Source organism: Protomyctophum parallelum (assembly GCF_964188405.1).
Source record: "Protomyctophum parallelum genome assembly, chromosome: 17".
Lineage (NCBI taxonomy): Eukaryota > Metazoa > Chordata > Actinopteri > Myctophiformes > Myctophidae > Protomyctophum > Protomyctophum parallelum.
Genome location: NC_139719.1, coordinates 36,412,896 through 36,557,074, shown reverse-complemented (window position 1 = coordinate 36,557,074; position 144,179 = coordinate 36,412,896). Strand labels below are relative to the sequence as shown.

Here is a 144,179-nt window from a genome sequence, read left to right as displayed (position 1 = left end):
ATGTAATAATCCAAAATCCGCCCTTTGTGTCCAGGTGGTAATCCAATGGGAGTGAATGGAGGTGTTGGAGTCTCTGCTCAGAGTCAACAAGCCAGCCTGCTACAGGACACCATGATGCATCTCAACGTCAACAGCCAGGGGTGAGAGCATGGACACATCACAACAAAATGCAACATGACACTAGGGATGTGTAAAAGTGTCCAAAATGAAAATCCATTACTATAATTCAATATTAACGATTTATCGATAGTCAATCGGGGGGGTTCTTTATTATTTTATTGTTAATAAACCATAAAACAGCATCACTACATGACACACTGTGAGACCTGTGTAGCCAACAGCATCCCTCTCTGCAAAAATCAGTCAGCCGAAAGAAAAAGTGTCAGTGCCATGCTGTGCCCACTTAGCAACTCCAAATTAACACATGCACACATGTCAGATAGAGAATATCACATGCATACTCATACTAGTGCTACAAGGTATGTGTTTATTTTTGTTTTATGTTTCATTTCAGACTGATGAACGATGGTGTGGGTTCAATGCCGACGGCCAACCCTCCCTCCGCCCCGGGCATGAGGAAGAGCTGGCATGAGGACATCACACAGGACCTGAGAAACCACCTGGTGGACAAACTGTAAGGGACTGGGAAAACCATCACTATATAGCCCCAGTGGTATACTTGGTTGTCCTCTAACACCAGACCTCTCTCTCTTCTCACCCACAGTGTCCAGGCCATCTTTCCTACCCCAGATCCCGCCGCCCTTAAAGACAGACGGATGGAGAACTTGGTGGCCTATGCCAGGAAGGTGGAGGGAGACATGTACGAGTCGGCCAACAGCAGAGTAAGCAACATTATTACTCTTCTAATAAATACTACCGTGACAAATTATTTTTGAGTGGTGCAACCACTCTGGACGGCTTTGTGTGTCCCTGGGTCCCTGGCTGGCTGTGTCCGTCTATCTGTCCGAGCACGAATATAGCGTTTGGTTGGTTTTCACAACCAAGTGTCACTGTTGTGCAGCCTAACACACACACACACACACACACACACATTAACTCTGTATATGATGATTTTGGGTGTGACAGTACAGTACAGTGACCGTACAGTACAATAGAGGGACCCCTGGGGACCCCCACACGGTAACGGTCATTTCTCAACCATTTCGAACGTGGGCTGGCTCGCCGGAACCTGGCCGGCACCCTGGGCCGTACAGTACAGTACAGTACAGTACAGTACAGTACGGCCCAGGGTCTGGTTTAAAGTCATGCTTATTTATTACTTAACCATACCTTTCAACTAAACAAGTCATTTTTGATATAAGCTTTCTGTGGTATTCACAATAACCATTCCACATAAATGCGCTTTTTGACAACTTGACAAACAACGTAGGAAACAGAAATTAATACCCTATATTTATGTGTTTTACAGTTAATAAATATTGTTTCTGATTACGTGTATAAAATATCCTACAGCAGTATGACTTTAACTTCGATCTTTTTTTAGTTTTAGACCTGCTGTACTCCACTCTCTAATTGTCTTCACCCTTCTCTCCTAGGCGGAGTACTACCACCTGCTAGCGGAGAAGATCTATAAGATCCAGAAAGAGTTGGAGGAGAAGAGGAGGACCAGGCTACAAAAGCAGGGCCTGGGGCTGGGGCCTCCCGGAATGGGTCAACCTCCCACGGGACTACCTCCAAGTAAGTGAGACATGCTGCACGTTGTCCCAGTGGCATGTCAATATTTAATACAGGGTTTATCCAGCACCTGTATGTACCGAGGTTTTTTGGAAACCAGCAGTGCCACGAGGCGCTGCACGTTTATTTTGTGCTCCACTTGCACTTTCACCTGTGGCGTTTACTATTTATAAAAGGTTGACCTTTTATGAGAGCGTCTTGGCGTTTTCATCCAGGAAAAACGTCTTGGTGGCAACGCTCCTTCCTACCTCAAGAAATTGGTCTTCCAACAACCCCTGATTTGCAACCTAAGCTCTTCAAACACTAACCTCCTCAAAACCCCCAGGACCAACCTATGTACCATGGGCGACCAGGCCATCTCCTCGGCCGTCCCCGAACGGTGGAATGCTCTCCCTGCCCACCTGAGAGCACCACAGTCGTTTGACTCTTTTTAGAGAGGACTAAAGCATTATCTTTTAGCTACACTAGTTTTACCTGTAGGCTTAATTTCTTAGATCTTGTATAGTGGTGTGGTTTTTGTATTTTTATTATGCAAATGATTTTCACATTACAAGTGCATTACAATAAAATCAATTATTATTTGATGGTCCCTAAAGATACTGAAGAGGATGTCTGCTCTGCTTTAAGTCAAACAGTCATAAAACCTTCCTGTCTGCTTGTTTACAGATGGTCCCCTCCCTGAGCCACCAATGGTGAGACCCCCAGGACCCAATCAGATGGTCAACAGGATGCAGGGTCCAGGTAAGAGACACATTTTACGTCACGTTTTACTCATTGTGACTGTGATTTGTAGCCAAGATGCATTTGATGCTCTGTGACCGTTTGGATTCAGGACAGCATCTCTAGCCGCCACCATGCCTTTTGGTCAGGCTCCAAAATTTGTTATTTTTATTTGCGTTCAAAGTTTTTTTTGCTTATTACTATATTTAAATACGGGGCGGGAACTCCTTTTGGTGTTAGCATTATGTTATGCTTTAGCTATAATAGCAGATCTACAAGCTCATAGCGCGCCACCGAGTGGCGCGCTACGAGCGATACGATACGAAAAATCGAAGCACGACTGACATAGAAACATAGCTTTTTCAGTAAACTGTCAGGATGTAGAAGACATTTTTAGAATCTGATCTCAGGTCAAAATGGGTAAAGATATTACTTTTATTTTTTTATGTGGTTAGAGGATAACCAAGGTTATTTCCAACCTATACCAGCGGTGCTCCTGAACATTTGAATCCGTTTTGCTGTGTGGTTCAGTCTGCTTTAGTACATTGGGTCTTATTTGTTACTATAACCTATGTCATTGTTGTCTGTTACTGCAGGTATGAACCAGTTCAATCAGATGGGAATGTCACCCATGGGCCAACGGTCTACACCTCCTCTTCCTATGGGAGCAACTGGCAACCAGGTCAGCACTCACTCACAGATCCATCCATACACATATTGCTTTGTGCTATCTCAATAGCTAATTGTTGCACTGTGTTTTAAGACACCGGAACTTTAACTCTTACTCCGCTAGCATTTATTGAAAAAATTATAATTGGGATCTAATTCATGCCAGCATTTTTTTAATGAGCTCTTATTTTGAAAAGCCACAGTTCAAGTCTACCGGAAGTAGCTTATCCTAGGACGCTCGACGGAGCCGAGACAGGCCTTGTTTACATGATCGATCTATGCCGGTGCACTGGAGAGCTCCACATCGCCGGCTCTGTGCCGTCAAAGAAACGCTGTTTTGACCAAAATGCCATCTGGGACAAGGAATAGGAGATACAGGAGATTGAAAGAAACGGATAGAATGGATTATTATGGCGACGACGATCTAAAATGGACGATCCAGTGCTGCGCTAACAGAGCTAGCTAACCGGCTAACGTAAGTAGCATTATGGCTCGATCGATCGAATGCACTATAAAAGCGCAATTGCCATTAATCTTCGGCAATGGCGTTAAGCGTCAGTATCAAAATGAGGCTTCAATTGACAATAATCTTCGGCAATGGCGCTATAGTATAGGAGTTAATAACCGGGACACCCTCTTATTTGTTTTTTTCTTTCCGTTTGCTTTGTTGTATTATTTCACCTATGAAAGCCATTTATATGTTAGAAGGGTAGGCACAATAAGCTTAAGCCCAACACACACCGTCTGTGAAGCGGAGCTATTACAGACCTGCCAGCCACGGATAGCCGGATGGAGGCCGTGCGGCAACGCCTGGAAAATAGAACAGCGGCGCATCGGAGCGCCGGTGTGGGATAGGTTAATTGAAAATAACGAAGGCGGCTATTTTGACGCGCGGCGTTCACAGACGGTGTGTGTTGAGCTTTAGGCTTCAGCCTACACCTTTTTGGTCATTGTTTCTTTTGCAAAAAAACAAAGCAGGCACTGTATTAATCTGTTTTAATGACCAAAATAAACTGAACTGAATGCCCATGTGGGCATTGTTATTAACCTGACTCTGCCAGATGGGGGCGGTATTGAGTAACCATGTTCCCCAAGACAGCATCCATCTGAGATTGCTCAGGGGGTTGAGCTAAGACTGAACCGCTCCCGGTTCGAACCAATCAGCGTGAGCTAAGGGCGGGACTTGTTTACTTCCTGCTGTCGCACCTACCATACGTCACGTAGACACGTCAATATGATTGGTTGTGTTTGCACTGTTCCATCTACAGATGGGTATGGTGGGAGCCAGGATGGGCCAGCCCAATGTCAACCAGCTCCAGAACCAGTACATGTCCCAAGGACAGTTCCCTGGGTCAGGCCCAGGGCTCGGCACTGCTCAGCCTGGCATGGCCCAGCATGGACCGCAGGGAGGAATGTCACAGGTAAGACAGAGCAGGCTACCTGGACTTTAGGACTGCACAATTGATCTGGTGTAACCTTCTGGCTAATTGAATCACGTGCCTGCTGTAGTTGAAAATGGTCAAGATCTTAATAGTGGATGATAAAAGTCAAATGATTTTATTCTATAAAACTCCAACTTCAAGATTAATATTAACTCACTATATTTGTTACAATATGTAATTTTAGCCTGGTCATACAACCCTACTATAAACACTTAATATCATAGCAAACTAAGAGTGTGACAGGTGCCTCTGTTGTCTTTTTCCTGTTATTAACTTATAGATATAATGTATAGATAGATGCATATTAATTCATATCAAATGATAAAATCTGAATGTGTGCCTTTTGTTTACCTTTTGATAACGCAGGTTCTCTACCTAGTACAGTGTTGGTTTCAGTGGAACCTCATATAGTGATTGTGCCATCCTCCTGTTTTCAACCCTCCCCCCGCCCCCAACTCTGCTCCCTCTCTTCTTCCTCTACTTGTCCTTGTCCTCCCTCTTCTCCTCTTCCTCTCACTGTGCTTCTTTCTTCAGACACAGATGGGCACTCCTCCCTCTCTGCCAGTAGCTAGTCCTCTGGCCCAGCCCGGGTCAGCCGGTGGTCCAGTGGGACCCATGGGTCCCCAGAGCGTCGGTGGTGGAGGTGGTCCCAGCTCCAATATGGGCGGCCCTGCGTCCAACATGACCCCGCCCAACGCCAACCAGCAGCCCAACTCCATCCCCCACCTAGCGGCCATGCGCAGCTGCTCGCCCTCTCCTGCCCGCAGTCGGACCCCCACCCCTCACCAAACGCCCCCAAGGCTAGCTGGGTCCCAGACCCCACAGCCACACACCCCCAACCCGCCCCAGTTGGCTCCACCTCCCCCTGCCCCACAGCAGAACCAGATGAGTCAGGGGCCGGGCTCCAACAAGTCCATGCAGCAGCACATGCCAAGTGGATCCACCACTCCCTCTCACCCTGGACTGACCTCCAGCTCCACGCCGCACAGCGCTCAGCTGCCACGCACTCCGGTCAGTAAAAAACCTCAGTGTTGATGTAATTCGGAGACTGTACGTGTCCATTTTACTCTTACATGAACAGTCCCTCATGTCTGTCTAACCCACCCCTCTCCTTCTGTACTTCCTTCCTTCTATCTCTCCCTCCAGCTTTCCCAGAAAGGTTCTTTCACGGGCGACGGCCAGGCCCTGACACCGGCGTCCGTAGGTAGCATGGATACCTCCTCCTCCCAGCCCGCCCAGTCAGATGCTTCCTCCTCGGCCGCCCACCTCGACCCAAAGACGGAGGTCAAGAAGCAAGAGGATGAGGATGAGGAGGAGGACGATGACGAGCGAGAGGCATCTGGCAGAGGAGGAGGGAAACTCAACCTCAAGACGGAGGACAAGCCGGTGAAGTTGGAGCTGAAGAGAGAGGAGTGCTCGCCGAAGAGAGAGGGCGGCAAAGGCAATGCTATGGACACCTCCTCATCCACAATGATGACATCAAGTGTAAAGACGGAGGACAGGAAGCCGGAGGTGAAAAAGGAGGTGAAGAAGGAGGAAGAGGAGACACCAACGACGGATGCTGCCGGACAGCAGGCTCCGGTTAAAAGAAAGAGTAAGGGATTTATTTTATTTGTATTTTTATTGTTTTAACGTCTTCTGCCTTAACACAATGAGCGCCAGGATTTCTTTCAAAATGGGAGCTCGGCTTGCCGGACAGATATGGCAGCTTTTACTCTGAAAGACCCTTCCGTTCCGTACAAAAACCGGGATGCATAATGTTGCTTGCTTACCTCGCGATGATTATGATAAAGTCTCTCTAGAAGCATTAATATTCTAAACGAGAGGCATGTTGAAGTCGGAAAATGAAGACGGAAGTATGCCCATCTGATCAAAACCATGGATTTAATCTCCTAGATTAGGAGAGACGAGCCTTTCTTTCTGAGCCGTAAACAAGGAAGGGAACGGCAGCGTGCATGCGCAAGTATAATGCAGAAGGAGAGGCCATCCCAAAAAAAAAATCATGATTTTTTTGTTTATCAATGAAAAATCACACACGTGTGAACTGAGTCGTGCAATTCCCCCCCCCCCCCCCCCCCCCCTCTCTCTCTCTCTCTCTCTCTCTCTCTCTCTCTCTCTCACTCTCTCTCATTAGAGACACAGCACTACCCCTCTCACTGTTTCTGGCGCCCCCTACTGCTATTCTTAAGTCACATACTGGTGCTCACTTATACATACATGTATACAAACAGGTACACACACAGGTACATACACACACAGGTACACGGACATTGCTGCTTGTAGGAGTCGTTGCACCACTCAAAAAGCGCTAGGACGTGTGTACACGTCCTCTGGATCCATCGGTTGTATTTCACATGACGTTTCCACATTCCTACGTTTCCACATTCCTACGGTCTGAATGTGTTTAAGTTTCTGTTAATTGGTCCATTTTCAGAAGTATTCACTTTTTTTGTGTGGTATATTCTTCTTCTCAGTCTTCAAACCAGAGGAGCTTCGGCAGGCGTTGATGCCCACCCTGGAGTCTTTGTACAGACAGGACCCAGAGTCTTTACCCTTCAGAATGCCTGTAGACCCACAGTTGCTCTGCATACCTGTATGTATTACTATTGTTAATGTCAGCGTTTGGAATTTAACTGTCTTATTGATCCATCTAGCGATATGTTATTACACTATGTGTTTATTGCTTGTCCTTCCTGACTGGAGGACAAGTTGAACTGGGACGGTTCTTCTAGCAATAGTCTGTGTCCTGGAAGTAATGTCTCTGATCCTAGTACTCTCCATACTGTTGGTTGCTTACAATGTTAATTATTTGAGAATTGAAGCTTAGTCTTTAGATTGCACTCTTTGGTAAATTGTTCTCCATAGTAGCATCAGCATAATACAGGAACTGTAAATGTAAACATCTTTGTTGTGATCCTGCAGGACTACTTTGACATAGTAAAGACTCCCATGGACCTGTCGACCATTAAACGAAAGCTGGATACAGGTCAGTACTGGACATCTGATAAGGAGTATGGACTACCTTACCCTTTGCTCATACAAAGTTTAGCATGATTTTAAATGTAATCAGAAATATGTTGTGTACCAGTATGATCGCAGTGTTGATTTTGACTGCAAATTTAGTTTTAGTCATAGTCCTTTGAATAGTTTTCATTTAGTTTCAGTCACATTTTACTCACCTGGGATGTTTTAGTGTTTAGTCGACTAAATATCATATCGTCGACTAAATCTACAGTTGATTTAGTCGACTAAAATGTATTTTGTCGGGCCTTGATGCCGTTGTAATGGCTGATTCTATCAACACTTCGGCACTGAAAATAGCCGATGTACAAGATCACAACGCATCGCGTAGATCGGCTATTTTCAGCATGCAACCAAGTGTAAAATGACGTGTCTTTTACTTCTACTGGATTTCTTGTCCACTAGTACCTTCCTAACATTTTAGTCTAGTTTTTATTTGTTGACGAAATTGTCAATATATTTAGTCTTGGTTTTAGTCATCATAGCTTACTTAGTTTTCATTTAGTTTCCATTTAGTTTTTGTCAGTGAAAAAAGGTAGTGAATGAATGTTTTTTGTCAAAGTATTAGTCAACGAAATCAACACTGCTATCCATTTGCTCATACAAAGTTTAGCATGATTTAAATGTAATCGGAAATACGTTGTTGTAGGGTTACAAAATGGCAGATTGTGCACCGTTGTTTCATCTTTGTATGTCCACTGTCCCAGGCCAGTACCAGGAGCCCTGGCAGTACGTAGACGACATATGGCTGATGTTCAACAACGCCTGGCTGTACAACCGCAAGACGTCCCGCGTCTACAAGTACTGCTCCAAGCTGGCTGAGGTGTTTGAGCAGGAGATCGACCCTGTCATGCAGGGCCTAGGCTACTGCTGTGGGAGAAAGGTGAGGCATGGATGGATGCCATGGGGATGGGGTGGGGCAGGAGTGAGGTGTGGCACTGGAAATGGATAGATCTCTAAAACCACTCTTATGCATCAGAGGTGTCATTTTGGCTCACAGGGGGTGTGTGAGGCCACTGATATGATTGGAGAGGTAACTTTTCTCATTGGCGTCCCATATTTTCTTGGCCGACACGGGCTGAGGCCTCTTAAACCGAGGGGGTGTTATTTAAATGACAATCGGTTCATCAGTGACAACACCATCCATTCTTATGCTGTGATTGATAGGATATGGCTGATGGATAAATCACACGTGAGCCTCGTCGTGAGATGATTCCTGGGCTCTGATCTACGCTCCCTTGATAAATGAGGGCCATTATGTGTGAGTGGAGAGCTCCTTCTGCTCCCTCCGTGAATGTCTGGTTTAGTCAGCTTGGCCGGTTAGCGGCTCTCGAAAAGCTCTCTTTCAGACTAATCGAAAAAGTAGACAGCTGAGGCATACATTGACTCTTGTCTGAACTGAACAATACAAATTTCCCCTTTTTACCATTGTGCTATTATTTCTGGCCTACACTCAAAAGAGTGTTTCACCCAAGCCCCCAGAATGGCTGGCCAACGTTGAAGCTGCCACTACCTACTGGCCAAAAGTGGAACTGCAGCATGTAACGTGCGTCAACACGGACCTCAAAATTGAGTTCCGCTCGAGCCATTGAGTTATACTTACAGTATAATGGTACTTCCGGCAGTCTTCCCGGTCAAAACGCTACTGAGCAACTTCTATTAAAATGAATAGCAGGGGGCGGGGCTGTCGCTCCCGGTCCTCACTCTATCCTTTATAACTCTATGGTTTCACCTGTACCTCCTATATGCTGTCTCTCTCTCAGCGGTCTGTCTCACTCCTCTGTTACGTTCTCTATGCTGTCCTCTCTCTCAGCGGTCTGTCTCACTCCTCTGTTACGTTCTCTATGCTGTCCTCTCTCTCAGCGGTCTGTCTCACTCCTCTGTTACGTTCTCTATGCTGTCCTCTCTCTCAGCGGTCTGTCTCACTCCTCTGTTACGTTCTCTATGCTGTCCTCTCTCTCAGCGGTCTGTCTCACTCCTCTGTTACGTTCTCTATGCTGTCCTCTCTCTCAGCGGTCTGTCTCACTCCTCTGTTACGTTCTCTATGCTGTCCTCTCTCTCAGCGGTCTGTCTCACTCCTCTGTTACGTTCTCTATGCTGTCCTCTCTCTCAGCGGTCTGTCTCACTCCTCTGTTACGTTCTCTATGCTGTCCTCTCTCTCAGCGGTCTGTCTCACTCCTCTGTTACGTTCTCTATGCTGTCTCTCTCTCAGCGGTCTGTCTCACTCCTCTGTTACGTTCTCTATGCTGTCCTCTCTCTCAGCGGTCTGTCTCACTCCTCTGTTACGTTCTCTATGCTGTCCTCTCTCTCAGCGGTCTGTCTCACTCCTCTGTTACGTTCTCTATGCTGTCCTCTCTCTCAGCGGTCTGTCTCACTCCTCTGTTACGTTCTCTATGCTGTCCTCTCTCTCAGCGGTCTGTCTCACTCCTCTGTTACGTTCTCTATGCTGTCCTCTCTCTCAGCGGTCTGTCTCACTCCTCTGTTACGTTCTCTATGCTGTCCTCTCTCTCAGCGTTCTGTCTCACTCCTCTGTTACGTTCTCTATGCTGTCCTCTCTCTCAGCGGTCTGTCTCACTCCTCTGTTACGTTCTCTATGTTGTCTCTCTCTCAGCGGTCTGTCTCACTCCTCTGTTACGTTCTCTATGCTGTCCTCTCTCTCAGCGGTCTGTCTCACTCCTCTGTTACGTTCTCTATGTTGTCTCTCTCTCAGCGGTCTGTCTCACTCCTCTGTTACGTTCTCTATGTTGTCTCTCTCTCAGCGGTCTGTCTCACTCCTCTGTTACGTTCTCTATGCTGTCCTCTCTCTCAGCGGTCTGTCTCACTCCTCTGTTACGTTCTCTATGCTGTCTCTCTCTCAGCGGTCTGTCTCACTCCTCTGTTACGTTCTCTATGTTGTCTCTCTCTCAGAAGTGTCTCACTCTGTTACGTTCTCTATGTTGTCTCTCTCTCAGCGGTCTGTCTCACTCCTCTGTTACGTTCTCTATGTTGTCTCTCTCTCCGAAGTCTGTCTCACTTTGTGTGTACATCTATGTTCTCTCTTTCAGCAGTCTGTCTCACTCTGCATGTGCAATTGTGCATCCTTTATGTTGTGTCCCTCTCAGCAGTCTCGTTCAATGAAAAATATAAAGGGTAGTGGGACTTGTCCATTCAATAGTCATTAAAAACAAACTCAAAATGGTGAAGAAGGTGGAATGCTGTATGAGTGAGTGAGACCCTCTTGTGAATGTGCGTGAGTGTCTCAGATGAACGCATGTCTCCTCCGTCATACAGTCTGAATATGGAAGCGTTGATGCCGAGTCCATGGCTAAATTTGGCCCCGGTCATACCGATGCTGTATCATGTTTCTCCTCTCTAGACTCTGCTATTTTGGGGGGGTTTGCACACAAATGTCCTGTTGACTTTTGACAACGGGACAAAGTAGTTTGGACTTTTTGGGTTTGATCTCAGCAGGACGCTCCAAAGCTTCATTTGAGAAAAACAGTACATGTGCTTTTCTTGTTATTGTTTTCCATTTCTTGTGCATAGTGAGCCAGCACTTTTGTGTTGCAAATCGTCCAGTATTGTCTGGCTGCAGACAAGCGTCTTGTGCAGTTCTCAGTGTACATGTCTAGGTAGATGGACACAAAGGTTCTACATCTGAAGTGTGCATTATTCCGCACCAAACAACTTTTATTCCTTCAGAATAGGAATGTTTATGGCCATTTGCAGTGTAGTTCCAGTCTCTATGGGAAATTACCATGACTCCAGGGCCTGCTCTTCTGGTCACCTGGTCAAAGAGTTCAAAACTTTGAATCCTAAGCCGATCAGATTTTCATTGATATCTGATCAGATGAGGAAATCAAATCCAAGCTTTATCCAACTAGAGAGGTGGATTTATAGTTCATCAATCTGGGAACCCGTCGGCAAAAATAAGGAAAAGACAGCGCCCTCTGCTGTTTGTTTCCATAACACTTCTTTTGCTGGGGAATTCTTCATAATAAAGGTGCTAGAGTGCCACGTAAATGAGGCAGAAAATTAAGCCGGGAGGCTTAATTATCCGTTAGTACCTCACGCTACCTTGTCTTATGTCTCTCTAGAAGCGTTAATATTCCAAACGAGGTGCTTGCTGAAGTCATAAATTACCACAGAACATCAGCGTTACGATCAAAACCATGGAGAGCGCCGTAGATTTGGAGTTATGAGCAACTTTTGTCGGCCCGTAAACAAGAAAGTGAACGGCAGTGCGCATGCGCGAAAACAGTCTAGGATTGCTGAAGAAAGAAAGGCCAAAAAGCTTTTTATATTATAAATAATATAATAAAAAGGACCTAAAGACGCCTATACACGTCCAAGACACCCCATGCTTTGGATTCTAAAGACCTCACTAGCATAATTAGTGTTACATTCGTCTCTGGGGGCACTGCCCAATAGAATGTGGATAACAGGATGTTAGGCCTGTTTGGTCGGCCCTCAGCCCTTCTCTTCTGGTGGGGTACTTATGTTTTCATTCTACTAATCCCCAGAATACACACGTTCTGAGTTCCCCTGCCGACAAATATAAAATAAATAAGATGGTAAAGTTTGTAATCTGAAGACTATCGACTGATCTAGCTTCAATATTAATTGTAGACAATAGTATATTGATTTGACCGCCACTCAAATGGTATGAAAATAAAACTGAGCCTCAATATTATCTGATTGCGGCCCAGGCCGTGCCGTAACGGTCTGGGCACCTGACTGGTAATCCAGTCGCAGTGTGCCGCGGGTTCGACTCCCGAGCCCGACACGGCCTTTACTGCATGTCATCCCCCCATCTCTCTCCCGTTTCCTGTCAGCCTACTGTCTGTCCCTTCAAAAAAACCAATAAAAGGCGTAAGCCGCAAAAAATATCTTAAAAAAAAAAAAAAAAAAAAAATATTATCTGATTGCCCAGGCGGTGGCGTAACCTTCTGGGCACCCGACTGGTAATCCAGTCGCAGTGTGCCGCGGGTTCGACTCCCGAGCCCGACACGGCCTTTACTGCATGTCTTCCCCCATCTCTCTCCCGTTTCCTGTCAGCCTACTGTCTGTCCCTTCAAAAACTAATTAAAAGGCGTAAGCCGCAAAAGAAATATCTTAAAAATAATATATATCTGATTAAAGTTGTTGTTTAGCTCGCTGATCAGAAGTTTGTATTAACGTGAACTTTGTCCCTTCTCTCTTTTTTCTGTCCTTCCCTCCCATCAGCTGGAGTTTTCTCCCCAGACACTGTGCTGCTATGGGAAGCAGCTGTGCACTATACCCCGAGATGCTGCTTACTTCAGCTACCAAAACAGGTATGGAGAGAGGTGGAGATGGTAGTACTACTAGTGGCCGTTATAAAAGTCACTACTAGAGAGGATGGAGGCTAGAAAGTTTCAACAGAAACTCTGCTAGACTGCTACAGGGGACTGGGTATCAATAACCTCTGTACCCATACCGATTTGTAGTGTCAGTCAATTTTCAGCCATCAGAGCGAAGTCCGTTGATGTACTGTAGCTTAATTATTACAACTTGACAGTTGATGGCTTATTTATAAATCTAGAAAACTAGCAAAGAAGTGTTTTATGCGAGTGATTTTCCTCTTGGAACAAATGCCTTGGGAATATATGGTCCCCTTCAATTTATGTTTGCCATTGTTTCCATACCTTCACGCTCTATCTAACACGCTGGCATTTTAAAAGTCGGTCCTTTCCATCAGATTTCTCATCAGTTGCTTAACCCATTCTGACCGGGCACCCATTTTGGTGTCAGCATCATGTTATGCTTTAGCTATTTAAAAATAGCAGATCTACAAGCTCGTATACGAGCTTGTAGGTCTGCTATTTTTGAAAAATCGAAGAGCGACTGACATTTTTAGAATCTGATCTCAGGTCAGAATGGGTTCATCAGACCAGTGTGTGTCCAGTGGAAACCTCGTATGAATCTGATCTCAGGTCAGAATGGGTTAAACAGCTTAGATAAGTAATAAGGCGACAGCATGCCTCAGTTACAGTATATTGCACTGTGATTTCAGTATTAAAATCCATGCTAATATGATTGAGCCTTTTCACTCTAGATTGCATTTAGCACCGCTAAAGGCAAATGTACAAGGAAAGGCAATATTTTAATAAAATGCGAACCTCCACCAACTCTCATATTCAGACTACATACATGCTTCAAACACACAATACAACTGCTCCGGTACGGTTCAGTACACAGAAGACCCACACATTCATTGTTGAATACCCCAGCAACTTCCTGACACACACGCACTCAAACATGCATACATAACCCACACAAAACATTGCTTTAAATAGGAATCTGACGGTGATTACACAGCCTACACCGTGTCTGATCACCTGACTACCTACACCGTGTCTGATCACCTGACTACCTACATCATCTGATGATCACCTGACTAGAATGTTGAAAGGACCCACTTTAAAATGGACTTAAATGTGCACATTTAAATTGCCTTGTGAGTTTTGTTTCAAAACTACCACCTGACCATTACCTGTGACGCCTATATCCTCTGCTCCCTCCTTCCCTCCCCCCAGTTGATTGTGCTCCTGCTGTGTCGGTTGTGATGGTGATTGTTGTACTCATCCTTGTGTCCAAATGTCTAATCTGTGCTTTGCCTTGGCCTTTCTACTATGTGTTGTCCTGAATGTTCCGTCCCGTCTTCTCCTCCCGGTCTGTCCCTCCATTTCAATGCCCGCTGCTTGCTTTCCACCCCGACCAACCATGTACCTCCATACCTGCACCCCCCCCCCCCCCCCCTAAATCCTGGTTCATGATTGGCTGTTTTGACGACGACTCCCTGCTGTCCTGCGCTCCTACTTCCTGCCTGCCCCGCTTGTCCTGTCCTGCCTTGCCCATGCCCTGTCCTGATTGGTGGCTGCCCTCCCCGTGCGCTCTGTGATTGGCTGTGCGGAAAACTGGTGTAGTTCACCAAAATTTGGGCTTATTGCTCTCAGGTACCACTTCTGTGAGAAGTGTTTCAACGAGATCCAAGGAGATACTGTTTCCCTGGGTGATGACCCTAGCCAGCCGCAGGCGTAAGTATTGATTCATCTTCATCTCACAGGAGTGTCGCACAAAAGTAGTGAAAATAGCAGATCTACAAGCACACATGAGCGTGTAGATTGGCTATTGTCACTATTTTAAAATGTTTTAATATTAAAAAATGTTTTTATCATTTATATATAATTATATATATTATATATTAAAATTATTTTATAATTACTTTATCCTAGTCAAGTGTATAGGTGATGAAGTCGACATGCAATGACGGATGATATTAAAAAAGAAAATTATGTGCATCATGCTTATAATAGCAACCTCCATTTATCTGTTTAACTCATCATCACTTAAGTCTTTTTAGCCTACGGTATACAACTGTAAAGTCATTTGAAAGTGTCTTGCTTATTTTTGTGATACATTTGGTAAGGCCAGCTTGCCTGAGCCAGCAAGTGCTCGGCTCACGGAACGCCTCAGGCATTGGACATGATGCTGTCCAAGTAGGCAAACCATGATGGATGGAATAGGTTATATTATATCGTTAACCAAAGCTAGTGCTCACTGTCTCAGCGTATCTCAGTCTACCATCCCAGGAAAATACGTGAAACATTTTACTCAAATTATAGGCATATTGACTATTTTCCGTCATGATGATGTACGATAAGAGCGCCCCTCACTTCACACGCGTTTGATTCTTTTACTTTCTATTTGCATGCTTGAAACGTTGTAGCGGTTTCCCAAAGGGTTGGACACAGGAGAAACCCTACAAAGGTCACTGTTGGAAAACACAGCAACCTACCTGGAATCACTCAGGGTATATATCTATAATAATAAATCTAATAAATCTGTACATACTTCATAAACACAGGAAATGATTTCAACCAGTTGTAAACTATGTTTTTGTTTAAGTTGCAAGTCATATAAATACTAGCATTTTATTTTAACAATAAGAACATTAGTGGTAGTTGTTCTTCCATTCGGATGACCCTGGAGGCATCTCACGCTGATAGTAAGCGTGAGATGAGTGTTGAGTCACAACCATTAATCAACAACACAATAATATGCCAACCAGTGATGGTATTGTTTAGACTTGGGCAGCCTGGCAGGCAATGTGTGTTGATGACGTGTGCACATTCTGCCAGATTTACTTACTATTTACTGGTACAACGGTGTCGTGTGCCGAAAACGGACGATCCACAAGCTCACGGCGCATCGCCCAAGCGTTCTGAACTTCTGAAACATTCCACATTATTTGGGGCGCAACACTCACTGCCATTACGCCATATGAGACAAAATCTTAAGACATCTCAACTTTATTGTCGAGGCGGGTTGTTGCGGGTTAATGGAATTTAACTTGTCCTCCTGCGAGGAAGTTTAGTAATCAAATTAAGTGCCTACTGTGTTGTGGTCAGCTGGGCTTCATGGCTATTTGCATTCACCGACATTGTCCTCCTTTCAGAATTAAATCCAAAAAGCAGACATTTTCGCATTGGAGGGGGGTGAAGGAAGGAAGACAGGTTCTCAATGTGTGAGTGAGAATAAATGGGCTTAAAAATAAAAGCAATGCGGTTTTAGTCCACCCATAAGGTAATTAGAAAGTTTGTTTTCTTTTCTAATTATCAAGTAATCTTTCGCGGGCCGGTCAGAGTCAGCTGGCTGTACAATGCCCAGGTCTGCTCTAAAGGGTCCCAGAAACATAGTAGAATACCCCCACCTTGTGGTCACATGAGGTTTATGATACTTTGGGTAGTATTATAATAGCTTTTCTATGACACCACATTTTAGATCGGAGGTAAACTACACGCGTTGCTTAACCCACTCAGGGCGGGAACCCCTTTTGGTGTTTTAAGCATTATGTTATAATACTTTAGCTATTGAAAAATAGTAGATCTACAAGCTCATACGAGCTTGTAGGTCTGCTATGTTTGAAAAAAATTGAAAATGTGGTGAAAATCTTTGAATATATTCTTTCAGAGCATTTTTAACTCCAATCGTTGCTTCCGGGGGGTCCCTGGAACGACATATTTTCAGATGGGGGGGGGGGGGTGGCGGTCAATTACAGTGAAATATTGAGCGCGACTGATATAGAAACATAAGGTATTTCAGAAACCTGTCAGGATTTAGAAGACTTTTGATGTCAGGCCTAAATGGGTTAAATTCATATTTTGGAAAGAAGAACAACAATTATGTAGTGCCCCATCATCAACATTTGAAATGCTCTGTATATACATCTTTAATATTCATTTTAGTATAAAATGCCTTCATCATAATATATTATTTGAATGTATTTTTATATATTCTTATAATCTTACAATATGCTTGATTTCTTTTCAGCTCTATAAACAAAGACCAGTTTGAGAAGAAGAAGAATGACACACTGGACCCTGAACTGTGAGTCCTCATACATGACATCCTGTCAGATCATGTCCTGCCAACCGAGGCTATGCAAGCAAACTCTTGTGTACTACACTTTAGTATAGTGTGTACCCAGGGCTTAAAGTTCTCCATCCTGGGGACGGATTTCCGTCTTGAGGACTTCATATGGGCCATTTATGAGATCAATGCAATCTGCAAAAAACAATTATAAGGGGGGTGGGGGGTGTATGTAGCCATGGGTCACGGTGTGAATGTCATTAAGTAATCAAAACGCAGCATATCCTTCATTCAACTAGTCAAGAGATCTCTCCAAAGTCCAAAATACCAAGCTTCTATCGATCAGCTGCTCAGATTTGAGAGGATTTATTTGTCTCTCACAAAAGTTACCCATACAGGCGTGCCAAAGCAAACACTTCGGGGCAGTGTTTCTGTTTCATCTAATCTTTTCTGGACTGTGCTGTCAAAGGCAGTCGCGTCCGAGCCACCATATGATTATCGCTCGATTGGACCGGCTACTACCACACGGGAGTTAAACAATGCAATTCACCACACGGTGGAAAACCTCCCCTGTTATCAAGGCAGTCGCTCGATAATCATGGAGGTGTTGGTAGTGAAAGTACAGGCTTGGACGTCAGGTGCTCTGCAACACACTACAGTGCTACCGGGTGTTTCAATAACAAGCGAGGATGCTCGCAAATTAATGACCCATCGTGTGTGCAAACTGCAATCATAAGGTGGTTAGAACTTAAGGGAAACGTGATTTTACCAATACCACTCCCAAAACATTGCACGCTATGCGCGCCTGGATATTAGTGTCATTAATGTATGGAAAAACCGACGTTGGAAAAACATGCCATGTTGATTGGGGGGGAATCATTTTCCGTCTTGTTTTTATTTATTTTTTTGCTTTAGCCCCAGCCCCTGTGTAACGTGTACCCTCTTTGGCATTGTGCTACTGAATTGTTGTCGTGTTTCAATCTGACATAAATCGATGTGTTAAAGGTGTGTCTGTTCTCCTCAGGCTTGTGGAATGTATGGACTGTGGACGTAGAATGCACCAGATCTGTGTGTTGCACCATGACACTATCTGGCCAGCAGGGTAAGTGACATCAACATTACATGGATGGAGCATGTTTCTCTGTCTACCATTCAAGGTAGACAGTGTCTTATCAGCTCTTCAGGAGATCCATATCTTTGAGTGGTTTTCAACGTGTTTTTGCTGTGGGATCCTGATCATGAAAGTGTGAGTCAAGTATATGAGATAATAACTGTGTGTGTGTGTGTGTGTGTGTGTTCTGCAGTTTTGTATGTGACGGCTGCTTAAAGAAAACTAACAAGACTCGAAAAGAAAACAAGTATGCGGGTAGAAGTAAGTAACTATGTTTCTTCTGTTGCTGTGCATGATTGAAAGTACAATTACCAATAGTGTTGTTTATTGCTTACTATGATGTTGTACAAGTTTTGGTTGAGAGTAATTGTTGTGGCCAGATACAAATTTGATCTAGTATTTCACCATGTTAACTGCATTGCTCTGTCCCTTCCTCTCTGCCTTCCTGTCTTTACCATACAGGGTTGCCACAGACGAAGCTGGGCTGCTTCCTGGAGGGAAGGGTGAACGACTACCTGAGGCGGCAGAACCACCCTGAGTCGGGGGAGGTGTCCATTCGTGTGGTGCACGTCTCGGACAAGGTGGTAGAGGTCAAACCCGGCATGAAGTCCAGGTACACAAAGCAAGCCAAATCAATAGAAATTGTCGTTTTTCATTTTCGAAATTTTCAGTCAATAAACAAATGTTTTTTCTTGAACGGTAGTAACACTTAAAATTACACAGTTTACACCCCGAACGCCCGGGGGTATTTAGGACCATTAAATCAGAGCGCCCAGCGATTTGCAGCAACGGAGCACATTTCAAGGTGCACCAGGCGCCATCTTGGATGTAGCTGAAGTAGCTAGATGTAGTCAAAACACCCCTGAGGCGATCGACAACAACGGGAGGTATGATCAATTCTAACACGACTAGCGACGGGACCGCGATGAGCCGTCAAAAACATAATCTTTGGTTAGAATTGGACGGATTGATTTAGATCAAGAATTATTCACGTTTTAAGATTTTCGGTGTCATCCAGTAAAAAATGGGGGGGGGGGGACATTTTGGATGACGTCCCAACCGGAAATGACATGGAATGTTGCCCAACAGGTGCTCCCAGCCTGTGGAGCGATGCGCTCGCTTATGATATCAATAAAGTTCCGTCCTGAGTGTCGAGCATTACTATTTGATAGGAAGGAGACCTCCGTTTATGCCACTCAGGGTGTTAACCAGTTAAAAGATATTTCATAATTAGTTATAATGAATCCCAATGAACTAACATGCTCTTGTTTGCTCGTGTCCAGGTTTGTGGACAGTGGCGAGATGTGTGAATCCTTCCCATACAGGACGAAAGCCCTATTTGCGTTTGAGGACATCGACGGGTCGGACGTCTGTTTTTTTGGCATGCATGTTCAGGAGTACGGCTCTGACTGCCCTCCGCCCAACCAGAGGTGAGTCAACGTGTTTTCCATTTTCTTGACATAGAGACCAAAGAGATTGTATCTAAGATGTGTGTAATGCACTTTTATTTCATTTAATTATTTAGCGTTTTTGCTGGTAGAAGTGGTAGAAGCAAAGTTGAAGAGAAAACCTTGTTGAGATTTGATCCTAGGCCAGCAGGGATACAATTTTCTCTCGGAAACAATTGGTCACTTGGTCTTTTTCTGTCCCAGCTGGACTATGGTCATGCCATTTATAGGTTTGCCTGTTCTTCTACCGTGGCCAAACTTGACCCCCCGTACCATGCTGCACTGAGATTCATAACAAACTCACCTTTCAGAACTCATCACTGTACGCTGTATGCTACAGTTGGTCGGTCCTCATTGACATCTTGCAGGCTGCATCATTGGTATATTTTTATTTACAAAGCAATTATCAGTGATTCCTACATTTCTTCCTAATTCAATTTGGTCAAAAAGGGTCTAAACCTCAGCTCAAATGGGTGGGTAAAAGATGTCTTGCTTTCTTTGGTCCCTGGTCGTGGAACGAACTGCAGACTAGACAAAAATTTGCCTTGAAAGTTGCCTTGAGGCGTTTCAAAAGGATCACCTCTTAGATACACTCCAACATTTGCACATGTTCGGACAGGTATCACTATCCTCTCTAAAATAATGTAGCACTTTGCCTTATTTGCGTCTCTTAGGGTTGTACGTCTTTGTAGATTATTTTGTATTTTGAGGTATTCTAGAGGATAAACATGGATGTATTACTCTGTATGTCATGTATTGTGGTAGCACTGATTTGTCATTTTATTTCGGCCTCTTGGCCAGTTCCCACTCGTTACTGGTTAAATGAAAAATAGAAAATGTCATTCATTGTCATCAATGGGTACAGTTCCAATTTAAAAGATTAAATGTTTGATTTCCCTTTCTCCTTTTTGAGGGCCACTAGCCCCTCCTATGCCCAGCTTTGTGTGTCTGTGTGTACCCCATAGTGTTGATTTGATTGGCTGAGCAATGTGTGTATCCCATAGCGATGATTTGATTGGCTGAGCAATGATTAATGGTTGTACCCCATAACGATGATTTGATTGGCTGAGCACGGAATGTGATGTATGATAATGTATGAGGATAATAACGCCCCACACTTCACATAAGTGACATTCTTCCCCCTTTATCTCCTAGACGAGTATACATCTCCTATCTGGACAGTGTGCATTTCTTCCAGCCTCGCCATTTGAGGACAGGAGTGTACCATGAGATCCTCATTGGTTACCTGGAGTATGTCAAGAAGTTAGGGTGAGTATTGGAGGTGTTTATCACCTACTCTTTATTCAGATCCCCATTAGCTTCCACAAAGTGGTCGCTAGTCTTCCTGGGGTCCACAGGACCTGTTTAATATCCTTTAATATTGCAGAATTCTCTAACCAGGGACTACTTTAGACCTGGGAGTGACTAAATATTTGTGGTAGAATAGAGAACACCTGTCCTATGACATCATTTGTTTTTTATGGTCTACAAAAAGGTGTGTGTGTGTGTGTGTGTGTGTGTGTGTGACACTGTGTTTGTCTCTCTTCTCTCCTTCAGCTACACGACGGGTCACATCTGGGCCTGTCCTCCCAGTGAGGGGGATGACTACATCTTCCACTGTCATCCTATGGACCAGAAAATCCCCAAGCCCAAACGACTGCAGGAGTGGTACAAGAAGATGCTGGACAAGGCTGTGGCAGAGAGGATAGTACACGACTACAAGGTATAGAAGCTGAAGGTGTTGTTGCGGCTGCTTGGAGGGGAGAAATGTAACAATTAAAATGGGCATGCTGGTTCTGCTCAGTTTCCTGTCTCTCCACTATCATCTAAAATAAAGCACAAACCTCCGCAAACTATATACATATATTATTATATGTCAATGAGTCGGTTGGTGCTAGCTTGCCACCATTGGTGTGTGAATGTGGGAACTGATGACACTGGTGTTTACTGTTCGCCGCTTCACCTCCCTTTGATTACCGGTACTTGGCGCTATAAAAATGTAATTCATTATAAAAATGCAATTCATTATGTACATAAAGTATTATATGACCATCTCCCATTCTCCCCATCAGGATATCTTCAAGCAGGCCACGGAGGACCGTCTAACAAGTGCCAAGGAACTGCCGTACTTCGAAGGAGACTTCTGGCCCAACGTGTTGGAGGAGAGCATCAAGGAGTTGGAGCAGGAGGAGGAGGAGAGGAAAAGAGAGGAGAACAGTACTTCGAATGAGAGTATTGATGTAAGGCCAGATGAAACTCCATGTAGTGCACTACATACTTAATATTTATATGTATATACTTAATTATGTATTTTATAGCAATTTGTATAAAATCTCCACTTGCAAAGTTTACAAAGTTGGACATAAGATCAGAGTAAATAATTGCCTAACTTAATTGGCGTGCAGATTGCTGAAATTGTACCTACCGGTAAGTCTACAATCCGTATTTCACTCACTCGCATCTCATTTCACTGTATTTGTCTGTAATTCCTCCTTCCTTCTGCAGGCCACAAAAGGTGACAGTAAAAATGCAAAGAAGAAGAACAACAAGAAGACGAGTAAAAACAAGAGCAGCCTCAGTCGGGCCAACAAGAAGAAGCCGGGGATGCCTAACGTCTCAAATGACCTCTCCCAGAAACTCTATGCCACCATGGAGAAACACAAGGAGGTACGATGACGGGGAGGTTCTAGGTCACACTGTTGAAATGTGACTGGATTACTATTGGAACACCTTGAAAGTGGGTCCACACTATCAAATTAACTTCGAGTCCACTGTGGTGCATTACGCTTTGTCGAGCGTCTATACAAACAATTCATTGGCCCGTGTTCGGGGGAGGGAAGCCGGGCGGGGAGCACATACTCCTACGGCTGTAGTGCTGCCTGGGGAGGAGTGGACGACAAATGTGTGTGGGGAGGAATTTGTATTATTGGCATAACAACTACATTTCGAGGAAAGGGGGGGGGGGGACTGTATTTTTAAATATGTATGTTTAAAACACATTGACTGCTGCTGACTTATATATACGTTTTTGAATAGCCATCTATTGTCTGCTGCTGACACATATATATATATATATATATATACACATATGTTTTATATCGCTTTATATGGATAGGCAACGCCTTGCTCATCTCCGCCCGCACAAAACATCCATCCATAGAGTCCTGTTTTAAATTACGATCTTCTTGCTGTTTTCTCTGAAACTACGGTGCTGATCATTCATCCGAGGTTCGGATCTGATTTGTGGTTATTTTTTGTCACGACATCGCGTTTAAAATATTAATGTTTCTGGTGAAAGATAGACATTGTGTGTTAATGCTAACATTAGCCGTTTCTTCTCTCAGTTTGCGAGATGGGAAAGTGATTGAGTAGTAATCTGCCCAAATTCGGCTGGTTTCTTTTTACTAATTCATTTTTCAGTACATCTAAAATAAATTATAAGCTACATTTGGTAGAGACTTTTATCCAAAGTGCCTTACAAATGCATGCGTTTACCAGCGGGATGCAAACCCTTAACCGAGTGTCAGAGTAATCTACTGCCCAGTAAATGGGGAACGAATACCCTGACTTTCTCTTAATCTGTCCTCTGCCCCATGCGTTTCTTGTCTGTGTCGTTCTGCAGGTGTTCTTTGTGATCCGTCTGATCGCAGCCCCCATGGCCAACGCCCTGCCCCCTATCACGGACCCTGACCCGCTGATGGCCTGCGACCTGATGGATGGGCGAGACGCCTTCCTGACGCTAGCCCGAGACAAGCACCTGGAGTTCAGCTCCCTGAGGAGGTCCATGTGGAGCTCCATGTGTATGCTGGTGGAGCTGCACAACCAGAGCCAGGACCGCTTCGTCTACACCTGCAATGAGTGCAAGCACCACGTGGAGACCCGCTTCCACTGCACCGTCTGTGAGGTGAGCACAAAAGAATTCACACACAAGTTTGTCTTGTGTCAAAACGTGTGATAAATAAACTGCAGTTGATAACGACGTGGTAGGTGTACGGGCTGAATGGACTGACTGTGTGAAATACAATGGGAATGAATTTGTTTCCACACTTGTTGAAATGAAGAGGAAGTGATTCTCCTAATGTTGGTGTGATGCTGATGTTCCACCCTTTGATATGCACAGGGAAGGAAAGCCCTTGCTCTGCTAACTCTCTCTCTCTTGCTCCCTCAGGACTATGACCTGTGTATTACCTGCTACAACACTAAGGGCCACGAGCACAAGATGGAGAAGTTGGGCCTTGGTTTAGACGACGAGAGTGGCAACCAGGCAGCCGCTGCCACCCAGAGTCCTGGAGACTCTCGCCGCCTCAGCATCCAGCGATGCATCCAGTCGCTGGTGCACGCCTGCCAGTGCCGCAACGCCAACTGCTCCCTGCCATCCTGCCAGAAGATGAAGCGTGTGGTGCAGCACACCAAAGGCTGCAAGCGGAAAACCAACGGCGGCTGCCCCATCTGCAAGCAGCTCATTGCTCTGTGCTGCTACCATGCCAAGCACTGTCAGGAGAACAAGTGTCCCGTCCCGTTCTGCCTGAACATCAAGCACAAGCTACGCCAGCAGCAGCTGCAGCATCGCCTCCAGCAGGCGCAAATGTTACGGAGGAGGATGGCCAGCATGCAGAGAGTTGGCCAGCCTCCCCCTCCTGGAGGGACTCCGGGAGGGCTACCATCCCCAGGAGGCAGCAACAATGGAGCCACAGGTCCCAGTACGCCCACGTCGGTTGGGACGCAGCCTCCCACCCCTCAGACCCCCACCCAGGGGAGTATGCCTGCCCTGCCCCAGTCACAAGGGGTTGGGATGGGAGGGATGGGAGGGATGGGGACGCCAGGACAACAGCAGCTCCAGCAGCAAGGAGGCAGCATGCCTCCTCAGCACCACCTCCATCAATTTCAGCAGATGGGTGGAGGAGCGGGAGGCGGAGGGGGCATGATGACCTCTCCGCAGCAGCAGATGGTACCCCATCTCCAGCAGCAACAGCATTCTCCAAATGTCCAGCAGATCCAGCAACAGCAGCATCCTGGCAGTTTGCCTCCCTATACCCCAAGACCTCCAGGAGCCTCCCAGTCCCTGGGGAAACCAGGGATGGGGCCGGCCACTCCACCCCAGCAGCATCCACAACCCAACCCAGGACAGGGGGGCATGCCTGGGCAGGGTCAGCAGCAAGGTCCCCCTCTGGCCGCAGTGGAGACGGCCCTAAAGATCCAGCGCCTGGCAGAGACCCAGAGGCAAATGGCCCAGGCTCAGGCCCAAGCCCAAATCCTCCAGCGGCAGGGGTCAGCGGGCATGATGCCCTCTCACCCTCACCACCAGGCCCAGATGGGCATGCCCCACCCTGGAACAGGAATGGTTGGAGGCCAGGGCATGCCACCCCAGGCACAGGGAGGAGGCAGGACTATGTTAGATCAGCAACAGGGAATGCTGGCAGGGATGCAGCAAGGTGGTCCTCAGTCTCAATTACCACCTCAAGTTCAGCAGCAGCTCCAGCAGGTCCAGCAGGGAGGTGGTGGTCAGCTACAGCCCTCAAACCAGCAGTGGGGTCCTAGCGGGCCTGGTATGAACCCACAACAGAGACCAATGATGGCCCATATGACCCCGCAGCAGCAGCAAGCAGTCGCTCAGCAACAACAGCAGCAGCAGTTGTCCCAACAACAGAACCCACAAGCAGGCCGCCTTGTGCAGCTGATGGGAGGCCCAGGTGGGGTGGCAGGAGCAGCTGCTGCGATGGCAGGAGCAGCCGGGTCAGGAAACCTCCCCCAAGCGGCACTACAAGAGCTCCTGCGAACCCTGCGCTCCCCAAGTTCTCCCCTCCAGCAGCAGCAGGTGCTTAACATCCTTCGTTCAAACCCCCTCCTCATGGCTACTTTCATTAAGCAGAGAGCAGCAAGGTACCAGGGGTCTCAGGGAGGTGGTCCTGGAGGTCCTGGAGGACCCGGGGGACCTCCACAAGGTGGGCCTGTAGGTATCCGGTTCCAGGGAGCCACGCCGGGTGGAATGCCTGGTCCGGGTGGGGTTGGAGGGCCTGGACCTAACCAGCTGGCCAACATGGATGGACAACAGCAGGTTAATCAAAGTGGACAGCCAGCGATGAACATGGCCCAAGGAGGAGCAGGGGGAGGAAACATGCCTACAATGGCTCAGCTTCAGCAGTTACAACAGCAGCAGCAACAACAACAACAGCAGCAACAACAGCAACAACAACAGCGGCCAATGTTCCATGGCAATTTACAGCAGCAACAGCAGATGGCTCTTTTACAGCAGCAGCAGCAACAACAACAACAACAACAACAGCAGCAACAACAGGGAGCCATGCAGCCAGGACAACAAGGAAACATGGTCAGTATGAATCCACAGTTAAGAGAGCTGTTTATGAGAAGACATCTACAACAACAGCAGCAGCAGCAACAACAACAACAGCAACAGCAGCAGCAGCAACAGATAGGCAACCATGGGCAGTTCCAGTCGTCACAGGGGCTTCAGCAGCAGCAAGCCCAGCAAGGCTTCATGCAGGGTGGGCAGGGGCAACCAGGTATTCCCCCATCATCTCAGCCCCAGCCTGGTGGTGGAGGTGTGGGTGTAGGCGGTCCCCAGCAGCAGCCAGGAGGGCCCCAAGGTGGGCCAGGGCAGGCAGGCCAGCAGCAAGGCTACCCGGGCACTATGCAGCAACAGGTGCATGCGGCCCTACAGCAAAGGATACAGCATCAGATGCAAATGCAGCAGCAGCAGCAGCAACAACAACAACAACAACAACAACAGCAACAACAGCAGCAGCAACAGCAGCAACAACAGCAGCAAAATTCAATGGCTGGGCTTCCAGGGCAGGAAGGAGGGCCTGGAGGTGGGGCTGGCGGACCTGGTGGCCCACTGCAGCCTGGACAAGGAGGGCCAGGGCAGGGCCAGGTCCCGCAAGGTGGTGGTGGGGGGGGTGGTGTTGGTGGTGGCGGTGGGGTTGGTGGTGGTGGTGGTGGTGGTGGCGGCGGGCCCACGCAACAACAGACCTATCACCAGGCCATGCAACAGAGGCTGCTCCAGCAGCAGCATCTAGGAGGGGGTTCTCCAGCTCATCACAGCAGCCCTATGAGCCCACAGCAACCACAGATGTCCCCTCACCCGCATCTCCAAGGAGGACAAGGGGCACATGGCCCCACAGGGTCACTGAGCAACCAGGTCAGATCCCCGCAGCCATCACCAAGGCCCCAGTCCCAACCACCCCACTCCAGCCCGTCCCCTCGCATGCAGCCCTCGTCCCAACCCCAGCCCTCCCCCCATCGCATATCCCCACAGACCCAAACGGGCTCGCCCCATCCAGGCCACTTAGGCCAGCATCACGCCGGTATGGCTCCACCCCAGGCCCCGCAAGGCCCACAGCAGCAACATTTATCGCAACAGCAGCCACAGGGCAACTCTGCTGGGGCGGACTCGGGTCAGTATGGCACATCGGAGCAGAACTCTATCATGTCCCAGCTTAGTGGTATGGCGGGGATGCATGCTGGCCAGGCGGCTCAGACAGACATGTTGGGAGGGAATAACGGAAACAACAATAACCCGGATATGGGATCGAACATTAACCATAATAGTTTAGACCTTATGTAGCCCAAACTTCTTACCATGTCTTTCTCTCTCTCTGTCTCAATGCTCTGACTCACATTGATGATAAACAGTACGTGAAATGAGAGGAGGTGGAGCAGAGATGGGGCAGCAACTAGCTTTGTTTTGTTTTGTTTTTTAGAAGTTTTTATTTTTTAATTTAAATATTTTTCTGATGTACAAATGAAAAGAACTGTGTAAAACTTCCTTCCTATGGGAGATGCAACATTTAAATCTTAGAAGTCAATAAATGAATAAATTAAAACAATGGTAAGTTATTGCTGTTAATATATATATATATATCTATATATTTTTTGCCAATTGTGTACAAAATGGTGGAGGAGTTTTGGTGGGGTGGGGCGGGTGTTTTCAGGTTGAAGGTGTTTCTTCCTTGCTCTATGACACAACGCGTGATATTTTTGGGGACTGAGAACTTTGCCTTTTTTATGAATATTTTTAAGATTTTAAACGTGGCAAAATTAAAGTGAGTTAATACAATGTACCTTTTTTATTATTGTTTACGTTGTTTTGTTTTGTTGGGGGATTTCCCCCCAGTCTTCACATGCCCAGTCATGATTGTATCGATTTTGCAGAGAAGTGTATTTTTAATTTCTATTATCCTTTATGATCATCATGGGTTATACGTTGCTTTTTCTCTTCCGTTCCCTTTGGATCTAAACAAAAACAAATATCAAACATATCTTCCGTTAAAAGCCGCTTGTTTTGCGTTTGGGTGTATTATTTGTACTTTGCCCGGTTTGCGTGCAGCAAAGCAGACCCCTTAATCAATTCACATCCACAGCATCTATTTTTGTCATGAGAGGGAAACTTAAAACAGTATTGTTGGGGAGAGGGAAGGGCTAAATGCGGTCCACTTATTCTCCTTTCTCTGCCCACCCTTGGGTTTTCTCCCCATGAATATGCACTCCCTCTTTATCCCTGTTAGGTCTGAGCCTCTGTGACGCAACGATCGACGAATTGGTGTCAGGATGACTGGCAGACTTGTTCCACGCCGCTTTGTTTTCAAAAAGTTTTCTGTATAGCTTGCCTCTTTGTAATGAACTGTGGAAGCGACAGATGAAAAGGACATAAAGTTAATCATTTTTGCTGAGGGGACATGGAGAGGGGGGTTGCCTGGCTGCGGGCCTCTTTTTTTTTCTCTCTTTCGGTTATAGTAGTGTCCCCTCTTCCATTTTCTTCTACCAACCAACTGTCAGCCTCTGAACCATAATGTTTAATTTAATACTATTACTGTACAAAGTAAAGAAAATGGTGGAATTCAATACTGTTTTTCTTTTTGTAATAAAAATGAAAATATTAAAAATAAATATATATATATAAATAAATAAATATATATATAAGATGTACATACTTTGAGACCTTATAAGTGGAGAAAAGTTATCTTTTTTTTCCATGCTTGTTTTTCTCCCATTTGATTGGCTGTCCCTGTATCTATAGTAAGAGAGCCTACACCCCAGCTATTGTACAGTATTGAAATGTTTTCTTTTTGTCAAGGTACAGTATATGGTGTAGTAGGTCATGAGCACCAATGCGCCTTTTATGTGTATTTTTGAGAAACTTTTCTTAGTCGGGGGTTGTTATTGTAACAAGATCTCACAAGCAACACACACACACCTAAAGATCTATGTGAACTGAACTCCCAGCACTTATAAGACATGAGACACATGCACAAAACTGTGTGCAAGTGCTGGGGGTGAAAAGAATCTTGTGAAAAAAACAATCTGGTCGTTTAGCTTTTTACCAAGAGGATTGAAGACACAATTTTCACACGCAAGGCTCACTATTTTTCTCAAAAGTTCGGGGTTTTGGGGAAGGGATTGGGTGAAACGGAACCAGGTGGCAATATATCTTGAGACTTATTTTATAAAGAACAAGGAATAAACTCTTTGTCTTTTATATATAGATATATTATTTAATTTTATTTTTTTGGAAATAAAACTTGAAGCCTACAGGAATATTAGATACGACATTCATTTTTGTTTTTCCATTTTGTATTGAAGATGTACTAGTGATGCAAAAAGACACTGCAGACAGTCATTCAGTTTGCCTGTGGTGGAGGCTGTGGAGTATATCATGCCATTTTTTTCCTCTGTTTTTCTCTTTTGAAGAAATGTCTAATGTACAATGAATATAGATGTACACATACTGAATCAATGTACAAAAACTGATGGCAACTGAACAAATCTTTTCTTTTTTTATTGTTTCGCCTCTACAAGAGACTGGAAATAAGACTATTTAAATATTTGTTTAGTATTCAAATGGAATCTTTGACCACTCTTTCGCTCTTTCTCTTGTTAACAATTTTGGTGCTTGCTAAAAGGAAGCAAAAATGAAATAACTGTTGCTCCATTTTCATTAGTTTTCTTTTTTCTTTTTTTTAAGTTATTTTGGTGGTCTGATTTTTTTTTGCCAATAAATTAATTGTACAATAAAGTATGTTTGTACCATTGGAAAAATATATACATGTGTCGCATCACAATTTCACCACTACAGGAAGCTGTACAAACGGCATTTGATTCAGACTGCTTCATGTGTAACAATATCTAAAGTTATTTGCAACACCTGAGTACTTTTGATGCTGGTGGTTAGTTACACTAACAGCCAAGGTTATATGTGCAAATGTCATTCGGTACAATGAATGCCCTTACTGTTCTGCGCTCCTATTTGCAACTGTCTTGTGGCTGGCTGCCTGCAGAGTTTTAGAGAAAATGTTTTTTATTGTCAGTCAACGTGTAGTAGGATTGTAGTGGATTGACGGGCAACAATGATGATGGTGAGGAGTCATTTGAACACTTTCTCAATGTGAGCAATATTGATTTAAATATCTCAAGAATTGTGCTATACACTGATTATGAGCAGATAATATGCCGTTTCACTAAAGTGCAAAATACAGGCGGCACACAAGCATCCACATTAGTCATAGCTCATGACCAAATTATATGTGCTTGTTTTGTCATTGTTGCTGGTTAGCTAATAGCACCAGCATGGCAGTTATCAAACCATGTAAAAAGAAAATTCATGACAGATACACAAGTCTTTCCTTTAATAAAGAATAAATAGTTTACATTCAAGTCATAATAGAAAAAAATATTACTAAAAATACATGTACATCTCCCTCCAGTTTCCCACCCCCCACCCACCTCTTAAAGTGTCTCTTTCAAGAATGAATAACAACAGACCAGAACCGTGCATTTAGTAATACAATAATTAACCAGGTTGGGACAGTCACCATTGTGTATCTAATTGTCTTGGAGTGAGAAAAAGAGAGACAGAGTGAGGGGTGGAATGCTAGCCTTGAAAAGCTCCTGAAACAAGAACTGCAAGGTCAGGCACTTCCTTTCCCTGCAGCTTCAGTCTCACTCCCTCTCTCTCTCACACACACACACACACACACACACACACACACACAGTCACACACAGACACACACGGCTCACAAGACGCTGATCCATCAACCCCAGAGTGGAACAAACTTCCATCTCTGACCAATGAGAGACAGAGTGACGGATTCCACAGACATGAGTCACATGACACATCAATTTAATGATGCACATGCAAACGTAGTGCAATTCGGTACAATCCGTTCTCAAAGTCTCAGCTGGTTTAGCTAACTGTTGCTGTTGTTTTTTGCTACGGGTTCTGCCAGTTTGGTCCTAGCTCGCCTCAATGATATGGTCAGACGGTCAGACATACTGTTTCATGTTGCAGGGCTAGGCCTTATAATAGGTCAGAGAGAACGCAGAAAGCTGCTTATAGACTACAGTAGGATAACGTTGATACAGTCTTTGTTCCGAGGTTTTTTGAAACCCACGAACAAGTCTAATAAGCCATGTTGTACGATGCTGTGTACAGTTACGGTACTAGTTACTAGTATGTATGTACTATGGGGACTGACATCTACGGCTGCCTCACTGTGAGTCACTGTTAAGTTAAGTCTGTACAATACACTTCAGTCTAGTTGTTCAAGGGGTAAAGAACTGTGTGGAAGAATGGAGGATGATAAGGCTGTCGCCTGCTGTTAAAACGTACTGTCAGGGATAAGGCTTTAAAGAGTGCAAAAGGAAGTGTCAAAGGGCGGTCCACAAGTCCTACCCTATGACTCAGGCCTCCAGTGGTGAAAGGGGTTCATTAAAACCAGCTCCCTCAAAATGAACACATTTGTGCTCTTTGCTTCATGCCCACCCTCCTTCCTACCAATTAGCTCACCTCCTCTATCCTCATGTCTCAGGCTACCACAATGGCAAGCTCTTGGTTTTCCTTCCAAGCTCTTGGCTTTGCCAATGGCAGGCACGCACACGCGCACACACACACACACGCACACGCACACGCACACGCACACACACACACACACACACACACACATACACACACACACACACACACACACCTCAACACACCCTGACTGAATTTATGTGTCACAGAGATGTCACACCCAAAAATATGAAGAAGGAGAGGGGTCGAATCAGCACATTGAGCTGTCTCCTCTCACACCTCCAGGCCCCACTCTCTGAGTCTGAAGAAGCCCCTGGCCGCCATCGCCTCGCGGAACGTCACCGTGAGCGAGTTGAGGGTAACGTCGGTCACGGTCACCTCGCCAGGACCCGCCGCCGGGCACCACACGCTTGACTCTGTCTCCGCTACGGCAATCAACGTGTCCTCCACCTCATTGACCCTCTGGCCAATGGTAGAGCTCCACCCCTCCTCCAGAGCCCTCTTCTTTAGCTCTCCTGGAGGAGAAGAGGGGGCGGAATGAGTGTGGTGGGGGGTGGAAGCCAAAGAGAGAAAGAGGACCGGACCATCTAAAGCAGCCAACAAACACATCAATAGAACCGTTTTAGAGTAGACATTGTGATGGGTAAACCTAGCTGAAAGTAATAAAATTCACTCACTATGAGGTTGTATCATTTAGGTGTTAGTGTACCAGCTTTGACAGCTCCTGAGCGGTCAACGTTATGCTGGCACACAGAAACACCATCGCCATCGTGAGTGTGAAAAAAGGAAAAAGACCAGGTGAGAGAAAAGGGGATTGACACAGAGGGAGAGAGGAACACGACAGGTAAGGACAGGCAAAGAGAGGGTACAAGTTGTCACGAACTGTGTACTTTTATTGTGGTGTAGTTCCTAGTGTTTCCTGTCTGCTCTAATGTTTGCTACCTGCCTTGTCTAACCTTGTGATTAGTCTTTGTATTTCACCTGTGTCCTGTTTAGTGTCAGCCTATCGTGTGTTGATTGTAGTTATGTTGCACCTGTGTCTTGTCTATTTAGTGTTCACTTGCCAGTTTATAGTTTGTTGTCACAGTGTCCTGCCCTTGTATGTCCTGCCTTGTTGTGAGTAAATCATCATTCAACTTTATTTATCTGCCTGCCTGCTTTTGGTTCTGCACTTGGTCCATCACATGTCTCACCGTGACACAAGTGACAGCTGAACCGTGTCAGTCCTGAATAAAATGGGCAGACAGAGGATTTAATTGAGGGAGGGCAGTGACAGACAGAGGGGATTGGGTGTGCACTGTGCAGTCTGAAAGTGATCAAAGGCCATCATGTGTTTGCTGTTATTAACCCTTGGCCTACAATTCAAAAAATTTACATTTTTTTCGCTAATATCACTAATGTTGGATGTAATTTACCAAAAAACGGCCGAAATCCGCGTGATCGTGCGCTATCGTGCACGCGCGCCGTCTCTATGTGCGTCGCTGTAAAGAATGTGATATTTTGCGATCTTTTGGGGTTGATTTGAGGTTAATTTGACTTAGTTATGAAAAATATAGCATTAGCTTAGCAATCCGGACCAGCCAAGCTATTGACTAGGGTCAAAATACTACAGGATGTTGTTGATCGTTGAACCGGAAGTGACTTAGGAAGATCCGTCTATTTTAGCCAAAATCAGCATAATGATGCTTTCCCGCCATCTGGTGGCGAATCGAGAGAATACATTTGCAATGAATGAAAAAAAAAAAACATCTCTTCAATCCACCAGATCTTTCTTGTATGTTAAAACGATGAATTAAAAATATGCCAATTTGTTACCCAAACAAAAAAATTGGGACTGGTAGTCCAAGGGTTAACCTCTCTGGGAATGACCTGGATAGCCTTGAAAGAAAACTGACAGAGACGGATAAGATGCATTTGGCATTAGCACACATAGACATCTACTGTAAATGCTACTGGGGAGGTGGGTGTACATTAGGTAGGATTAAATCTACTTCAGAATCATCGATAGGGCAGGATGTGTCATTTCAGTTTGAAATGTCCCCTTGTTCTGAATGAGTGAGAAGGCTAGTTTTTCCTAATACAGTGAGACAGAGAGCAGGTACATTTTGGAAAAAGAAAAGGAAGGATGATGATGATTATGATGAGGTCTGTCACTGTGTGAATTTGGCCACCAGAGGGTTCTGGAAACGCTAAAACAAACTTGAAACAAAACACAGTCATGCTGTTCATCTACGTACAATGAGTTCACATTGAATTTAATCTTTGAAAGTAATCCGATGCCACCTCAACCGGACCATCTCGCGCCTTACAGTACATCAAGACAGCAAGTTAGAAAAAATGTATTATAGCGTTTTGGCATCAAGCCAAGGACTTCAGCTGCTGTTGGTAAAAACAAATAACATGTTATTTACGGTATTAGATGGGACAAAGCAGAGAGACAGGAAACCATGGGCAGAGGAGATCTAAGATACAAGAACATGATTGGATATGAATGCAGGCGCTCATGATCCAAGCAACTGAAGCAGTGGCGGTCCATGGGCCCCGAGGCGAGATTGACAGCCCGAATCATATCCCCATACTAAACTGGGTCACCTCAGTGATTAGTACTCCAATGGTTGACCGACTGACACACTTACCACTCAGAGCATCTCCTTTCCTCTCTGTCAACGTCTCCAAGACTCTCTGGGCCTCATCTTCCTCGTACCTCCCCGCTTCCACCACCTCCTCCATCATCATCTCCTCTTCATTTCCCCTGTCATCCGACCCCTGATCCTTCCAGACCTTTCGTGTGGGACTGGGAGGATTGGAGAGGAGACAGGTAAACCGTGCCCTCCTGCGTCGGCAGGCCCCGTACGGAGGTTCCTCAGCCCTGGGGCCCAATGAGCGAGTTAAGGAAAGACGCAAGCGACGCGGAGGAGTCTCTGAGGACTTGTGGGCACTCCGGAGGTCCATGGTATAGATGGTGTTCTAAAGAAAGAAAATACGATGAGCGTTCTGGGAGGGGGAAGTGACACTAGAAGACTGTATGTTCCTGTTACCCGACCAAAGTGTTGATTATGCTATAATGCTATGACAATTGTTTTTTATCAACTACCTTTTTTCACTGATGAAAGCTAAATGGAAACTAAAATAAAACTAAGCTATGATAAGACTAAATATATTAACAATTTCGTCAACAAATAAAAACTAGACTGTTAGGAAGGGACTAGTGCACAAGAGATCCAGTATAAGTCATTTTACACATGGTTGCATGCTGAAAATAGCAGATATACAAGTTCAGGCCCTGTAGGTTCCTCAGCCCTGGGGGTGTGTGTGTGTGTGTGTGTGTGTGTGTGTGTGTGTGTGTGTGTGTGTGTGTGTGTGTGTGTGTGTGTGTGTGTGTGTGTGTGTGTGTGTGTGTGTGTGTGTGTGTGTGTGTGTGTGTGTGTGTGTGTGTGTGTGTGTGTGTGTGTGTGTGTGTGTGTATGCGATAATCAAACCTATTAATTAATTGTCTGGTTTTGGTCTTACTTTGTTTATAAATCCAGACTCAAATTGGAGCAGTGGAGCATGTTGTGTTGTTTGTAGCCTACTTGTGTTGTTGTTTGCTTTAACAATTTGTGATAATGTGATATTGATACTAAAACGTTACTTTTCACAGTAACGCATTACTATCTGGTGTATGTAATCAGTAAAATAACTACAGTAAGTTACTTTTGAAATTAAGTAACTATAGTAAACAGATTTGTTTTTCTTCACCCCGGAAACTCGTGTCTTTGTTTATGATTACATACAAATGAGAAGCCTCTCTGAGAGTTGCAGAGTAGCCTAAATGTTAGCCTCACAATGCCAAACGTCTATTGTCTTTGTTTATGATTACATAGAAATGAGAAGCCTCTCTGAGAGTTACAGAGTAGCCTAAATGTTAGCCTCACAATGCCAAACGTCTATTGCAAAGTTTTTGGAAGGAAGTCAGCAGTCCCTGGAGGAGCTACAACAGTTGTATCCTGAGGAGTTCACCTTTACTGGGCCGGCAAACTCCACAACAGCGTCCGCCCTTGGTTATGGATTACTACGTGACTGAAGACAAGACTCGGGACCCCCGTGACATTCCGACACCTGTCAATCTCAAAGACACCTGACCTGACTTCATAAATTTGAGGGGAAAAATAAGTATTAATGAATTAATAATTTGCACGTGCGCATGTGTGCCCACCCATTTGGTGCCTAGCCAGTATTCATTCCTGTATACGCCACTGCTGTATAGGCTGTCCCTCTCCCATGATTATAGTAATGAATGATTGACATAACTGTTCCAACACACATAACACCACATGCTGGACATAATGTTACCTGCAGAAAGAGCCCTTTGGGCTTGATTCCTCTCCTCCTGTGTCCCACAGCTCTGTCTCTCACCTCTCTACAAAGTCAACAAGACTAGATCAAATTCCATTCAATTTCAGTTTACAACATTCCATTCAATTTAATTTGATTTCAGTTTAATTTAATTAATTACATTTTCTCTTTCCTTCAGTTCACAACAATAAAAACGTTTGGTACACATCAGGATTTGAATACAGGTGCTCATGGTCATGGCTCAAGCAACACATATATTCTGGGCACTAACAGCCTGAACCACAAAGGACCCCAGGCTCCCCAGCACATGAATACATATTTATTTAGTTTTGCTTCGTTAATATATTAAAACTATCTTTAGTTTGTTTTTATTATTTTGTATATTCACTGCCTACTTAAACAACATGCTAACGCAACACTTGATTGTCTTAGAGTTTCACCTGGCTGTGTCTAGTTAGTTCCCTGTGTGTATATTTGTTTGTAGACTGTTGGATTCTCTATACCACACTGTGTTGTGCAGAATAGAGAGAGACTTTGTTTGCACACTTTGAGCTGGACTCAGATTGAGTCGTCATGCATTTTTGGACCAGCTTAGAAAAACCTTGAAAACATGTGCACCTGTGTCCCATATTACACCCCCTGAGTCAAAGTAATGTTGATGATTGTGTGGTTAATTGTGAATATAATGTGTAAGTCAGTTTGGGTCTTACTTGTCTTCATAGCTTTGGACCAAGCGTTGGTCTAGTATGTGTTCCTCTGGTTCCCATGTGCTATACCTGTGAGGTAAATGTAAAGATTGCACAGTACAACTAATGAAGCACCTCTTCATTAGTTTGATAATGCATTAATTAATAATCAATCTGTTTTTGTATCCATCTATCAATCCTTCCATCTCCTGTCTGTATATTCCTACATTATATGCATACATAGAAATGTAATGTATACATACTTTGGCGGCCATCCTTGCCATTTTAGCAGATACTCCACATGTCCCTGTTGAAAATAAGGTGATGTTAGTGAAGTAGGGTATAGCTACATATATGATCCAGGACCATCCAAATGTCATGTCATTGTGTTGTGTGCCCTTCTTCTACACAATACAAAATAAAGATCTTGGAATCTGTTTTCTATACAGGCTTGCTGTCAGACTCAGTCATTGTAGTCAGAGTATTACCATGTTGTAGCCTACTCATTGGCTTTGTTTTGAGTTGTTCATCTCACATGCAGTAGCATAGCATATAGCTAATGTTTACTACAATGCCAACTAACAATCCTGGATTCTGCATGAGTCTCCTTTGATTCAAACAAATCTACTTGATGACTTCTTATAATAATAATTTCTCCTTTCTCCTTGATTTGGTATCAAATTCACCAGAACACTGAAAATGACATCTTGGCTCTATGCTAGTAACAGTACAGCCATAAACCTTGCTGAATTTATTTTGAGTTGAGAGGGTACGAGATTGTCTGTTTGTGTAGAATGATCTAGGATCTAAAATGAATCATATATGCGTCATCCATACCCGGTGCAATAAACGGTTATTAGTTCTGAGTGACGTCATCATCCCACTTCCTCCCAGATCAATTTAACGGCGTCACTATTTTTCTGACTTTTTGCTGGACCGAGTGATGGAGAGGAAAGCCAAGCCAATGCCATATCCTGCCTTTACCATAAAGAAAGCAGTGGCCTATAATTTAACGTTATGTAAACATCACATTATCAAGCACCCACGGCAGTCGTGGCTGGTCCAGTGTGCACTATTTTGCTTTTATTTGATTGCGTCAAAAACCAGAATCTGCCAAAGGGCACGGCAGATATCTGTAGTATACTGTATACAACTTCAGTAATACACTGGCTAGCATATTTAACAAACACTTCTGCCTACACTGATCTGGGTAAGCTCATTCTCTGTTAATAATGTCGTCCTGTAGTAGGCTATCGTCCTCCGTGCTATCTTTCCCCAGTGCCTGACATGCAATGCTGTAATGCGATGGCAACACACACCCACACCTCATCACTGACCCGCCCCCTTTAGAATAATTCGCAAGATTGGGTAACCGTTATAGTACGTTTAGGCTTCATTGCTTCAATACACCAACAAAACAGCCCCGTTTGCCGTTTTCAATAACCTTTTTGTCGTCACATCTCAATATGCTAGCCAATCATCGTATTCGTAATCGTAATACACTCACAACGGCACCCACCACGACCATTACCTTTCTCAATCTTTTCTTGGTGATTGATTCCACAGCGAACACTTGTTCGCCGATTGCGGATAGTTCCATCTCTCTCTGCACGCCAAGAGGATCTATGTGAGAAATGGTTAAGTAGGCCTAGCGTCTTCTCCACAAAGTAAGTCAACTGTTATATAGCGGGCCTATGTTTCTGTCCCCGTTCAGGCTGGTTCTCGTGACAGTTGAGTTCGTTCTACTTCCCTCTACTGGATTTTTCCGCACGTCCCAGTGACTTTACAAAATCTGCGACACATCTGCAGTGCACAACGATTGGCGCGGCCCCGTGCCACCAGACGCGCTCTTCTGTCAGAAGCGCGCTCCCCCCACCCATTATGCCAATGCAACGCAGATGAAGTCTTGGGTCCGCGCACGAACGGTGAGATGACTGCACCATCAGTTTGTTATTTTGTTACCCCCCCCCCCCCCCCCCCCAGAGCAAGAACAAGGTTACATTGTTACATTTACGATATTCATCAACTATCATTTCACTTTTCTCATAATGAAATAAACTCACACACATCATGTGTGTATACATGAAGTCAAAGTGCCATTATAGCATTTTTTTTTATTTCTGTGAAAATAGGAAGGGTCAAGAGAAAATACAGTACATGTACAGTACAGGACATACCAGAACTCTTTTGATTGGGAGATGAATGTTTGGGATTGTCATGGCAGAAAATAAATGACGAAACAATGCTAAAATAATTATAGAACACATTTGGTCAATGTGAGTGGTCCGATCAGCCTCAGCCTTTGCCCATCATTGACTACCAAATCAAGTGAATCACAACGACTTTGATGTAGGTCACTTATCCAATGAATGACTGAGAAACCAACCAAAATTACACAGCCCCTTCTTTCCTAAAAGAGCAATATTGTGTTCCATTTGTAAACAATTTAAGGCCAATATAGTTGTCAAAAAAACAAAACAATGATACGAAGAGTTTTCCTTCCAAAATTAGATATCTGCAATATGAAAAACTCTTAAAAATAAATGTTGGCATCAAAAAGCATGTCATGAATCTGATATACCATTAAAAGGTGTTCATCTAATGACATTTGCTTAGAAAATTGTAATAAATTATCAGAGTACTGAAATGTAGCATCATGAAATTTCAGGTTGAAGAAAGAAATATCCAATGGATACATCACATTTTGGAATATACAAAACCCTTCATAACCCATATAATAAAAAGTTTTTCTTAACAGCACACATACATAGCCACACAATCTCTCTAATAATGCTCATTTTCACATTACTCAATGATGACACGTCTGTCTGGGAATGTGCTTCTCACCAGCTGACAATTTTAACTTACATACTTTCCTTTTCTTCATCAGCAAAAGACACGTTTTGTTTCATTTCATGGCTTGCTCATCTAGAGACACACTGTCCAGTTCTTCTGTCCCTCTGTGCCGAGCTTTCTCGAAACTTACAACTCAATTTCAAAGCATCATCAATGGGACAAAACATACGGTACCCAGAGTTAAACTGTAACTGAAAAATGTGCAAAGACAACTCCCTCAGGGGGCACGCTGGTGGCTCAACCAGTTAGTGTTTCAAACCTGGCCATGAGACCCATGTCACCACAAACCCCCATTCTCCTAACTTACTCTCTATTTTACTGTCATGTAATGCAGAAAAACCCTCCCTGAAAACAACCTCAAAACAAAACCCCACTGTGTTTGGTAGGTTTCACTACAGAGGTCTCGATCTAGGAGGTGATCATTTAGTCATATCGATACCTTTGCTACAGAAGGCTGTTGTTCAGCCTGATGTATGCTTCAGTGACATGGTGCACAACACTTTGTAACCAAAGCGCAAATCAGCCTGTTTCTATAGACCAATATTACAGCATGTCAAGTACAGTCAAACATCCACTGGGAGGCGTGCCTGGGCTGGGTATTGCATTGCTTTGTTGCTCTACAAAACACTTTGTGTCTCTGTTAACAGACTCAGTGTGTGTGTGTGTGTGTGTGTGTGTGTGTGTTTGTGTGTGTTCTTGTCCATTGACAGCTATGTCACGTTGTGAGATATACAAAGTTGGCAATGTGATAATCACAGATTGTGAAGTGAGATATCAAAAGAGGGTGGGTGCTGGGTGGGATGGTACAGTCACAGTGAAGCAAGGAAGGACACATTTAGTGAAGGACAGACGTTTAGACACATCAGTGATCATGGCAGACGTCCAACATGTAAGACCGCTGGAGGAGACAGGCAGAAGAAACTCGTCATTTTACAGCCTGAACTTCCATCACTTTGGACATTTGGAAAACTAAAAACTGTCAAATGTAAAAAAAAAAAAAGAAAAAAACTAAACTAAACTAAAGAAACGCAAAAATAAAATAATAAAATAAAAAGTAACACGTGAAAAATAGTCAATATATATAAAAACACATAAGAATACAAGATAGTGAAATAACACGTTTTTCCATAAATCTGACTGGTGTTGTGATTCTTTTCGTTCTCCCTGTAGGTGTGTTTGCTTCCTGCATCACCTCGGCTGTCATCTGATAACAGTCCCAGCGATGGCCGTGTAAACAAAACCAAAAGAAAAGGAGGAGGGGAGGAAAAAGAACGTCTGGCCAGCGTCGATTGGCCCACAGTTGCTTCCGCGTGATTGGCTGTGCACAACTGTTCTATTCCTCTTCCCGTTATTCCGTGTTTCTGTTGTTTTCGCCCATGCCGCTTTGTCCCGACCTGAGTGCTGAATGTAACCGTGATTGGTCGCTTCGCTCTCCACCTAGCCATCAGACCTCCACGCCTGGTGCGCCTCCACTTCCTCAGAGACGACCAGTAGCAGCTCACAGTTCTTCCCTCTCAGCTGGTGACGCAGGAACTTCCTGTGATGTCATAAAAAGTGGACAATGAGAAAGGAGTAGCCAACGAGCTGGCAAAATGTTGCGACATTATTCTGTAGTGATGTTTGATCGTGAGCCGTGTAAGGGCATGTAATAGACAGGTGTTCCATGTAGATAGCAGGCAGAAAGTGAGGGATGAATAAGGTACAAGTCATAGCTTAAAATATGACTTAACCCATTTTCAACCCATCTTCATTGATCCTCACTAAGGCTCATGATGAAATGGTACCTTGTTTTCTATCTGCCTACCAATAACATGGTACCACGAGTCCACGACCCCTACCAACTACTACGGCCTCAGATCAGACGAGAGGACCCGCTGAATTTAGTGGCGGAGGATACAACAAGGATGTCCATGCTTTCTATTCCAGGAATAGAAAGCCTGCAGTGTCTATTAGCTTGGTTCTAGACAACTGTAGCACATGTAGCTCACAAGTCACGGTGTGCAGTACATCTATGCTATGGCTACACCTGGTAGTAACAAGATTCATGCTGCAGTAGTAATCTCGGCCACCAGCATCATCATAGTTGTAATAGGACCACATGGGTGAAACACACACCACACACAAATGACATGACACACACACACACACACACACCCCCCCCCCCTACCTGAGCTCCTCTGGGTTGCCGATGGGGTGTGGGTTACGCAGCTTAGAGTCCAGGTTGTAGTAGACCCCTCCCACCTCTCTGACCCCTATCCAGTGCTGCCGCTTGAGTGGAAGTCGGAGGGGCCCCCAGCGCAGGTTGGATGGCACATTGAGAATGAATCCAGTCACATTAGACAACTCTATACAGCACACATCCCTGGAGAAGATAGGACACAGATATAGACAAAGATAGATATATAGATATCTAGCCTTAATTGCCAACAATCCTTTTAGTGGCCTTATTGAATCCCTAACCCTCAGTACGAATACTGAGTATGTGAATAATGTACATGCCATGGTGATGATACTTTACGAGAAACTACTACTACAATATTTAAGCTAAAACAAGAATGACTCATTAATTGCTAGCTGCAGCAAGCTCGTTTATTAGCATCTATAATGAGTTTGTGTGCCGTAGCCTCTGCTTCAGCTCAGTTTCACGTTGCGGTGTTCAGAGTATTATACGGCTTCATGTTGTGGCTTTCAGAACATGGTCGACTATGGGTTTTATGGGTAAATCTGCCATTGCCTTAGAGGCAGCCAATGATGAAAAAGTGTCTACTACAGTTGCTAGTAGATATAAGTGAACAGCTGCTTTTCAAGCAACTGGCTAAAAATGTGATGACTCAAGTTGATGACAATGGCTAAATTTTCAGCAAGTACCAACGTTAAGAATAACACTTTGGAGCCGTTTTGTTCTAAACAGTAGAAGGAATGTGTGTCTTCTGATACCATACTGTATATTGCACTGATGAAAGGCAGCTTCCTGCCTCATTGTTCTCAACTATCACTCACAGATATGACTGTCACTAAAAGTATTTTTTTACTAACAGGATTTAATTTCCTATTTAATCAAGTCAATTTATAATGCAAAATGTTAGTAAACTAATCAACCAAGACACAGTAGGGTAGTTTGATGAACTCAAATGATATCAATGAGCAGTACATGGATACAAACAGTCAAAGGCTTACTCGATTTGGTGGTCTCGTTAAGTGTCTTATAGTGCATGCATTTTTAGCATAGCTGACACCAGTGGGCGGCTATGAAATCACTTATCTTAGTAGTATAAATGTCATACTCTAACCAAGGAGCCATACAGGGAATGCAATCTCTAAACCCAATAGCATCGGTGCCACACTCTTTTACTGTTGTTCATTGCACTTCATTCTCTGTCTCCCTATACTGAATTTTCTGTCCTTACAATTCCCATAAAGCATCCATATGGTCTATGAGTCTGACGTATGACCACCTTTACATCAATCTGATGCACATTGTCTTAAGTCAAGATAGATATTTTTTTGAAACAAACAAAAAAGGACAATCTCGCAGCTACCGGTTCAAACCCTGGAGGAGTTGTAGATTTCACAATCATTTTACTTCAGTGACATCACTGGAGTCAATTCTCAGAACACATTTTCAGAACAACCACTTTGGTGGCGTTTCAGAGATACAGAAGAATGCTCATCTTCTTCAATGATTGATAATGGAACATTAGCCCTACAACAAATACAGAGTTAAATTCTCAGTGTCCCTTAAACAGGCAATACTTAAAATTCCCTTAGCCTTTCTAGTAGCAGCATACATTAATTCATATACAAGAAACATTTTTTTATGGAATACCAAGCAGCAAGCACCCTGGTGGTGACTCAACCATACAGACACAGACCCGATTCCAACATCATTGGTTCAACTCCAGACAAAGACCATATCTTTCCTGTCTGATGAAGCAAAACAATGCTTGAATTCTAAATTCATCTTAAAGATGAGAAAATAGGTTTGCTGTCAACCTCCGTCATGCCTGGTCCTGCGTACCTTCTTTTGTCCCACCATACAGCCTCAAATCCACGTGTCTGTAGAGCCGCCATGATGACGTTGACGTCATAGTTCCCATTACCCAGCATGCTCTTCTTGTGAGGAGTCACCAGAGTGCTGGGTGAAAGTCTGGCAACAAGGGGAAATAGAAGACTTGAGGAAATAGAAGGACAAACAAATCAGAGAGAGAACGAGGGAGAGATGAGGTAACGTGAGGCAGCCATGCGCACAAACACACACACACACACACAGACACAGACACAGACACAGACACAGACACAGACACAGACACACACACACACACACACACACACACACACACACACACACACACACACACACACACACACACACACACACACACACACACACACACACACACACACACACACACACACACACACATCATCCCTGCACCTTATTCACCTCTGGTAGATGTCCTGCAGCGTGTCCCTGCTGAAGGCTGTGCCGTCCTGGAAGACGTTATTGAGTGCGTGCAGGGCACACAGCTCCCTGCGCTGCTTCTCATGGTAGATGGCCGGAGGAGACGGAGATGCCTCTTGGGAAGCCACCGTCGTGGGGTTAGGAGGAGGAGAGAGGGACGAGGAAGAAGACAAGAGATCCTGTTGCTGCGACTCCTTGAGATCCCTGCACCTCCTGTCCTCCCCACCTCCTCTCGACCCTCCAAGGACCATTTCTCCTCCTCCTTTCTGCTTAGTGACCTTCCAGGGCATGCAGCCAAGCTCCTGTAGGCCTCCTCGCCCCTTCCCCTTCCACTCCCCAGCTGAATGGGGAGCGCTTCCCATCTCCTCCTCCTCACTGACTCACTACCACCGACCACTACCGCCGCCACCTTCGCAGAGACGATGCTACATCGGTGTCATGGCAATTGTCGCCATGGCAACCACTCAGCCGCTCGGAGGAGGGGATGGGCTTGCGTGGAGTGGGTTGGGGGCAGTCGTCCAAGTTAAGTGAGAGACCCTTTTGGGGTTTGAAGAGAGCAGACCTGCTCTTTCAGAAACAGGAATGGATGTGTGGAGCGAGTGAAATAAAAGGGATGATGGACCGTGGACTGGCATTCACGTGTGCGTCAACAGTGTGAAGGGATTACCTGTGTAATTAGCAGCGAATGCAAACATTAGATACTCCAGATGTGCGTAATCAATTAAAAGACAGCTGCTAAAGTAATTCCAGAGGTTGCATCATCAACAATGTCAAAGACTAGAGGAGACAGTCTTGTTGCTCAGTGTTTTCCACTTCCTCCATTGTGTGTGTGGATGATGATGACTGGCTTACAGGTTTGCAGTTCTTTCCATTGCTAACAAAGTGTTATATTGTAGATGCAGCTCAGTTGGGGATTTGATTCCTGAAAACAGCTGAGAGAGAGAGAGAGAGAGAGAGAGAGAGAGAGAGAGAGAGAGAGAGAGAGAATACACTTCAGGGAATGCCATTTTTCTTGTTGTCAATATGCTTTGTAAAAGTGTGATAAGATATCGTAATCATATCGTTTTACACGCTGTTCTCATTTTAAGCTGGTCAGCAATCACTAACGTGAAAAAGGTAAACATTTCAAGCAGCCAACTGATTGGACAGAGGAAGCTGCCTGTTTAGCTGAGAAAGAAAAAAACAACAACCGTGAAACGTACAAAATATAAAATGTAGGACTAGACGAGTACAATCCACTGGTTCATGACATTTGTACCAGTCTGGGGGGTACCTGTGCGGGCCGAGTTTAAATTGATACGATTGAAACGATAATAATAATTACCACAAAAAAAAAAAAGATACTCGGGCTTGCACAATCCTTCCCTTGCACTACGTGACAGTCGTTTGGCAATGCACACAAACCGTTTCACATTACAATTCCGACTAATCTCTCCATTTACCTTTACCTTTCTGTCAAATTTACAGCTTCCAAATCCGTAATCCTCTTTAAAATAGCCCAGTCGCTCCTCTTTTCATACGGGGTTGCTTGGTAAGTCCTTTGTCTCGCTACCACTTTTTCCTTGTAGCTGCTGCCTCTTGCCCTCTTCTCAACACGCGCATGCGTGCTGTCCCTCGCGGCCTCATGTTTGCTGTCAGACCTTTGCGTCAGAGCTCAGTGCGTACAGGAGCCCACGCTTATTAGAATACGAGATACGGTACGGTACGATGTGAACTTCCCTAGGATTTTCTTTCTTATTTTTTGTAAAACATATTTTTTTTGTTGCTGTTTTGGATTTTATAGGGACCAAACTGTTTTGGGGGGTCATATATTTTAGGACCTAGCTCCCAGCTCCTACACCGGCCCGATTTTCATAATATTAGAGTTGTTTTGTATGTTTTAAAACATTTTGAGTTGATTTCTCACTTAAGGTGGCAAGAAGAATATTTTCTGACTTGGTAGGGGTGTTTCTGCTTCCTCACCTGGGCTGGGACCCCCGGATAGGCTGTGCCTATCTCAGTACTCATTTAATAGTCATTATACATTCCTCGCTCTGCTGCTCCTGCTCCAGAACAGTGTCATACTCATATCAGATCATAATTGAAGGACAAAAGTTCTTGAAGCTGGGCTCTGATGAGTAGTATAGCCACACACACACACACACACACACACACACACACACACACACACACACACACACACACACACACACACACACACACACACACACACACACACACACACTTTGATTGATTGATTTAAATCTTTATTAACAGTTTGTAGAATTTACAGTACATTTTAAGCACGAACTCAATACAAAGACTGTCAACTGTGAGTGGACGACCCAATTAAGCATTACACTTGTTTACAACAGGGTCCACATTGTTCAATTCATCAAAACATTTAAAGACATACAAACATTTAGAGACATACAAATAGACATTTCTCTGTAGGTAAAGAACAGAACAGGAATTCATCATATGGGAAGCAAAAAAAGGGAAAAGATACAATATACAGTGAGGGAAAATGGGGGGGGGGGGGGGGATTCAGATTTTACAGAGGCCAGTTTCGAAATGCAGCCATCCGTAGGTGCCCTTTGAGAGCGGTTTTGAAGGAGTCAAGGGATTCACATGTCTTAATGACTGTTGGTAGGGCGTTCCACATTTTGGTGGCATAGGAGCGAAAAGAATTTAGTCCCTTGTTTGTGCCGAATCTGGGTTGTACATGGTTTGTTGCACTCCCTCTGGTGTTGTGGGTGTGGACTTCGTTTACATTAAGGAAGTATTTAGACAGGTACATGGGTATCTTGGTGGTGTATCGAATCTTGTGGACCAGACCCATTGCAAGATGCTGTACTCTGTCGTCGACCCTAAGCCATCCCAGCCTGTCAAAGTGGGCAGGGGTGAGGTGGGTTCGGGGGGTGAGGCCAAGTAGGAGCCTGACCAGTTTGTTTTGAGAGGTCTGGAGCCTTGTTTTAAGGGCCTTTGAGGTGCTGTGGTACCAAGAGGTGGATGCATAGTCAAAGAAACCTTGTACGAGGGCTCCTGTTAAGGTCTTCAAGGTGTTTTTGCTGACCAGTGAGGAGATCCTGTAAAGGAATCTTGTTCTTTGATTGACTTTTTTGATTACGTTGGTGGCCATTTTATCACCGGAAAGATTGGCCTCCAGGATGGAACCTAGGTAGGTAATTTGATCTTTTTGTGTGATAATATTGTCACCCACTCTAACCAAGAAGCCATCTGCCTTGCTGAGTTTACTATTTGATCCGAAGAGGATGGATTCAGTTTTTCCCAGGTGTAAGGATAGTTTGTTATCAGCGAGCCAGGTGCAGATTATACCGAGTTCAGAGCTGACACACGCACACACGCACACACACACACACACACACACACACACACACACACACACACACACACACACACACACACACACACACACACACACACACCTCTTTCTTTCAATTATGCCCAAAGAGAGTCACTACATCTTGAATGTCCTCCCTAGTCAATAGTGTTGACACAGTCTCTGTAGCTGTCCCAGTTATGGGTATGCTGTAATATTTAATTTTGCTTATTTTTCTGAAAATGCATATTGTAAATTGTATTTTTGTTTTGGGCAACAAACTGTATATTTTGGTATTTGTATGGTGTATGTATGGTGAGATAGTGCCGTGATGGCCATCCTGTGCTCTGCATTTGTGATCTGTTTTGTTTCATGGGCACTGGCAGGTTGAATTAGGCTCAGCTAATCACCTCATTTCAATCACCTGTTGGGTTTGGGCATGTTTGGGCAGAACAAACAGAGAGCAGACCAGAGAGGCGAGAGGCTCTTGCATGTCAGAGTCTCCACAAAAGATAAGAAAGAAAATAATATAAAAAAAGTACAAGAACTTTAACTGAACGCCTAAAAGTCTGTGCAGAAGGCGCATACGGTATGTTCCCAGTTGTTTTGTTTTGTGTCTGTAAAAGTTATATTGTCATTGTTATCGTGTATTTGTTTGTGTTTGTGACATGTGGACATTTCATTTGTCAATATGGACAATTCATGGACATTTTAAAAGACAGCATGACTGACTGACAAGGACATTCATATTTCATGTGTTTATAATTCATTGTGGTTAAAAAATATTATGTGATTTCTTTGCAGTTTTTCACGTTGTCGCTTGGGATAAATAAAAGGCCCTTGTGATATCAGTTGGGACTTTGTCTTATTTCTGCACCAGTTGAAGATGGTTTAGGAGCAGTTACAGTCTCCACCATAGCTTTTGCATGCAGAGACCATGGCAGGTTGGTTATTGTTTGAGCACCAGCACCGTCCCTTGCATTATGAATGAATAAAGAAAACAAAAACAGGTTACATAATATATACATAGTAAAATAAATAAGATTAAGAAACATAAAAACAATTATGTTCTTTCTAATCTGACATTGTTCTGGAGCAGGAGCAGAGCAAGGAATGTAATCAGTACTGAGATAAGCACAGGGGTCAGTCTGGTGAGGAAACACCCTTACCAAAAGTCAGAAAGGATTCTTCTAACCACTTTAAAAGTGTAAGAAATCAACTCAGAATGTTTTAAAACATGCAAAAAAAACCCTAATATTATGAAAATTGGTGTATACTGTTCCGGGAGGTCCCAAAATAGATGACCCACCCCCCAGAAAGGGGTTGGGGGTCCGGAAAAGTTGAACGCCATCATTTTCTCATATTGGACTATAGAACCAAGATCTGCAAAAAAATCCTACGAGAGCAGTTTTTTGGATGCTTCGTTTTTTGGATGCTGATCTACAAGCTTACCGCGCGACACTTCCGCAACATGCTGTGAGCTTGTAGATCTAGGCCATTTCTCAACATTTTTGTATCTATTATGCAGCATGCCTATCATTAATCCCATATTATATGATCCCACTTTTCCTTCTGTGATTACCTGCTAAATGCCAACATTGTAATTGTACAATGTAAATCTGTCCTTGTTTTGATGTGGGAGGTATATAGCATGTTTGTAAGTTGTGGTGATGTTCTTTTGGATTTCAGTGATTGTGTTGTTTAGTTTTAAATGTCTTGTGAATATTTGTGTTTTTCTGTTGGAACTCATATATTTATCCTTAGGATTTTACACGCACACAGTCACACTTTCTTCCCCAACATCATTCTCTCTCTATTGTCCATTTACAAGTTTCAGTCAGAGGCCATGTCCAACAGCAGTCCCTCTCTGTGACTTGTGGATGAAATGCCTTCTGATCGCTCTCATCTCTACAACACTCCACCAGCCATCTACACATTGCCATCCAAGTGTCTGGGGGACAGTGTCTTCTGTTGTCACTATAGCTCAGCCTGCATGCAGGCCACATAGACAGAAAGATAGAGCTGTTCTGAGACATCCAGATTCTAGTGTCTGCCAGCGGGAGTTTAGCCAGAGTATGCCCAGGTGAGCACCATCAGGATTCAGGACATGCCACATTGCACTGTCTCCATAAAGCTTCCAAGGTCATTCTGAGGCTGGACTCACATTACACATCGAAACGGGGAAGATATAGGGGTGTTGCTGAGGAGGATAGGATATGTGAATACTGTGATCTGAACGAGGTGGAGCATGAAATCCATTTTATTTTATTTTGTCCTCTATCATAGAGTAGTGTTTGAAAAAGTCCACACCCCTGATCTGGACCTTGTGGAGTGTGAAAGTGGTGAATTTGTTGAGTTTATTTTTTTTATTTTTATTTTTTATTTTATTTAAGATATTTTTTTGCGGCTTACGCCTTTTATTGATTTTTGAAGGGACAGACAGTAGGCTGACAGGAAACGGGAGAGAGATGGGGGGATGACATGCAGTAAAGGCCGTGTCGGGTCCGGGAGTCGAACCCGCAGCACACTGTGACTGGATTACCAGTCCGGTGCCCAGACCGTTACGCTACGGCCTGGGCCGTTGAGTTTATTTTTAAGGAAGGTGCGTTCCTGTGGGTCTGGAACTCCGACCCCCACACGGAATTGCACCACTTACTTCACACGGGTGTGATTTTTCACCATGTTTTCGCTTTTTCAGAGTATCTTCAGACATAGGGCATGAGATAGGAGGCAAAGGTTGACATTTAACTAAATTGTATTATAGATGAACTGTATTATAGATTGGTTATATATTTCATGTGCAGGTCTGTGTGGGTCTACTTCACTGCTTGCAATCTGGTTGAGTTGCTAGCTGGTTACACACCTGAATGGTTTTGTTTTGTAATCATTTCCCCCCTCTCCACTCCCATGAATGGGTGTGTTTGGGGCGCATGCATGCTGCACGCAAATGTGAGTCCAGCTCAACTCTATGGTCCAGCCTGATAGCCTCTACTGCAGCATCCTGTTTGCTCCGACCATCAGAAGGCTCTTATCACCAGAAGGATGCCATCGGGTCCAGGGCTGGACAGATAAAGACCTTAACTTTCTTGCTGTCGTCACCGCACTGATTCCTAAAACAAGTTTAATGAGGGGGACTTTATTTGGCAATACAGATTTTCCTGCCCGGAAATGTCCACCCAGGGCCTTTTTCTCAGACCAGCTGAGTGGTGCATTCATGAAACTCCAAACTCCAACCAGCCCTAAAGACACTATCGGTACTATTTGACCCCACCGATTCCAAAAACAGAAGTTAAAGGAGGGGGACTTTATTCAGCAATACAGATTTTCACTTTTCTTTAGTTTTTGCAGAATTCTGTGAATAGCAACAAACCATTCTATTCCCATTGGCAGAATCCGCTGCAAAGTTCGGTGTGACCACCTTGATTATTAAACCTGTTTATCTAAATTTTGCTTAATGTAGCCGATTCAAACTCAAAATTGTAGTGTTTGTTAATCTTAATGCTCTACTCATACCTGTACCCATCATGTGTTTCACATTGTTTTAGCTGTTGCTGCTACACCTGAATTTCCCCATGGGGATGAATTATTCAGCACCATGGAGAGAGGCATGAATGAAAACATAGCATTCAAATAATTGAATAAGTCATCGGCCTCACCACACCTGTGGATATCCTACACGGCCAAGAAACGTCAATCTTCCCTCAACATTTAGCCCAGGTACAGTAACTATCATACTGTATGCTGCCTATATTGTCATGAGTTCTAAGTGGCCATATATTATTTTAGCGTTCTTGCAAATGAGACAAACCATACAAAAATTACTCATATTTCCCACTTTTTTCTTTTTATTACAAACAAGAATTGTACTGAATTGTGTATATGTTCATAGATATGAGATCAAAACTCGTTTGGTGATTTAAAAAAGAAAAACTAAGTTATTAATGGACAGTACAGTGAAATGAGCTGAGGGTAGAAGAATAGGTTGACTACAATACATCACGAACAATAACTGCAAAAAGCTACTAGGATTTCCAGTTTCCCTTCCTTATTTGCCTGACATCTGGTCGATAATAGCATCGACCAGTTCTTGTTTCTTGGTGCCGGTGGTTTTAACTCCAAACTGTTTGCAGGCGTCCTTGAGCACAGGCACTGTCAGTTTCATCAGAGTGCCATTCTGTAGGTGTGCCTTGAGGCTATCCATTGTCATCTCCACTTTGGCTTTCTTCTCAGCTCCGCCCTCAGCAGCATCTGCATGACAGACAGATAGACACACACAGAATCTTTGACCAATCATAAGTGCAGTCGGCACCAAGTTTATACGGTCATTACTTGCGCAAGTTGAGCGCGCAAGTAATTTTTTCACCCGATCCGTATGCACCGTCCCAGCCAACCCGCCACTTTTGATGCGTATGCAAATAAAACAGCAAATTTGTGCCTGATTTGCTGGGACCAGATTACATACATGACCATATTTCTTACGTCATTATTGAAAGCTAGTCATACATATACTATATATATAATCTGTAAAATAAAATAGCAAATTGTGCCTGATTTGCTGGGACCAGAGTACATGGTGTGTATATGTATGACTAGCTCTCAATGATGACGTAAGAAATATGGTCATGTATGTAATCTGGTCCCAGCAAATCAGGCACAAATTTGCTGTTTTTTGCATACGCATCAAAAGTGGCGGGTTGGCTGGGACGGTTTTTGGCGCAAAGTAACCACAGTATACCGCTAATCAACTTACAAATTATATATATAGTATATGTATGACTAGCTCTCAATGATGACGTAAGAAATATGGTCATGTATGTAATCTGGTCCCAGCAAATCAGGCACAAATTTGCTGTTTTATTTGCATACGCATCAAAAGTGGCGGGTTGGCTGGGTTTTTGGCGCAAAGTAACCTTTATAACTAGTTCTCAATGATGACGTAAGAAATATGGTCATGTATGTAATCTGGTCCCAGCATATATATAGTATATGTATAACTAGCTCTCAATGATGACGTAAGAAATGTGGATTAAAGGACCCAATGCCAGAGTGTAATTGGTTTTCGATGGCTATGTAATGACGATATGTTTTAGTGTTGGGAGGATTAAAGGTAATGCTCCTGTGTATACATTTATGTAATCTGGCACCACTGCCGTATCAGGCACAATTTGCTGGGACGGTGCATACGCATCAAAAGTGACAGTTTATAACGGTCGAAAGTACTTACGCGCTCTGCTTGCGCACTAGTTGGCCATTTATGTCCTACTAGTGTGCAACAAGCAAGTATGCACTCGACAGAGTGCAGTTCTAGTTTCATCTGTGTTTTTTTTCCTTTTCTCCCAAATTCTTCGCCAATTCTCCCCATGTTTGTACTGCTGTCTGACATGGCCTCTGTCACTGCAGAGATCACCCACTCTGTCAGCTTCCCACTTGTGGAACCCCCCTTGTGAACAATTAACCAATTTTGTTTATTGGAGTGCCCATTAAGCTCAAAACAAAGTGTAGAAATCAAACTCCACTATCCACTGCGGTGGGCACTGGGCAGAAACTTTAACCCTGCAACATCCCTGACCAACCTGTTTTGCGTTTGGCAGCTGGTTTGGCGTTGTCTGGGTTGTAGTAGGCAGGGTAGACCAAGTCCTTTACCTCCTGGGCCAGAGGACCCAGACGCTGGTCCATTTGTTCGGCTTTAGGCACTGAGAGAGAGAGAGAGGGGGGGGGGGGGGTGGATGGAGGTAGAGAGAAGAATGGATGGAGGTATAGGGGAAGAGATAAAGACAGAGGATATGGTACAGAGAGATGGAGGGATGGGTGTAGGAAAGAAGCAAGGATGTTAAGAGATTAGAAGACAGAAGAGAGGTTTTGTTCGAGTTGTTAGTTTTGACTCTGTGCCAACAAGTGCAATTCAAGTCCTGTTTGAAATAAAGAATGTGTGTATGCATTTGTGTGTCTCACTGGTGAAGTCTTCAATGGAATCTGGAGCTACCATGTCCAGAGCCAAGGCTTCCAGGTTCCTGTAATGCTGTTGGAGGACTGGGTTCTCAAACGATTCACTCCTGCAACAATATAGTATTATGTTATGTAGGTATAGTGGTTCCGAAACTGGGGTCTGGACCCCCCTTGTGGGGTCCACAGAGGGGGCTTGAGCCATTGTCTCTTTGGAGGTAGTCTAGCATTTTAAACATACTGCATAACATCATAACCTGTATCCATCCATTCATCTGCCTGTATCTTCTCAATTTGATATCTTAATGATCATACAGAAAACCTTTATTATTAATAAAAATGTTTGAACAATTTGAAAATATATCTACAATCAGCTATTTTAGCTATCAGTTGTACAATACATATAATGGATAGAATGGTGGTTAACAACTAACGTGTCTGAAAAACATGCATTCTTCATTATATTACTGCTACAGCTAACCTGTATTTGAAGCGGAGCTTGGAGACGACTTCTTTCATCTTATGCACTTGGATGTCTGACGCTGAGGGGCTTTCTGGTGTGTTCAAGGTCCTGAAGTCATCAGCAAACGGCAGGTAGATGACATTAAAACCTGATGTACCAAGAGAACATTTGTGTCCATCAGTTAAGGCTTTTTCTGTGAGGCTCTGTAGGAGCCTAGCGGTCTATAAGCAGGTTGGTCTGGGTTGGTTATGCCGTTCCCATGTGGATCCCAAAATCTGCATGATTAGATTGTTCAAATGTTAACAATCGTGGCCATTTTATCCTTACATACACGGGGTCAGTTACTGTAGTAGTACCTGGTGGTGTGACCTGATTCTGTCCCTCGTCCACCTCCTCTCTCTGGGGCACCAGCGCCACGAAAACAGGAGGGGTGTTTCGTATCCTGATGTACCGACACAGTGCGAATAGGTTCCTCTCACTGCACCTCTTCAATAGTGCAGTGAACAGACACGCACTTCCTGGGGGTAGACGATGTAAGAGGAGTTGAACTTTGTGAGCAGAGCATGGCATATTAACAAAGTTACGTGCTCCATTCCCTGTCGTTGTAACTAACTAACTCACTCACTCACACACTCACACACTCACACACTCACACACACACACACACACACACACACACACACACACACACACACACACACACACACACACACACACACACACACACACACACCTGTGACTTGGCCCTCCTCTGGGTAGATAAATTTAGAGGATTGTATATGGTGGTGCAGCTTGAGTTTCTCCATGGGTTTGAATCCAAACAGAACAAGTCCCGGGTCATCAAACTGCTTTAAGGTGTCCACCTCCTCCTTCTCCATCACAATCTGTTTGTTTCCATACACCTTCAACAAACACAGACATACAAAAATAAGGCTTATTATTTGCTACAAAGGTAGTTGGTTTATAATAAATTAGTTCACCTCTAGTGGCCTGTAGACAAAAAGTGAGCTTTCTTCTTCTTTGTTAGTTTCCATCCCAGCAATATACATTGTATTATATCTAAACCCCCATTCACGCAGACGTGCGACAATTTTGAATGCTGCATCATTGTCACAGCACATAAGCAGATGGATAGGTTTCTTTTCGCTCCATACATTTTCTCATCCTCAAATGCCTAGCCTTGTGTGCTTAGTCTCCTCTCGTGAGAGTACTGTACCCATGGACCGAGACCAAACTGTAATTACTTACATTACTGTATACATAACTAGGTTAATTACGTGAGCGTCACATGAATGATAAGGTTCTGTAAAGAGTAGCTCCAAGCATGTGAACGCACACCAGCTGTGACCACAAAATCGATTTAATTTAATTTTCCCCCTAAATTGCAATATATGCGATATAAGGATATCCCAGATTTTAATACTTTTTTAACCTTAATGATGAGTCTCTCAGCAATGCGGTCTGTCATGTTGAATTCAAGTGATGTGTTGAACATGACATTCTGATGTAGTTTGATTGGCTGTCAGTGTTTTGATCGTTCATCAACGCGCTCTAAAAGTGTTCCCACTGTGGGCAGATGTCTTACCTGAGCTTTCTTCATTTCACTGGGGAGCAGCAGGCTACCCGTTTGAGTGTGGAAGGTTCGGGTCTTGCTTCGGACCTGCTCGTTGGTCTCCCGGTACAGCTTAACTGCCCCTGGTTTACGGGCTGTCGATGCAGTGGCATACACAGCCACTGCCACGTTCATCCCCTCTCCCAGACACAGATTCAACCTGGGGGTGGGTATATTTCAAAACAAAGTCATTCATAAACCAATCAGAGTTGGCTGGCATTGTGTCGGAGCATCCAAGAGCAAGACACTGAAACATTAGCTAGCTGCTTCCTATGAGCATGTGGATGCCTTGCATGGTTGCCTCTATTACAGTGTGTGAATGCATGTGAAATTGTGAATGTAATGCACATTGTAAAGCACTTTGGATAATGGCACTGTATAAAATGCTGATCATTTTAAGTAACTATTTAAATCATGTTTGATGTGCACTTACTCTATGTGAAATCACCTGATATTAATTTCAGACGTGAACATCCCACCGCACAGCTTTTTCATTGTAAATAATGACAGAATGCAGCAGGTGCTATGAAGAGTTGCCTCTCACCCTACCTGCACATGGCTCTTTTCTTCTGTTCCTTGGCACGCACCCTCTTCTGGAGGTCGTCCAGTTTGGAGCAGGGCTCCAGCTGCATTCCCAGCTCACTCTCATCCTCTGGAGGACTGACAACATCGCAGAAGAAGAGCGAGACATCAAAGCCGCCAGGTTTCATCTGGTGCATCAGGTCAATGACAACACCTAGCAGAGACAGGAAAAGAAAATCACTCTACAAAAGTCACTGGGATTTTTTACACATGAATGCAGTATTTGTAAATAAAGCAATTGAACAATTTCTTCTCAGTGCTTACTCAGTTACAATGCAAAAAAAAGATTTCCCTTTATGGCTTGCTTTAAACCCACCAGTTTCTTTGAGGTCGCTGGCCTTGGTGCGTGCCTGGCGGTCCTTGGTGCTGTCGCCACCATGCGGCTCATCCCTGCAGCTGAAGATCATGAGGCGCTTGTGTGAGAGCCGTAGCTTGATGTCGCTGTAAAGGTTGGAGCAGCACCACAGGGCATCACCCAGGGATGTCTCCCCCCCGATGCCCAGGTTCTCTTCCACAAACTGAGCACCCTTACTCCCACGCAGGGCGTCTACTTCCTGCACCCTCTTAGCACCTGGAATGGCAGAGGACACAGAGAATGTGGATGTGGAATAGAATGGAGATGTTGGGTGAGTCACAATGAAGGAAAAACAATAATTATATTTACTATGTCATAATAAATGAATATTAGAATATAGTCTTCCTCGTCTTGTATTAGTGCAGTGTTGACATTTCCTGCCGAGCTAAATATGTGAACACATTTATTAAAGGGTTCTATGGAAGAACCCTTCTGGCATGACCTACTGCATTTTAAAGTATTTTATTGAATTTCCACAATTTTACAAAATATCACAGTACAAAAAACAATGCTCTACCAATGGAACTACCAGTACACTGTTATAACATAGCCTGTGCTTATACTGTATAATACCCTGCTTTGGTAATGGCTGTAAAAACTCAGTCCACCCACTTACCTGGTTCCTCAAGGTCGTGGTACACATAGACATTTTTGAAGGAGTTCCTGGGGTTTTTGCTCTGCTCTGTTCCATAGAAAACCAATGCCACCAAGTCCCTGTAGCTGCTGATGATCTTGCTGCTGTACACACTGCGCACACACTACAAGTAGTGGACAAGACACAAGGTTTTGTTATCCTTATTTTACTGATTGGCTTGACCAATTATATCAAGTTGGTATTAGTATTTTGTACCATATTGGGATCGGTGGATAAGGACTGAGTTATGGCACATTTCAAGCACAACTCTTAAGTAATTAGTGATAAGTAGTGTTTAAAGTGCCTGAAATGTAAAATAGGATAAAACAGTACAGAGTTTGTTGCATTGATTATGGATAATAAGCCCATCTGCCTTCCTGTTATCCAAAATATTGGAATTGTCAATGGCCATGAAAAATCCATATTGTACGACCTCTACTTTATTTAGCTAGAATTATTTTGACTGAGCACAAATGCGCTCAAACAGTAACATTTTCCATTTCACGTGCTGTTGGTCTCCACTGAGTGCTATCATGCATTTTGTCCATCTGGATTTCTCTGGCCTGTCCAGGGATTCTTACCTGCATGGTCATGTCAAAGTTAGAAAGTTCTCCATCTTCTCCTTTGACAAACATCTCCTTGGAGGCATCAACCAAGAACACCAAACTGTCTCTCCCTGTGACCTTGTACTCTTCATGGACACACGACAATAAGTAACCAATTTGGTGTGTCAATAATCGTATTTGTAATACATATAATTGGGGATATTATAAAACACTGCAAGCACTTAATAGTACTGTAACTCTCAAAAGTTGTAGCGCCCATGCAAAATATACAATACTACCGGTTCCTATGGCCACTGCATACGAGATGGAACAACTCCTGAGTACTCTAAGATCTTGTCGCTACTCCATGGCAGAGCCATATAATTTAAGGCTCTTCTCCAAGGATTCCCGGGTCAAACCTTTCACGCCACGCCACCCCAAAATAATCCTTTGGGGACCCACTCTGACAAGCACTTGGAATTGTAGGCATTGCATTTAGTTTGACAGTTCCACAGATAAATATTGTTTATCTTCAGCCAATTTGGTATTAATGCATTCACATTTCACTTTAGAAATGTGCAGATATACTTATACTGTGTGTTGGGTTTGCTCTTACTGTTGAGTGAGAAACCCCCCAAAAATTCCTCGGTTTGGGAACCATTGCTTTAATCTGTACCTCCAGATTCGTCTCCTTCCCCCTCTTCATCATCATCATCATCTTTCTGGTAGTAGGCGTTCCACTCTGCCATGGCCGCTGCCCTGGTCAAACCTTACTCTGGGTCAAACCAAGGTACAAAAAAATAAAGAATGAATGACAAAATGTTCAAGATGTGTTGACATACGCACACACACATGCACTTACATAAACAGTACATACATAATATAGTTATATAAATTAGGCGTGTTAATGTGATGAATTTAGTTCTGATTAAGAACAAGAAATGTGCAAAAACTACGAACATGAGCTCTTCTAAAGGTTATAATGTTAATGAGTATGTAACGTAAGCGCAACACAAAGTTCCAAAGCTCGGAGGCGTTGCTTGCTTGCATGTCAGAACACAAAGGATCAGATCATGGTACTATTAGGGTTTAATTAAAGACCGTGAATGAGTTTAGAAGATTTACCTGATCTTGGTGAAAAGTGTGGTCAGAAGTCCAAACTATAGTACAAATAAATGGTATCTATCCTCTCCTGATATATTATAACTTTATTATCCTCTCCTCATTGAAATCATAACGATGTGAATGAATAGGAAGTGGAACTGCATGTTTTGTTTTTCTCTCTACCAAATGTGTGCAACTCCAACGTTGGCATAATTCGATACTGCCCTCTGCTGTTACAAATGCGCTATTGCATAAATTCAGGACTAGGAAACGCTGGTAGCCTGGTACTGTACACTGTACTGCACTGTTTGCAACAAAGGACATTATTTATTTGCGTAATAACTACGCTATCGCTATGTAGTGACATTTTGCTTCCTACTCTAATGCTTTCTTGCTTTCTATCAAATCTAGGGGAATGTTATAAAATATGTCTGCTTCTTTCCCTGCTTCTATATATATATATATATATATATATATATATATATATATATATATAGAGAGAGAGAGAGAGAGAGAGAGAGAGAGAGAGAGAGCTGTGACCCCCAATGCATGCACTTTGTATTCTTATACAAATGAACCATGGATAATTAAGTCAGGTAGAAGCACTTATTTGTATCATATTTTGTGTAATTATATAACACTGTTACATATATACGGTATATACACACACGCACACACACACACACACACACACACACACGCACACAAATTGGTCACGTGTTTTCTGCTGACTGTCGATGATGTAAGGCATTTACATCTGGCGCTGTCCGTGGCGTGCTACTTCGTGTATTGTTTTGAATGATTCATGGCATTGGTGACACAGCACCAGCTGTAGGTCTGTCAGAGTGTCAGTAGTAGCCGCCGGGTACGGTTCGCAGTCTTGCTTGCAATAATAGTAATACTTTAATTGATGTATTCTTCTTAAATGTATCGTACAGAATAGAAACTTTGTGGACGTATCATTTGTCAGAGACTTCCCTTGTTTAGCTGGTCTAGTTTGTATTCGGTTTGTTTACTATAGCCTGTTAGCTAACAGGCTAACCCGTGGTGGTGGTGGTGGTAGGGTTTAAAAATAACGTCGCTGGACATTTTGGATCGACTCCATCTGAATCATGGAACAGAACAGTCCCGCGTACCCGGTCAAACTGTACATTTACGACCTGTCAAGAGGCATGGCTCGGCAACTGAGCCCTCTGATGCTAGGTAAGTTGCTAGCGTGTTAGCGTCGTTGTTTGGATTATACTGTACCTCGATCCAACCCTCTGGAGATAACCACCTCCTAAAACCAGACGGCCGAAGAATGACAAGCCATTCATACATTAATTAATTATGATTTTTATTATTAACTCATAATTCCTGGTCTTCACATTAACTAAATGGTGAAGTCAAGTCACTTGACCAACATTGATTGATTGATTTATTAACAGTTTGCAGAATTACAGTACATTTCAAGTACAACTGTACTGTACTTGCTCCACTTCTATGCAGGAGGAGGCTCGTTCAGAGACCCCAGCATCCTCCCTGGGTTGATCACTCATCGTCCATAATGCTAATTAATGGTGTGGACGAGGAATTAATGATGAATTAATGGATGCGTAATTAATGTGTGGGACTGAAATGTATTTACATGTATGAATTACATGTATGAATCGAATCTTCCCCTCAAGTGTTACGGTTTGATATATTGCTGCATATGGCTAATGTCCAATATTTCTCGATTTTACAGGGAAACAGCTTGATGGAATATGGTGAGTTCAGTATTATGTCTTAATATTTGATCTAAGTATAATGCCAAACATTATGATTGGAATGAACCTTTGACTTTGTTGTTCTGGAAATGTGTTCTAGGCACACTGCCATTGTGGTCCATGGAGAGGAGTTCTTCTATGGGGGTGAGGGTATCGCTAGCTGTATGCCTGTAAGAATCATTGAAGATCACCATATACCAGTGTTGCTTGTAACAGTTAAGATGATACAAATTAATTTAAAAAAGTCAAGTGTGATATGTGGTCAGTGGTGTGTCTGTGGGTGTCCCTAGGGTGGAACACAGCTGGGTGATCCCAACTCCATCGTGGAACTTGGTTCCACAGAGGTAAACGAAGAGATTTTCATGGAGTACCTGTCCTCCTTGGGAGAGTCCACATACGGGTAAATAACTGTCAAAGAGGAGACTGTCAAATTGTGTCAATGTCCTGTTATACCCATGCGTCTGTCTGGCGGCTCTGGCCCTCTCTAGGGGGGCCTATGTTATCTGTTATCTGTGCAAATGTGGTTGCCATGGAGTTATAAATAAGCTGCTGGCTCACTTATCTTCTACTGCCTTTTGCCCTCCCTCCTACGCCCCTCTCTCTTCTTATCGCTCTCTTTCACATTCTGTCTCATGCTCTCTTTCTCGTTTCTTTCACTCTCTGTACAGAGGGGACCGGTATCACTTGTTTGAGCACAACTGCAACACCTTCAGCAATGATGTAGCTCAGTTCCTTACAGGAAGCAAGATCCCTTCATATATCACAGACTTACCAGCTGAAGTACTATCCACGTGAGTCAGAATCTTTGATGACACAATCATATAATTATTTCATCCTCTTTCTCTTTCTGTCTCCCTTTATTGTACTAGACTCTCTCTCTACCACCCTTTTCTCTTGTCTATCTGCCTCTCTGCCATAACACACATTCGTTTTTAATTCAACATCTATTAATTCCTCGACCTGCTGTCTGTTATGCTTTGCTCCACAGGCCATTCGGCCAGGCTCTCCGTCCCATCCTGGACTCCATCACCATATCTCCTCCAGGAGCCAACAGCTTCAGTGGACAGAGATAGACGGGAGTGTGTCCTATAATTCTAAGATTGAGGAAATACTAGACGTGTGTTGACTTAAAGGAGAATTCCATACTAGAAGGCTTTCTTACCTTTATTTGTAGTTGTTACGTCCCCACCAAAGAGGTCCAGGTGTTATTTTGTGCAAAAGTGCATTATTGGCTATTTCCCCTAATATAAGCCCTCAATGGGTGTTTGGTTTTTGTGCTAATTCACTTATTTCCATCGAAATAAGTAGTAAAGTGTGTGTGTCACTTAGGATACTATTTACATTATGAGGAGAGGATATATACAAAAAAAATTGGCGCAACACCCCATAGCCCCATTCAATTCAATGCAATTCAATGCAATTCATTGAGGGCTTATGGTAGGAGAAATAGCCAATAATGCGCTTTTGCACAAAACACCTGGACCTCTGGTGAGGACGTAACAACTACAAATAAAGGTAGGAAAGCCTTCTAGTATGGAATTCTCCTTTAAGGGTGTGGGGGCTGAGTTATTTTCCTGTCCTGGGAGGGATAACATCTGGAGCTCTGGGTCTGTGTTCACAAACTTGTAGTGCTGAATGCTGATACAAGATCAGTGACAAATCTCTTAATCTCAGGATTTTGTGTTGAACTTAAAAAAGAGAGAGAAAAAAAATCATCATAATCATAGCGCTAGGTATTATAATCATGATACCTAGGCTATTGTGATCTTTAGTCTGATTTTAGTTAGCAACATTATTTGAATTGAAATTTATTCATAATTTTAGGAAACCTGAAACCTGAATCCCATTGTTCTTTTGAGGAGATCAATGATATTGTTAGAAGAAAAACGTATTTCTGTGAATGTTGATGTGACGAAACAGTGACGCCAAAAGCGTTGTTTGACTTCATCTATACTTCTATACTCTATTAGAAGAATAGGAACAATGGAATTTAGGTTGAAAACCAGTCAACATTTATTCGAATTTGTGTAAGTCATTGGCAAAACATTCCAAACCTTTTTCAAAACATAAAATAGCAGATCTATAAGCTCACACCTTGACGCAATGCGACATGTAAGCGTGTACATTTTTAGATCTGACATTTTGCGCTGAATTGAGCAGCCCTCATCTGAAAGACTTATCAGCATTGATATTCTGGCACTGCAGCCTTTGTGAATACAGTCCCTATTTTTTTTATGAGACAAGGCCCTTCAATATGGTAGCATGTTGGGCACTGTTGGTTTACAATGACCTTTAGCCATGGCCCTCTGCTTGATATGTGTAGACAATGCTTATTGCCATTTCTTAACTTCATCAAAGGACATTGACATCACTAAATGTGCAGACATTGTATCCTTTGTGGGAACCCGTACAGGATGATGACTCGTCCTCTAGTTCTTGTTAGAGACTGTAAGTTAACCTAACCTCCTTAACTTAATCAGTACTATACCAGCAAAGCCTGATCCTACACTAACCCAGCCTTAACGTGATCTAATCTTGGGCCTTGTCTTTCACTCTTACCCCAATGACCACTCATGCCAAATGCATGACCACTCGGAGCTCAGACTGTACGGATTATTATGTCAGCAGACCATAATGAGATGCCACAGTGTATTATATACATTTTCCCCCTTGTTACCCTACTGTACATCTCGTCATGGTCGCTCATTATAGCTTGCAAAGTTCCCAGTGTATAGTATACTATGGACTTTGATGAATGTCAGATATGTATGAGTCACTCTTTCTTATCAGAAAGCTATTTATTCAGTTGCAACTTCCTTGCTTTTTTTGTGAGAATCTTCTGTTAATATGCCTAAACTTTTTGTTTTATCTTCCATCATCATTGTGGATATTGCTATGACTGTTGGGCCACTATTATAAAGACCAATGAGAGTCAAAGACTAATGGGAGTTATAGCTCTGTGTTGTTGAGGAGTGACAAGAAAACTGATTGTAAACATACCACTCTAACCTGATCATATATCCTCATTGTAAATCATATCTGTATAGTGTGATTTCTGGTCATATCCTCACTGTATAGTGTGATTTATTATCCTATCCTCATTCCTCACTGTATACTACCATATAGTGTGAATCTCGGTCATGTCCTCACTGTGTAGTACTATATAGTGTGTAATTTATTTTCTTGCCACTGCTCAGAAATATTAGTAATTTTCTTTAGTTTATAGAGGAGGCTGTTACCGCATGTCCTTTATTATCATACAGATTATAACTGATTTTCAAACATTCTGTACAGCAAAATTGAGCGTTTAAAGGTGTAAAAATGGATACAGAACGGTGCATTTATACACTTTCACAGTTGAATGAACTCTGTGGATCCAGGTAACAGTTTGACTCTGTGGATCTTTGAGGTTTCTTGTGCTCCCAGTCCCAGGGAGCCAGAGTTTCAGATGAATGTAAATGTGTGGTGTTTTGATTATATTATAAAAATTAATCATAGACCCAAATCTGTTTAACCCACTGCTGCACAAGACTAGGTTGGTGGGCTTCAGCAGGGTTTTATATTAATGCTTTGTCATCCTAGTTTTGTAGCAGCATATTGTAGGTGTATATCTCCTATTTTCATTGTGTAATGTTTTCACTTTATTATATTATTTACCATACAGTACCATACTCATGTACCTCAGTGACACTCCTAAGAATAAGGCTAAGAGGAGGATATAAGTGCAGAGGAAAGAAGTAAAGTTTGTGGAGTGTTTTTAAATGGCTGATTTTTTTTTTCTGAAGTAAGATACCGATTTAAACTCACTTGATGGATTTTGTCCGCATATTGGGAAATGCACAATTCATAGCAAATGCTAGCTCTCAAGATATTGCATTAAAATATAAAGCTGTTTGAGATGCTCAACTCTTGTGTAATAACCCTCAGGACTATCTCCTAACCTCAGAGTGCTATGATGTGTTTTTAAAGCAACACAACTGCATCTTTCTCCAGTGTTTCAGCAGCAATGTCCAAGAGAATTTGTGCATTTCCGATGAATCTTTCTAACGACAGAGGCAGCATTTCAACATGGAATCTTGTCAGTCAAAGGATTTGTACTGTTTTAATAGATCTGATACATTATGTCTGCCATGAGAAGTTATGCCAACTGATCTTTACTGATTTGTTTTATGGCCATCAATAGTTTAAATACACTTAATGCTTCTGTTACCGTATATCTACTTACCGGTATTCTAACCTTTTGGATCAAAAGTTTCCTTTGTGACTTCATTATTTTCCACATGCTTGTCATTGTGATCCTGAATATAATTTGTAATTTATTATAATTAAGCTCAGACATGGTGTACTTCACATTTGTTATTCGAGTCAAATTTTAATATTAAAAACATCTTTCATGACTTTATTCTTTACATTTTGAGTTTTTGTTTTTAACCCGATGGGCGTGGTTTTTAGGTTATTATTCTGTGAGGTTAAGGGTTAAGGTTAGGTTACGTTTAGGGCAGGCATAGTAGGATTTGCGAGGTTATGGTTTCTGGGTTAAAGGCTTCAGTGTTCTGTAGACCAATGGTTCCCAAAGTGGGGTCCGGGGACCCCTAGGGGTCCTTGAGGGAGTTTCAGGGGGTCCCCAGCAAAATTATAGTTAGGAACCAAATGGACCCTTATGGGTCTGTAACTCAGAGTGTACAAATGGAATTTGGTTCCATTTGTACACCCTCAGAGTTAAATTAACTTTGATTTTACAATATACATTGGGGTCCCAGAGATAGAAATGGGGGACCTAGCCTAATTCAGGTCAAACTGGGGGTCCTTGAAAAGAAAATGGTTGAAAATCACTGCTAGAACCAAAATCTTCTCTTTTGGCATATATTTTCAAATGGGGGCTAATGAGTGTCAGTTTGGGGGTCCTTGTCTTAGAGTAAGGTCCTTGACATGAATAAGTTTGGGAACCACTGCTGTAGACTACCTTACAAATGTGTTTATGTATAACACAGAACAAAGAATGTTTGCTTTCGCCATCTTTGTTGAAGAAGAGTCTCGGAAATTGTTTTAGTTTTGGTAGGTTAAGGTCAAGGTACGGTTAGGTAACGTAACAACGTTAGTAGCTTGCCCATCAAGCGTTAGTAGCTTGCCCATCACTTAAACGTTACTAACGTTTAAGCATTCATTATTGGTAACACCTGTGGGTTCCGCACCTCGGACCAATGCTCCTTCGAACCAATGCTCCGTCGGACCATAGTATGCCTCCCAACACGGTTACTATAGGCCTACAATGAATTAAGTCAACACGCCCCATACCTCCGTGTTGGTACTGCGAGCAGTGGTGTACGATGACATTATTGGTGAGTTTATTTTGTTTTTTGTAAAAAGGTAAATGTAAAAACATGGACTTTTGGGATGTACTCATTTGTTTCACGTACTGATGAGAAAAAATGCACACGATGGCGCCAGAGGTGTAGACTATAGTTATTCATCGACCGTAAATAACATGAAAGGTTTTTTTTGTTGTTGCTTTCCCTGGTTTCAATTTATTGATGCTTATTTGATCAAAGCCACTGTGCCTGGCCATTCTCTTTGATCAATAACCTTTTAAAGTGTTCACTCTTTGTCACTGACCTTTTTAATCTGGTATATAGTTACACTGTAAGGGCCGATTTATACTCCTATTTTAGAGCCGAATAAAAGTCGGTTCGGCTCTGAGGAGCCTACAATTCCCTCAAATGACGTCAAATTGTAGGCTTTACAGCGCTAAAATAGGAGTATGAATCGGCCCTAACAGTCTGTTTCGGCAGCCCTCTTCTAAGATATAGGCGTATATAACCCATATAGAGTTATCAATAGGGGAGGCATACTATGAGTAAACAGAAATGACCACCATGTTACAATGACGCATGTCTGAGGACAAAAATAAATGAAGATAAGGTTGAAAACGCGGGTGAAGTCTGAAGTGCATGGTCACTATAGCCTACACAGTATCTCTGGACAAAATGTGTTTCGTTTTGGTTTATTTATCTAACATATCCCCTATTCAAGCAGGGGGGCAATATTTTGACAACCAAAAAGAATAGGCTACAGTCAGCCACACACATACTGACATACTGAGGAATTTGTATGGTGAAAGGTTAAAGTTCAGATACATTTATTTGTGGTGACTGATGAGTTGTGTCTGTAACTAATTATGAAGTGAGATTTGGCTATAATGTTATGAACAAGTGATAGACCAAATTGGAGAAATCAACAACAACCGACACAACTCATCATATCCATTTCTCTGAACTTAGGCCTTGGCTTTAACCAAACATATTGCTCTAGGTCAGTTCATGTTTTATTTTCAAGCCACATGAGAAGGTCATATTCTATCAGTGGTAAGCATGTGTTAATATTTTACTGTACCAAATGATCAAGTGATAATCAAATTGGTGAAAGGTAGGTCAGTTCACCAAGAGTACGTGTTACCACAGAATCAATATTTAGCTTTGTGTCAATAAACTATTTTGCCGTTTGATGACAGGCAATTCCGCACTACACATAATGATGCGCAGATCTACAGTATAGATTAGTGAGGACTGATGGTTTATTTCCACAATTTACCCACATTTGGTTATAGTCGGTTCCTGTAGCAGTTTCACGACTGTAAATGCAGTCCTGGCAGATGTTAATTTGAGTGAGTCACAGCCATTCATCAATTCTAAATAGTAGGCTATACCCTTTATCCGTATTAATTAACTGTTAGTTTTGGTTAACAGTTATGAGAAAAGAGAGAAAAGAAAATGCTAATAGAACTTCACTATACGTACCTTTCATTTTCCATCTGTATTCACGAGTTTATCCCATTCTGACCGGGCACCCATTTTGGTGTTAGCATCATGTTATGCTTTAGCTATTGAAAAATAGCAGATCTACAAGCTCGTATCGCGCCACCGAGTGGCGCGATACGAGCTTGTAGGTCTGCTATTTTTGAAAAAAATCGAAGAACGACTGACATTTTTAGAATCTGATCTCAGGTCAGAATGGGTTCATCAGACCAGTGTGTGTCCGGCGGAAACCTCATATGAATCTGATCTCAGGTCAGAATGGGTTATACATGCTTCACACCTCTGTCTTGGCATTCAGAATGTGTATGCATTGTTGTTAGTGGGAATGAAAGAATGGGCGCACCGCCACCACCGGAAAATAGGGCCTAAGGCAGAGCAAACGGGCAACATCCTGCTATCCACATTCTGTTTGGCACTGCCCCATGCACTGCCCCCAGAGGCAAATTCAAAGGAAAACAGGGTGCAGTTTTTTTCTTTTATGTCCAAAATGTATAGCTTTAGCTTTCACATTTAATAATCATAGAATATGGCATATTTTCATATTGAATTAAAAAATCTCACTGTAGTGTAATACAGTCACTATATGAACATACATACAACATACAACCACAAAATGTGGTTTCCTCAAAGACCTATAATTGGATTTAATAGTATTGTACATAACATGCGTTGTCATTTTAGATATCATTAAATATCTAAAATGACAATTGCAACATATATTGCAGATGTTCTGTGTCCTGTCACTAAAGTAGCCTACAAACCCACAAAACTATCAGAAATGCGTACAACACTAACTTGTAGCATAGCTAGCATCCCAATATTGCACGGTAGAAAATACCTATTGCACAACTTCATTAATGTACTTCTCTTTCCCTAACTTTTAGCCATGTGACATTCCTCATGAAATTATACTTCTTTCCATTTGACATCAACATCAATTCAGTTAATTATAAATATTATGAGAATACAAATATATTAATCAGTTTAGTAAAAGCCCTTATACAAACTATATGACTGAAATATACCGTTATTTACACAACAATAACTGACCAAAGGAGGATGAATATGAATATTTGATAAAACAAAAGGCTTACAGTAAGTGGTATACATATACAAGATTTAATACTGTAATGTCATGGATAGTAGATCTTGTGTAAAAGTCCCACTTCATGTATTTGTTCTGTAGCCATTTTCTGTTCTCCCAACTTGTCTCCAGAACTTTCTGAAAACCTCTGATGGCAACACATTTGTATATGCTTTTAACTAAAGGGAAGCTCTGCACACTCATATCTGCGCACAATCAATGTATTTATTTAGCAAGCTTTCCGTCTACTGACCTTCTTCAGGCAGCAAGCTTTCAAGGTCAGTAGACCAAAAGCTTGCTAAATAAATACATTGATTGTGCGCAGATCTGAGTGTGCGGAGCTTCCCTTTGTGTTCCCTTTGTGGCTCCAGCACCTCACTTTTTTTCAGCGGATGAGTGGTGGTTCTTTTTACATTTTGTTATGCTTTTAACTGAAATTTAGGTTGGTTAAAAGTTTTAGCTCATTTGGAAAAATACATAAGACTTTGACATCTCAATGGTAAAACAAATAATGATGTAAGAAATAAACGTATTGCCTGAACCCCCCCCCCCCCCCATGCTACCCTTTAATATCCTCCCAACTCATATTGTCATACTGTATGTTTGTGTTGTGTTTCATTGAACATGGCAATTTGTTCCAACTTCATACGATATGTGAATATGGTCAGCTGTGCGGTGTACCTCTGGTGGTACATTTTCAAGAAATGTCTGAGAATCTATGTTGTTTCTATGTTTGAAAATAAGTAATTGGTGATACTGGCCTGCAAGGTTTGACACTAAGGTCTCAGAGGCACTTGCCCGTCGGACAAGAACAGGTCATGTTCTACTTGCCCAAAAGTCATGCCCCCTTGCCGGAAAAGTACATTTTCCATTATAAAATGATTAGTAAAATTTGCTGTTGTTAAATCTAATCAATAATTGCAGAGTGTGACAGTCACTTTGAAACAACAGAATGAATGTAGCATTGTTCTTCATAAATAGCCTATAATATTTCATGAAGAAGATGGAATACACTTGCCCGTCGGGCAACCTGAAAGCAAACTCTGCTTGCCTGAATGTTTTATTTACTTGCCACGGGCAGTCGGGCAACCGTTAGTGTCAAACCCTGTGGTGTTATACTGTACATTGGTACTTGTGGGAGCAAAGAAGGAAGAGATGCATTTGGAATTGTAGGGCGCAATGTAAACGCAGCAAGCTAGTTTGTGTGTGCTTGTACAGTATGTGGACAGTGATAACCCTAGCAAAAGTTTCTGATTCTGAATTTATCATACAACAATATTTGTGCCGCAGACAAATGTGTGCGTGCGCGTGGGCGCGTGCACGTGTGTGCGCGTGCCATTAAACCCCCACATGCTGTGGACTCAGCCTGTGGCATGACACCCATACAGCCATGCAGCATAAACTCTTGGGGAGTGTGACTTGTCATTTGGACCAATAGTCCAATAGTCATGCATGTGGGAAAGCTAGCTGGAGTCATCTGTCTCTGAGGGGTGTGTGAGAACTCTTAAAGGAGTGCTTCACCCAATTCCAATCATTAGCCCTCACTAACACTCATTATTAGAAGGTACCAGAGAGAGAGAGAGAGAGAGAGAGAGAGACCATTTCTGTCTACAAGCTCGCTCTGCAGTGGGCTGTCGACAATGTTTAACAAGATTCCAAACTTTTGTATTTTATTGGCTTCTGTTTCAGCATGCTAACCTTCCAGGATATCAAATGCTGTAGTTTCCATTAGCTATAGATGATGTCATTGATAGGCAGCTTTCTGTCCATGGCCCACCAATTAATTAATATAATTCATTATACCAATTATATGAAGAAAGGTTGAAAATTGGTGACATGCTCATTATACAGTATGAAGATAAGGTTGAACATTTTAAAGTGCTCCTTTAAACAGAACATAAGCCACGGTTGTGTATGGTGTTTGGATTGATGCATATCCACCAAATGGTGGATATGCATCAATCCAAACACCATACACTACTGTGAATTCATTAGCCTAGTCTGGCCCCATTAGGAACCAAGCCCCTAACCCTAGCAGTGATGAAAGCCTTGCTCAGCCAATTGAGCTACACAGATCCACAGAATTAAATAGTATTGCATGACTCAAGAGAGCAACATTAGGACACTAAGAGAAAAGCCCAATGGGCAAACAGGTTATGCATCAACGGGCCACACAAGGAAATGAGCAGTTGCAATTGGAGGACAATTGAGTGCACAGAGAGTGGTTCAGAGACTGAGGGAAAGAGGCATCAAGACAACATGAGACTGGCTGAGTGGCTGTCAGATGAACGGAAAGCCAATTCGGCGATTAGAAAGAGAGAAATGAAAGAGGTGAATGGATAATGGGACTCAGAGGAGGAATAAAGGAGAGAGTTGGCTGTGAGGGTGTACTAGAGTGGGACCGGGTGATTACCTTTCCTGGACACATAAGACCCATGAAGACTTCATGGAATATCACCCACAATCAAGGCCTCAGGTCTTGATTTAGATAGTTCTGTATTTGCTTCAGTGGAAAGTACTGAGAAGTGAGAATCATACGACAACGAAGTTGCAAGAGAGCTTATTAAAAAGAGTTCAAATGCAGAATATCAAGACTAACAGATAAATCTTATTGAGGCAAATTACTTGCATGTTGCTGCCAGCCATAATTATTAGGGCATAGAGATGAACTGCAATGTACTGCACATTTGCCTTGATAAATCACAGTTTTTTTTGTTTTTACGAAACATTTTAGTTTTTTGACAGAGGCAATCCATTCCCGAGTGCTTTTCTTTGAGACAGAAAATGGCAACGTTAAGAGGGGGATCGCAAAGAGGGCACAAAGACACTACTCTGTCTATACCTCATTTATGGGTTCTTCAATTTTGCCTTCATTCAGCACAACTTTGTTGCACACCACCCAGATAAGTGCACATCGTTGCGTAACTCTTTGGAGCTGTCCTGCATTTTGGGCAACGTTGAAAATTATTTAATGTAACTGCTTGATTTAGATCACAGTAGCTTTCAAAGTCCAGACCTCATCAGGTATGTATAATCAAACTCGCTGTGTGGAAGGTCAAGCCTGTCATGTGATCTCCGTCGAATCGATAAAGATTTAAACTCTTCTCTTTCCAGGACAGTAGCACATTTGTGCTACAGTTTGACATTTGAAATGTCAGACCCTTTTGATCCCCTCGTGTGTGTGTGTGTGTGTGTGTGTGTGTGTGTGTGTGTGTGTGTGTGTGTGTGTGTGTGTGTGTGTGTGTGTGTGTGTGTGCGTGCGCGTGCGAGCGCGTGAGCGATGCATGATTCATATACTCATATACTATAATGAATGCCTGCATGACTGTCCAGTGGAATTCTTATGTTGTATTGTATTGCTGTTTTTGCACAGTCACAAATGTAGCTGCTTGTACTTGTAAGGCAAATACACGCCTCTTGATTCTTCTTGATGATATTGTATACATGTTGATGCACCATACCTTAAAGTCACGTCTTGCATTTAGTAATTGACTTCATCATTTGGTGTAATTTTGCTTATTTATTTATGTGCTCTTATCTGTTTGGCCCATGGCAGCTCTGCTCAACTAACTCCACAATAATACTCTAGTGACTGTTTAGCCCATTGCAAGTTATGCTTGCAATTGCAATGTAACTCTTCACCATTTTAAGTATAGCAGCACAAACATTATTGTGCAAACAATTCTGTGGCCACAGCTGAAGCCATCAGCAATAGCTCAATTGATATTACAACATCTCGCCAACCAGCATGGTTGATCCCTTGTTGAGTAGATACTTTATCATGTCCCACTTCCGTTACAGAAGTTCCTTTTCATGATGTGAAGACATATCTCCAAGAAGTTCGTCATGTGGTATTCCCCTCCCCTGAATCAGTCTCGTCTCCAAGGACAACCAGCAGGTAAAAAATTCACACCATCTCTCTTCTTACCGTAGGTTGTCTCCTATTTCATATCCTGGTCTTTCTAATAGGACTCTGTGACCTCTGACCTTTGACTGACTATTATAATTTTCCCCATAATGTTCAGAATAAAGACATCCCATTAGGAGTCATGTCCACAGAGAGTGTTTTATGAGTAGAGGAGCGCTTATTGATGCCCGTAATGTTCGAATATATCAACCGTTGCTGTCCTCAAAGGTGTTATTGGCACAAATAGACAAGTGGAAACATCGCTAAACATAGACTTCTCAAGGTTGTAACGATTCAGGTCGTAATTGACTGACAGAGTTGTCAGACAAAGCCGTGACATTGATGGGCTGCGCTTCTCCAAAAGTTGAACTGTTTTCTGCTTGAGCACTCTGCCTAAAACTGCTGGATGCAGAGAGTGCTGAAACCAGGGGGGCAGTCAGACAGATATTTCGTGACGCCACTAAGGAAATCGGGACTTCCTGAAAGTTCATATAATGGCCTGTTGTGGCGCTGTCATTGGGCCCAAAAAAACCCATAGCTCCATAGAGGATTAGAGGCCCATGTATTTGGGCCCAACTTCACCTAGAGTCCTAGACTGTATTACCTTAATGAACATGGTCATGAATACTTTCTGCTTCCAGTCACTAGTTTAAAGTCTCATTTCTCATGTCATAATATTCTTTTTGGTCTTTATGGTCCATTGATTAAAAAAATTACCATAAAGTCGTGTATGTTCTGAGGGGCGTGGATACCGTTACATTCTATGAACGGGAGCCACCCCCCGTCCATGTTAGACCCGGGGAACGCTTTGTCCATATTCTTTACAGTCTATGGCTGAAACACCATGCTCAGTGTTGGAAAGAGGAGCACACACCAGGCAGAAAGGCGCTGGCTCCAAAACGTTTTCTGTGGAGTACAGTAGAGTGACTAAAATATAAACTGGTAGCTGTCACGAGTCCACATTGTTTGTCCTCTGCTGTCTAGGACTCAGAGAGGTGATGTGGGTGGTCTGCCACACTTCAGGGTTTCAAATGCCTCCATACATTTCACTCCAACGACACCTCAAAGGGGTAGCGTGCACGCACACTCCCATACCACACACACATACACAGAATGTCCAATGGTCAGCAGAGACTCCTTCAGTGCCCGTAGGAAGGAAACACAAGTTACTATCTAGTGAAATAGTAACTAGTCAACACAAAAATCTACCCCCGTCAACTCTCTTTTTATAACCATTTTCTTTCATCGTTTTCTTATTTCATTGCTCTCCTCCTTTCTCTCTCTGCTCTCTCTCTCCTTTCACTACTGCCCCTTTCTATCCTTTCTAAAGAAGTTTAGCCCGTGGCTCTTACTGTATGTGCACCACACACACACACACACACACACACACACACACACACACACACACACACACACACACACACACACACTCTCCCTCTCTCTCTAACCTCCTTTCCCCATCCTCCCCTCTCTCACTGGGCTGGATAGAGGCTGATGGAACGTGACACCAGGGTGGCATTGTCCCCACCATCAAGTTAATGTGACCTGGGGGCCGACATCCCTGAATGTTGGACCTATGTTGCACACTGCACACTTTAACAGGGCCAGAGATTTGGAGAGAGAGAGAACGTAGATACGTAGATACACAGATGTACGAGCAGGGCTCTTTAGTATAATGTTAATGTTAGTAAACAATATAATGCCAAAACCTCACCTGTTTTTAAGTACAAATTTGTATCAATTTTGGAAATTGTGAGACATACAAGTCTCACTGCAAAATATAAAAATTTAAATCTCTATTTGGCTTTATAGCTGAAGAACAGCCAGTGTATTATGTTGCTATATGTTTGCATGATTGCCATTAAAATGTGTACAGTATGAACAGATTCTATTAACCAGGTCTGTTGTATTGATATATCCTTTGTGTTGTCCTGACGCTTATGCAATGGAAAGAAGAGTCAAATTGTGCTGAAAATGATCCTCACTCCATCCTAGACGGAGTAGTGCTCTCATGCTGAACATCATACTTGCATAATAAAAAGGTAAATATAAAAACAGCAAACACACAGGTCTTCTATCTAGTGGACCCCTAACCCCCTGAGGGCCCTGGGTTGCCCTGTCCATCTATTTCATCACAAAATATATTTTACATGATTAACTATGACAATGGCAGTTTCATCTGCTAGGACAGCAGTTTAAATCCTTATGTTCCCAACAAATTAATATAATTTAAAGCAATACATAATAAATTATCCAAAGGTAACGATTAACATGAAGCAAATTTGGCACAGCCATAACGCAGTGATCTGTTTTTGTGTTGCATAATGTCCAATGATTGTCATGACCCCTGATCTTAAGTTTGAGTTAAAAGTGGTTGTGTTTAGAAGAAAACAGGAATGCCGAACAATCTAGCCTGGCACAAATTGCCGGGCCTATTTGGGGAGTGGAATCATAATCCAAGGAAATTGCACAACCTAAGATTTGATTGTACGACTAATTCGAAGCTGAAGTGATGTCCCACTAAAATAATCGGGGTGGAGGTTCTTTCTTGGCCTGCATGCTGGGAGTGAGCTTGCAAAGTTAGGTCGACGATCGGTTCAACGAGATTAGCTGTTCACAGATGATTAGCTATTCACAGACATGTTACACACATACCTGGTCAGACACACGGACTGACACACAGATGGACATGAGCGAAAACATAGTCTCCGACTTTCGGCCATCCAGCCTGGTCTGAGACAACCAGGCATTTACAACTTGTATTGTACTATAAACACTGGCCATGCTGCTTTTCCTTTTAATCCTGCTCCTCCCGCTACAGGCTTTCATTTATTTATCTCCTGTTGAAGACCACTGAGGCCAGCATGCCTTCATCCTAGTACGTAACAACTGGTTCGTCCCTGTGGCCCTTGGAACCTCAGACGGTCACTTCAGTCTTACTGTGGGTGGAGTAGCCCTTGTGCCTGGTGTGGTGGTAGTAGGAGGAAGGCTGGGGCAGATGGTGACCATAGCCGTGGAATTGACCTAGCACCACTCCTCCATCCCCTCCTCCGTAGGCCCTTGTGTACTGCTGTCCGAACAGGTCGGGCATGTTCTCTATACTCTGCTGCCGCCGGGTGGAGTAGGCGTGCCTTCGGGCCGAGTAATGGGGGTGGTACAAGCCGGCAGCCGAGGAGGTGCGCCCAGGCACAGACGTCTGCCTCTGGACGTGGCGGCCACTCGACTCCCAGGCCTTGAAGGCAGAGCCGGAGATGGCTGGGAGCGTGATGGTCTTTGGTAGGCGCTGGTGCTCCATGTGGTAGGGGGGTATGGAGATGGAGAGCGGGGCGTGGAGGTCAGGCAGGTGGTGGGGCCCAAGCGGGGCCTGGTGGAGGTAGGACTTGTCCTGGAGGTGGTGGTGTTGATGGATGGATGATGAGTGATGGAAGGCTGGAATAGGGGGAGGAGCGGCCTGGTAGTGAGAGAAGTCCATCACAGGGAAACTCTTGTAGTAGCTACGATTTGCAGTGTCAGCTGTGGGGGGGGGGGGGGGGGGTGAATAGGGAGAGAGAGAGGAGAGAGAGAGAGAGAGAGAGAGAGAGAGAGAGAGAATAATTCGAGAGCAACAAACATGGGAGCGATTAGCGATATAGGATGATGAGTGAGAGAGAATAAGAGACAGAATGAGAGAGAGAGTAAGGAAGGGATAGAGAGAAAGTGTGTTATGGTGAAAGAGAGTCAGGGACACATAAAGAAAACAATAATTAATGCATGTTTAGTGCATGAAGATTGCCAAAAACTAATAGGAATTAGGCTTACATAGTACATCATCATTCATTTGAGTCATATCCTATTTACAGTACCATGGTCTGGTGACAATATTCCTTTGTTTTATATATTTTATGTTGTGTATTTTGACATCTTGTGTGCTCATTTATCTTTTGTTCAGTTGGAGGCCATATATTGTGTTTTATGCCTGGCTGCAACCAACTTTCCCATGGGGGACAACAAACATCTTGAACTGGGTGATCTAATATAGCAGGCTTGTTTGACAGACGGTCAGTCCAGAGTGTCATTTGGGCACTTCTAGCAAGGCTGTCAGACTCAATCTCATTGTGGGCCTTGTTAAGAATTGACAGTCAAGCCTGGGGTGGACATTTTAACATTTATCTTTTCATAGAACAATCATCCTATTTATAACTATATAACTACATAACTACAAAATGTGATTTGTGATTAGATATTTATTTGTTATTTTATTTATGGTTTGTTTCATTGAGATTTCCATCTCTTTTCCAAGTGGGCCCTGCATGTCCTGTACTGTACATTTACATAAGACTTGTCTATATTGAGAGGTGGTAAACGCCAATAACTTTAAAAGCCAAACTATGCTATACACATACCGGTATACCATGTGACAGAAAAGTTGTGTACTGTACTTAATGTACCGGTAATTGCAAGAGAAACTATCAGAAAATGTTTGCTTCTAGGAAGCTTCATTACCATCTCTTACCTCTAGTATTCGTTGGTCAAAATGTCAGCATGAGTGATTCTGAAATACTTGATGAATACAAGCCCAGGTGACTAGATATACTTTACCCTGGGATCTATAGACTTCATTGATCAAGTGATGGTTTTGAATTCACCTAAAAACATTTTCCTTTTTCTTTTTTTTTGTTATTTCTAAAGTTATTTTTGGGGCTTATTTTTGTATTAGCCTTTACTTGGTCAGCCCCCCATGGTCCACTAAAGAAAAGCAGAAGCAGCATGTTAGACCTATTTTCATATCAAGTTTCAGGGAGCCAGCATGGGAGCATCATTACATGACAGCTACACAGCCTTGGGACTATGCGAAAGGTTACTGTGTCTATAGGAGTTATTATCACTGTGTGACGTGTTTGATCAGCGTTTCCTCAGCGTCGTGACAAGCATATATGCATCAACAACTGACTTGTGTGCACAAATGAGCCAGTGGACTTGTGTATGTGTGCATGTGGCTTACCAACGGCTTTTAGAGAGGTGTACTTGTTGAGGCCCATGCCCAGGGAGCTGTGGTTGCTGTGTGTGTGTGGAAGACCATACGGACCATAACCTGCATTGTTGAGATGGTATTGTTCTGAAGAGAAGGATGTAGGAAAGATGAGAGAGTGGAAAAAGAGACATCATTTTAATTAGGCTACTGCATGCATTGGACTTTTAAAGAAGCACGCATGAGGGCAATTCATAACTGGGGTTGTCCGAATTTGGTGCAGAGCGCAGACTCCTGGTGCACCCACGCACGCACGCATGCGCACGCACACACACACACACACACACACACACACACACACACACACACACACACACACCTTAATCTACACTTTTATACCATATTACGTGTAACTAACTAATTATGTGTAACTAACCAGTTTAAGCCACAGCACAAAACTGTGTGTGTGTGTGTGTGTGTGTGTGTGTGTGTGTGTGTGTGTGTGTGTGTGTGTGTGTGTGTGTGTGTGTGTGTGTGTGTGTGTGTGTGTGTGTGTGTGTGTGTGTGTGTGTGTGTGTGTGTGTGTGTGTGTGTGTGTGTGTGTGTGTGTGTGTGTGTGTGTGTGTGTGTGTGTGTGTGTGTGTGTGTGCGTGCATGTGCGCGCCACCAGATGGATTTACCAAACCATGGTACCCGCTGGGGACGCTGTGGGCACTGGCGGCGTGTTCTCTCCTCCGCGTCATCAGTGCCCATACCCGAGGCGGGGGTTGGCGAAAGGGCCTTTCTGTGTGGAGTTTGCATGTTCTCCCCGTGTCCCCTAGGGTAGATACCCTCACAAAAACATGCCGTAATCCTGGTCTCTAAAACTACCTCCCCCTGGCCAGCCGGGGCACCTGATGGAGGGGAAAGGAACTGGTCGGAATAACGTGTCCCTTCCACGCGCTACGTCCGGCCGGGGAAATTACCCTCTGTCAGGTGAAAAGAAGCAGCTTGGACTCCTCATGCATAGAAGGAGGCATGAGGTCAGTCCGCTGCCCCCCCAGGTTGGCAGAGGAAGTGTAGCGCCCAGGATTACATTAGACAATTGGCACTGGGTGAAAAGAAAACTGGGTTACAAAATCGTGGGATAAAAATTTAAGTTAAAAAAATAAAATAAAATACATGGTAAATCCATCCAGTGAGGCTGACCCCTCAACATGAGGCAGATTACAGGATTAGTCGAAAATCATTTTTTTTTCTTTTGTAACTTAACGTCATTGTCACCATCTTCATCCTGCTCTTATTGTTCCCCCTCCTCATTTTCATAACTATCTCCATCATGGCCTGTTGTTGTTCCTCGGAGCCTTGTTTGACTGATAGAAAGTGACACACACATTTTTGCCCTTTTGGGAGTTATGAGTTTCTTCAAGGGGCTGTAAACACATTGGGCCAATCACGGGTACACACACATTATGTACTAATGTGTACGGTCCGATTTGTTTTGCATCAGGTACACTGAATCTCACGTCTGCTCTGAGGCACTCGCATCATGCATGTGTAGCTGTTATTGAAATTCTTCATGCTAAATCAATTACAATAGTGCCAAACTTCCAATAAAAAATGTTGATGTTCCCAACATTTGATGGGTGTAATTGTTTTGCAGAGGCCAGACTATACGAAATTACAAAAGTCAACATGATGAAACAAAAGTGTGAATTACCTTTTCAAGGTCTGCTGGTGATTAAGTATTTATGGTAAGCTACTAACTAAACTAACTAACTAAACCGGAAGGAGAGTGTGGAATTAGGGTGGCCAAAAGTAATTCCAGATTTAGCCTCATTAAACTGGAAGAAATTCTGAGACATCCAGCATTGGGTTTTGTTATGTAAAGCTGCCATCTGCAGTGAGAGTTAATTTTGTGCTTGTGAATAATATTACCAAGGCGGAGGATGTGAATAGAGAACAAAAGGGGACCAAGAATGATCTGATCTGTGGAACACTTCTAACCAGTCTAAAGCTATTCCCTCAACGCCAGCCCATTTTTCTAAGCGGTCTATTAAAAATCGAATGGTCAACAGTGTCAAAAACGGAGCCAAGATCAAGGAGCATTAAAATAGAACAGTCACAGGAATCCCTGGCAAGTAATAAGTCATTTGTCACCTTTTACAAGAGCTGTTCGTGCTGTGGAATGCCTGGAAGCCTGACTGAAACTCCTCAAAACACAGTGAAAATTCATGAAAGTTATCTATTGAACGGATCCTATTTTGTATTTGTATAAGGTGTATATGGCTTATATATGGCTTATATATGGCTAATAAGTATGTCTTTGTATGCTTGTGTTGTGAGTCTGCATTATGCTGAGTCTGTTGATGTTGAGACTAATATTTTAACAAAATGTAGCATACACTATGCCAGCTTCGCAGTGCAGTGGTAGGCTATTACTATGAAAACCGGGCCCGCCCCAAAGTTATTAGTTATTAGTGCCTGGCAGCCAGGCGAAAACTAGAGTTCTCAACAGGCCCGAAAATTAAGGCCCGGCCCTACCTGGGCCCTCATCAAACCATGTACACTCAAGACACTGCCCCCACTGCCACCCTTAGATCTCCATATATGGAGCTGACCTGATCAACATTCCATATACTGTATGGCCAAAGGTTGGTATAAGGTCAATAACGGTCTAAAGGATTTAGAACAGCAGTTGTAATAGACATCAGTTAGTATAGCAGTACTTGCATGCTCTGCTTGCGCACAAGTACACCATACTACTTGTGTGCAAGGCGCAAGTTGGCACCTCGACAGAGTGCATTTCTAGTTTGTGTTCATTGTTAAGAATAACAGACCACTGTTGAACACACAATTTCACATTTCACAACTTATCAGCAGATATACGTTGTCTGGTCAATCTCGTTGCACAGTTTAACGATAAATATCTATATAGCCCCTGCCTACAATGATGCTATTGATTGATTGGTGATAAAGGATGCTGAGAGAATTTCAAGACAGGATTTCACTTGTTGCATGAATTGCTAGAATGGACTTGACATACCTCCATGAATGCTGAGTGTCTGTATATATTGCTAGGAAGCTAACCAAACGCATAACCATATTTACAAAAAAGCACAACAAGAAGAGAAGGAATGTTGACTGCAAAGGTAACAAGTGGCACCGCTCTCTGTCCCCTATCCAATTTCCAAATGAGTACACAAATGTCAGTAAATGAATGCTCATGATGTTCATGGACTCATGTGATTACTGAAAAGGAGCAACCACAGTGCCAGAATACCCCCTCCCCCCAAACAAACAAACAAACCCCAAGACAGAATTTCTTGAGCAGTGCACCAGGCTTGGTACTGGTGTAGTCAGGACATGTACCAGTAGATGACTGGTCTGAGATCAGATGGTGGTGGGATGTGGAGTGGGCACAGCAGCTGCAGTGGGGCTTCTGGACCTATGGGTGTCCCGGTGTATTGTTTCTGAATAGACCGGTGCCAATTCATAGTCTATAGGGACACTTCACCCTTTTTGCAAAAAAATATATGTTAATGACGTTTAGAAGCTTTAGAACACTTTCCTGGGGGGCTTTATGTTTGTAATATGTGGTTTTAGATATTTTAGATTGTAGCAGTGAGCCTGTTGTCTCTGATGTCATGGACACTGGGCTCACTTCCTTCCTGGACTACATGTTGTCTCAGTAAGACAGCTCTCCCCCTATCCGCAAGGAGGAGCAGTGCACCAAAGAATTATGGGAATTGTAGTCCAGGAAGGTAGTGAGACCAGTGTCCATGACATCAGAGACAACAGGCTCACTGCTACAATCTAAAATAACTAAAACCACATATTACACACATAAATACCCCCAGGAAAGTGATCTAAAGCTTCTAAACGTCATTAACATATATTTTTTTGCAAAAAGGGTGAAGTGTCCCTTTAACTCTAACTATAAATTCTGCAAATATCTGCATGCATGTGTGTCAGTGCATCTGTCCTTCCTGTACAGTATATCGACTTCAAACTCGGCGTGGGTGTCTCAGACGCTGGAGGGAGTGTGTGACAACAAGCAAGTGTGCTCTTTCTTGTTGTATGTATACAGGTTGATAGTGTGAATTGGAGATCTCCATGCCATGGTGGTGGCACATATACATAATATCTCGAATAATTATCACTGAGTAAGTGCACCTTGTGAGGTTTCAACCCTCTTGAAGCAAAGAACGATGCTTAATGAGTTGCATAATATCTCTGGGCATGGTGTGTGCACTGTGATTAAAGCAGTTGCGAAGAGCAACCACCAGTGTATTCCCTTTTCTGCTTGGCTGTCTGTCACTGTAAGGCCCCGCAGGGCCCCAAGGGGTAGGGTCAGGGCCCCAAGGGCCTGGCCCCTCTGTCTGAACATGTCTGAACATAGTAGGGTCAGGGCCTATGGGGCCTGGCCCTTCTGTCTGAGCATGTCTGAATATAGCATGGCTGTGGTGATGTGATGTTACCTGAGATGGACAGTGGAGCCAGCTCTTTCTGTGTGTATTATGTGAGAGAGAAAGCGAGAGATAAAAAAGGATGGATATATTAATCTAGAGCAGTGGTTCCCAAATGGTGGGCCGAGGCACTGGTGTGCCATGAGACAAGTCCAGGTGTGCCTTTGGATTTTGTGACAACCACACATTATTATTGCAATATTTACAGGTATCTGTTCGGTTAATAATGAATTGCATTTTATGGCGCTTTTCTATGCACTACATGCCTACTCAAAGCGCTTACAATGGTTCATTCATTCATACATTGGGAGGTGAAGCTTCAGCTAAGAAATCTGTTTCCATCGAGTCTGAGTCTCCCGGTCATCAAATTATTGGCTTAGGAATGTGACAAAAAATCTCCCTGAAATCAAGACTTCATGGGATGTGTAATTGATAGAAAATATGTAATTTCTTGGGTGAACTACTCCTTTAAACCAGAACACCAGGTTATATTAAATAATTAGTGAGAAGAATACAACAAGTTTCACGATTACATCATTGTGAAGCATAGAATTTTGATTGTATGATTATTCGCGGTTAATTGTGATACATTTAAGTCAGGCATGCTCTCCCCATGTATTTTCCCCATACAGCCTAATTATTAAACTTAGCTAGCTCAAAAAATCTCAGTACTGTCCATTTTTATCTATTTTGAGCTGTTAAAATGTCAATTATTTTAAAATAGCGATGCAAGCTTGTTTCAAATAGCCAACAGGTCAAAGTGATTAAAAGGATTTTGATGCTATAATATTAATTAATTTAGCGGGGGAACACCTGGAATATCCTCAAGTATACCCCATGTGGTTGAGAACCACTGCTATAAGATAGCAGACAGCAGCACCAGTCATAATACAGAAAGCAACGCCGCGGCTAGAGTGATGGCTTCTGGAGCTAAATTCATTTCAGGTCAGTAGTTTACTACAGCGGTTCAAATATTACTTTTAGTAAGACTCATGGTGCACACATGCGCTAATGTGTGTAGGCTAGATGGACACACATTGTGCACATGCTGTTGTCCTGTATGTGTTCATAACATAGACTGTAAAAAAAATATGGACAAAGCGTTCCCCGGGTCTAACATGGACGTAAAATGAAGCCTGTTATTCCTGCACTGTAAGTCGCCATCTTTCTAGATCCGTTTGGGCCCAGCTGGCCATTGGTTGGCTCCGTTTTGGCCCAGCTGGCCATTGGCTGGCCCAGACACGAGGCGGGACTTCCCCCCTTCTTCTCCGTTGGTTTTTATTTTGACTCGAGTGGGAGGGGAATCCCGATCATAGACTGTAACGGTAGCCACGCCCCTCAGAACATGCACGACTTTATGGTAATTTTTTTAATAAATGGGACCATAATTTTCCAAAAAGAATATTATGACATTAGAAATGAGACTTTAAACTAGTGACTGGAAGCAGAAAGTATTCATGACCATGTTTATTAAGGTAATACAGTCTAGGTGAAGTTGGGCCCAAATACATGGACCTCTATGGGGCTATGGGTTTTTCTGGGTCCAATGACAGCGCCACAACAGGCCATTATATGAACTTTCAGGAGTTTTAGGCTTCACAAAATATCTGTCTGACTGCCCCCCTGGTTCATAACCATGAAAAAGTACGAAAGCACTAAGACGCGTTTGGGTTTGTGTGTGTAAGATCATGCAGGAGGAAAGCATTAAAGCTGAGCGTGCATGGCACCTGTCACTGTCAAATAAGTTGAAAGTGTGCGTGTGTGCGTGCGTGTGTGTGTCAGCCTGTAGGCATATTATATGCAGTACTGTACAGTACACCGTAGATGCTCCTCACTGTGTGTACATGTACGTAGTTGCACACACCTGTGAGTTAGTGTAGCTATACGGTACATGTGTTACTGTTAATAATATACTGTCATTGTCATTGTCATTTACGGAAAGGGGATCAAACTGATTGGTTTGATCCATATGCCACCCCACCGCTCGCATGGGCTCACTAATCCTCACTTTATGTATATGAGCCGGTGACTCTGTCTTACACATGCTATTTGACAGACTAATCCACACGGTAGCAGAAGCATCAAAAAGAACAAGTTGGTTTTGGAACTGGTTTAGCCTCTGAGACAGGGAGAGCGAGAGAGAGGGCAGTACTGTAAGTATGATAGTGATAAAGATAAAATGGAGTGATGGTGGTAAATATGGAGGGATAGTGATACATGTGTTTGGAAAACGTAGAATAAGTTAGAATATAGTGTGTTACATTCTATTTTGTTTAGCTTTTTGTCTACTATGTTTTGAAGTGTAAAACCATAACCATTTGTAAATTATTTGTTATACCACAGTTTTCAGTTGGTTACATTTACTGTAATAAGGGCAATGTAAGCTAAAGTATCCTACTAAGAATATGTGCCTCTGGCTTGATGCTAGTTACCAGTAGTAGTGGCATCAAAAGGTAGTTCTTTTATGGTAAATGGGGTCAGCATTTAGTTTTTCTTTCTTTTTTTTTTTTAGCTTCAAGCATTTTTCCCCTCACTGCTTACTGACCGATGTTTGTGATAGAGTTCCAGACAAAAATACTTTCTCTTGCCCTTTGGCTGACATCATCAACAGCCAAGCGTAAACAGTTATATAAATCATACAATTTACCTTTTGACTCTAATGTCTGCTGACTTCCTTGAAATACCCAAGACTTTGATGTTAATGTCAGCCAAAAAGATTGAGTGAGAAACCGCTAATCAGGTAATAGTCCATAGGCCAGATGCCTCATTATTGTTGCCATGAAAAGGGACAAAGGGACAATGTGGCCCAGGCGGTGGCGTAACCGTCTGGCCACCCGACTGGTGATCCAGTTGCAGTGTGCCGCGGGTTCGACTCCCGAACCCGACACGGCCTTTACTGCATGTCTTCCCCCATCTCTCTCCCGTTTCCTGTCAGCCTACTGTCTGTCCCTTCAAAAACCAATAAAAGGCGTAAGCCGCAAAAAAATATCTAAAAGAAAAAAAAGGGACAATGTGATTTTTGTATTGCTACATGTCTGTAGTTTATGAAATGAAGTGATAGCAATGTCAAAATGGCAGCTGTATACTTACCCTTTTATCTGATATAAAATTGTATATTGTGAATGGCATAACTAAGCAAATAATGGGCCGATTTGGATGATTCTGCCATCAAAGTATAGGTTTTCTGGGGTGCCAAGTTGATTTATGAGGTGACTGAAGCTATTCAAGTGCAGTGTCATGTGTCAAAGGTCAATGTCAAGGTCATTTTAGATCAATAATACCTACATATAGGCTACATCTGTTAACTCTCCAGCTGGTCCATCTAGAGCTCTGCTCTGCTAAGTGCTACATTTAGGGATGTCAGAGTTAGTTGACCCTCTAGCATTGCCCTACACGCATGCACGCACGCGCACACACACACACACACACACACACACACACACACACACACACACACACACACACACACACACACACACACACACACACACACACACACACACACACACACACACACACACACACACACACACACACACACACACACACACACGCGCAGAATTGGCATGTGCATCTAGTGGGTAAATTCCCTGCCCACATTAACATAGTAATCACTGTATATGGCTTGTGTGTGGGTGTTTTGTGTTCTACCTACTACCTACTACTATTTTCCCTCCCCTCTTTTCACAACAGCTCTTTTTATTTCTCAAGCTTCCCCGCTTCCCCCCTGTTGAGCAATGATGAGTCGCAGTGAGTGTCCCCACTGCCAGCCAACTTCCTCTTGATCTTGTACAAAGCAATATTTGACGTCCCCCCCCGCCCCCCCCCCCCATGTGCTGGATATCATTTTACAAATGATATAAAACAACTCAACATTGAGCTAGTGAACATAATTGGTATAGTAGTACAACAATTTAAGGGAAGACATTTCCCCATAATCTGCATCATACGACTTTGTGCTGTTTTGTAGCAGAATGGAGAAATTACCCTTCAAGGGCTTCTGCCAGAAATACCCCTCCCCTATACACTCAGAGTTAAATTAAACATTTGTTACTGTGTGTTTTACCGATGCCTGTATTGTGAACTCACCACTCCGGCTACGGAGCATCCGGGCTGAGATGCCATTGGCTCTCCCTCCTGTAGGGGAGTTGGCCAAAATGACATCCACTGAGGTCATGTCCCCTCCAGGCTGCTTCAGCAGGTCAGTCAGGGTCCTGGTGGAGTTTAACACACAAAACATCTACAGTCAGGGAACTATTGTGATGTACCTTTTATTTATTTAGACCAATTCTCCTTGAATAACAAGTCATATTATTTTAACACATCCCACACACAGACATAACAGTTTAAATGGTTTTTCTTTTGTGGCTTTCGCCTTTATTTTATATTCTTTATGGAGGAACAGAGTACAGACAGTAGGCTGACAGGAAATGGGGAGAGAGATGGGGGGAAGACATGCAGTAAAGACTGTCGGGATCGGGAGTCGAACCCGTGGCACACTGCCAGACTGGTTTGCCAGCCAAGGTGCCTGGACCGCTGAGCCATGGCCCAGGCCGACATAACAGTTTATATATGATTGCAGACATACGCGAGGGGACGAGGGCGGCGCAAGAGGGTGAAACTAGCCATTGCGAGTGCCAGAGGTAGCTACAGAGAAATCTTGAAAAGAGAACCACTGCTACAGAATTGTTTGGAAAACAACAGTTAAGCTAACACTATTAAACAGGCTTACTGTGCCTTCTCTTGTATTTTCCTTGTCTTGTAAACACTGCTGAGGATGTATACTAGTGTTGTTGTATGTTTGTGTATGTATTTCTTTGCTTTGTGATGTATTTCTATCATACTATCTATTCTAATCGACACTACTTTTCTTTTGCCCTTATCTTGTGCTGTCTTTGGTGATTGAATTTTCCCTTTTTTGATTGTGATTTAAGTTCTTATGCCATCTTATCTTATACACAGATTAATCTAGAATCTTCTGCTTCCTACAATCAACCTACATTATGCTGATTGGATGCAGTGAAGAATCAAACCCCAATCTCTGCGGTGGTGTGTGAGTACTAGTTTTAGTGTCTGGCATTTGCTTTATTAACACAGCCTTGGTACACAGTACACACACACCCACTTTTTCTGTACGTTATGATTAAATTATTATAAAACAAGAGAGAAATGGAAAGAGATGTTACTGGAATTAATTCTTGGGTGAATTGTCTTATGTTCCTACATATTGTACTGGATGTTGTAGGCCTTTAGTTGGCATGTTATTTTCCCCCAAGATAGTCACTCAAACCATAGGCTCCCCCTGTGCCCTATATGAGCTGCAGGACAGGTGCATAAAGTGGACCTTCTGCAGTAGTTAGCACCACTGACAGTGTAGTAGACGTATATGTTAATAATAGTTTTTAATTTGAATTAGAATAGGTGAAGAGGTCGCACACACCAGAACAAAAAAACACCGCTAGGATGCAACTGGGACGTATCCTCAGTGATGTATCCCAACGTCCTCAGGGTTTTGGGTCTTCCAACATCATCCGGCGCGTGGAGGGACTAGGCACTGTGGGTTGACTCCTGGCCAGGCACTTCCTCCGTCTCACCAATAATATACTTTCAAAAGGTTTATTCTCTACATCACAGGACAAACGTTTTGGCTATCCAGCCTTCATCAGTGTAAATCAGTGTTAATTCGCAAGTAAACACTCAACACAATATCATAAGCTCCTCTACCTAGATTCTCAAACGCAGCATCCATTGTGCAGAAGGTGTGCGTGTGCGTGTGTGTGTGTGTGTGTGTGTGTGTGTGTGTGTGTATACCATTGTGTGTGTGTGTGTGTGTGTGTGCGTGTGTGTGCGTGCAAGAGAAAAAAACACAATATGCACAACTAACCACTGGCGTATTTGCATTGCACACATGCACATACATGTGTACAACTGTACATGTGTACATGCACCTTCATTTCAGTCAGTGGGACTGAGCTTGATATTCAAAACCCTGTGAAGATTCACAGGAAATTAGTTTTGGGGTGTACCAGCTATTGTGGGGTGTACCATGCACATGTAGTCCATGTAACTCCCTACAGCCCCTTAGCTGACAATAACTCTAATCTCCACAATCCCTCCTCGTGGAATACAGCCACACATGTTCATCACTTTATATAAACGTGTTGGGGCTGTCGTTGCCTTTGTTGAATTCAGTGTTGATGCTATTCATTCCTTTGATCAATAATTCAAACGCTTCCTCTGTTCAGCCATCGAAACTCATGTGCATGTATATCAGCAGCCTCCCAAACGCTGTTGATGGTCATGCACACATGCGCAAGCCTTTTATTTTGCAAAATACAGTCAATACAACCTGTGTGAATGCCTGAACATGCACACACACACACACACACACACACACACACACACACACACACACACACACACACACACACACACACACACACACACACATGGTCAGTCCAATGGCGCCCCCTCAATATCGTAACTCTTCTATTAGATGGCTCTGGGCCAATGTTGTGTTGCTGCTCTAAAAATGGTGTGTAATGTAGGTGTGATGTATGCGTGACTAATGGTGTCATGGATGCCAAAAAGTGCTTCGAAAGGAGAGTTTTTGGCTAAATGCTTTTTTGGTGTCACACATAATAAGCCTGTTTATCTATCATCACATCAAACATAGGGTTTGTACTCTCTCTCTCTCTCTCGCTCTCTCTCTCTCTTTAGTGTAGGCCTATCTCTGACTTTGTGTTGTTGGGTGCCTTGGGCCTCTGCTCTCTCTTGGCTCACTGTGCAAACCGTTTTCTGATTGGACATCTGCAACCAAACTGCTGCTGGTGTTTTCAGAGTGTGCTAATTGTTGGAGTGAGCTTCTGCATTTGTATGTGAGGAAAGGCAAAAGGATGGTTTAGTCACAGGTTAAGCTATCTGACCAGCCACAATAAAAGTCTTGATCTGGAATTAGCTACATGTCTATTTCCTAGTCTACCATTTAAGAATGTGATTGTGACACTCTTCTCAAATTATTGCTAGTTTAAACGATTTGTGGCACTTTTTAAACGCTATAGGCTACTTAGCAAGTATCTAGTTTATGAAATAACAGAACTTTCACTGACTGGACCAATCACCATATTACAGTATTAAAAGTAATAGGGCGGTTGTGGCTCAGGAGGTAGAGCAGGTCGTCCAATGATCCCTGGGTCGGCGGTTCGAATCCCGGCTCCTCCTGTCCACATGTCGAAGTGTCCTTGGGCAAGACACTGAATCCTATATTGCCTCCAATGAGTTGGTTGGTGTGAGCTCGCCACCATTGGTGTGTGAATGTGGGAAGTGAGGACACTGACGTCGACTGTTCGCAGCTTCACCTCCCAATGTATGAATGAATGAACCAAGCGCTTTGAGCACTTGGAATAGCGCTATAAAAATGCAATTCATTACTTCTCAACTGTGAAGTCCCTACTCATCGTACTGTAAGAGTGAACACGATGTTCTCCTGTCAGAGCTGTTCTTAAGACTGAACTGATGTCTCTCAAATTACTTTAGAGTCCTGACCCACTTGGCAAAATGCACTCTTGTCTCACTCAGTATCGTCACAAAGTTCTGAAATATCACTTTATCAACACTTTATTAACAATGTATCTCCAAGACATGTTTGTCACTGAAATTCCTGTCATCTCCCAACATTTTTCATGTCACACAGCAAGGATCGCTGCTAGAACTCGCGCCAGTGATTATAGTGATAGCAATAGTGGGAGACATACCGTGGAGATGATTTGGGCAAATGATTGATTGATTGATTGATTGATTTATTGATTGATTGTCTGGAGCCTTGTTTTAAGGGCCTTTGAGTTGCTGTGGTACCAAGAGGTGGATGCATAGTCAAAGAAACCTTGTATGAGGGCTCCTGTTAAAGTCTTCAAGGCATTTTTGTTGAACAGTGAGGAGATCCTGTATACGAAGCTTGTACTTATTAGTATTATTAAAACCAAGTATACCACTCATGTTTTGTTACTTAAATTCTTCATATCATTCAGTAAATAATTTTGCCATAACTTTTCCAACACGTAGTATGTCATCACTAAATCAAGTCAAAACGTTGTCAGCATGCAGGATACTGTAGGTGGTGCTTCAAATCTCGCTATTAACGATATGAAAACAAGACATGGTTTACAACTACGTTTTTTGCTAGTCTTGCATGATGTATACGGTTGAGGCAAAAAACAGTATAGCCATATTAATAATTTTTCTGCCATCTACGAACATATTCGGATCCCCTAGGCTAGAGTAGGCAAGTGCCAACCACGAACATGTTTGTAGACCCCCGTATAATCCATATATGAAAACGGCGATCGTCAATTTACCTTTTAGCATTGCTCCGGTTGCTATGCAATGCCTCCGTCCCCATCAGCTATGGGATTTTTACATCCAGACTCCATTTATCTCCATTAAAAGCAGGATTTTCAATGCCCTGTATCTTTAAAGCTTTGAGCCCTGTCCATGGTGAGCTGTCGCCCATCCTGTGATCGGATTTCATTTGTGACTTTGTCTCGCATGGCTACGGACATGTAACTGTTTCTGACGAGAGGTAAGGGGTATGTGCTAATGATCACTGCTCACAACAATAGTCCCCACCACCCTGATAACCCGGAAATGAAACGGAGGCTCGTAGCATGGGACTCAATGCTGGCACATGTTAGCTGTGCTTATGCTACCACCTAGCGGGCAGAGAAATACATTTAAAATATGCCAGGAGCTATGCCAGCGGGTGGTGAAGTCTGCCCAAAAGATCATTGGATACAGCCTTGTCCCCCCTCCCTTCGGGCAAGAGGCTGTGTAGTATCAAGGCCAGCACCACCAGGAGGAAGAATAGCTTCTTCCCTGTGACTGTGAGAATCATGAACGTCTACCTTGAACCATCTGTGAGACTCTGCATTATGAACTGTACTGTCTGTCACAAACTGTTTCATGTTGTTTTAGTGCTGCTGCTTTTTCATGAGCACGTGCAATATTAGTGGGTGCTTTTTTGCACTTGCAGAGTATTCCTATGAAACGTTTAGATGTCTTTTTGCCTGACCAGGACCTGGGTAAACAAATGTTGTTCTGTATTCGTATGGAATGACAATGCCAGTCCGACGCCTGAGGGCGAGAAGCGTGACCTCGCCCTTTAGGGCTGAAACAACAGAGCTTTTTAATACGGCTCAGTTAAGAAGCAGGAGTTAATTTAATCTGGTTTCCGTGAGGTCAGATGTAGAGTTGCTGGCCGGCTCCATATATGCAGATCTGGGTGATGATCGTCATATGACACATGCTATATATGGAGCGTGTCTTTAGTGTACACTACAGGATTTGATGAGGTCAGATAAACATATGGAATGTCAGAACAGGTCGACTCCATACTGTATATGAAGATCTAAGGGTTTTATGAGGTCAGATCAACATATGGAAAGAATTATGTACTGGCCATATATGGAGCATGACTTGAGTGTACAGGGTTTGAGTGTGACGGACGTGTGACTGATGTATCTTGAGCGTGACAGACGCCTGGTGCGGGTTTTCATCGTAAACTGCGACCTACGCTCGCAAAAACTCCTTGAACCTTGATCACATGGGTATAAGTCTGCCTCTGATTCTCTCCTGCACATTTCAACATGCACTCTACAGTAGAAAGTGTAAGACGTGTAAAGAGTTTTGTGGGTCTTGACAGACACCAAAGACTACCGGTTTTAAATCCTTGGCTAACAAACACCCTTCACTATGTATTATCGCGGTGTGTCTTGCATGCACACTCTCATCGTTATGTAATGACGTGAATGTGTGACTCTGTGACAATGTGTGACATCGTGGCCCATAGTCTTTGCTCTCCTATCAGATTAGGGTCATAGTGACTGTGAGACGGGAGTTTCCTAATGCCCTGTAACTATCAGTTTCCAAACCCTCAGCATACCAATTAATGATAATCACTCAGCAGCACTAGCACAAAAGTACAGTACAACAGCGGAGTGTCTCCATGTCTCTTTGTGTACCTCTCACTTTATCTCTAGCTCCCATTTATAAATAATATAATTGCGACTGCAGGTCTCATTTACTATGAAAACGTGCATTTCCCGTCAGTTGGTCCATCCGTCCGTCCGTCCGTGCGTCACCCCATGCCTCCATATATGGTCATGGCTCGTGACATTACGTAACATCATCATGTATGGAGATCCCTGATGTGCCGCGGGTACGACTCCCGATCCCGACGACCTTTGCCATGTGTCTTCCCCCCATCTCTCTCCCCATTTCCTGTCAGTCTACTTTCATCCTATCAATCGGCAGAAACCCCCCCCACCCCCCCCCCCCCATGCCAAAGCGCCAACGGTTGCCCAGCAGTCTTCCGTCACCCAGGCGGATGCACGCTCTATAGCTATAGGTGTCTGTTGTATTCCCCCCCTATATGGACTTGACATGTCCGATATCAGCACAGATCTGGAGGTCTGTGTACAGTATATGCCTATATGTCACACACACACACACACACACACACACACACACACACACACACACACACACACACACACATCCCTTGAGTTAGTGGGCATTTGCAGGAATGAATGAGGAAGCGAAAATGTAAGAAAGGTTGGGAAAGGTAACAGGGCTTGGGGGTGAGAGTCTATACATCCTGTATAGACTTTGTGCTTTCACTCTGATGAAACAGTGATGCAGATCAAACACGTGCATTTACACAAACTACATTGCAAACTCGCACACTTAAACACACATGTGCAAACATGAATATAAAATGCCCTCTACCACCATCAAACATGCATGCACACACTCAGACAGAAACAATCAAAAACATACATTCAGTAAAAACACACAAACACACAAACACGCATGCATGCACGCACGCACGCACGCATGCACGCATGCAAACACACACATTGGTAAAAGGTGAGAGGAGACGTGTGACAGCCAAACCCTGGAGAGAATCAGGAAGGGGGTGTGACAGGTGAGGCAGAGCCATGGAAGAGGAGAGGACCAGGGAGGTGGTGCTTACTGTATGTGGAGGGGTCAGAGTTTTCGTGCAGTGGGGGGAGGAGTGAAATGACTACAGCCACTACCACCTCCTCTCGGTGTAAACATGTCTATCTGAGGAAGGTAATCTAAAATGTAACGTCTTGATGTACTCGACTCCACCCCTCTCTCTCTCTTGCTAAGCCGCCTGCACAGGGTTTGTCTGTACGTCTATCTGTATGTCTGTCCCCTCAAAAGTAGACCAATCACAGCTCACGTTGCTACGGTACATTACATGCATGATGTCACAGACAGCAAAACAATCTGACAATGACAATCTGCACAACCATCAAAAATGAAGTGAAAGTTGAATCGTAGTTGATAATCTCTGAGTCTTTATGTAAAACAGTTTTGTTTGTTGTGTTTTTGTACTTGAAATATTTAGAAAAAACATTATTTCTCTTTGGCCAAAGGAGCGTTACCGTGCTGGTATATTCATGCCGACAAGCAGCCAGTCTGTCAAAGCAGGGATGATGCCACGTGTATAGTGCAGCTTTGCCACTGAATCATTGTGATTTGTGCAGCTTTGTTCACAAACCTTTTTCTTTTTTAATATAGTTTTTATCCCACGATTTTGTAACCCATTTTTTACCCCTGTGTCAATCATCTAATGTGATCCTGGGCTCTACACACCCTCCACCAACCTATAGTCCCCATATATGGGGGACAAGGGGAGAGCAACGGACTTGAACTCATGCTTCCTTCATGCCAAGTTGCTCCTTTACACCTGACAGGGGGGAGTTTCCCTGGTTGGACGTAGCGCGTGGAAGGAACACGTTATTCCAACCAGTTCCTTTCCCCTCCATCAGGCGCCCCGGCTGGCCAGGGGGAGGCAGTTTAGTGACCAGGATTACTGCATGTTTTTTGTGAGGGTACCTACCCTAGGGGACACGGGGAGAACATGCAAACTCCACACAGAAAGGCCCTTTCGCCAACCCGCCTTCGGGTATGGGCACTGATGACGCGGAGGAGGAAACACGCCGCCAGCACCCACAGCGTCCCGAGCAGGAATCGAACCCAGGACCTTCTAGCTGTGAGGCGACAGCACTACCAATTGTGCCACCGTGCCCCCTTGTTCACAAACTTAACACATATTAACTTGATTGATATTTTTTCACCGATATTTCACCAATATTGACGCAATAATAATGTGACCGTTAATGGCTTTGAAAATGAAATACAAAAACAAAACAAAAAACAGCAATGAGCTAAATATAAATGTAATATATCGGTATCGGTCGATTTGACCCTGCATATTATCTGATCATTTCAATATTTCATCATATTTTCTACTTCCCTTAAACCATGCAGCCAAAGTTAAATTAGCTGCAGAAAGGTCAACAAAAGGAAAGTGTGTGTGTGTGTGTGTGTGTGTGTGTGTGTGTGTGTGTGTGTGTGTGTGTGTGTGTGTGTGTGTGTGTGTGTGTGTGTGTGTGTGTGTGTGTGTGTGTGTGTGTGTGTGTTTGTGTGCGCGCGCATGTGTGCGCGCAGTATGCTGAGAGGGTGTGAGACGGATGAAGAGACAGGGAGGAACAGTGGCAGAGAGAAAGAGAGAGTGGCGGAATGGAAAAGCAATCCCATTTGTTGTGTGTGGCAGTAATCCATATGTCCATGTTGGTATTGGGTATTTATCTGGCACAATAGGCCACAACCACATAAGGTCAAGACCGATAAGTGGCCATGTCCCCATTACATAACTTTACAGCCAAAAGTCCTATCAACAAACAAACACAGACTGATGCATACACATGCTACAATGTGTGTCGTAGCCTACACATGCCGTGAGTAACACATTAATTTATGGTGCTGTGTTATTTCTCCAATGGCTCATTGTTCCATTGGTCCTTCGACTTGCACATTACTAACCCTATCCCTAACCCTAACCCTAGACCAGGGGGGCAGTCAGACAGATATTTTGTGAAGCCACAAGGAAATCGGGATTTCCTGAAAGTTCATATAATGGCCAGTTGTGGCGCTGTCATTGGGCCCAAAAAAACCCATAGCCCCATAGAAGTCCATGTATTTGGGCCCAACTTCACCTAGACTGTATTACCTTAATAAACATGGTCATGAATACTTTTTGCTTCCAGTCACTAGTTTAAAGTCTCATTTCTAATGTCATAATATTATTTTTGGAGAATTATGGTCCCATTTATAAAATAAATTACCATAAAGTCGTGCATGTTCTGAGGGGCGTGGCTACCGTTACAGTCTATGATCGGGATTCCCCACCCACTCGAGTCAAAATGAAAACCAACTAAGAAGAAGGGGGGAAGTCCCGCCTCGTTGTCTGGGCCAGCCAATGGGCCAGCTGGGCCCAAACGGATCTAGAAAGATGGCGACTTACAATTCAAGGACTGACAGGCTTCATTTTACGTTCATGTTAGACCCGGGGAACGCTTTGTCCATATTTTTTACAGTCTATGCCCTAGACCTAACCTTAACCCTAGACCTAGCCACGGGTAAGTCTTAACCGGCCACAGGTTAGTCTTAACCGGCCACGGGTTAGTCTTAACCGGCCACGGGTTAGTCTTAACCGGCCACAGGTTAGTTTTTCTTTTTTTTTTTTTTAAGATATTTTTTGCGGCTTACGCCTTTTATTGATTTTTGAAGGGACAGACAGTAGGCTGACAGGAAACGGGAGAGAGATGGGGGGATGACATGCAGTAAAGGCCGTGTCGGGTCCGGGAGTCGAACCCGCGGCACACTGCGACTGGATTACCAGTCCGGTGCCCAGACCGTTACGCTACGGCCTGGGCCACAGGTTAGTTTTAACCGGCCACATATGTCGGACAAACAGGATGTGGGAGTTATGAGCAGTCCCCTTCATTTACTGCATGTACACGTGCACGCACACATTTTTGATCATGTGACTGTTATTAATTTCTCCATGTTGGTTCTCTGCACATGACCTCCTTTAATGGTCCGTGTGTATGCTGCTAACCCTAGGCTGACCTTTCACTGTATGGCCAAGAGAGTTCTGAGCTCTACCATATACAGGCTGCCTACAGTAATATCTTAATGACAGTGTGTGTAAATGGCAGATCAACAAGCCATCATGGCCCGTAGCACTTACCCCACCCCCTTAGATAGCATTTCTGTAGACGTAGATAGCATTTGATACAGACTTATAGCATGTTATGTAGACAGCACTATAATTGCATTGTATTTAGTCATAGCACATCATAGTACATAAGTATAGCATAGTAGTATAGATGTGTAGTTTATATGTATAGTTTCATCATATAGATATTCCACTGTTACTTTCTTAGCTTACGCATGTTTCATGATAAATGTTCTTATGTGATGTATTCCCATGCTTTTTTGTTCTTGCTTAATGTAAGTCGCTCTGGATTAAGAGCGTCTGCTAAATGCCTAAATTGTAAATTGTAAATTGTAAATTGTAAATTGTCTTGATGTGTATTGAGAACTTGAGGATTGCTTATTTTGGCATAAAACAACGTATAATAGTGGTTAATTGAGGTTAATTTAACTATACTGCCCTAGTACCTTTATACCTTTATTTATAGCCGTTGGGATTTTGGGGTAAACACATTTACCACAAGAACAGTTATAGTGTGATATATATCACTGATGCCGATAACCCATTTGACTGGCCAATTGAAACACTTTTAAACCTTTTTTCAGTTCAATTTTTACTGCACTTTGGCTTTGTATGGCAGACTAAATCACATGTTTTGTGTGTGTGCCTGTATGTGTCTGTCTGTAAACATGTTAGTGTACAGTATGTTCTACTGTGTAGTGAGTCAAGGTACATACGACACCTTTGCATACATGTACAGTTCATTGTACTGTACAGTTTGTTTGTGTAAATGGGTGTGTGTATGTTTCTTAAGGGTCTTAAGTACATTTCACTTGGAGTGGCAGTTGGATATATTTGAGCTGCACACACAGGACACACGGTCTTAGTCACACAGACATTTTCGGACGAAGGATTTGTGTCAGTGATCTCATTGAAGTTTGTTTAATCTTTGGAAGGGTAATCTGTGTGTTTATGCTTCTGGATGGTTTCTGTTTCAATGAGGTGCTGCCCTTCAGGAAATGTTTAATCCTGGCAATATTTATCTGCCAATGGTGTGTGATATGATATTTTATTTATTACTTGCGCTAGCAGAACACGCAAGTACTAGTTTCGCCCAGGACGATATTCGATGCGTATGCACTGTCCCAGCACTTTTGATGCGTATGCACCGTCCCAGCAAATGACGTAATGGCTACTTGTGCCTGATACTGCAGTGGTGCCAGATTACATACATGTATACATAGGAGCATTACCTTTAATCCTCCCGACACTAAAACATATATACGTCACCATCGAAAACTATTACACTCTGGCATTGGGTCCTTTAATCCACATCTTTATTACGTCATCATTGAGAGCTAGTTATACCAGTTACCCTGACGTCATATGCTGTGACGGTGCATACGCATCAAAAGTGCTGGGACGGTGCATACGCATCAAAAGTGGCGCAAAATAACCACAGTATACCGCTAATCAACTTACAAATTACATATACATAGAAGCATTTCCTTTAATGCACCCGACACTGATCGACATATACGTCACCATCGAAGGCATTGGGTCCTTTAATCCACATCTTTATTACGTCATCCTTGAGAGCTAGTTATACCAGTTATACCCTGACGTCATATGCTGGGACGGTGCATACGCATCAAAAGTGGCGCAAAGTAACCACAGTATACCGCTAATCAACTTACAAATTACATATACATATACAGGCATTTAGTATTAATATCACTATAGTCCAAGATTAAGTAAATTTAAAGCAACTGACAATTTAAAATAAATAATTCAATAATTATACTGTATACGTGATAACATATTTTATTTAAGTTTATATACCTTTTTTTTCATCGGATATCGATGATTTATTTTTCTTTGAGAAACTAAAAAGGGATCCAGAATAATTCTAAATCGATAAAACTGTGTTTCTTTTATAGATAGAAACTTGTACCATACTTCATAATACTACTTTTTTACATGCATAAAGTAGGTAGGTAGCAAATAGCTAAACCTAATAATTCAACATTTCAAACGTTCCTTCACAGAGAAGCTGAGATTTGACAGTTTGTAGCGGTCGACAGTACTTGCACGCTCTGCTTGCGCACTAGTAGGCCATTTATGGCCTACTAGTGTGCAACAAGCAAGTATGCACTCGACAGAGTGCAGTTCTAGTTTATTATATTTTTGATCATGAACATAGACCATTTTTCTGCTAGTGGATTTATTTAGATTTTGTTTGTCATCATTACCAAACTTACCTGAATAACTGAGTCATATTGGTTAAACAGCACTGAGTCATCAATCTATTGTCAGGGACTATTTTGTGTGTCAAGTGTGTGTCAAAAGTCATAATAAATAAGCTACAACATGCAAGAACTCTGGGATAAACCTTTAAGAAGAGCCGGGTTGAGAGGAAGATGGGGGAAAGCAGAGAGAGCGACGGAGGGATAATGAACGATTAAAAGAGGTTTGACTACAGTTGCTTGTACATTTGTGGTAATGATTTCCTAAGGGAAGCAGATTTAACCCTGGACCTCATATTTAACCTGACAGCTATTTAACCTGCAGCACGATGATGTTGCAGCTTGCAGGGGCATGTGGATGCGTTTGTGTCAGTATGTGCACGTGAAGTGAATAGTGTGTTCATACTGTATGTACATGGGTGCGTGCACTCACTGCACTGAGTGTGCGTGCATGCGTGCATGCGTGCGTGCGCCTGTGAGTGTGTGTGTGTGTGTGTGTGTGGAAGCTATATGCCTGCTTACAGTATGTGCGTGTGGACGTGCTTGCATGCATGCACACACATGCATGCGTACGTATGCCTGTGTGATAGCAAGGCGAGAGGGACACAGGGATTGAATATTAAATTTGTCAATGTTTAAGTAATGACGGCTCATTCCTTTTCTTTTCTGTAGAGGATTGTTTTCATTTCCAATGCCTGTCTATCTGCTTTTTGTAGCTACAGGAAGCAAGACGAAACTAATGCTGGCCCAGAACATGTTTGTGTTTTCATGGAGGTACTTCGTATTGGCTTTTTACTTGTCTTCATCATATCACACACCCTTGACTTAGTTTTAATAAGTCAATATCTCAGGAGAGAATAACCTTTTAAGATGGAATTATTTCAGACTAGCACAGTCCTTCCCTTTCAAGTTAAAACAAATCCTAGTAGAGAGATGTTTGGTCGAGGTTTCATTCTTTTTGTTGTTTTATTTCAAATATAACTGAAGCTTACAAACAAAGCAAATGGTACATGAGGGATTAAATAAAATACAAAATAACACAAATACATTGAAAAAAGAAAACATGGAGAAAAGAAAGACGATAAAAGAAAATTAGAAACATGAGTAAGTGATTTATGAACATGAATTGGGTTTGGGAGAGACTTGAGACTTTGGGAGAGATGAATGCAGTCCATACACACGAACATGTAACAGGTAATAGCCACTCTTTTTCTTATTTCTGTCAACATACTTTCAATTTCAGACAATAATTACAGCATGTAATTGTCCTGCTTTTAACCTCACTGAGCATTGTGAAGGTCAAGGTGCTGGTCATCGTCCAATAAGAATATTATCAGAACTTATGCAGGATCATCTTTAGGATGATCTTTACTGTACCTCATACCCCCACACACATGGACACATACTTACATGCGCACACTGTGTGTCATGCAAGGGCACGTAATATGTTATGTACACATGCACATACAGCCATAAATGCATGCAGGAATACTGTATTCACATGCACACACACAAACGCATGCGCACACACGCGCGCACACGCACACACACTCAGCCGACCCCCACCCTACTACTCACCTGGCATTGCTGAGGTCCGTCCCGACTCCGCCCCCAACTCCACCCCCTCCCCTGCTCTTTTCCAGGCCCAGCTTGGCGAAGATGCCAGCCAGCACCATGACGGCCACCACGCCGCAGATAATATAGACCAACAGGTGCGTGCGGTCTCGGTCCTGGTCAGCCTGGCCCTCGGTGATGGTGGCCACAGGCTTGCCGGTGTTGGCCCAGATGGGCGAGTCGTAGTTGGAGCAGATGTTCTGGTCGAGGCGCTGCGCGCGGAACTGGCAGCAGAAGCGGTAGAAGCACGTGCCACAGCAGTAGAGGAAGAGTCCGGCGTTGCAGTTGAACGACGGGTCCCACTGGCCCATCACGTCGTAGTAGCCCATGCAACGTGTCCCGGACGGCGGGGGGCTGTCCTCGTCGTCGCCGTCCCCCCCGCTGTTGGCCGTCGACAGACCCGTCTCCGCTGGCGGGGGAGTGTTTTCCCGGGCGGCGGGCTCCACCGCGACGTCGGAGCCCGACGTCGTGGTGGCGGTCTGGTTGGCCGGCTGGTCGAACTCGGCCGTCACCGAGTAGGGCGGCCATGAAGACTGAGTGTCGCTGTCCTGGACCGGCGTCTCGGTGGCTGAGAGGTCCTGGGCGAGGGCAGGCCGCATGGAGGGGACGATGGAGGAGAAGAGGACGAAGAGGAAGAGGTTGGAGGAGGAGAGGGGGCTGGTGACCACCGGGATGCTTGGAGACCCCATCAGCCCCGGGTGGTACCTGCAGGCTGAGAGTTGGGCGTTAGAGCGCAGGTTGAGGGCCATGGGAGATGGAAGGCTAAACACAGAACAGAAAATACGATAAAAACATCTACACTATATTTGTATGACAATACTGTATACTGTATTCATTTTATGTTTACATTTATGCTGATTATATCGTTTTGTCAATATTCGGGCAAGTGGCAGCAGACATTGTACTGTAACCCATGTGCATCATCATAAAAGATAATTTATAAAATGTTTAAAAAAAAACCTGGGCTAAAGCTCAACTACGTGTCGCAGTAAGGACGGCCACGGTTGAGGTGAGTTGTATTGTGTGGCGAATTATGGTAATATAATGCATGGTGAGCTTTAATTGGTCCCTACCGAAGAAATGTGGTAATATAGCTTATCGTATTTTACTCTTTACTTTACTTTTTTTTGGCCCTGCATAGTGAGAAATGGCAACAGAACAGAACAGAACAGAACAGACACACACGAATATAAATGCACCTTTTGATCTCTCTGAGATGTGCAATGAGTTCAAAACCTTCTCAGTTGTTGTTCCCCAGAATGTTCATGGGTTCAGCTCCCCTCTAGAAATATCCACAAACTTTACTCAGCAGCATTCTTCCTCCTGATTCCCCCATCCGTTTCATTCTGATCCTCATGTGTTTTCCATCCTCCGACCGGACACAAGCAATCGCAAAAACAGTTTGTAGCCCGTCCGTTATCCCTGTTACTTCTTCTCTGTGTTTGTATGCCTGTAAGGTGCGCGTTTTGTTACCTCGTGTCGGTCTGTCAAGTTTTGGCAGGTATGAGCGCAGAGGGGTCCAGGTTCGCTATAATCCCACAGGGGTGCTCGCTCGCATTGCCAAGTCGCCTCAGAGTCTATGCTTGTATGTGTGTGTGTGTGTGTGTGTGTGAGAGAGAGAGAGAGAGAGAGAGAGAGAGAGAGAGAGAATGAGGTAGAATGGGTATGTGTGTGAGTGCTGTGGAATAGTTCAAATGAGATATACAGTACCCCCCCCCCTCTCTAGTACTCCTCCTATCTGCTACTCTCCACCCCTGCCCTAGTATGTGTTGAGAGAGAGAGAGCGCTGTGCGTGTGTGTGTGTGTGTGTGTGTGTGTGTGTGTGTGTGTGTGTGTGTGTGTGTGTGTGTGTGTGTGTGTGTGTGTGTGTGTGTGTGTGTGTGTGTGTGTGTGTGTGTGTGTGTGTGTGTGTGTGTGCTCGTGTGTGCGTGCGTGCGTGCGTGCATGCATGTGTCCGCCTGTCTGAGGGGAGGGGGTTGTTCATATCCAGCTGCATCTCACATCATCCCCACAGGGAATGGAAGACTGTAGGGATGGATGGAGGAAGGGGGAAATCAACAGAAACATTCTGTCAAATAGTTTTATTTTGTTTTTCTTTTCTTCTTTATTTTTTTACTACATGTCTCTGCATACAGTATGTCACTCCATCTTCTTCCCCCTCATAATTCTCTCTTGCTCTGTCTGTTTCAACTCTGGAATTGTAAAATCAGGCTTTAACTCTACATAATTTTGATTTAGGACAGCTCTCTCTCTCTCGCTCTCGTGCTCTCGTGCTCTCGTGCTCTCTCTCTCTCTCTCTCTCTCTCTCTCTCTCTCTCTCTCTCTCTCAATTCAATTCAATTCAATTCAATTCAATTCAATTCAATTTAATTCAATTCAATTCAAAGGAGCTTTATTGGCATGAGAAAACATACGTTTACATTGCCAAAGTGGAGCAAAACAATCAAGATAAAACAATGTATGTACAAATAAATATTGAATATAAATAGGAATAAAATAAAGGTGTAGACTACTATCTATCTTGTGAAACTATAAAAAGATTTTGTCTGTCAGATAGTTATACATCCATATGCGAGACATTATACTTTTGAAAGTTGACAGCAGTATATTTCAATGTTTTTGCATTCACTTAGTAGTAAAAAAACACTTGCGACAAGTAACAGAGATGTATTCAAATGTAATTGAATTAAAGTTAGTTGCTCTGTTTATATAACAGTATTTCTATGTACCGAGGTCATTTGCTGTAAAACTGTGTATAGGGTATAAACAGTGTACACACACAATGATTTGTATTCCATAAACAGTGTACACACAATGATTTGTATTCTTTAAGGTGGTTGTGTTCCATTTGCTGCTGTGTTTGCACATTGTTGTACTTCACCCAACAGAGTTTTTGTCATATAGTCATGTTTTTAAACTCTCCTTGGGTGATTGTAATCCGTGGGAAGTATTTGTCTCTGATGTCTTGGTACAGTGGACAGTATATATATGTCTCTGATGTCTTGGTACAGTGGACAGTATATATATGTCTCTGATGTCTTGGTACAGTGGACAGTATATATATATGTCTCTGATGTCTTGGTACAGTGGACAGTATATATATATGTCTCTGATGTCTTGGTACAGTGGACAGTACATATATATGTCTCTGATGTCTTGGTACAGTGGACAGTATATATATGTGTCTCTGATGTCTTGGTACAGTGGGCAGACGGTTAGGAAGTGTAGCTCAGTCTCTACGTCGTTTTGTGTACCGTGGGTGCATGGGTGGGTCTGTCTTCTCTTGGGATCCAGGTCTGCCTATGTTGGCCTTTCTCAATCGCAAGACTGTGTTCACTGAGTCTATATCGAATTAACGTTTTTCTTAGTTTTGGATCAGTTACAGTGCTCACATATTCTGCTACTGTCTCTCTCTCTCTCTCTCTCTCTCTCTCTCTCTCTCTCTCTCATGTTTGCTCTACTGTCTCTCTCTCCTCAGTCTGTTGCTCATGCCAAAGGCGTGGAAAAGCAAATCTGTGGTGCAAAATGCTGCATGTCTGTGTAAGGATGTCATGTGTGTGACGTGTGTGTGTGTGTGTGTGTGTGTGTGTGTGTGTGTGTGTGTGTGTGTGTGTGTGTGTGTGTGCATGCGTGCGTGTTTGTGTGCACATTAATCATAAAGACTTAGGTGTAGGGGTCCAACTGCAGTCCTCCCTTTCTCCATTTGCTTTGTCCAAATCCCAGCCTGTTTGGAGACCCTCCGATACACTCAGCCAACAGCAGGACGAGAGCTGGCAAACATATACACATGCATACGTGCATACACACACACACACACACACACACACACACACATGCACACGCACACACATGACCACGCGTACATACACGCACAGACACGAACACAAACGGATTGCCATGGGCAATTATAACTGCTTTTCTCCAAGTATACTACAAGAAGAAGATGTGAGATTTTTAATGGAATCATAAGCAAGATTGACAAGGGCTTTTATTTTCTATTCAGTTAATCGTCTCTCACTAAATCCCCCCTTTATGTTGCACTCAGTCTATAGCAACGCAGTCAGTGTTTCTTCATATTCAGTTGATTCTTTTTTTGTTATCAAATGTTTTTTATTTTAAGACAAAAATCACAATAAGACACGTTAACAACATGAATGACTTAAAGAAAACAAAGCACATATAAAACAACACATAACAGCAAAAGCAAGGAACACAAAAACAAACAATCCCACCCACCCCTCCCCCCCCCCCCCCCCCCCCGAGACCAAAGATGCCACAAAATGTCATTACTCCTACTACTGTGCAATGGAAACAAAAAAATAAAAAATAATGATAATAATAATAATAATGATTAAACCATGCCCTTAGCCAAATCTGAAATACCAGACCAAATCTCAATGTTTTCCTCTTTTGCACCATGCAATCTTGCTGTAGACATCTCTAGATAAATGATATCTAGAAAGGTCAAAGCCCATTGGCGAAATGACAATGTATGAGGCGGTTTCCAGTGCGAAGCAACCATCTTCTTTGCGGCCGTTACGCCAGCAAAGAAGACACGAATACAGGTGTTATTTAATGGCAACTGGGATACATCATTTAATAAGAATAGAGATGGGGAGGGTGTGATGTTGACTTGTAGAATAGTCGAAAGGTTAGTAGCAACCAAATTCCAAAATGTGAGGACACTCGGACACTCCCACACCATATGAAAGAATGTACCTATGGTGTTTGAAGTGCCGAAAGTGCAGTTGTGATTATTTAAAATCCGCATAGCACACAATCTACGGGGGGTTAAGTATGTCCTATGAACAAAATTTAAATGAATTTGTTGATGATCAGGATTCCTAGAAGACAGGACAACATTAGACCACACTGTATCCCAGCTCCAATCTGGATCTAGATTTGGTATGTCATTCCTCCATACAGTATCGACAAGCAAGGTCCCATAACTAGATTCTAATAAATAATCATACAATACGGAAACTATTCAGTTGATTCTTGTGGCATCACACATATTGGACAGTAAGATACTCGTACGATGGCTTCGCTTTCCGATAATAACACAACTTTCAAACTCTGTTATTTCCAACTATTTTCACCAGGCGGAATGAACTGTGATTGGTCTACTTTTGAGGGGACATACAGACATATAAGCCGGGCCCCTTCCTCATTAAAACACTGGAAAATGTCCATGGAATCACGTCGAGACATTGTCCAATATTGGCCTTTCACACATTGCATGCAAGAGGATAATGTCCGTTCCAGAGGGGAGCTCCACCCGTCGACAATAAGAGCGTCATCAACACTTCCACGTGCTGGATGTAAATTCATTGGACAAGCACCACGTCCATTCACACGTATAGCGGTTAGAGCCAAATCGGACAGTACCTTGACTTAACTCAAGGGTCCTGCCAGTCTGTGGCATGTCCGATCCTACTGAGCCGGAATGTTGCGTTCAACTTCATACAGTGCGTACAGCCCCTCCGTTTAAAGTCTGGAAAGCATCCATAATACAGTTCATGTCTGCAAAACGTGTTCTAGACGGGTTGGCTTATGTGTGAGAGGGGGAAACTAGCACTAAGCACAGTAGGGGAATGAGAAGAAAGGGGCAGATATAGGGCAGTGAGATGGGGACAAAAGGGAGAAGGGGGCTAAGAAAGTACAAGCAACAGCTGACTACTGACGTCAGATAGAAAGGGAGAGAGGGTCAGAGAAAGGACGTGAGATAGAATAGGAAGAAGGAGACATGCTGTACTGGGAAAGACCGATTATATTTATTCATTAATAAAACCAATCAGAACCAATCAGAATTCCGGCTGCTATCACCTTTTAAGAAACAGCATGCGCCCGGCCGTAGGCGCATTCCTTCGTGGCGGAGATCAGAAGACTCACAGAACGCTTTTCTAGTGACACATACTCCTGCATTAAGTGTGTGAGCTTAAAATCTAGCAGCCCTATGTGATGTAATTAACAAAGGTTTTCTGCTTACCAAAACATCACATGATGGAATCACATATGTTCACGTACTGCTGCCATCATAATCATCTTGGAAAAATGTCTCCTCATGCCCTGTGACATATCTTGACTGTTGATCATTTGAATGATGGTCATTAGGTTATTTGTTTAAAACTGCATATGAAAGCATGAGCCAATGGGAACATGCTTTCATATGCTGTTTTCTCTCTCTCTCTCCACTATATAAAATATTTGGGGCAAATGTCCCCACGTCACTTGTGCCATGAACAATGCAGGAATACACAATTAGACACCATTGCCCTGTCACAACATCTCACAAATCCTGCAGCTGTGTTTGCACATTGTTGTACTTTACCCAGCAGATATGAAAGGTGTTTGTCATTTGTTTTGTCATGTGATTGTAATCTGTGGGAAGTACTGTATGTGTATTTGATGTCTTTGTACAGTGGGCAAGTGGTTAGGAAGTGTAGCTCAGTTTCTACCTCAAATAATATTTAATTCACCAAATTTACAACTGCACTTTACAGTGGCACTAGGCACTGAGGCGACAAAATCAGTTTGGGAGAGGCATATGACGGGTAGGGATGGAGATGGATGGGGTGTTCAGATTAGAATGATAGATTAAAATCTGGAGCAGAGGGCAGGAAAGAAGCCCAACTAACTGAGAGACAGGGATCTCGATGTTAGTATTCCAGTGTGTGGCTTTGACACATATGGGTATATTGTCCTTAGGCTATATGCATGCGTTGTGCATGTGATCTGATTGAAGCAAAGAGTGCTCTACGTATACGGCTCTGCGTCCTCCCTGCGGGGAACAGCAGTGACAACACACAGAAATATGTGTGGTGAGGAATAATCCCACGGACCACGGTATTAATGTTGTGCCTGAACTAGATTCACTAAAACGCCTGCTGGTATTCCCCCCCCCAAATAATATTCAACACGTTGAATATTTAATATTTTACTTTGTATCAGATGATGTTAGATTTTTTGTCTTAGAATATTCATCATTTGGCTCCAAGTGTGACTATATACTGCTGCACTGTTATTCTTCTGTGTTAATTTTTGCATTTTGCCGTCTCTCCACTTTCCTCTCCACTTCTCAGTCCTGTCCGTTCACTTTCACCACCTAATTGCATCTCAGAATCAATTAAGAAAGTGGTTCTGCAAGAGGTAGGAACGATTGATTCTTGAATGGCGGTTTGGTGCGTGTCTTGATGTGGATCAGTCTTATTTGAGGGTGTTAATTATTTATGATTGAATCGTGTATGATTATATCACTCATTCTTGAGATGAGGGACAAAAGTGGAAAAAACATGTCCCACACATAAGAGCCTTATTATTGTTAAAAATTAATTAATTTAATAAAAATAAAAGCACTTGCAAAGTTAAATGTAATACAGTTGTGTATTATTATGCCATTAATTTCATTATAATTGTTTTCATATGCCATCTGAATTAGTTAAAAGTAGGCACTGTACCCAAAAACGCCTGTATTTAGCCTGTCCCCAGCAAGTGGTCATAATTTCAAACTGCTAAAAAAGTGTCTAATACTGTCACAATCACATAAATATACATACTAAATTTAAGTAGATTGTCAACAACATAGCAAACAATATACACAATAATTTTAATTTATATTTCCCATTAGATATCTCATATCAAATGTGTGTCCCACGTCTCCCGTCAACTCCGTCAGGTTTTTTAAAAGTCTTAAATTAATCAGAAAATATTGTCGACAGATTTAGCCTGAAGACTCCTTTTCCAAGTCCCGTTTGTATTTGTTGCAACAGTGGAGCACCTGGTCTGACAAGCATTCAATTGTTTGATATTTTAAACAAACAATGTTGATATCAGGGTGGTCACAGCTTTTACATGTCAACTCCGTCAGGACATTATTATGATCTTTGTTAAGAATTCCAAAATAATGTTTATTATAAAAGTTTAGGGTTAGGTTTAGCTAACAAATGAAGCAAAAACAAAATGGCTACATTGTACTACAGAGGGTTAAGATGAAAACAAATGACATTTTGTCAACTCCGTCAGACGTCAACTCCGTCAGGTTTTGTGTCTGACGGAGTTGACATGTATCTGACGGAGTTGACAAAAGTGTTCCTAAAACAATAAAATTATAGTTTTTGAATAATGGGACGTATTCTAATTTCGCACACAGTTAGAGCATGCCTTAAGGAACATTTTTGGCTATAGGGCCATCACAGATTTGTCTCGTGGTGACCATGGCAGCCATTTTCCAAAATTGCCGCCACCTGATGTTATTTTACAATAACTCAAGTTCTACACCACCTAGGATCTTGATTCTGGTGACTAAGACTACATTTTCAAGGATGAGGGATACAGTGGTACAATTTAGATTTCCCCTGTGACCATGGCAGCCATATTTCAAAATGGCCGCCACCTGCTGTTATTTTACAATAACTCAAGTTCTACACCATCTAGGATCTTGATTCTGGTGACTAATCATACATTTTCAAGGATGTGGGATACATTGGTACTATTTAGATTTGTCCTGTGACTATGGCAGCCATTGTTTTTCAAAATGGCCTCCACCTGTTGTTATTTTACAATAACTCAAGTTTTAGACCACCTAGGATCTTGATTCTGGCGACTAATAATACATTTTAAAAGATGAGGAATACAGTGGTACTATTTAGATTTGTCCTGTGACCATGGCAGCCATTGTTTTTCAAAATGACCACCAACCTGCTGTTATTTTACCAATAACTCAAGTTTTAGACTACCAAGGATCTTGATTCTGGTGACTAATCATTACATTTTCAAGGATGAACTTTCTCTGGGAGGGGTCAGGGCTTATTTCAGGTGCAGGTTGAGTTGCTACTGACAGGACATTAAAAGGAGGTGGGCTTTCTGGCCTTTGACTTGTCCCTTTCAGGTACAGATGCACAGTTTGACTTCACTGGCCACTGCAGTGTGGCGTTGATCTTGGTGGCCTCCTGCCAGTGTTTCTCCATCCTTCTCATGACCTCTATGTTCTGGGGCTCTGTTATAGTCAACTTACATTGTCTTGGCTGGAGATTGCTTTCCTGCAGGGTCCAGCCCAGTCTTGTGCAGATGGCTGCTGGCCCACCTGGAGGCCCCAACCTCACTTGTTCGGTTGGTGTGATTAGGTGGGGTGGTCTTCCCCAATCAGGATGAAGGGTTTAACCCTTTCAAACGGCAGTCTGGCCAAGTGTCTGTATTTAGTTGTGAGGCTAGATACAGGATACGATTTCTCACCCAGCCCCAGGTGACTTGAGGTGAAGGCTCCTTTGATTTGGTAACATTGCTTTGGTTGACATGCTGGGGACACAGTACGACACTGATGCCTTCAGTGTCTGCACATCCTGCCTGAGCCACATCTAAGTTCTGTGTCTCCCTCTGGGCCTAGGGTAGACACTTGCTATTTTCCGTAACACTAATTGGTGGGGCTGTCCAAACTTGTTGTTTAGTTGTCAATCGGGTCTCTGTTGGTGAAGTCGGGTCTAGGTGGTCTAGAAGATGAGTTAGTCAGGGGATATTAATACAATCTGGTAATACATTCCTTATCAAGAATTTTCTTCACCAATGTGTTTGGAAGGGTGTGTACTAACATATCCCACATTGCTTTATATTCAACCACCCTAGGGGAACTTTTGACAGCTGCTGAAAGTTGGGGTACCATCAACAACCTATATAAGGCAAAATGTTCATGTCAAACTAGGGAGTTTTCATGATTCTGAATGCATTCCAAGCATTAGCTATGCACGAAAAACCCACCTTGGGCTGAAAACGGCCATAGCCGTCATCACAAAATGAGGTCAGCACATTTGGGCAAGTGGATATATGGCCGAATTTAGCCCAAGGGGTTTGACCCCTAGTTTGGCCATAGACTCCCTAGTTTGGCCATAGCCACTTGGTATGGTACCCAACTTTCAGCAGCTGTCAAAAATGTTCAATAGAAACCAATGTGGGATATGTTAGTAGACACCTTTACAAACACATTGGTGAAAGACTTCTTGGTAAGAAATGTATTCACAGATTTAACATTATTCTGATAATATTCCCTGACTAAATTGGTAAAATAATAGCAGGTCCACCATTTTTGAAAATGGCTGCCATTGTCACAGGATAAATCTAAATAGTACAACTGTATTCCTCCTCCTTGAAAATGTAGGATTAGTCACCAGAATCAAGATCCTAGGTGGTGTAGAACTTGAGTTATTGGGAAATAACAGAAAGTTGGCGGCCATTTTGAAAAATGTCTACCATGGTCACAGGACAAATCTAAATAGTACCAATGTATCCCACATCCTTGAAAATGTATGATTAGTCACCAGAATCAAGATCCTAGGTGGTGTAGAACTTGAGTTATTGTAAAATAACAGCAGGTGGCGGCCATTTTGAAAATGCCTGCCATGGTCACAGGGCCAATATAAATAGTACCACTGTATTCCTCATCCTTGAAAATGTGGGATTAGTCACCAGAATCAAGATCCTAGGTGGTCTAGAACCTAAATCAGTTAAACTTGTCAACTCCGTCAGATGTTCGTCAACTCCGTCAGACGTTCGTCCCGTGATGTTTTTGTTAATTTCCAAAGAAATAGAAAATTCGATGTTAAATCTTTTGTGCTTATGTATTGAAACACCAACTGAAATGATACGTAATGATGTTTTTTTCTTTTTTTTACATGGTTTTCATGTTATAATATTGAAAATAAAGGTTGAAATGACGGATTTGAGAAATTGGATATTTCATAATAGTGTGATATTGGAACAAAACAATATTAAAATAATTGTATTACTTAACTTGATTACTGAAAGCCACTATAAGATAACTGAGGACTTTATATTATTGTTGAAATTATCAAATTCAATTAAAAGGGATTTTAGTGTGTCTGACGGAGTTGACAAGAATCAGGTATTAAGTGCATAAATGTCCCATTTTAGAAAGAAATGTTATGCGAAAAACCTGTTCCTTCTCAAGATTGGTAGTTGAGACCTGTGTCTACAAATACATCTATTTGATTTGAATGTATCTTAAAAAAAAAAAAAATCTAGTTTGAAAAAAGTTTTGTCCCTTATCTCAAGAATGGGTGATATATTACTCACGTGACTGTCGTCATTTTATGACCACAGGGCTCTTCTTGGGATAGGAGTGTGAAGGATGTTGGAGGAGAGGTAATGAGAGGAGGAGTGAAGGGGGTGTTGGTGAGAGGTAATGAGAGGAGGAGTGAAGAGAAATAAGTGGAGGAGAAGATGTGAGAACAAGGGATAATTAGAGAAGAACTCCCATCGGTAATATACAGTCTCCTTTAACCCATTCTGACCTGAGATCAGATTATAAAAATGTCATCTACATCCTCGTAGCGCTCCACTCGGTGGCGCGCTACGAGCTTGTAGATCTGCTATTTTTCAATAGCTAAAGCATAACATAATGCTAACACAAAAAGGGGTTCCCGCCCAAAATGGGTTTTAACTACTATACTGCGAATTGACTACTAGTATAATTTGAATGCTATCTTTATGTGTGATTGTCTGTACATGCTCTACAGTATGCATACTTGAATGTATGCAAGCGTGGGCGTACAGCATGCATGTGTATGGAATAGTGAGCTAGTTCTCCACTAAAAGCATTGGTGCACCAGCAGGGCATGATCAGAGACTATGCCCTAATGAGGGGATCCAGGCAAGGCTTTGATGCTGCTCCCCTCTGGGGGTCCTGGGAAATCAGTGTAGGGGAGGAGGGGGAGTGACCTTTGACCTCAATGTTGAGGAGAAAAACTCCTATGCTGAGATTTCTCATGACTAGCAACATTACAAATAAATAAAGGCATTACCTGTTTACCTTTAAAAGGGGGTCACTGATGCACTGTACTTGTTGATGGCATACTTTACCACATCATTTGGATATTACATTTCTCTTCTCTTCTCCTCTTTACTTTACACATTACTAGAGTCTACTCGACTCTTCTATTTCATTTCGCATTCTTGTTTACTGGTATGCTAACCAGAAAATGCAGGTAAAATGGGGGAGCACATTATCCACCCCTTTTCGGGTGGGTAATGGTGTCAGGCAGGGGGGGATTTTATCCCCAGCCCTATTCAATTTATATATGGACGGCCTGTCAATGCAGCTGAGGGGGTGCAGAACAGGATGTATGATTGGTGATAATTAATCATTTTATGTACGCGGATGACCTTGCGAGTCATGGAAGAGCATGGTACTTATATACAACTAAAGAAGATGTGGAACTTAAGTTTCCTGCCTGGTCTGTCTGGTCAAATTATGGGTGTGTCCAAGATTACAAAATATCTTTCTCTGTCATTGCCCACGTGTGCATTGAAGTCCCCCAGTAAGACTATGGAATCCCCCACAGGTGCCCCATTCAGGACCCCATGTAGGGTATCCATGAAGGCCGGATACTCTGTACTCGGTTGTTCGGTGCGTACGCACAAACAACAGTCGGAGTATTCCCCCTCCAACCCTAAGGGAAGCGACCCTCTTGTCCACCAACTCCAGAAAAGAACAAGGTTTACCCCTTGTCCAAGAGTTTGGTTCCAGAATCCTTACTGTGTGTGGAGGTGAGCCCCACCAAGCCAGCCTCCCACACCAGGTCTGGTTCTTTCCCCACCAGTGTAGTGACGTTACACGTCCCCAAAGTCAGCCTCTGCTGCCCGGGTCTGGTCCGTCCAAACACTCCAGTGTCACTGCCACCCGTCTGGCAGCGCACCCGACCCCACTGCTTCCTGGTGCATAGCAGGATAGTGTAATTAGTCCTGTCCATCTGTCTGTCTGTTGGCAAAATAACTCTGGAACAAATGGCTGGATTCTCATGAAACTTGATGGGATCGATCAGTATCCTGCCCCGAAGGGATGATTAACATTTGGCTTCCAAAAGGTCAAGGTCAGACACACGGTTAAGGTCACGGTTACATCACCATATATCAGGAACTGAAAAACATTGAACAAGAGATGACGGTGTGGGCAGTGTTTGCACCTGCAGTGATTTCTGTTCTGAAATTAAGATACCTCTGTGAGTAGAGTAGTGAGTAGTGAGTGTGTGTGTGTGTGTGTGTGTGTGTGTGTGTGTGTGTGTGTGTGTGTGTGTGTGTGTGTGTGTGTGTGTGTGTGTGTGTGTGTGTGTGTGTGTGTGTGTGTGTGTGTGTGTGTGTGTGTGTGTGTGTGTGTGTGTGTGTGTGTGTGCGTGCGCGCGCGTGTGTGTGTGCCTGCCTGCCTGCCTGCGTGCGTGCGACGTGCGTGCGTGCGTGCGTGCGTGCGTGCGTGCGTGCGTGCGTGCGTGCGAGAGAGAGTGGGAACGTGTGCGTGTGAAGGGAAGTGGGGGGGGTCACAGTATTTGGAAGAGGTCATCTCCTGGGGGACAGCAGTCCTCTGTCTAGTCTGACCCACTCTACAAACAGGACGTTGATTGATTCCCATCGCCAGTCCATCAAACACTGGACACTGGACTGGCTGTTTTGTCACCCAGACATAATGATGGGACGTCTATTTGTGTTTGTATAGGTCTGTGTTTTCATGTGGGGTATAGTTCCTATCATAATGTATAGGTCTGTGTTTTCATGTGCAGTATAGTTCCTATCATAATGTATAGGTCTGTGTTTTCATGTGCGGTATAGTTCCTATCATAATGTATAGGTCTGTGTTTTCATGTGCAGTATAGTTCCTATCATAATGTATAGGTCTGTGTTTTCATGTGCAGTATAGTTCCTATCATAATGTATAGGTCTGTGTTTTCATGTGCAGTATAGTTCCTATCATAATGTATAGGTCTGTGTTTTCATGTGCAGTATAGTTCCTATCATAATGTATAGGCCTGTGTTTTCATGTGCAGTATAGTTCCTATCATAATGTATAGGTCTGTGTTTTCATGTGCAGTATAGTTCCTATCATAATGTATAGGTCTGTGTTTTCATGTGCAGTATAGTTCCTATCATAATGTATAGGTCTGTGTTTTCATGTGCAGTATAGTTCCTATCATAATGTATAGGTCTGTGTTTTCATGTGCAGTATAGTTCCTATCATAATGTATAGGTCTGTGTTTTCATGTGCAGTATAGTTCCTATCATAATGTATAGGCCTGTGTTTTCATGTGCAGTATAGTTCCTATCATAATGTATAGGTCTGTGTTTTCATGTGCAGTATAGTTCCTATCATAATGTATAGGTCTGTGTTTTCATGTGCAGTATAGTTCCTATCATAATGTATAGGTCTGTGTTTTCATGTGCAGTATAGTTCCTATCATAATGTATAGGTCTGTGTTTTCATGTGCAGTATAGTTCCTATAATAATGTATAGGTCTGTGTTTTCATGTGCAGTATAGTTCCTATCATAATGTATAGGTCTGTGTTCTCATGTGCTTTAGGTTCCTATCATAATTCATATCTTATTTCAAAACCAGCGTAGGAAGTAGGAAGTGTCATACAGTAGGAAGTGTCATACATTACCGTGCAAAGGTGTTCAAGTCCTCTCAATAGGTGACAGGATTGTCTGGATTGATATTTACACAATACACATATATTATTCCAGTATACCATAATTATGCTATGATTTTGAAATCCAAAATTATGTTGTCAGCAGCTTTTAAAGAAAAATGTATATTCAATCCCTACACATTCGTTATTTGTACACTATAGGGAGTCATTTTTCTCCCCCGTTCTTGGCAGATTTGCAATCCAGGTTGTTCAGGTTGGTTGGACTTTTTCTGTCCAACAATTTCCAAACAGTTCGAGTTCAGATCTCCTTATTAGTCCTGCAACAAACAGTCAAAAAGTGCTTTAGTTTTCGAGATACCCCTCCCGGAGTTAGGACCAAACACAACATAGTTTTTCCTCATCTCTAAGGCCTCCCATACATGAAATGGATTCTTGTATAAAAAAATATAAAAAGTGGTGAAATTGTTATTTAAAGTTATACACCTCAAACTAAAAATACAGCCTGTCCGTCTGGTGGTTGAGGCACTTAAAGGCATGTAGATTCACAATGGAAGCTCTGAGAGGTTCAAAACTTGGCATACTTGAAGCCAGAACATACCTCTACATTCTAGAAAAGACTGAATGTCAATATCTGAATGTCAATATGAGATATAGTCATTTTAACACATACTTACAGTAGGCGGAATTGTACATCTATGTAGATGTCTTCTCTACTTTGTAGTGACTCTGGAATGGATTGTCATAGCAACACATATGATGGCTTGTAGGAAAGGTGAGGTTCTACTGAATCCAGCAATACCAATTGTGTAATTGTAGCTTGCATAATCGTGGAGTTATGGCACAAAACATATATGGTGTCCCAAACGGGGGGAAATAAAACTAATGAAATCTACAGTATCACATTAGTTTTATTTTTACTTCACTTATCAAGGGTGGGAAAACATAAACAAATCACTTGAGTAGAAGTCCCTAAAATGTATGAAATGTCTCAAACTTGAGAAATGAGAAATTGTGAACAAATAGATGCCGCTTCAATAGAGAAATATGCAAGCCTAGATTGGAACTACTAACTATTATTATGTTGCAGCACATGACCTGGATGTTCCCTCATCAAGCTCAAATCTCAATATTATCCTCATAAATATAAATAATCAAGTTATTAATTTCTGTTATTTGAGTTATTTGGTTACAGTCAATTTATACTACAGTATTTGGCTCCACCTATGTGCATCTTATGTGATCTTATAATGTGAAGTGTATCGGAAATCAGGGCCGATCATGACATTTTTAAATGATCAGATCAGGAGCACAAAAATGTGATTGGGACATCCCTAGTATCAATATGATAGCCATATCATGATATTAGACTGTATATTGTCCGTGATTTGGGATATTGTACTATTGTGATATTGGAGGAGTTGCATAAAAATATAATTTTCAGATGGGGAAAAATCGGTATCGGCAGATACTCAAAATTAAAATGATCTTACTAAATGTTGCTCAACAGAGAGATGATGATGTTCATAACACCGTGGCTCTATATACAGACAATATGCTGCAGTAATGAGCAAGTTGCAAATGTTGAGTGAGAGCATGCCTGCACCAGTCTCATCAAGAAGACTGAATAGGGTTGATACAACATTGTTTAACATACAAAGATATTTTTCATTTGTGTGAAGGCCAGTACAAGACCAGAACATCTGACAGCCATTATGGCTGGTACTGGTATGTGCACCAGAGACTTATGGTCCTTCATGCAGCATCAGAAAGGTTGATGAAGTTGTACATCATCTGCTCCTCTCGTACCCAGATCTCTTTGTGTATGATGACAAATATACAATAATACTGGTAATATGCCGAGGCGGCAGTGCCTCAGGGATAGATTGGCCAATAGAGCGGCTGGATGGAGAACCGTGAGGTTCGCAAGACAAATTTCAGTGTGAACTAACAATATACCGTTAGTACTATATCATACCATATTCTCAGTTCGATCCAGGGCTCCCCCAGAGTTAGACTCTGAACCCCTAATTGATCCCGATGTGCAGGTCGGTGCCTTGTATGGTTTCCTCTGCCATCGGTGTGTGACTGAATGTGTGAATGTAATGCACAATCTATGTAAAGTGCTTTGGATAAAAGCTCTATATACTGTAAATGCACCAATTTCCATTTACGGTATATAAACTCCTTGACTGTTATGATGACATACTGAAGACACTGACTCTGAGGAAGAAGATGATATTGTCTAAATACAAACCCTGGAAACATACAGCATTATAATTTGTAGAACATGGAAAGTCTGATGTTGCATGCTCTAAAAGTGTGCCCATGGGAAATGGGCACAATGAGAGAAGATGCAAATATCCAAGAAAATCCAGAACTACTACATAGACCTGCAGATATATCGATGAAGAAAACCATGGACCAGTGTCTTCAGTATGTCATAACTCTTATTTATTGAAAGTGATGACTTGTCATCACTTTAATTTATTTAAAGAAAGATGTTAACTATTTCAGTGAGATTAATAAAAGCTTTGACATAGATACTGGTCTGCTGTTCTAATTCTTTGTTTTATAGCTGCTATATTTCGTTTAGATATTTAGTGTTTTAGGTAGCATTTATGATATTTGTCATCATATGCAAAGAGATCTGGGTACGAGAGCAGCCGATGTACAACTTCATCAATCTTTCTGATGCTGCATGTGAAGGCCCTGTCTCTGGTACTCTGACCAGTGACCATGTGAAGGCCCTGTCTCTGGTACTCTGACCAGTGACCATGTGAAGGCCCTGTCTCTGGTACTCTGACCAGTGACCATGTGAAGGCCCTGTCTCTGGTACTCTGACCAGTGACCATGTGAAGGCCCTGTCTCTGGTACTCTGACCAGTGACCATGTGAAGGCCCTGTCTCTGGTACTCTGACCAGTGACCATGTGAAGGCCCTGTCTCTGGTACTCTGACCAGTGACCATGTGAAGGCCCTGTCTCTGGTACTCTGACCCAGCGACGTAGAGTCTGTGGGGGCCACGGGGCCATGGCCCCCATGAAGAATCCTAGGGCCCCTTTCGGCCCCCATGAAGATTTTCGTGGACATTTTACATTTACATTACATATTTTCTGGGAATTCCGAACATTTTGGACCTCTCCGCCGGCAATCTGAGAATCCCATCGTCAAATATTCGGGAAAACAGCGCCTCCCCTGTTGTTCCTCAGGCAACAGTCTGTCTTGAGAGACACCGGCCGTCCAAGAGGTGTTAAAAAGTGCTAATCGGGTTTCTTTTGTAGTTGTTCTTGAGGCGTGACATAAAGGGCGCGTTCGGAAATACCACACCGGAGCACACTCGCCTATTAGTTTGCATTGCACAGTGGGCTCAGTGCGCTATTTCCGAACGCGCCCAATAACACTGATCAAGAATTCACCAAAGAGACCTAACCACAGACTAGTGAGACTACACACTGACTCGAGAAAAGACCCATATCGTCCAAAATAGGCTGATCAGTCGCTGTCTGTGTATAGGCTAATTCATTGGTAAAAGTATGCTAAAGAACTCATTTTTAGACCATTTGGGAAATAAATAAATAAATAAATACGCGGCGGCGGCCTCGCTTCGCTCGGCCGCGACAGTCCCCCCCAACGCAATTCTGTAGTCTACCCAAAGGTAAAACGCACCCTCCGCCTATGATCTCTCTCTCTCTCTCTCTCTCCCTCCGTATCTCTCTATATCTCCCTCTCTCTCTCTCCCTCTCCCTCTCCCTCTCCCTCTCTCTCTCTCTCTCTCTCTCTCGGCCAGCTCTCTCATAATAATAATAATATAGTCCTGAAAGTCCTCACCTTGGCTTGGACATTGGCCTATAGAAGCTGCTTTAAAAGTACCAGCGAAAACAACTTATTTTTTTCCGCGCTGCGGCGGGGGGGGGGGGGTGCGGGGAGGCGGGGCTGCGGGGGACGGACGGACGGGCCCCCTTGAGGATTGATCAAACTCTTCGGCTCTGCTCTGACCAGTGACCATGTGAAGGCCCTGTCTCTGGTACTCTGACCAGTAGTCCTGGTTTTGTCTATGAACTGATTGCAACAAGACGGCGAGGACTTTTTTGTGCTATCCATTTTGGACTAATTGTATGACTGTACTCTGTTGCTGTTTTTACATTTATGTTTAATAAACTATTAAATCCATCAATCAATCAATCAATTGTGCTGGCCTTCCCACAAATGAAACAATATATTTGTATGTTAAACAGTGTTGTATCCTATTCAACAATGTTGTACCCTGTTCAGTCTTCTTGACGAGACGGCATGCTCTCACTCTGGTCTTACTGGAGTAGTTTTCTCAACATGATACAGTATATGATGAGGAGAGGAGAGTATATTGAATTTGGGTTTGCCAGGGTTTTATGAACATCATCTCTCTGTTGAACAACAGTTAGTGTTGAAGGTCTTCTGCCGTGGTCTTTATACATTATGGGTCTTGTTTCGTGCCTTTTTCCAACTGTTTAGCAAAGATGATACAAAGATTTGGATCCAATATTCCATTTTGGTAAAAGTTTAAAGATACACTTCAGAATTTGTACAGTATCTATGTTGTGCATTGCGCGCACTATTTTTAGGCTATAGTATGTGCAGTAACCATATTACAAGTGATACTAATTAAGTCTATTTTCCATTCTGGTGAAACAGTGTCAGGGCAGGGTTCTGCTATTGTCAGTGTAGACTACGGGACAGGCAGTAGGCTCTGTTACACTAAAGATAACTAAATGCTAGGTCACTCTCCACTCCAGTCAGCTAAATAGCTACTTGATTTGACAAGGTTCATCTCATCTTTTCACATTCCAAAATATGTGAAATGATTTTACCTGTCATTTTATGAAGAAAGCCACATACTGTAGGCAATAAGATGCAGGTGGAGCCAAATACTGTAGTGTAGTATAACTTGACTGTAACCAAATAACTCAAATAACAGAAATTAATAACTTGATTATTTATATTTATGAGGATAATATTGAGATTTGAGCTTGATGAGGGAACATCCAGGTCATGTGCTGCAACATAATAATAGTTAGTAGTTCCAATCTAGGCTTGCATATTTCTCTATTGAAGCGGCATCTATTTGTTCACAATTTCTCATTTCTCAAGTTTGAGACATTTCATACATTTTAGGGACTTCTACTCAAGTGATTTGTTTATGTTTTCCCACCCTTGATAAGTGAAGTAAAAATAAAACTAATGTGATACTGTAGATTTCATTAGTTTTATTTCCCCCCGTTTGGGACACCATATATGTTTTGTGCCATAACTCCACGATTATGCAAGCTACATTTACACAATTGGTATTGCTGGATTCAGTAGAACCTCACCTTTCCTACAAGCCATCATATGTGTTGCTATGACAATCCATTCCAGAGTCACTACAAAGTAGAGAAGACATCTACATAGATGTACAATTCCGCCTACTGTAAGTATGTGTTAAAATGACTATATCTCATATTGACATTCAGATATTGACATTCAGTCTTTTCTAGAATGTAGAGGTATGTTCTGGCTTCAAGTATGCCAAGTTTTGAACCTCTCAGAGCTTCCATTGTGAATCTACATGCCTTTAAGTGCCTCAACCACCAGACGGACAGGCTTTATTTTTAGTTTGAGGTGTATAACTTTAAATAACAATTTCACCACTTTTGCAGTAAAATATTTTTATACAAGAATCCATTTCATGTATGGGAGGCCTTAGAGATGAGGAAAAACTATGTTGTGTTTGGTCCTAACTCCGGGAGGGGTATGCCGACTTCTGGGGGCCATTGTCGCAGTACTATATGTTATAATAACCTTTATGTTATTTAACCACTCCTTTGGCCTTATGCATGGGATTATTGTCCTGCTGAAGGTGAAGCTTCGTTTTTTAGCAGACTGAGGCAGCATGCAGTATGATGTATCTCCCTGCATTTCTAACAAGATGCCCAGTCACTGGTGAGGGCACAGCATAACACTGCAATTGTGGCATTGGTTTATGGTTTGCAAAACAAAAAGGAATGCTCGCTCGCACACTGAGGTGCAATAAAAAAAGTATAAATATTTTGCAACTGGAGCCCACATGGACAGAGTGGTATTCAGTGGCGCTGCGTCACAATAGCGGACAGAATGCCATGGGGTCTAACGTGAGCCCATAGTGTGCTAGTGTTCCTTTTATGTTTTTTCGCTCAGCACTGTCCAACTTTGCATTGAGCATGTCTTTCCTTCTTTGCAGTGTTTGGTATGTGCCACACACAATGCTTTGAATTGTGGCCTAAACGCTCTGTATTGGTCTCATCTCACTACAAAACCTTGCCACTCTTATAATTTCTGGCAAACTCCAGATGTACTTTGATATGGTTTTTCATGAGTAATGACTTCTTTCAGGCACTGTCCCTTACACACTAGTAACTGTTGATATGGTGCACCTTCACCTTCACATGGTGCTTTTCTCACAAGTCCCCTCCTTGCCTAGGGACTTTAAGCAACGACGGTTTTCAGGACGGCTCCGCTAGGCGGAAGTACGGCGGCTATGACGCAATCACCGTAGCTGTCAAAATCGTTAAGCAAACAGCCGATGGCGACATTGATTCCCATGGTGACATGTCTATGCAGCATGTGTCAAACATAAAAATAAAAAAAATATTATATATTTTTTTAAAACACCCCGTCGTGAGTCAGCTAACTTTCCGATATTGCTTAATTCTTACATGCGCTGGACATGACCAGCAGTGGAAAGAGGAAGGTGCTGGAGCAATCTATGTTATTCTAAAACCGTTTTAATAAACATGGTTAATATGATATGGTATTATTGTTATTACTTAATTAGAGAATGTCAACACATTACACAGCATAAGATAGGTGCTGGAGCAATCGGTGTAAATGTATGACAGCTAATTTCAATAAACATGGTTATGACATGGGCGTTGTAGACACTACATGTAAGTTTAGCTTCTGCCGTAGTTGTCACGGTCCGTGACTTGTGTTATGTTTTCTAGTGTTCCTTTTAGTTAAAGTGTTACTTTTCTGTTGTTTCCCTTGTGTGCTTTTATTTTGTAGTATTGTTACATGCGGTATAGTGTTTCCTGTCTGCCTTGTTTGCTGTCACCTGCCTTGTCTCACCTCCCTGTATTAGTGTAACCCTGGTCACCTGTGTTCTGTTTGCCTGTTAGCCTATCCTAGTGTTGATTGTCAGTTGTGTTCACCTGTGACCTGTTTTCCACCGCCTTTATATACTCCCCATGTCTTTCAGTTCCTTTGTCAGATTGTTATTGTAGTCAGCAGTGTTCCTGAGTTTTGGTAATAAATCTGTCACATTTGCAGCACCAGGAGGGTGTGGGGTGGAGGTGAGCGGGTTGGGTTGACATATGCCCTACCCTATTACTACAGTATTCTATTGGGCTCAACCTTAGAAGTGCCTTCTAAGGAATACCAATTACATTATGTTAATTAACTGAATCCTTCATCTTGTGTGTGTGTGTGTGTGTGTGTGTGTGTGTGTGTGTGTGTGTGTGTGTGTGTGTGTGTGTGTGTGTGTGTGTGTGTGTGTGGGTGTGGGTGGGTGTGGGTGTGGGTGTGGGTGTGGGTGGGTGTGGGTGTGGGTGGGTGTGGGTGTGGGTGTGGGTGGGTGTGCACTTTTGATATGAATGGAATATACTCCTTGGAGCTGGCAAGGTAATTACCGGCATACATTTCCTACCTTGATGTGAATCACCTTTTTATGTGAGTGATGGTGGGGTGTATTAACCACATAACCCAAACAATTAACATCATATGCACACACACAGCAAATGACATTGGGGGAGAGTAAAATGCATTTAAATGCTCCTGCTGTTGTGGTATACAGTATGTCTTTATGTTGTATAACTGTTTATGGTTTCATGTCACAGCTTTTCAGTGCTTTATAATTTTCTGCCTTGGAAAAGCCTTAAATACCTGTTCTGATGTGTCGGTATATCTGTCAGTCAAGCTTTTGTGTTCTATATGTATGTGACTGTGGGCCCTGTCACGCCTTATCCTTCTCTTAAAGTGAACATGTAAGGTGGCACTGAGAACTTCATGAATGCTAACAGCTAGAATTAAGGATGTTTTATTATTTTGAAAACATTTTAAAATAGTGGAGCCGATCTACAAGCTCACAATGTGTCAATGTAGTTCAATTTCACAATTATAATATTTTTTTTCTTCAAAATAAGCGTTGCTGCGCACGGTAGGTCCCTGTATGTGCATGTGTCATACGTGTGTGTCTGCGCACACATTTCCAACAACCCAGTGCCAAGACCACTCGGAAGAGTATGTGTATCTCTGTCCGAGGGGTTAAGATCTGGAATGGCCTACCAGAGGAAGTCAAACACAGTAGTAACTTTTCAAAATTTAAAAAATTGCTCAAGCGAATCCTTTTGGCCAAATACAGCATACTTTAGTGAAATTACGTATATTGTGGATGTTGACGTTATTGTATGATCAACTGATACATTTTGTACAGGTATTGGTGGTGATGGTATAGTATTGATAGTCATTAGTGCTGTCATTATTAATAATTAATTAATTTATATTGTAATTATGTTAACATAAAAAATGTGAACAAAATGACATTACTCAGCAACAACTTAAATGATAATGATTGGCAAAGAGGGTAATGAAGGATGATGAAATAAACTAAACTAAACACACACATGACACACGTGTTCTCCAGGAAAAACAGCTGGAGAAAATGAAAACAAGATATTTTTTTTATCTCTTTTTCATCATTTTCTCTCATACAGTATGGTTACAATAATATACAGCATCAGTAGTTCATATGTTGTAGCACACTTATCCAACTCAATATGCCATGAGTGGAATTAAATCAAATAAAACATAATGGCTGGTTTGTGTCTTATCACGTGGACAGTAAATGCATTGGTCCACACCAAGTTCAGCCAGTGAAAAAGGACCTCACCCTGACACCAACTCTAGCATTGATTTTTCCCACTAATTGTGTTGACGAGCTCTCTGCTGTTATGAAATAGTTCAGTTATCCCGTTTATTAAGTGGATGACATGGCAACAGAAAGTAACAGGCTCATGTCTGTGATGTAATAAACCAGATGTACTAGACAGTTGGAATTGTGCAGTGAAACAAGGGCTGAAATATTTGTATTAAACACTTTAATAGGTAGCATTCCTTAGATACCAAGTATCTGCTGTTTGGTCAACATAAGAGACGACTGATTAGAATGACTAGTGTACTGTACTGTACTCAGCTGGCAAATTAGGCAAAAGGACAGACGGAGAGGGCAGACGAGTCCAGAGGGCCTGAATCAAGTAACACACACACACACACACACACACACACACACACACACACACACACACACACACACACACACACACACACACATTTTCGTATGGCTGGCCATTGATTTTTGATGCTGACGTTGCTCCACTTGAAATTGTGGGGTGTTGTGTTTATGCCGTTGAGTGCATAGTTGCCACATGAGGGGCAGAAAATCTACCGATAATCACCAGTAGGTTACTGATCAAGACAATCTTTATTTTTTTAATAATAATCTTTATCCTACGATTTTGTAACCCATTTCTCACCCCTGTGTCAATAATCTGATTCCAATGTGATCCTGGGCTTTACACACCCTCCGCCAACCTGGGGAGAGCAACGGACTTGAACTCATGCTTCCTTCATGCGTGAGTGTCCAAGTCGCTCCTTTACACCTGACAGGGGGGAGTTTCCCTGGTTGGACGTAGTGCGTGGAAGGAACACGTTATTCCAACCAGTTCCTTTCCCCTCCATCAGGCCAGACCAGGATTACTGCATGTTTTCTGTGAGGGTACCTACCCTAGGGGACACGGGGAGAACATGCAAACTCCACACAGAAAGGCCCTTCCGCCAACCATACTCTGGTATGGGCACTGATACCATACCCGAGACACGCCGCCAGTGCCCACAGCGTCCCGAGCGGGAATCGAACCCAAGACCTTCTAGTTGTGGAGAAGACAATCTTATCGGCCTACTGCACATGCTGGGAGGGAGCCTACTGAGAATGACAACCCACCTCATACCCTAACCTTAACCTAACTGCAAGCACGGAGCAGCGCAGTCACTTCCTTGTTTCCTAATCACAGCCAGTAGTCTCCCAGACTACATGCAGTAGGTCGATAAGATTGTCTTGATAAGTAACCTACTGGTGATTATCAGTTGATCACATTTGAAGCGGGTGGATGTAGTCTGCACTGCACATGAACATGCTGTTTTCTCTTCTCTATAGCCCGCTCCTGGAGGTGAACAATGCCTCATGACTGACTGACAGACAGACAGACCGATCAAGGAAGGCTATAGGTGGAAGATGGAGTGTAAAGCCTAATTTATACCACTATAATTATACATTTCCTTGAAAGGAGTGGCAGAAAAGGGGGAATTGGATAAAATGCCTAAAAAAAATTTTTAGGCAATTTAGAAAACAAGAGGATCCTTCTAAAGAGGGACAATACAGCTTGGATAATAAGGTGTCATTGACTCTGCCCAATACATATGCATTTATTCTTCTGTGCGTGTGTGTGTGCGTGCGTGTGTGCGTGCGTGCGTGCGTGCGCTTTATGCCTGCACATTGCATTTTGTGCCTTTGTGTGTCTTCCTGCACGTCTTCTGCAAACTGCCCTATCAGCTGTGACCTTTATCAAATGAAAGGAGATGCAAATACTCTGCTTCCTTTGGAGCCATTACACTCAACACACAGGGTCTGGTCTACCCTATTGAGAATAGCTGTCAGTCTTCTCTTTATTTTGATTGGCAATCAGAAGGCCGGTCTCACTCCCTATGGACTGATAAACATCAGTCTCAAGTCGGCCTCTTTTATTACAGTGCTATTATTCTGTAAGAGAACACTAATGAATCATAATGAATCTCATCTATAGCCTTCTTATAGTTACAAACCTCTTTCTTTCATCACATACAGTAGCTAGTGTCAACATCAATGGGCTGTCCACTCTCCTTCACATTTATATTGTCTTTATTGAGATGGACGGCAGTCACAGCATAGGAAAGATGAAAGGAGGACAGTGTGAGGGACGTGCAGAAAGAAAGTTGGTCTCCAGACCAATTCACCTTTATGTGATTCTGGAGCGTCTCAATCGCTGCACAATCAACCACATCTTGTTCACATACTGTAGGCTGCCTCTCACCCATTTCTGTTTCCAGGAATCTATAAATAAAGTGATTTATCACAATGACAACTAAGGCTGCATTTGTAACTTGATTGCTGCAGCAGTCAGCAGGTGTCATGTAGCCATTGGTGTGCAAAGATCTCCACTGTGCTTGACTCCAAAGGCACCAGAGTATAGTTGCTCAGTTCGCACGGCGAACTGAGCGTTAGCTAACAATAGTTTTGATCAGTGAACATGATATTGTGTCCCTCAACCTCTCACTGCCACTGAACTTCCACGTCATGAGATCATTGTATGTTGTTCCATTAGAGCCTAATTGACAGCATTGATCCGTGACACATACATTTCAGATTATTGTACTTCACTAACCGCCGAATATGGACTGATAGATGGACGAGTGCATGAATGGTTGAAAGGATTGATGGATGGAGATACAGTAGATGGGTGGATGCAAGAGGGAATGATGAGACCGACACAGACTGATGGATGGATGGATGAAGGGATTGACAGATGAGATTGTGTGTGTGTGTGTGTGTGTGTGTGTGTGTGTGTGTGTGTGTGTGTGTGTGTGTGTGTGGGTGTGGATGTGTGGAGGGGACGCAGTGGACATATTGACAGATTTAATCAAGGGATAGACAGACAGATGTGATGGTCTAATGGACAGATCTACAGTATTATGAATGGTAGAGTAGATCAATGGACAGACAAACAAAAAACAGCACAACAAACATAACCATAGTGCTGGACATGGCAGGTTTATATACATGCAAATGTTTTCGCTTATAGTCAAGGCCTTGGCAAGAATTGCCGGCCACCTTGACTGAAAACGTATTTCAAAGTTAAACAGAGACATCTCAGGCCATAAAGCGTCACTGCAATAGTAGTGGTCAGTGTTATTGAACACAGCAGCAATGCCCTCTAGGTCTAGGACTGTCAATTATGTCAGAAATCATTTCAATTCCAATCTAATAAAAAGATAAATATTTGAATACATTTGAATCTTAATAAGTAATTGTTATCTGCTCCACAGATATTACACCACAACTCTATGACCTGTATCAGCTGAGGGAATAATTCATCCTTAAAAAGTCAGACATAAAATCCATGGAGCCTCGCCATTGATTTCGGCTCAACTCAGGAGTTTGTCCAATCTGTTGCTTTTTGTTTGCTGTAAAGGGCAAGATGTCACATTTCCCCTTTTAAAGTGAGCGTGTCAACGGCAGATACAGAATCAGGGAGAAAGGAGAGAAGCAGATATATCCTGTGCATGCACAGGATGTAGAGAAACGGTATAGATAAAAGAGACAGTTTGATGGAGAGAGATGCAGTGAAGTGGAGAGAGAAAGGGATCGGGAGATGAGAGGAATAACATACAGAAGGGAAACAAAAGTTTCAAAGATACCTATATCTATTGCCGACTGAAGGTGGATATTGGATCACACCACACATCACATCACATTTTCTCTCATATTCTTCCAGAAATCTCAAAATGCTGCTTGGGTGTTTTGTAGTTGTGTAAGCGGGACTAAACCTCCACTTGGAGATACAATACAGTGGTGATATGTGGTTTCTCAGCCAGCAGGTGGGGAACCAAAAGTAAGTCACAAAATGTTCTCATGGGGTCATGGATGTTTTTAGCTTTTGTTTGTTTTAGGCTTGGCACAATGAGTTTTCATATGTATATGAAAAACAACTGAGAACTGGGTCCCAATGTGCAAAATGAGTTGAAAACCCTTACGTGTACTGTACTGTACTGTACTGTACTGTACTGTACTGTACTGTACTGTACTGTACTGTACTGTACTGTACTGTACTGTACTGTACTGTACTGTACTGTACTGTAGTCTTACAGTGCTCAGTCTGAAGCTCAACAGCAACACTTAGGCCCAGACAGACAGACAGACAGACAGACAGACAGACAGACATACTCACGCTGAAAAATACATGTTACACTAAAAACTCAGCTTCCCATCATGCACTTGTGCACAGTGTGAATCTCTTTTTTTTTTGTCATCAAAGTTTTTTAATGATTTTAAATAAAGCATACAAAATCCACATGACTTACACAAAAGAAAAAGACAAGAAAAAACAAACAAACAAAACACACCTAGCAGTAAAAAAAAAAAAAAAAAAAACCTGGACAACACCCCTCCACACTCTGTTGTTGACACTCGTGGTTATATCATATGTAATGTACAAATACAAAATGTTACAACAATCCTTTGATATACAAATAAAAATAGTCCCATATCTCATGGAACTTCCCTTTGACGTTATTCCTCCTGGCAATTGAGTATTCAAAGGATGCCGTTTCAGTCATAAGTTGGGTCCAGTCTGTGATCTCTGGCGTAGCAGAGCTCTTCCAGTTTCTCAATATCAACCTAGCTGCAGTAATAAGGCCTGCAGTCAATAATAATAACTCTATGCCTGCAGTCACCAATGCATGTTGTGCCTTGGTGACCCCCTGTGGCAGCACCGTGCGATCTCCCAAGAGACATAGCCTTGGGCATTCTGGTAGTATTCACAGTGTGAATCTCAACAGCGCCACTTTGTCACCTGTTGGTACCCTAAACAGACAGACATAGGGACCCACAAAGCTACATGTTGTAGACGGTGTGCCCACCGCTCAAAAATGTCCTGGGTGGTTTCTGCATCAATTGTCTGGGTGCATTCATAGAATCATTCCTGGATGTACAGTATAAGGATGTCATTGTGTTTGTGTGTGTGCGTATGCGTATGCGTGCACGTGTGTGCGTAAAGGTCAATTGGTTCGATGTTGTTTGATATATTTGGAAGGTTGTTCATGTTGTTGTGGCAAAAGTCAGAGCTAATTACCAGCTGTGCTTGAAGCTGTGTGTGTGTGTGTGTGTGTGTGTGTGTGTGTGTGTGTGTGTGTGTGTGTGTGTGTGTGTGTGTGTGTGTGTGTGTGTGTGTGTGCGTGTGTGCGTGTGCGTGTGCGTGGCATATACGCCCACATGTCTGTGGCTAATGTAATTGGACATGACAATGCGTTGTGCACTTGAGCTATATTTCACTTTCAGGTTTTTTAATATAGATTTGTATTTCTTTATGCAGCTTAGTTTTAACACAGATCACATTTAACACTCAATACTAGTGTATCACTGTAGTATGATGTGATGGTTTTTACCACACAATGAATTTCGTGCATTTTACTTTGTAATTGATATGGCTGACAAATAAAGTTGAATCTTTATTTGGACTTTTTTTAATTGTCCGACCTGCGGTTCAAGAGTCATTGGTCATACGTAAAGCACCCTTAAGGGCAGTCCATACTCTCTCCGACCACCGAACTTTTCGTCGGAAAGATCAGACTTACATTTTTTCTCCGAAGTAGAGTTCGGAGAGTCACAACATCTGGGAGTGCAGCTTTCAGAACAAAAATTCAGAGAAATGCGTTTCAGAAGTTGCAAGTGACGTCATGTTGTAGTTGTACCGGAGCTTTCCGACGAAAGGTTCGGTGGTTGGAGAGAGTATGGACTGCCCTTTACAGTGCGTTTTAACAGCGTATGAATTTCATTGGCTATCGCCTAATCGTCTGCTATCGCCGGACGATGTCGCCCAAAAGATAAATATTTTTTTCATATTTTCGGGTGACGTTCCTCCGCCCACTTTTCCACCATCACCTGTTCGCCTGCTACAGCCAGTAGTTTCCGGGTCCCATTGACAAATAATGCACTTCCGGAAAGTTCGTCTGTCTGTCGCTCGCTGTTAAAACACATTGCTATAGCGCTACCAGAGGTGGATTTGAAAGAATTTGGGTAGAGGTTCTTCATTGGCCTACTTGGAATATGCAAAGTTCCACGCTGATTGGTCCCGTGGTACCTGCTCTACAGACAGACACAACGGACAATGGCGAAATAATAACCTTTTAATAACCTTTTTTATAACTTTATACCTCATACTAAGCATTTAAAGTATGAGGTATAAAGTGCAGCATCCTTGTGTTCATAAACTTCATACAACAGAAAGATTGGGTATTGGTTAAGACTCACGTTATATATCTTTCAGGACCTTTCACTGCTTCGTCTCAACCATAGTCTATGGCTCTGGTCTCAGCCACCGCGGTGTATTTTTTGACATTCCGTTTCTCTACAAAGTTGAATGTTGCCACTACTGTTGGAGCCATAAACTACACAGGTTCATCCCGATGTTCTGGGCATCTTTGTAAGGTTAGTGTTAGTAAAAAATCACACACGTGTGAACTGAGTGGTGCAATTCCCCCCCCCCCCCCCCCCCTCTCTCTCTCTCTCATATTAGAGTCACTACCTCTCTCACTCTCTCTCATTAGAGTCACTACCCCTCTCACTGTTTCTGGCGCCCCCTACTGCTATTTTTAAGTCCAAGCTCATGATGCAGCAACACAAACGTCCAACATAGATAAAAGTAATTACTCACCTACTGCTGCAGGTCCACATACCACTATGAGAGGAGAACGAAACTTTGGGACTTTTGCGAGTGTCATAGTAGCTTGTTTACAACTGAAATAGACTTCCCGTGCAATAGCTTCCTCTTCAAAATAAGAGCAAGATGTAATGATTAGTCAACACTAGTTTTATTGCGCCGCTTCCTCATTTCTCCCAGATCCCCCTCTCCCACTGACTCGTGTAGGTGACGTGACGTCACCACAGCCGCTTGTATGCATGCACACTTGCACAGACACAGCAGAGCTAAATTATGACTGATGAGATCCGTTTGCGGAACCGTTCATAAAAAAACAATGGAACCGGGCTACGACGCAGCATATGAGCATACCGCGTTCATGCACGGCACTACACACACGTGCGTGCGCGCGTTCATGCACGGCACTACACACACTCGCGTACGTGCGCAAATAAGAGCAAGATGTAATGATTAGTCAACACTAGTTTTTTTTATTGCGCCGCTTCCTCATTTCTCCCAGATCCCCCCCTCTCCCACTGACTCGTGTAGGTGACCTGACGTCACCACAGCACGCATGCGCACACACCACTGATGCTCACACAGACACACAAACAAGTACAAGGACATTGCTTACTGATGCTCACACACACAGACACACACACAGACACACACACAAACAAGTACAAGGACATTGCTTGCTGGTTGTAGGAGTGGTTTGCACCACTCAAAAACAGGTAAAAGAGTAACGTTTGAGCAGACTAACATCAGTCACTTTCCCATTCAATGTAGTAGAAGACTCTTTACACCGCAGATATGTCGTCTCCGCCTACAGGGAATAAGCTGCCTGCGACCATGAGACCCGTTTCTGAATCGGTCTATAGGTGGAGTGAGGCAATGAGCAAGTGCATTTTATTCAAAGGGTGAGTTGGATGTGTGTTGCAGTGAGAAGACTCACACATTGAGCAACGCAACACAAGTTGACAGCCTGAACTAGCTTTCAGGCACTCCATTCACTGCATGCATATGTACATGTACAGACATACTTGTCAAACAACTCCCTGGGTATACCTTTGCACTGATGTACATGCTGATGAATGTTTGACCTGATATCTTAGCATAGGAAGAATGATGCCACATAAGGCAGAGAGAGTTTGATGTTGATCAGATAGTAACATCGAGTAGAGGGATATGTCAAAAGAAACGGAAAAGTTGAACGATGTGACTTAGGAGTAATCTGAGGGAGGGTGTGTTGGTAAATTCAGAGCACTGCTTCCTTCAACTATTGTGCCTAGCCGTCTTCTATGGTATATAGTGCTTATACAGGTACCTGTCTTCTAGACCATGGCCAGCAGTTCATAACCAACACTAGCAGTTTCAATGTAACTATGAAGCTCGGACCAACCCCCTGGGAAATGGGACCTAAACAGCCAGCGGGTTGCTCTGGGTAATGTAATTTATTTCATTTGAAAATACAGTAGCTCTTTGCAAGCTGTTTTTTTTGCAGGTAAGAAGCGGCACAATGATATTCAATTTACTTTTAAAATATTCCAGAATCGAGACATTTTGGACACAAAGAACTGGCCAAATGTGAATATTCAAGAAAAAGTAGGTAAAGTTTGCACTAAAATGAGTTGTCAATTAACACTAAAGTGGCACCAAATGGCTGCTCCGCTGCTGAATGTTGGACATTTGCAGGTCCTAATAATATCACCTGTATAACAAGAGAGTCTAAAAGTCTAAAAACTCCAGTCCAAACCATAGACTGTAAAAAATATGGACAAAGCGTTCGCCGGGTCTAACATGAACGTAAAATGAAGCCTGTAATAATATGGTAATTCCTGATGTAAGTCGCCATCTTTCTAGATCCGTTTGGTACCAGCTGGCCATTGGCTGGCTCCGTTTTGGACCAGCTGGCCATTGGCTGCCCAGACAACGAGGCGGGACTTCCCCCCTTCTTCTCCGTTGGTTTTTATTTTGACTCGAGTGGGAGGGGAATCCCGATCATAGACTGTAACGGTAGCCACGCCCCTCAGAACATACGCGATGTTTTTTTTTCTTTATGGTCATTTTTTTAATTAATGGGACCATAATTTTCCAAAAAGAATATTATGACATTAGAAATGAGACTTTAAACTAGTGACTGGAAGAAGAAAGTATTCATGACCATGTTTATTAAGGTAATACAGTCTAGGTGAAGTTGGGCCAAAATACATGGGCCTCTATGGAGCTATGGGGCTTTTTGGGTCCAGTCCAGCGCCACAACAGGCCATTATATGAACTACCGATTTCAAATGAGGCTTCACGAAATATCTGGCTGACTTGCCCCCTGGTCCAAACCCAAGTGGAAACTGGCCAAAGGATGGCACTACAGGAAAATGTACTTTAACGGCAATCTGCCAATTAGATTTTAAGAAATCTGTGTGGAATTAGTCATTTTTGTCAATGGTGGCACAGGAAAGACCACGAGTCAGCAAAATCAGTAGGACCCATCCTCTTGGGATCATGAAGGTCACGGTGCACAGTTCTATTAATACAGCTTCGCAAGGCTGCTCACTTTTTGGGAGTTGACGCCCCCTGGCGTAAACACAGAAGCACTACAAATAAACTCACAGACCTTAGGCTGGGACTTTAGACGTGATGACGTTGAAGACCCCGCCCGCCGGGTGCACCTTATAAGCGTGCCTCAGCGTCACGTCTCCATTCGTTATTCTCTTCTCACGTGTATAACACGGCGCTACGAAGTCTCCCTCACGGATGAGTATCTGATTTTTTTCCACAAGGACGAGAAGCCTTCTCGGTACCGCGGAAACTGCTTATCCCAGAGGCTTCAAGAGGAAGAAAGTCGGTGAGTCCACTTTCTTTAACTAAGTTAACTTTAACTTGGAGGTAATTCAGTCCGTTAGTGGCTCGCGGCCCTAGCTGGTTTCTTATTACCTGTGTGACGGTCTGTACCGTGGCTAGCAACAGCCAGGTTTCTGCTTCCACACAAACCTTCGCGGACCTAAAGGTCCCGAACGTGTGAAGTGCCAGGAACGGTGCGCAACCCTTCCTTGGCTTCCACACGTGTGGCGGCTCTAGCGGTGACTACTACAGCCCGCTCCAGCCACGCACAGCGTCTCGCGGCTCTTCCAAGCCCGCGACGGTGACTTGAGCAGCATGAAGTTATTCTGTCTCGAACGTGTGAAGAGCCAGGAGCGGTACGCAACCCTTCCCTGGCTTCCACACGTGTGGCGGCTTTAGCGGTGTTTACTAACAGCCCGCTCCAGCCACACACTACGTCTCGCGGCTCTTCCAAGCCCGGGACGGTGATTTGGGCAGCATATTTTATTCTGTTTAAGCTTCCACGCTGTGTGACGGTCTGATAAGCTACCTTAGCTTTCTTTCAGCTTCCACACATACGTCCCGTGGCTTTCATAAGCCCGCGACCGCGTGGCCCTCAAACGTGTGTGTGCGTGTGAAGAGCTAGAAGCGGTGCAACCCTTTGTTAGCCTCCACACGTGCGGCGGCGTTAGCGGCGGCTATTAATAGCACGCCCTTGCCGACACACGTACGTCTCGCGGCCTTTCAAGCCCGCGACGGAGTGGTAACCTAGGCAGGATATAGTAATATTTCTGTTTGGCTACCACTTTGTGTGACGTCTCTGACGTGTGACGTCTCTGATAGAAGCTAGCAATAGCTCTATTCTCAGCTTCCACACGCACGTGGCGTCTTATGCGGTGGGTGGCGACACCCACTGCATCACTGTAACGTGACGACCTACCAACTCGGCGCCTACAGGTACACAGCCTTGTAGAACTGGTTATTAGAATTTGAGTTACATACGTAACCCGGGTTCTTAAACCAGCGAGCCTTGTTCGTGGCTTGTTTGTCCACTTATTTCTTGGCTTACAAGAAAAGAGTGACGATCCATTCGCAGCGGCTAGAGATAGCCCTGTCCTAGTTTCCACTTTTACGTGGCTGCCTACTAACCTGAACAGCACTTAGTGATAATACTGTTTGGTTTCCACGCTGTGTGACGTCTCTGGTAGAAGCTAACAATAGCTCTATTCTCAGCTTCCACACGCACGTGGCGTCTTAGGCAGTGAGTGGCAACACCCACTGCATCACTGTAACGTGACAACCTACCAACTCGGCGCCTACAGGCACGCAGCCTTAAAGGACTGGTTATCAGAATTGGAGGTTACGTACGTAACCCAGGTTCTTCGACCGGCGAGCCTTGTTTGTAGCTTGTTTTGTTCACGGTTTCGTGGCTGCCTGCTAAACTCGGCCCCTCTTGCCTTGTTTTTTGCTTCCACGTGCATCTTAGCTTCTAGGATGTCTGAGTCTCCGACCAAGGTTTCTTTATTACCTGTGTGACGGTCTGTAACCTGGCTAGCAACAGCCAGGTTTCTGCTTCCACACAAACCTTCGCAGACCTAAGGGTCTCGAACGTGTGAGGAGCCAGGAGCGGTATGCAACCCTTCCTTGGCTTCCACACGTGTGGCGGCGTTAGCGGTGGCTACTAACAGCCCGCTCCAGCCACACACTACGTCCCGCTGCTCTTTCAAGCCCGCGACGGTGACTCGAGCAGCGGCTGCTAACAGCCCGCTCCAGCCACACACCACGTCCCGCGGCTCTGCCGAGCCCGCGACGGTGACACGAACAGCGGCACCTGCGGGCACGCAGCCCTGTAGGATTGGTTATCAGGACTGGAGGTTACATACGTAACCCGGGCTCCTGAACCAGCAAGCCTTACTAGTAGCTTGTTTTGTCCAGCGACGGTCTATTCGCAGCAGCTAGAGATAGCCCGGTCCTAGCTTCCACTTACGTGGCTGCCTACTAACCTGAACAGCACTTAGTAATAATACTGTTGGTTTCCACGCTGTGTGACGGTCTTTGATAACGGCTTGTTGTAGCCCTATTCTCAGCTTCCACACGCCAGTGGCGTCTTCTACAGTAGCCGGCGACGGTCCTGTTTTAAGTCCCCACATGCGGTGACGGTTTCACGACAGCCAGCAATGGCTCTGTCCTGGCCCTCACTGGGCATGTCTGCCTACCAACTCGGCTCCCTACAGGCATGTAGCCTTGTTAAATGGTCAGTAGAATGGTAGGTTACGTTGTAACCCGAGTTCTACAACCGGCAAGCCTTGTTGGTGGCTGGTCTGTCCACATGTATCTGGCAGTACAAGGGAAAGTGACGGTCTGTCGCAGCAGCTAGTAATAGCTCTGTCCTAGCTCCCACTTAAACATGGCCACCTACTAACCCGGCCCCTCTTGCCTTGTTTTACTGTCTCCATGCATCCCAGCGTTGAGATGTCTGAGGCAACCAAGGCCCGTCGTCGACGCCGTCGCGCCCTTGAGGACACTGACGGCCAGAGCCTACAGAGGGCCTGCAAGTCGTGTGGGGGCCTGATCGCCCGTGCCGACAAACACAAGGAGTGTATCTACTGCCTGGGCTATGGCCATGCCTTGGAGGCGGTGGAGAAACCAGGGCAGTGCCCACACTGCCTGGCCCTCTCCGGCCTGCTAAGGCGCAGCAGGTTGAAACGCGCCCACAGGGCATATCAGGCCCAGCGGGACTCCCAGGCACGGGAGGGGGACGACGAGGCCCTGCGTCAAACGTCTGCCGTACAGGGGGCCTGCAAGGGCCCGCCACAGAAGATCTGCGCCTTGGCGGCCTGTGGGAACGTCATGTTCAGACAGGACGAACATAGGGTTTGTCTGTACTGCATGGGGATCTCTCACGCCGAGGATGCCATCACGGGGAGGGGCCCCTCGTGCACTCCGTGCGACAACTTGAAGTTTCCTGGCCTCAAAGAGTTGCGCCTCTGCAAGATGAGAGCGTACTTCGCCGAGCTTGGAAACCGGCAGCTCGCCGGAACCCCGACACCCACTACAAGGTTCGTCGGAGGACTGCCTCTGGTCACACCAAGAGCTACTGCCGCCCGGGAACGGCCTGTCCCGGCCCCACGGACTAGGGCCCGAGACACGCAGTCTCTCCCCCCACCGCCCTGGGGCGAGGAGGATAAGAGAGTCTTGCTGTGGCGCGAGTCAGCAGGGCAGACAGGGGTCATCCCCGTCCTCCGACAGGGCAGGCTGAGAGGGGTCCCCGCGACCCCCCCCTCAGGCCACGCCGAGAGGGCTGGTGGCCCACCCAGGAAGGTCCACGAGGAGGACGGAGCGGCTCACCCAGCCATGGTGAGACCGACCCAGCAGGGACGTCCCGGGGCCGAGGGCCGCTGCCCCCCCTCACCCTACAGGACCTACGCTCCGAAGGGACGCGGGCGTGGAAAGCGGATGTAAAGGGCCGGGTCGGACTTAGAGGGGGTCAGGACGTACCCCACCTCTTTTTCCCTCCGCTCTATGGTCCCCAGCGTAGAGGGGAGTGGTCCCGGACCTCACCCTCAGAACGCGGACTTGAGACTCAGAGGGGGTCAGGACGTACCCTGCCTCTCTTCCCTCCACTCCAGGGATCTCAGCGTAAGGGGTAGTGGTCTCGGACCTCACCCTCGGACCGCAGATCCCTTTCATCCCTTCGCTCCAGGGTCCCCAGCGGAGAGGGTACTGGTCGCAGACCTCACCCTCGGGCCAGGGACTTAAAGACTCGGAGGGGGGTCAGGACGTCCCCCACCTCCCTTCCCTCCACTTCAGGGGTCTCGGCGCAGAGGGTAGTGGTCTCGGACCCCACCCTCGGACCGCATACAGGGACGAACGTTGTTGGACATGTCTGTGCCATGTGCCTCTGTACATTTTTCTTCATGATGTTGTACTGTATGGTGTTTCATTCCTGTATGTCTTTATTATTAATAAAACTAATACATGGAACAAGGACACGGATACGACCTGAAATTACTTGGAGGGCGTAAGCCAATTATGTGGGGTTATGCCCCACATCTGGACAGTTTTTTTTTTTTTTTTTTACTTAAAGAAGCTGTCCCAGGCCCGGCAGGTCACGCACAATTATTTTTTCGCTACTGAAGAAATTGAATGCTTCTGTTACTACAGCAAGCGATGCTTCTACACGCCTATCTCCTTGGGGAGGAGGCTTTACGTAGGGTGTCCGTGGAGCAGAGCGACACGGGGTTCTTACTCCCGCTACTTCTCGTGGAGGAAGGGGGGGGGCATGCGGCCCATTCTAGGCCTACGTGCTCTGAACGACTATTGGAGCGTTCGCTCCAAATCCTCACGGACAAGGCTCTGCTACGCGCATGCGCCGAGGGGACTGGTTGCAGCTCTCGATCTCAGGGACGCGTATTTCCACGTTCCCACCTACCCACCGCACAGGAAATTTCTGCGGTTCGTCTTCAGGGGACAGATATACGGATATCTGGTCCTTCCGATCGGACGGTCACTGAGTCCAAGGACTTCTGTGGGGTGTACAACAGGCAGTCGTCGCCCCGCTGCGTCGGCAGGACGTTCGGGTATATGGATGCAGTCACCAAGTGTGAGACATTCCATGTCCTGGTCAGGACACAACGACGATGTGCCATATCAACAAGCAGGGGACCTAGGGTCCACCAAACTGCATGCGCTAGCACGCAGACCGACGTTAGGGTGCGACGAGCACCTTCTTTCGGTCAGAGCCTCCCACGTTCCGGGACTCCAGAACACGGGAGCGGATCTGTTGTCCAGGGGCCGATACCTCTATGCGGCTTGGTCACTGCACAAACAGTGGCCAGACAGTTGTGGGAGAGGTTCGGCGAGCCTCGAGTGGATCTGTTTGCGTCGGAAGAGAACAGCAAGTGTCCTCTGTTCTTCTCCATAGCAGGGACGGCTCCGCTAGGTTTGGATGCCTTGGCGTATCGTTGGCCCCAGGGCCTACTTTATGCGTTTCCCTGTCGTCTCTCACCCTTCCCACGCTGGAGAGGGTGAGGACACAGCGCCTGTCAGTAATCCTGGTGGCGCCAGGATGGGCTCTTGGAGGTCAGACGTAGTCCCTCTCCTGTACGGTCGGCCCTGGCAGCTTCCGTCGTGCAGGGACCTTTTGACCCAGGCGGGAGGCGAGATATTCCACCCACGGCCGGAAGATCTAGACCTCTGGGCTTGGCCCGTGAGAGGTTGAATCTTGGCGCGGAGGGTTTTTCCCCAGAGCGTCATCGACACTATTCAGTGTGCGAGGGCGTAGTCGACCAGGGATGCTTATGATATGAGGCGGCGGTTGTTTGGAGACTGGTGTTCACCGGCTCAAGTTGTGCCGTTTCAAGCACCAGTAAGGGTCGTTCTGTCGTTCCTCCAGAATCTCTTGGACAAAGGCAGGGCCTTAGTGCTGTCAAGGTGTATCTGGCTGCTATCTCAGCCTGCCACATCGGGTTTGAGGACAAGAGGGTGGGCCAGCTCCCGCTGGTGCGCCAGTTCATGAAAGGGGCTAGCCACTTTCATCCGGTGACCGAGTCTCTGGTCCCCTCGTGGGACCTTGCTTTGGTTTTGGACTCTCTGTCCCGGCCACCGTTTGAGCCCTTGGGGGGTTTGAGTATGAAGCTATTGTCGCTGAGGACAGCGTTGTTATTAGCTTTGGTGACCGCTAAAGGGGTCAGTGATATCCATGCTTTGTCCACAAATGCGGAAGGCATGAGGTTCAATGGGGATGCAAGGGTGGTCATTAAGACCAATCCGGCATTTTTGCCTAAGAACCGCCTAGCTGCCCCGGTTCCGGTGGACTTGGCGGCGTTCTGTCCGCCCTCCCCCTTTTTGCCTCTGAGGAGGATAGGAGGAGGCATAACCTCTGTCCGTTAAGGGCATTGAGGTTGTATTTGGACAGGACTAAGGTGACGAGGAAGACTACACAACTGTTTGTCTCCTGGGATCCCAAGACTGTGGGACTGCCTATCTCAAAGGTTAGGCTTTCCCAGTGGATCGTGGAGGCTATAGAGCGGGCCTACTCTAGTAGGGATATGGTGCCTCCCGTAGGGTTGAGAGCACATTCCAGGAGAGGTATGGCATCATCCTGGGCCCTCTGTAGGGGGGTCTCTGTTCAGGATGTTTGTTCCGCTGCAAGTTGGGCGTCGTCTTCCACCTTTGCCACCTTCTATAGACTGGATGTGACAGCAGCGCCAGTGGCGCATGCGGTCCTGGGCGTGGCCTCCAGTTAGGTGGAGAGACTTGATTCCCCGCGGGGGACGTTGGTCTTCTCCAGGGCGTTATGACGGTTGTTCTGTCGGCCCCTCTTAGGCACATTGCAGACTTAGGTCTGATTGGCCTTCCCGTTGGGGTGCAGTAGTCCTGTTGAGGGACGTACTGTGGTCCTTTGCTCACAGATAAAGGTACGGGCCCTAGGGGTCCAGACTTCGTGATGACAATAAGGGAGTTAATGAAGTCTCCCAAAAAGTGAGCAGCCTTGCGAAGTTGTATTAATAGAACTAGGGGTTACGTATGTAACCTAGGTTCTATAACAGCGAGCAAGGCTGCTCACTAGGATTCCCTTCTTGATTGCTTGAGAAGAGAACAATTGTTATCGAATGGAGACGTGACGCTGAGGCACGCTTATAAGGTGCACCCGGCGGGCGGGGTCTTCAACGTCATCACGTCTAAAGTCCCAGCCTAAGGTCTGTGAGTTTATTTGTAGTGCTTCTGTGTTTACGCCAGGGGGCGTCAACTCCCAAAAAGTGAGCAGCCTTGCTCGCTGTTATAGAACCTAGGTTACATACGTAACCCCTAGTTGTTTAGCCCTGCTAGCAGCCAGCAGGGCTAAAAACATTGGATGGAAATAAAGTCACAGACCTTATTAAATTGGGGGAAATTCGGTCAAGGTCATTTTCTTTGGCCAGTAGAGATCAATTTAAGTGAGAAATAACCCTTCTGTCTATATTCGTGTTATAATAAAAGGATTTACACCAAATTGCTAAATAAAATGGACTGAAGGGTAAAATAATAAGGTGTGTATATGCAGTGTGAATACAGAGTCATGATTTAAGGCAGGAGGCAGCACAGGGCTAACTGTGCAAACTATTGACCAGAAATTACATAAGCATGTCGTTGATTCTAACCTTGGGATGGATAAACTCTGCGTGTGTGTGTTTGTGTGTGTGTGTGTGTGTGTGTGTGTGTGTGTGGAGGGGGGGGGGGCTGTTATGCAATACACTAATGATGCTTTAGAGGATTTTATCCATTCTCCAGCGAATGATGAGAAAAGATATCCATGTGTGTTATGGCAGAAAATGAGCATTATACCGTGAAAGAGCATTGGGATAACCGGCTTGGTTTACGCTTAGTTATACGGCGGTGTCATGCACCAAAAATTGCAGATCTACAAGCTCACAATGCATTACAGCTTACAGATTTTCAAGTATAAAGGGGCCCTTGAACCTAACGTGTGTGTAGTAATGAGGGATCTCACACAGGTAAAGCCTGTCTTATTGGTCTATTGGATGCCATGTAGATAGCATCCAACAGACCAATAATCCAATGGACAGATTCAGTTTATTATGTTCCGGGCTACAGTCCTGTACGTATTGGAACTCACACTCTCTCTCCCTCACACGCACGCACGCATGCACGCACACACGCACGCATGCACGTACGCACACCACACAGACACTGTACAATCCAATTTTGACACTCATTTCACTTGGTGATGTTATGGAATCAATGCATGTAATAGAACAGATATAATGATACCATAAAGTGAACGATGGTGTGTCATAACTTGCATGTAATCAACCCAATTGTACTGGAAGTCAGTTATGTTGAATAACTGTGTTTTTCATAAGCCATAATTGAGTGAGACAGCAGAAAACGGAGAACGAGCTAGCAGTTCCAAGGCCAGCAGAAGTATGGCCCTGGGGGATGAGTATCTTAACCACTGATACCAAAAACTACCATGAACCATTTATAATTGGTTCAGATCATTGTTGAAGTACCAGTTGGGATACAGCTGTACTCATAACTCATAACTTCTCTAATACGTGTTATTTTTCTTTACATTCACGGTGTCGGTATACTGTATGATTTAGTACAAAACATAAACATAAACCATGGTCCTTAGCCTATCTCTCAACTATTGTTTTAGAACAAGAATAGCATTCAAATGTAACAAAATATTTGGAGTAATTACTAATTTCTAACCAGACCCCTATTCCAGGACTCATTACATGTGAATAGGTGGGACACACAAGATTAAACAAATCGCTCCGACAGAAGGCATCTCAGTGACAATGGGAGAAGTAGACTGTTGTTGCGGTTACATTATTACAACACAGTTCAGATTATATATATATATATATATATATATATATTACAACTTACTATCCGCCCCTCTTTAAAATATAAACAATGCTCGTCTACATACAGTATGATGTAAATACTCCGGACGGAGAATACAAGGCATTTCACCTATGTTCTTATGTTACCCCCATAGAATAGTTTTATTTGTTGGAGATCCGTGCTTTTCCCAGCACACATGAATAAAAATGCTATGTGACTGCTGCATGGGTACTTGGTGGCCAGACCCTGTCAGATGTATACAGACAAGGACTTTAGCCCTGCTGATGCTAAGACCCTTTGGAACATGCAGCAGTTAATTAGTGACATGGCCTCAGGGACATTTGTGCTCTTTCTGCTCTGAGAGAGACGGGAGCCAATGCTGTAGAGAGAGAGAGAGAGAGAGAGAGAGAATAGTATTGTCCGTGTGTGGGATTGCTGTGTACAGTATTTTAACTTCCGACGGTCATTAGACAGACAGCCTATACCTCTATCCCTAACCTAACCCTAACCGCAAACACAGGAGCAACGCATCTTCGACCGCATGTCCGACCGTTGTTTCTGCATGTCCATCCGTGTCTAATCCCTTTTAACCTATGTGACTTGTGAGTGCCATTACTGTAATGTTCATGGTGTAAGAGAGACTGCAGAACGTGTTCTTATGCAAACCCGTTGTGATTATTTTGTGACACCATTTTGTGACGCATAAAAAAGTCTTAAGTGGTTATGGTCTCCACCAGGCCATAGGTTATCGTGGCCTCCTGCCCTGGTGGCAATTCGACATTCAATGTCATGATTCCCAGCCACTGGGAAGTGGGAACAATTACAAACAAACAACACAGGTCAACGTGACGTGACAGTGATTATTAGCTGATACCAACTAGTGGTAAGTGGACAAACAGGATGAGGCCGAATTCCATTTTGAGGCCCCTGGAGGCTAGAGGCCCATTTCAATTGAAACGATTGAAACATATATAAGGCCGCCACTTTACTCAAGTACTGTACTTTTACAATTGTACAATTTTGATGTATATATATTTTTACTTTCTTCAGTATTTACAATTTTTACTATTTCAATATTGCAGTTTTGATACTTTTACTTAAGTAAAGAATGTGACTATACTTTTTCCACCACTGACAATATGTGCTTTGTTGGTGAGTGGCTAGATGACCTGGCACATGGGTCATCGTTCAAAGCTCTGATAGCCTGAGGCCTGAGCGTAAAAGCTTTGTGGAAGCACACTGCACAGGCATATCTGTCTGAACAGGGAGACGATGGACGAAGAGAGGGTTGGATGGAAGGATGCAGGGAAAAGTGTGTTGTGAGGATGTTGTGGTATTAGAGACATCCCGTGTCTATAATTGTATAATGCATTATACAAAATATTTAAAAAATATATATATTGTAAATCTAACACCTGATTCGGTTTACTCTTTATTGAACTAATTTGACCTGGAACCACTTACCTCATTAAAGAATCAATGGGAGGGGCAATTTTAATGCAGTCACGCAACGCGGGCAGTGGAGCCACCCTTCATTGATTAAAAAGGGAACATTCCCTGACGGTGACGCGACATTTCTGATGATGTTTGGAAGGAAGCGCTGGATAAGATACACTCATCTTCAATCTGTCTAAGGCATACTATTATTCAGTTTAAGGTTACACATCGCCTCCACTGGTCCAAAGTAAAATCTTTTTTTTTTCCTACCATGGATCCTGTATGTGATCGTTGCAATCAACATCAATAAGCTACTCTTACACATGCGACTGACATCAACAATCCTTAATAACTCAGAACACTGACCCTACTGTACTTTGTTTTTATTTATTTCTTTTAATTTTCACTTTTTGTGTATTGTTTCTAATATTTTATTAATCCATTTTATATTTGAATGTGTATATTTGTATGTGCCTTTTATTTTAATGTATCTTTGTTAATGGTACGAGATACCAGGGTTGTGGCTCTTTTGGAGCGGGAACTCTGGGGGTGGGAGGGGTAAAAACACATTTTGGTATGTTCTCTTTATTTGACTCATATGTGACTTGAACATTTTAATAAAGAAACTTTGATAAAAAAGGGATATTTATAGGAAGGGAGTGTGTCTAAATAAAATGAATATCAAATATCTAAATACTGAATCAAGCAACTTATAAACTGTCTGGGGTGCTCACAAAAGCACCAGGGGCACTCGGTGGTGCAGTGGTAAAGTCCCTGCCCACCTCCACAGAGGTTGTGGGTTCGAATCCACCGGGGTCGGGTGTCTATGCAAACCCAATTGGCCTGTGCTCGGGGGACAGCCGGGCTGTAGCCAGGTGTAGAGGGTACAGCCGTGTGCAAACCTGCACTCACAAGCCTGTGAGCAATGCTTTTGTGGTGGGTTCCCAGCGTTACAGTAATTATAATGAATGAACTATGATCCTGGTCAAAAAGAAAAGTCTGTGAGTGACCAGTAATTATGAAGCATTATGATAGGGGATCTTATAAGTCATTATAATAGGCTGTATGTTATGTATGAGTTAAGAGTGCTTAAAATTGTAATTATACAGTGTTATAAGCCAATTAAATTGCTTTTATGTATTATTATTTCTATTGTTATAAAATATATTTGAGTATTTATGAGATTCAATAGCTACAATATACAATATTATACATAGTTAGACATTGCATTTGACTTTATAAAGCATTAAAGACATGGGACGTACCAATATTTCAACCAGCCAAAATTCTCACATGTCTGGTATTCTAAACAATAATTTACCAATTTACAATACATTGAACATTAAACATAAATGGGAGACAGACTTGGGATGCACCTATGATGATGTGGATTGGGAGATAATTTTAGAGAGAGCTCAGAGGGTTCTGGTTTCCACCAAACATAGACAGATGCAATTTAACATTTTTCACAGAACTTACTTTACTCCGCTCAGGTTACACAAGATTGATAGAAGCATTTCCCCTATGTGCCAAAGATGTAAGATAACTGTTTTTTGTCTTTTCTTTTTTGAGTTTGTCTTGTCTTGTAAAAAAAAAAAAAAAATCATGATTCTGTAACTCGTTGTTAATATCTGCATTATCAATAAAAAAATCTTAAAAAAAAAAAAAAATCTCACATGTCTCCCCCCTGCTCCGCTCCCTCCACTGGCTCCCGGTCGCTGCCCGCACAGAATACAAAACTCTGATGCTGGCATTCAAAGCAACCAAAGGTATGGCTCCCCCATATCTTGCAAGTATGATTGAACCCTACAAACCCTCCCGTGCACTCAGATCAGCCAACGCAGGGAAGCTGGAAGTACCCTCACTAAAAACGCCGGGACAACGCTCCACACGTCCCAAACTCTTCTCCCTCCTGGCTCCAAAACTGTGGAATGCACTTCCCATTGCAGTCAGAACTGCAGCATCACTCCCAATCTTCCGCCGTAGCCTGAAAACCCACCTTTTCAGACTCCATCATGGCCCATAGCACTTACCCTAACCCCTTAGATAGTATTTCTGTTGGCTTAGATAGCATTTGACACAGACTTATAGCATGTTATGTAGACAGCACTATAATTGTATTGTATATAGTCATAGCACGCCATAGTAGGCCTACATATGTATAGCATAGTAGTAAATATGTATAGTTTATATGTATAGTGTATACATGTATAGTTTCATTATATAGATATTCCACTGTTACTTTCTTAGCTTACGCATGTTTCATGATAAATGCTTTTATGTGATGTATTCCCATGCTTTTGTTCTTGTTTAAATGTAAGTCGCTCTGGATTAAGAGCGTCTGCTAAATGCCTAAATTGTAAATTGTAAATTGTAATATGGTCATGCTAAACATAGTTTTGAGCATGTGTATGTCTTATAATTACATAAGTCCCTAATGTGCATGCAGGACAATGCATAACAATTTTGAGAATCTGCATGTGTGTCTGATAACATTAT

At 43.5% G+C, this 144,179-nt stretch overlaps 6 protein-coding genes across 15 annotated transcripts in view; 2 read left to right on the top strand and 4 right to left on the bottom strand.

Moving 5' to 3' along the window:
* Window positions 1-29,538, top strand: part of ep300a (EP300 lysine acetyltransferase a) — a gene marked incomplete at its 3' end in the record, with an annotated part of 42,528 nt that extends 12,990 nt beyond the window's left edge. For 2 of the 7 annotated variants that reach the window (XM_083787699.1, XM_083787698.1), the window contains exons 7-33: window positions 35-140; window positions 515-634; window positions 725-842; window positions 1,557-1,698; window positions 2,362-2,436; window positions 3,012-3,097; window positions 4,353-4,505; window positions 5,061-5,537; window positions 5,673-6,120; window positions 7,001-7,119; window positions 7,449-7,512; window positions 8,255-8,430; window positions 12,753-12,841; window positions 14,504-14,584; window positions 15,277-15,360; window positions 16,006-16,074; window positions 16,881-16,937; window positions 17,944-18,021; window positions 18,224-18,291; window positions 18,493-18,643; window positions 19,314-19,460; window positions 20,634-20,747; window positions 21,036-21,201; window positions 21,551-21,718; window positions 21,984-22,145; window positions 23,101-23,382; window positions 23,647-29,538. In XM_083787699.1, coding sequence (XP_083643825.1) covers window positions 35-140; window positions 515-634; window positions 725-842; window positions 1,557-1,698; window positions 2,362-2,436; window positions 3,012-3,097; window positions 4,353-4,505; window positions 5,061-5,537; window positions 5,673-6,120; window positions 7,001-7,119; window positions 7,449-7,512; window positions 8,255-8,430; window positions 12,753-12,841; window positions 14,504-14,584; window positions 15,277-15,360; window positions 16,006-16,074; window positions 16,881-16,937; window positions 17,944-18,021; window positions 18,224-18,291; window positions 18,493-18,643; window positions 19,314-19,460; window positions 20,634-20,747; window positions 21,036-21,201; window positions 21,551-21,718; window positions 21,984-22,145; window positions 23,101-23,382; window positions 23,647-27,063 — 7,217 coding nt within the window. The remainder of the gene's footprint in view (window positions 1-34; window positions 141-514; window positions 635-724; window positions 843-1,556; window positions 1,699-2,361; window positions 2,437-3,011; window positions 3,098-4,352; window positions 4,506-5,060; window positions 5,538-5,672; window positions 6,121-7,000; window positions 7,120-7,448; window positions 7,513-8,254; window positions 8,431-12,752; window positions 12,842-14,503; window positions 14,585-15,276; window positions 15,361-16,005; window positions 16,075-16,880; window positions 16,938-17,943; window positions 18,022-18,223; window positions 18,292-18,492; window positions 18,644-19,313; window positions 19,461-20,633; window positions 20,748-21,035; window positions 21,202-21,550; window positions 21,719-21,983; window positions 22,146-23,100; window positions 23,383-23,646) is intronic. The other 5 variants (XM_083787700.1, XM_083787702.1, XM_083787701.1 and 2 more) reach the window with 5 other exon arrangements.
* Window positions 29,539-30,199: 661 nt separating this feature from the next.
* cbx7b (chromobox homolog 7b) lies at window positions 30,200-38,067 on the bottom strand. 3 transcript variants are annotated; one of them, XM_083786957.1, is made up of 7 exons: window positions 37,841-38,067; window positions 37,147-37,287; window positions 36,573-36,616; window positions 36,334-36,399; window positions 35,621-35,687; window positions 33,925-34,255; window positions 30,200-31,803 (listed from the first exon to the last, which is right to left on the bottom strand). In XM_083786957.1, the coding sequence occupies exons 2-7, from the start codon at window positions 37,186-37,188 to the stop codon at window positions 31,562-31,564; spliced, it is 792 nt and encodes a 263-aa protein (XP_083643083.1). In that variant the 5' UTR covers window positions 37,189-37,287; window positions 37,841-38,067; the 3' UTR covers window positions 30,200-31,561. The 3 variants fall into 3 exon arrangements, with proteins under 3 accessions (XP_083643083.1, XP_083643082.1, XP_083643084.1); XM_083786956.1 differs by lacking the exon at window positions 37,147-37,287; XM_083786958.1 differs by lacking the exons at window positions 36,334-36,399; window positions 37,147-37,287.
* A 317-nt stretch (window positions 38,068-38,384) lies between these two features.
* On the bottom strand, window positions 38,385-45,208 carry josd1 (Josephin domain containing 1). Of its 2 annotated transcripts, none has more exons than XM_083787160.1 (5): window positions 45,076-45,208; window positions 43,610-44,559; window positions 43,184-43,312; window positions 41,333-41,527; window positions 38,385-40,702 (listed from the first exon to the last, which is right to left on the bottom strand). In XM_083787160.1, the coding sequence occupies exons 2-5, from the start codon at window positions 43,987-43,989 to the stop codon at window positions 40,603-40,605; spliced, it is 804 nt and encodes a 267-aa protein (XP_083643286.1). In that variant the 5' UTR covers window positions 43,990-44,559; window positions 45,076-45,208; the 3' UTR covers window positions 38,385-40,602. The 2 variants fall into 2 exon arrangements, with proteins under 2 accessions (XP_083643286.1, XP_083643285.1); XM_083787159.1 differs by having other exon boundaries at window positions 45,070-45,195.
* A 5,670-nt stretch (window positions 45,209-50,878) lies between these two features.
* xrcc6 (X-ray repair complementing defective repair in Chinese hamster cells 6) lies at window positions 50,879-58,351 on the bottom strand. The gene is made up of 13 exons (XM_083787257.1): window positions 58,209-58,351; window positions 57,760-57,858; window positions 57,120-57,229; window positions 56,521-56,662; window positions 55,866-56,120; window positions 55,517-55,703; window positions 54,941-55,127; window positions 54,089-54,257; window positions 53,712-53,873; window positions 53,374-53,503; window positions 52,902-53,002; window positions 52,523-52,642; window positions 50,879-51,197 (listed from the first exon to the last, which is right to left on the bottom strand). Exons 2-13 carry the CDS (start codon window positions 57,830-57,832, stop codon window positions 50,995-50,997), a joined length of 1,839 nt encoding a protein of 612 aa, XP_083643383.1. The 5' UTR covers window positions 57,833-57,858; window positions 58,209-58,351; the 3' UTR covers window positions 50,879-50,994.
* A 604-nt stretch (window positions 58,352-58,955) lies between these two features.
* On the top strand, window positions 58,956-64,337 carry LOC310874173 (desumoylating isopeptidase 1-like). Its single transcript, XM_083786874.1, has 6 exons — window positions 58,956-59,390; window positions 59,914-59,935; window positions 60,036-60,105; window positions 60,226-60,335; window positions 60,604-60,726; window positions 60,924-64,337. Exons 1-6 carry the CDS (start codon window positions 59,300-59,302, stop codon window positions 61,006-61,008), a joined length of 501 nt encoding a protein of 166 aa, XP_083643000.1. The 5' UTR covers window positions 58,956-59,299; the 3' UTR covers window positions 61,009-64,337.
* A 10,218-nt stretch (window positions 64,338-74,555) lies between these two features.
* Window positions 74,556-134,091, bottom strand: shisa8b (shisa family member 8b; the record flags this gene model as incomplete). Its single annotated transcript, XM_083787596.1, has 6 exons — window positions 74,556-75,251; window positions 76,720-76,833; window positions 85,224-85,348; window positions 99,048-99,845; window positions 133,524-133,716; window positions 134,034-134,091. The coding sequence occupies 6 exons, from the start codon at window positions 134,089-134,091 to the stop codon at window positions 74,656-74,658; spliced, it is 1,884 nt and encodes a 627-aa protein (XP_083643722.1). The 3' UTR covers window positions 74,556-74,655.
* Between the last annotated feature and the right edge of the window lie 10,088 nt (window positions 134,092-144,179).

Coding starts and splice junctions, on each gene's coding strand:
- cbx7b (XM_083786956.1), bottom strand. CDS start 37,909: ATGGAACTATCCGCAATCGGCGAACAAGTGTTCGCTGTGGAATCAATC. Junction 34,256..35,620: donor CCAAAGGGCTCTTTCTGCAG/GTAACATTATGT, acceptor TTCTTTCTTTAG/AACACCATCTATACCATGGA. Junction 31,804..33,924: donor GAAAGGAGATGCTCTGAGTG/GTAAGTGTGTCA, acceptor CTTCTCCTCCAG/GAGAGCTAAAGAAGAGGGCT.
- LOC310874173 (XM_083786874.1), top strand. CDS start 59,300: ATGGAACAGAACAGTCCCGCGTACCCGGTCAAACTGTACATTTACGAC. Junction 59,391..59,913: donor ACTGAGCCCTCTGATGCTAG/GTAAGTTGCTAG, acceptor TCGATTTTACAG/GGAAACAGCTTGATGGAATA. Junction 59,936..60,035: donor AAACAGCTTGATGGAATATG/GTGAGTTCAGTA, acceptor AATGTGTTCTAG/GCACACTGCCATTGTGGTCC.
- josd1 (XM_083787160.1), bottom strand. CDS start 43,989: ATGGGAAGCGCTCCCCATTCAGCTGGGGAGTGGAAGGGGAAGGGGCGA. Junction 43,313..43,609: donor CTGCAGGACATCTACCAGAG/GTGAATAAGGTG, acceptor CCTTGTTGCCAG/ACTTTCACCCAGCACTCTGG. Junction 40,703..41,332: donor GGCAACCCAGAGGAGCTCAG/GTAGGGGGGGGG, acceptor ATGACATCACAG/GAAGTTCCTGCGTCACCAGC.
- xrcc6 (XM_083787257.1), bottom strand. CDS start 57,832: ATGGCAGAGTGGAACGCCTACTACCAGAAAGATGATGATGATGATGAA. Junction 56,663..57,119: donor ACTTTGACATGACCATGCAG/GTAAGAATCCCT, acceptor CACTACTTGTAG/TGTGTGCGCAGTGTGTACAG. Junction 55,128..55,516: donor AAGAAAAGAGCCATGTGCAG/GTAGGGTGAGAG, acceptor ACCCACCCCCAG/GTTGAATCTGTGTCTGGGAG.